At 58.0% G+C, this 138137-nt stretch overlaps 3 protein-coding genes and 3 long non-coding RNA genes across 8 annotated transcripts; 4 read left to right on the forward strand and 2 right to left on the reverse strand.

Annotated features, from left to right (window-relative positions):
- Nucleotides 1–8588: 8588 nt before the first annotated feature.
- LOC144617292 (uncharacterized) lies at nt 8589–9839 on the reverse strand. Its single transcript, XR_013557699.1, has 2 exons — nt 9653–9839; nt 8589–8826 (listed from the first exon to the last, which is right to left on the reverse strand). It is a non-coding gene; the product is annotated as an uncharacterized LOC144617292 (long non-coding RNA).
- Nucleotides 9840–9993: 154 nt separating this feature from the next.
- On the forward strand, nt 9994–60985 carry IFFO2 (intermediate filament family orphan 2). 2 transcript variants are annotated; one of them, XM_060623365.3, is made up of 9 exons: nt 10000–10976; nt 43961–44021; nt 45516–45611; nt 46839–46979; nt 48134–48273; nt 52415–52535; nt 52648–52740; nt 53674–53804; nt 56434–60985. In XM_060623365.3, the coding sequence occupies exons 1-9, from the start codon at nt 10312–10314 to the stop codon at nt 56537–56539; spliced, it is 1554 nt and encodes a 517-aa protein (XP_060479348.1). In that variant the 5' UTR covers nt 10000–10311; the 3' UTR covers nt 56540–60985. The 2 variants fall into 2 exon arrangements, with proteins under 2 accessions (XP_060479349.1, XP_060479348.1); XM_060623366.3 differs by lacking the exon at nt 46839–46979 and having other exon boundaries at nt 9994–10976.
- Nucleotides 58358–61481, reverse strand: LOC132671915 (uncharacterized). 2 transcript variants are annotated; one of them, XR_009607310.3, is made up of 2 exons: nt 61274–61481; nt 58358–58749 (listed from the first exon to the last, which is right to left on the reverse strand). It is a non-coding gene; the product is annotated as an uncharacterized LOC132671915 (long non-coding RNA). The 2 variants fall into 2 exon arrangements; XR_009607309.2 differs by lacking the exon at nt 61274–61481 and adding an exon at nt 61116–61267.
- Nucleotides 61482–62849: 1368 nt separating this feature from the next.
- Nucleotides 62850–90019, forward strand: ALDH4A1 (aldehyde dehydrogenase 4 family member A1). Its single transcript, XM_060623364.3, has 15 exons — nt 62850–62978; nt 71833–71926; nt 72499–72591; nt 77189–77236; nt 78042–78197; nt 79671–79820; nt 79900–79974; nt 81014–81201; nt 83505–83578; nt 84928–85124; nt 85297–85344; nt 86160–86312; nt 86971–87092; nt 87878–87996; nt 88661–90019. The coding sequence occupies exons 1-15, from the start codon at nt 62917–62919 to the stop codon at nt 88771–88773; spliced, it is 1692 nt and encodes a 563-aa protein (XP_060479347.3). The 5' UTR covers nt 62850–62916; the 3' UTR covers nt 88774–90019.
- Nucleotides 90020–92266: 2247 nt separating this feature from the next.
- On the forward strand, nt 92267–108709 carry TAS1R2 (taste 1 receptor member 2). The gene is given in 13 exon segments (XM_081796307.1): nt 92267–92300; nt 92804–92964; nt 94020–94546; nt 95670–95790; nt 98077–98224; nt 98227–98315; nt 104894–104928; nt 104930–105012; nt 106396–106658; nt 106660–107175; nt 107177–107348; nt 107728–107875; nt 108433–108709. Coding segments are annotated over 13 exon segments (2574 nt in total).
- Nucleotides 108710–115591: 6882 nt separating this feature from the next.
- On the forward strand, nt 115592–118466 carry LOC132677601 (uncharacterized). Its single transcript, XR_009609338.2, has 3 exons — nt 115592–115724; nt 116362–116608; nt 116756–118466. It is a non-coding gene; the product is annotated as an uncharacterized LOC132677601 (long non-coding RNA).
- The last annotated feature ends 19671 nt before the right edge of the window (nt 118467–138137 follow it).

Here is a 138137-nt window from a genome sequence, read left to right on the forward strand (position 1 = left end):
CTAGGCACCTCACGTGTTTACCCTTTTGTGACTGGTTTATTTTCTCTTATTTCCCTGGCATGTGTCTTCCAGGTTCATCCACACTGTCGTAGCGTCAGGAGTTCCTTCTTTTTTAAGGTTGACTGACATCCCACTGCAGGTTTATTCCGCATTTCATTTATCCGCTCATCTGTTGTTGGACACTTGGGTCGCTCCGACCTTTTAACGTTTATTTATTTTTGAGAGAGAGACAGAGCATGAGCAGGGGAGGGGCAGAGAGAGAGGGAGACACAGAATCCGAAGCAGGCTGCAGGCTCCGAGCCGTCAGCACAGAGCCCGACGCGGGGCTAGAACCCACAGATCTCAAGATGATGACCTGAGCTGGACACTTAACCCACTGAGCCGCCCAGGTGCCCCCCAAAATGGCATTTTTTAAGAAGAGCCATCTGCTGACCTTCTGGATGTCCTTACAGACTTTTTCTCTATATTTACACATAGGCAGCCCCACGGACAGAAGGTAAACACTTTTAAAATGGGTTTTGGGGTGCCTGGGTGGCTCCGTCGGTTGGGCGTCCGACTTCGGCTCAGGTCATGATCTCACAATCTGTGAGTTCGAGCCCCGCGTCGGGCTCTGTGATGACAGCTCGGAGCCTGGAGCCTGCTGTGGATTCGGCGTCTCCCTCTCTCTCTGCCCCTTCCCTGCTCATGCTCTGTCTCTGTCTCTCTCTCTCAAAGATATATCACATTAAAAAATAATAATAATAAATAAATAAGATGGGTTTTATAGTGTATCGTGTGTCTTTTCACTTCGGTGCAAATGGCGGTCCCCTCCCTGTGCTGAGAAACAGCAGCGTGTAGTTTCCTCTGGATGGTTGGGGTGTTTCTTCTTACGGATGTGCCGTGACTTACTTTAGTCTGTCCCCTGTTGCCCTCCAGTTGGGCTGGAAGGGGCAGGGCAGGTGTAGACCAAGGAGGCCTCCGGCTGGCTGAGGCCCTGCGGTTATGTAACAGCCATCGGGGAAGTCCCCGAGGCTGACACGGCGACTTCTGTGGAGAGTAATTTCACAGTTGCACTAAGGACAATCAGGGCGCCGGGCCCGTCACCGGGGCCTGGGATGAGCTCAGACACATTCCTTGCTTCATGGCTGGAAGGGGCAGGCAGTCCTCCGGGAAGAAGGCCTGTGAGCCACCCCTCTCTTGCAGTCACTTCCCAGGAGGTGTCCCCATTGCAGGGACATCTGTTTCGGCAGAAATAGGGCCACGAGGCTGCAGAGGGCCCGCCCTGCCCGACTGTGAGGACTTTCCCTGACATGGGAGGCAGCCGTTTGCAGACCAGAAATCAGAAGTGAGGTGGGTACGGATTTACCCCGCTTGCCTCCTAATGGGGGCAGAGCAGCAGGCGCGGAACACGGGAGGGGCCCCCCGGGGGTCCTGCCTTGCGGCTTCTGGACCTGCCAGGGCCTCCCTGGCAACCATCTGCTCGTCCTGGACCCCCACGCGGCTGCAGGGCTCCCTGACGTGGGTGTGGGCAATGCGGTGTCCTCGCCGGACCCGACTTAAGGCTTCAGACCTACAATCTCTGGGCCCGGGAAAGGGGGCAAGAATCCAGCGTCTCCTCTCCAAGCCTCAGTTTCCCCATCTGTAAAAGGGGAACGGCGGTCCTTCCCCCGAATCGATGAGGCTAGGGTAGAACGAGACGAAGCATAACAGGCTCGCACGCAGACTGCAGCTGCTGGGGCGGACCCGAGCGGGTAGCAGGACGAATGAGTGAGATGCCCTACGGGGACCAGGGAGAAGGCTCTCGGCACCTGTTAGCCCTCGAGGTCAGGGACCCGCCGCTTTGCGCAGAGAGGGACGCGTCGCCTTATGGACGCGTTGGGTACTTTATGGAGCTTTCCGGTGAGATGAGAAGAGAGGCAGGAGAGGCGTCTCCTCTGCGAGGGCTGCGGGATCTAGAGTGACCTCAGAGAGCCACCCCCTGCCAGGAACCCTTCCCAGGACTCAGTAGATGGCATTTCAACGAGCAGTCCCTCCATGAGATGGGGGTGACGGTTGGAAATGCCACAGAGAAATGAACCCGCCCTGGGGGAGAACAGGAGGCCCCTTCTCTGGTTTGGGGGTGCAGACTCTGGCTTGCCCAGGCGGTGCTACCTTTCACACTCCCAGAAAGTTGAAAATAAAAAGGACCACGGCTCCTGGCTGGCTCAGTCAGTGGAGCTTGGGACTCTTGATCTCAGGTTTGTGAGTTCTCTACAATACACTGAAAAGCCCCAAACGACAAGCCACCCTGATGTCCACCCGCAGTAGAAAGGATACATAGATAGTGACATGTTCGTACCGTTTACTACTATGCAGCAAAGGGAAAGAACAGAAAGCTGCTACACACAGTTTCACGTATGGATCTCCCACAGATAAGACTGAGCAAAACAAGGGACACCCGGGTGGCTCAGGCGGTTAAGCAGCTGACTCTTTTTTTTTTTTTAATTTTGTTTTTAGCGTTTATTTATTTTTCAGAATCAGAGCATGAATGGGGGAGGAACAGAGAGAGAGGGAGACACAGAATCTGAAGCCAGCTGCAGGCTCTGAGCTGTCGGCACAGAGCCCGATGTGGGGCGCAAACCCACAAACCGTGAGCACGTGACCTGAACCGAAGTCGGATGCTTAACCGACTGAGCCACCCAGGATCCCCAAGCAGCTGACTCTTGACTTCAGCTCAGGTCACGATCTCATGGTTGGTGGGACAGAGCCCGGCATCGGGCTCTGCAATGACAGTGCAGAGCCTGTTTGGGATTCTCTCTCAATCTGCCCCTCTCTCTCTCTCTCAATAAGTAAATAAACTTAAAAAAAAAAAAAAGACTGAGCAAAAGAAGCCCAAAACGTCCTGTATGATTCCATCTACACGAGGCTGGAAGGGAATCCATGGTGAGGAAAGTCAGAATCTGATTACCTTCGGGAGCCTTCAGGTGTGTGGGGAATGATCTGGGTGGTGAGTACATTGGCGTGTGCATCTGAGGAAATTCACTGGGCCATACACGTAATATTTGCATACTTTACTGAGCGTAAGGTACACCTCATGCCAAGTCAAAACAAGACAACAGATGAAGAAGGAGAAGGGCTACCAAAGCTGAGATCTGAAGGACAAGTACGAACTGGCCGGTGGGAAAGGGGAACAGTGTTCCCAGAGGGGCAACCAGCATGTGCAAAGGCCCAGTGGCGGGAGTGCATGGGGTTGCTGCTCATCTTGGCTCTGGGCTCCTTGAATGATGCTCCTGCACCTCCATTCTCCATGCCTCCTTCCACTCATTTGAAGGTTTCTGCCGCGGAACAGGTTGGCAGAAACAGCTTCACTCTGCCAGTCTGCATTTGCATGTTCCATCATTGAGTTTTATAGCCAGAGAGGGATGGACAGGACTTGGGGTTCAAAGCTGGGTTCAAAGCGCAACTGGCGGGGGGCACGCCTGCCCGGGTGGCTTAGTCAGTTAGGTGTCTGGCTCTTGATTTCAGCTCACGTCATGATCTCGTGGTCATGGCACTGAGTCCCACGTTGATCTCCCTGCTCGCTGGGTGTGGAGCCTGCTGAAGGATTCTCTCTCTCTCTCCCTCTCTCTCTGCCCCTCCCCAGCTTGCACTTTCTCTCTCAAAAAATAGAAACAAAACAAAACAAGCAAAAAGCCAAAGCGCAACTGTGCCATGAAATGCCTATTCTTGGAAGGGCCCCTTCGCCCCCTCAAGCCTCCGTCTCCCCATCCGTAAGGAGGGTAGAGGGGTCTTTAACGCATGGAGTTTTGGTGAAAAGATTTGATGAAAGCTGTTCAACAGTTGCTGTCATGTGGGAGTCAGTCGATAAAGCCTGGAAGCAAGGGCCGCCCAAAGTCATGGCTCCCCCTGGGTGATCCATCATGGCGCTCATTAGGTCTCTGCAACCCACAGCTTTGATTTCTTGTCACAAGGAGCTCATATCACCAGCTAGAATGGTGCCTGGCAGGGGTTTGAGGAATGTTGGCTCGTGATGGCCAGCGCTCATGCATGCCAGGCACTGTTCTAAGCTCTTCACACATGTGGATGTGTTTAATCCCCATAGTAATCTCAAGGACCACTACCCTCCCATTTCACAGAGTGGGAAATGGAGGCACAGAGCGGTTGACTGCCTTGCCCACAGTCACACGGTTAATTGATGGAAGCTGGCTCTGCATCCCCTGCTCATCACCGCCCTGCCGTACAGCAAGATTATACAGAGCCGCCCGGGCTGGCCTTCATGAGACAGGCCTGCGGGGGCCTGGGGAAGGTGCTGGAAGCACCCCAAAGGCTGCTGGGGCTCCCCCAAGGCTGCTGACCAAGATCAGCGCTGTCTGGGCAGCCAGTGGGACACTTAGGCGCCCGACGGTGGCGAAACCCACGCCCTTTCCGAGGAAGGCAAACTCACCCAGAATAATTGTTGAGACAACGCGCAGCTTAAGCCGCTTCTAAGCCCGGAGGTGCCCAGGAGGGTTGAGGCCTAGCAACGCGCTGCTGCTACGGGCCCAGCCAGAGTCACCCTGCTGCCAAATCTTTTTTTTTTTTTTTTTTGGCTGTCATTGTTGTCATTGTTATTTTCTGGGAAGAGAGACGGGACATCTCAAGACTTTGTGCTGCTCAGAGAATTAATCTTCACCTGCAGCATCATGTGGGGCTTGCAGCCACTCCCTTTCTTCTGTGCCATCGTGTTTTACTGCTGCTCTCTTTCATTTTACCGGGAAGCAACCTCATGGGAATGTTCTAGAAGCTACAGGCTGAGGGTGGGATGGGGAACACGCAGGGGAGAGGGAGCAGCTTATTCCCCCCAGCAGCAGGGCCGGACTGAGACGCCAAACGGGGTCCCTGGGTGTGGGATTGAGGGCGATGCTTTTTCCCCCTTGCCTCTTTATACATTTTTGGGCTTTCTATATTTGCATAAGCAAAAGGATGGGAGAAAATTCACGGTGCTAATAGCTGATATTTATTGAGCAGGTACTACATGCCGATTTTCCACGTATTCAGTCATTTAACCTTGACAACCTCCCTGTGAGGGAGATAGTCTTACTTGGTCCTATTTCCAGATGAGGAACAGAAGTGCAGAACGGTAAGTAAGGTAAAGAAAAATCCCAACTATCAGCATTTAAAAAGAGATTGTCGGGGCATCTGGTTAAGCGACCGACTTCAGCTCAGTCGTGATCTCACAGTTCCTGAGTTTGAGCCCCATGTCGGGCTCTGTGCTGACAGCCGGGATCTTGGAGACTGCTTCGGCTTCTGTGTCTCCTTCTCTCTCTGCCCCTTCCCCCACTCACGCTCCCTCTCTGTTTCTCAAAAATAAACGTTAAAATAAATTAACAAAAATAAAAAGAGATTGTCAATAACAAGGAATGATCCACGAGGGCTATGTATTTTATGTTTCCATTTATATGAAATGACCGGAAAAGGCCAGTCCACAGAGACAGGAGGTAGATCAGCGGTGGCCTCAGCAGGGGGTGGAAACAGGGAATACCAGTAAGAGGGCACCAGGGATCTTACTGGGAGAGATGAAATATTCTAAAACAGATTCATAGTGATGGTCACGCAGCTTGGTAAGGTTAGTAAAATCCATTGAAATGGGCAAATGATATAAGTAAACTATGGCTGGATGGTTGTAAAACCAAGAACTGTAGTTAAAGTGAGAAAAATCTGACATTTATTGAGCGCCTACTCTGCACCTGACGGGAGTTTTCTCTCGTATTAACAGCACATTTGCTTGCCTGAACTCATCTCTGTGAAGCACCTATTATGTGCTGGGCATCATGCCCGGATGTTGGGCTATAGGGAATTTGACTTGTTCCTGGCTCAAGGTTGTTGACCCGGAGGGTGCTGGGAGGACAGAGGTTTTGTGCATGAGGTTGGAATCTGAAGGATGAGGGATAGTTACCAGGTGAAATGCCAAAGGAATGGGGTGGGGAGAATGAAGTTGTTTGTCCATTCATTTATCAGTTCATTCATTCATTCATTCAGCAACTGCTTATTGAGAGCCTGTCAGGTGTCCCCAGCACTTTGACAGGGCAGGCAAGGTGGCTGTGACAAGGAGGCAGAGACTATAAAAAGGGCCCCGTGGGTGAAGTTATGCCCATCCTCACTGAGGAGAAAACCGATCCTAATTCAGAGAGTGGAGGCTGGCATCCCTCTTGGGGATATTCCTTTTGTCTGTCTGAGTGATCCCCCCACCCAGCAAAGAGTCACCTGTGTTCTCTCTGGATGATGGATGGCGAGGTGAGGGTGTCCAGGGTTGAACGGATGGAAGCACTGACCTCACTGACAAGCTTGGGGGAGGGCTGAACATTGGACAGAGGGTAGGACCAGAGTTCTAGGCCAGGTTTTGCCACCAATTTTTTTTTCGGGTGACCTGGGGCTAGTCCCTACCCCTCTTTGGACCTTGATGCTATTGTCTGTAAATTGGGAACACTGGACTGGCTTCTTTTCTTTTTTTTAATTAAAAAGAAATTTTTTTAATGTTCTTATTTGTTTTTGAGACAGAGAGAAACAGAGCATGAGCAGGGGAGGGCAGAGAGAGAGGGAGACACAGAATCTGAAGCAGGCTCCAGGCTCTGAGCTGTCGGCACAGAGCCCGATGCAGGACTCGAACTCACAGACTGTGAGATCATGACCTGAGCCGAAGTCAGATGCTTAACCGACTGAGCCACCCAGGTCCCCTCTTTTTTTTTAATTTTTAAAAAATATTGATTCATTTTTGAGAGAGAGAGAGAGAGACAGAGCATGGGCAGGGGAGGGGCAGAGAGAGAGAGAGGGAGACACAGAATCTGAAGCAGGCTCCAGGCTCTGAGCTGTCATCCCAAACTGTGAGATCTTGACCTGAGTCAACCGACTGAGCCACACAGGCACCCCTAGGCTGGCTTCTTTCTGAGCCCCATCTGGCTGACATTGATGACCAAGACTTCTGGCCTGAGAAGTCGCCAGAGCTATAAGGGCTTGTTTTGGTTTCTCTGAAACGTTCTGGTTTTAGCATTGAAAGTCCTGCATCAAGGGGAACCCTGGGTCCTGGGCAAATGAAGACAGTTGGTCACTCTACTGGAAGGACATCAGGTTAGCCTCCTCTCTCATCTTACCCATAAAAAGCAAGACACACATCTCACTTTGGCTCCTTTATGGCCACAGCACCATTTTCTAGCCATTTTGTTTGTACGTATATTTCTACAGCTGAGTTGGAAATCCCTCTGGGTATGATTTCCTCCATTTCCTTCAGATCTTCTGGTTCTCTACTCAGCCACCTCCTCCAGGCCAAGTGTCCCTTCTCGCACCCCTCCCATGCCTCAGGAGGGTCTTTCTGGTAGCCTTCATTAGCTTTCCCGGCATTCCTTAAACTCTTGCCTTCTGACAAGCAGAGAGCCTGTGCTGACGCAAGGGTTCAGTTAATGATCATAGAATGTCTGAATCTCTCTAGCGCCCAGGACAGGGCTGGGTGCCCCTGATACCCCAACTCCAGGACAATGCTGCTGGTAGGACATATTCTTCCCGGAACAGGCTGCAGGGAGCCACTCCCCAGGTGTGGCTTTTTAACCCTTTCCGCTCCACAGGCCCCTTGAGCATCTGGTAAAGCCTATGGACCTCTTTTCAGAATAATTTTGTTTAATTTTATTTTAGAGAGAGAGACAGAGAGACAGAGAGCAGGAGCAGGGGAGAGGGACAGAGGAAGACAGAGGCAGAATCCCAATCAGGCTCCGTGTGCCTGACACAGGGCTTGATCCCATGACCCTGGGATCATGACCTGAGATCAAGACTCAAAATCAAGAGTTGGATGCTCAAACCAACTGAGCCACCCAGAAGCCCTAAGAATACTTAAAAAAAAAAAAATGGCGTTAGGATAATAAAACAATTTTTACTAAAATACAATCACAAAAAATTTGAACCAGTTTGTGATATAGTGCTTCTTCACTAACACACCAATAAGATTTAGTGGTGGGTCTACTATGATCTTCATTTCAGAGTTGTGGTAGCTTAAATCATATTTTGAAATATGTACAGTAACTATAATATCGATATGAAAAGATCTTTGACTTCCCTTAGTGACAAATCACAGGGACTTCTACCGGTTCCCTGCACTCACGGTCAAAGAAGATGCTAAATACCATTTAGAGATTAATGAAAATAAAGATATAACTTATGCCCATCCCAGTGTCATGAATTCTATCCACAGCCTCCTTGGGGAGGGGGTCTCAAACTCCTGCTTTAAGGCCAAGGGGTCTTGATTCTTTCGATTAGATAAACAAAATCACCAAGAGCTGAGAGAACAGAGCGAAGAAAACTGACCACGCTGGGTTGGGTGAAGCAGAGAGAGGTTTCAAGACAGGTGAGTTTCGGTGCGGAGTGTTGTCAAGGTGAGACCATTTTGGCAGGGAGCAAGGAGCTGCGGTTGAGGGAAGGAAACGTGGGGAGGGTCTTTGCTCTTATGACCAAATCAAAAGCAGCAGATTAACACAACAGCCACAACCTCATCCCGGAACAAGCCCACGCCGCCTTTGTGTCTCTTTTGTCGCTGAGGACACCAAACCATTGTCCCTGTAAGACAGGGTACCTGCCCTCAAGCTTACGCACGAGACAAAACACAAAAGTTAATGAGACAAAATTAAATTGCAATTCAAAAAATGCAGCTGGAAGAATCTGGAACATGCCACATGTCTGGTACACAGTGCAAGCCACAGGCGTTCAAAGGTGTGGGCCACCTCCCCTCTGAGGTTTATGGAGAGGATCAAGTGGGAAAATGCACAGGAGCCCAGCAGGGTAGGATTGCCGGTTACAGCAGGCGCTTTTGGGGATGGCTTGTTGTTCCTCTGGTCTCAGCGATCTTCTCTGTAAAATGGAGATAATAACTAAGTTTGGCACCTGACATATAGGAAGCACTCAATAAGGGGAGCCATTATTAGCATTAAGAAAATGATGACAGATATTTGCAAACTAGTTCAAGAGACAGCAGGAGGCTGGAGAGCTTGTTCTTTAGGGTGGTAGAAAAGACTGAATGAATTGAATTCTCGGGTTGGCTCCGCCCTTCACACTGGTTCCACCCCCTTGCTGCCCCCTAAACAGTTGGATGAAATGCACCCCAGGCGTGGGGCCCCCTGCATCTCTGCGCGCGAGTGTGCAGAGGTGGAAAGGTGGTCTCGTTCAGGGCCGGAAACAGCAGCAGCCCAAGGCTGAGCTTTCGGATGTCATTTTCCGGGAGGGTCTTCGCTCAGTCTCCCCCCCCACCTCCGCCGTCCCCCACTCGGCTGGGCTCCCCAGTGGACCCGGGGACCAGCAGCTCGCCAGTGCCCAGGTCGATCTTCAGACGACGAACTCGCGCCCATAGGCGGGGGCAAGCGGTGCAGAAGCCCGCCCTGGTCCACCGCGTGGGGTACGTGCCAGCGGAAGCGCTGCCTTATCCTGGGAAGGTCGATCTAGGCCGCCCCAAGTTGGAGTGGGGGTGGGGGGCGGATGCACCTTCGTACCCTATGGTTCCCCAGCCCTTCCGGGACACCCCGTGGTTATTTGGGGCCGGGGGAATCCGAGTAGGGAGCCGGAGCGGAGCCTCCTTGTGAGAGGATGTGGGGGCAGGGGCGCTCTAACAGGGAAACGTGCGCTGCGCCGGCTGCCGGCCCCTTTAAGGGGCCGGGCTGGCTCTGCGGCGGTTCCAGCTAACCGCGGGCCTGGTGCAGCTCTGCGGTCCGTGTCCCCAGGCAAAGAATCGGAGCCGGGCCGGGCGGCGGGACTCGGCGCGGGAGAGGGCGTGGTCCAGCCGGGAGCCAGGCGGAGCCAGAGCTGCAGACAGCCGGTCCACCCAGCCCAGAAAGCAGCCTAGAGCGGGGGTGGGCGGAGCCACCGCCTCCTGGGCGGGGCCCGGCGCTGCGGGCCTCGGGGGCGGGGCCTCGGTCTCGGGGAGCGCCGCAGAGGGAGGCGGGGTGGGCGGGGCGAGGGCAGGGGCGGGGCCTATGTCTGCAGTGGGCGGGGCCCGCCGCAGAGGGGCAGTGCCGGCCGAGAGTCCTCTGCGCGCCGCTGCCGCGGAGCCTCCACACCGACTCTGACAGCCGCGGAGCTGGGACCCGCGACCCTCGCCACCTCACGCAGCCTTCGCGGCCTCCACCGCGGCCCCGAGTCCAGTCCCTCGCCTCGGCGCCCACATCCGGGGGGCGGTCCGGCCGCCGTCGCTGCGGAGGCCGCATCTGGCGCGCATCTGGAACCGCCCGGCCGGCCGCGCTGGAGCCCGCGCCCGCCCTGGCCCGGCCGCGCCGGGAGCCCTGCCCGGAGCTGGAGCCGCATCTGGAGCCGCGGGCCCGGGGCCCTGAGCCGCGCAGCCGGCGCATGGTGAACTCGCTGCTGTTCGGGGAGATGGCCTTGGCCTTCGGCTGCCCGCCGGGCGGCGGCGGCGGGAGCTGCCCCGGCGGGGGCGGCGGCGGCGGCGGGGCCGGGCCGGGGCCGTCGCCTGTGACGGCGGCGCTGCGGGACGACTTGGGCTCCAACATCCACCTCCTGAAGGGGCTCAACGTGCGCTTCCGCTGCTTCCTGGCCAAGGTGCACGAGCTGGAGCGGCGCAACCGGCTGCTGGAGAAGCAGCTGGAACAGCAGCAGAGCGAGCGCGAGCGGCGGCTGCGCTACAAGACCTTCTCCCGCGAGCAGGCCGTGCAGACCGGGCCCGAGCTTCTGCGGCCGCCCGCAGCCGGCGCCGGGCTCGGCAGCGGCAGCGGCGCGGCGGCCGGCGCCAACGCCAACGCCGTGGCCCTGGGCGGCCTGCCCCCCGGCGGCGGCTCGCACCCGCAGCACTACGGCCGCCTGCCCGGGACCATCTGGAGCTACACGCAGGTGCGGCGCACGGGCGGCGGCGGCGTGGAGACGGTGCAGGGCCCCGGCGTGTCGTGGGTGCATCCCGACGGCGTGGGCGTGCAGATCGACACCATCACGCCGGAGATACGCGCGCTCTACAACGTGCTGGCCAAGGTGAAGCGCGAGCGCGACGAGTACAAGCGGAGGTGAGTGCAGACTGCCCTTCCCCCGCGCAGCTCCCGGGGAGGGGGCGTCCAGGTCCCGAAGGCCGCGGAATGCGTGCGTTGGGGAGGGGCCGGGGGCGGCCAGCTGGTCCTAGCAGGTGGGCTGGGAGCTGTGTTTGCCTGGCGCCCTACACGCGCTTGGAAAACTCAGTTATCTAGTTCCAAGAATGGGGGCTGGCGCTGACTACCATAGGGGACACCTCGGCGCTGTCATTGGTCGAGGCAGGTTGCTTTCTAGGTGACATAATAACCACTGGTGTTTTAGGTGATCTCATTTAATCCTCACGCCGACGCAGAGTGTAAAGCATTCTTATCCCCGATTTGTAGATGAGGAAACTGAGGCACAGGGATGCAAGTGACTTGCCTAGGGTGACTTGGCTGATAGTGGTGAAACCAGGATTTGAACGACTAGTGAATTGAAAGACTTTTGGCTAGTTTGCTGCTCTAGGTATTTTCCAAGGCTGTAGGGGGTGGGCTCCTCTCCCTCTGCGGGTGAAAAGAAAAAACTCAACCAAACTACTGTTTTGTTCCTTGAATTAAATGAGACCATATGTTTGAAAATGGGTAGGTTTGTCCCTACCCACTAGGGCCGGAGTCTGCCATTTTGCTCTGGCTCTGCAAGGTCCAGGTGGCGGGGCCTACATCAGACTGGCCACCAGCTTTTAAAAATGCCTCTCTTCATCCCTCTTCTCCCCACCCCACTACTGTCCTGGCTTACTGAGCCCCAACAGACTCAGCCCTAAAGGCCCACAGGAGGCGAGGACCTTGGGCTGAAAACTAGACATTGAAGGGACCCAGACCACCATCTCTGGCTAGTGTGGGGGGCACACTGCCTGCAGGACCAGCCTGCACATTCCTGCCCAGTCCCGATTCCCCAGCTGGGACACTGACACTGCTTCCTGCTTGCCTGCAGCCTGGCCTACAGGACTGATGGCTCAGCTTTCCAATAAGAGGAGAGGGGTCTGTCTGTAGCTTCTCAGGCCTGGGTGGGGGCAGGGCCCTCTGCTGTCCCCGGCATGGGCAGCTCTCCACATTGGGAGCCTCTGTTTGGAGCATGTTGCGAGAAGGATCTTTCCTTCTACTCCTTGAGTCCTGGGGCTCGCATAGGTCTGCCCAGGGAGCTAGGTGTGGGTCTCCTTCCTTTTCCTCCACTGGGCTGGATTCAAATGCCGGTTCCATCACCCGCCAGGGAGACTGTTGAACCATTTGGAAGCCTGTTTGCTCATTTAGAGAGACTGGCGTAATACAATCTACCCAGGGTTGCAGAAGGGGAGAAGTAATCCGTTGATGTTGAAGACGAGAGACTGTGTCAGGCCAGCGTGGAGCAGAGGCCCAAGTCTCAGGTCTGTCTCAGGCAGGGCCTGACTCTCAGCGGGGAGGTCTGACACCCCGTTGGGGGAACGAGCTCCTCTCCCGGGCTGGTCTTCTCTTGAGGACTTGAGAATGGCCTGGTGGCCCGCCATGGCCAGGGGAAGGCTACCTCTGCCTCTGTGGGCAGCTTCGCCGGGGTGGGGTAGGGGAACAGGCACTTGCTCTCGATGGTGAAACATGGAGGGCTGGGCCCTTCTGTCTGCCACTGTTGATTGTGTCGTCATGCCCCAGGCTTGTGCCGTGTTTGTTTTATTGTGTGTGCTTTTTTGGACCGGGCGACTAAGGAGATGGAAAAACCGTGTCCAATCTCAAAGGGAGATAGGTTGGCGTTGAGCAATGCTCTGTTCAAGTTGCACCCAGGGCGTGGGGTGTGATGTCAGCCTCTGGCGTTGGCCTGGAATGAGATGGCCACTGCTGAGGCAGGTGGAGTGTGGGTGCCTTCCTCCCACCTTCTGGGCTGCACAAGCACCTTCCCTTCCTCCATTTTTTTTTTGTGAACCGGGGAGGCGCATCTTTTCTGAAGTTGATTCGGGGCTCAAGTTTTTGGATTTTTCCAAAGCAAGTATACTCCCTTCTGTGGGACTCAGCTTCCCTATCTGTAAAGTGAGGGGTGAGTGGGTTAGAACCATGCTCTCTGAAGCCTCATGCTTCCTTAGAGATGCTATTGGGGGGGGGGGGGCGGTCCTTGAATATTACATGAGACTTAATATTTTAAATTATATTAAAATGTTAAATATGGTTCTAAACATGTGCTCACTTGAAAACATTTTTTTTTCACATTTATTTATTTTTGAGCGGGGGGAGGAGGGGCAGAGAGAGAGGAAGACACACAATCCGATGCAGGCTCCGGGTTCCGAGCTGCCAGCCCAGAGCCCAACGCGGGGCCTGAAGTCACGAACAGTGAGATCATGACCTGAGCCGAAGTCGGGTGCTTAACCCACTGAGCCACCCAGGCGCCCCAACATGTGCTCACTTTTTAAGTTCACGTTAACTCCTTGAAGTCCACTGACACACTAAGGTATTAGTAGTTGGCCTCAAGTTAGAGCCACCCTCCTGCCTTCTCTATTTGTCTGAAGAGTACTCTGACATTGCAGAGCAAACCGCTAAAAACCATTCCCATTTGTAGCTACTTATCTGTGTGAGTCAGGATTTTCGTGAAACTCTGCAGCCAAAACTGGAAACAGAATTAAATGGAAAGTGGTGCTGTCATCTGTAGTCCCCGTTCTAAGTGTTAATGAATCAAAATAGCCTCGCCAACTTCACTGATTGAATTCAGAATGGTTATATTTGAAATATCTATATTTGAACTTACAATATAAATGTATACAAGTAGCATTCTGTTTTTACCTGTTTCTGTATTTGGGTTTCTCATAAGAATTTTCTCTTGGGAGGAGGGCAGGCATCTGAACCACTTAAAAAAAAAAGTTAGGGGTGCCTGGGTGGCTCTTAGGCGTCCGACTCTGCATTGGTCATGGTCATGATCTCATGGCTCTTGAGACTGAGCCCCGTCTCAGTTGAGGCTCTGTGCTGCAGAGGCTGCTTGGGATTCTCTCTCTCTCTCTCTCTCTCTCTCTCTCTCTCTGCCCCTACCTCTGCTCTCTCTCTCTCTCTCTCTCTCAAAATAAATAAACTTAAAAAAAAATTACAAAACCACCGGGCTAGATGATCTCAGAAGGTCTTGACAAAATATAATCTTGCATTAGAACTCCCGGCCCACTTCTGGGCCCCTGTCCATGAGAGAAGGCACAGTCTGAGGGATGGGACCACGGGGTTTGCTTGCACTGTTGGCCACTGAAGCCTTTACATCCTTTCGGGATGTCTAGCATGGAGCCCCAAGCCGTGAGCACTGGAAGGCACCTGTGCCAGGAAAGAAAAGGTTCCCGGGTTTCCTCTGGTCCCCCCCAGAGGAATGGCAGTTAATCGCCATTCCCACCCAGCCCAGGCAACACGGATCTGCTTTCTGTTTCTATAGATTTGCCTCTTCTGGACACTTCATAGAAATGGAATCATACCATAGATTGTCTTTTGTGTCTGGCTTCTTTCACTCAGTGTTTTTGAGGTACATCCATGTTGTAGCAAATTCCAAGAGTACCTTCCTTTAGATTGGCGAGTAACGTTCTACCGTACGGACAGACCACATTTTGTTTATTCGCTCACCTCTGTAGTCGGCAGACTTTAAACACAAAGAGTCACTTGTGAACCGCCTCAGATCATCTCATGTGCCATCGGTGGTATAGGAGCCATGCTTTGGAAACGCGCAACCCAAACCACAGCCCCTGGCCTGTTCGCTACGGTTTTTAGTTTCCCTTTGGTCCAACCAGCTCTGAGCTCTTTACCGTGAAATGTGGTTGCCGAAACTGTAACGCCAACAAGGTTGTCAAGCATTGATTTGGAAACCAAAACAAACATCTCTGCCCTGTCACCACCCAGTGCCACCAAAATACCCTGTTCTGAGTTTGCAGGCTGGGGGCTTTTCCCTGGACATTCCTGCTGAATCTATCTGAACTTTAAACACGTGGGGGTTTTTTTGCATCACATCCAGGAGACCCAGACTCCAGGTCTGGCTCCGCTACTAGGCGCTGTGTGACCTTGGGCCAATTGCTGCCCTCTCTGAGCCTTAGGCCCTCCACCTTTACAGGAGGGGGTTTCCCTTCTAATTCACTCTACACTTTGGTCTGTGACTCCAAGGGGTCCGGGTCAGGGCCCTTCCTGCCTCATGGGATGGCAGTCCTGGCGTCCCCCTCTCCTGTCCCAGGCCCAGTGTGGTTTGGAACTGTCTGGTTTCCTTCCCTCCCCGCTGCAGGTCGCTAAGTGTCTGTGCCTCTGACTCAAGTCAGCATGAGGGGCTTGGTTTGTTTTAACCTGGTGTTTGGGTGATCTGAGCTTCCCTTAAGAGTCAGGAAGGGACCACAGTGATCATTGGATCCTGATGGTTCCCACATGGGCCCTCTGGATCCCCGGAGCCTTGGGGCAATTCTGGGGACAGTGAGCGGGGGTGCCGAGCACCTGGGGTTTGGCTTTCATCAACCACAGAAGCTCCATTTCCGTGAGCTGTCATATTGATCTTCTGAGGAGGATTCAATTGGAAAACCGGGCTCTACGGCTTAGAAAAAACAAAAAAGAGAAATTGCTGATTCAGCTGAGTTACTTTCATTTTTGAGGTGGGGAAACTGAGGCCCAGAGGGAGCTGACCCACAAAGCTGAGTTGGGAAGCCTGCTGTCCAAAGCTTTCCCCATCACGCTGAGGTGATGCCCACATCATCTGCCCGGGGCTGGGTGTTGGGAGAGTTCTCTCCACCTTTCTGTGTCTGCCGTTAGGCATTTTTTAAAAAGCTACTTTCAGGGATGGGAGGGACTTTTGTCACAGCTATTTCTGATCATGAGCCGGAAGGGGCTGGGCTGGGGGCCTGAATGAAGGGCTCCAAGAAGGGCTGGTGGGTGAGCCAGCTGGAGTGTCCCCTGCCTTTTCCCATCACGCCCTGGAAGGCCCTTGAGCAGGTGTTTGCTGGCCCTTGAGTGCCCCAAAGCCAGAAGACTGCCCAGAAAGCTGGTTGGAAGGTTTCGTTCCCTGCCACTTCTGTTATTTCTGAAGCTGCCACCGATATGGATTCTTTATTTCTGGTTTTTCCGGGAGGCAGCCTGGGATGGTGGAAAGAAGGTTGAAATCCCAGCTCTGCCACTTTCTGTGTGACTATGGGCAATTGCTTAACCTCTCTGAGCTGCCTGAGCCACCGCTTTCTGTGAAAGAGGGGGAGTAATGTTGCTCCCCTAGGAATCGGGGAGGAATAAATGAGCCCCAGTGACAAAGCACCTGGGGCTCAGTAGGTTCCGGGTTGGTCCCCTCTCTGACCTCCCGCGCAATGTCTGTTCCCTTCATTTCACAGGGCTTTCCCGGCACAATGCTGGACCGCCCAGCACACCCATTTCAGGACGCGTCGCAGCTCTCTGTCCCGTGGAAGGCGCCAGACATGGTGTTGGGGGAGGAGGGAAAAAGGGCTACTTCTTTGTCCAGCATCTAAGGAGGGTGTTCTTCCTACTCTTAGCGGTTGATTTGTGCCTCCGGAAATCTCTGGCCACCCCCCTCCCACCCCCCGCCCTTTCTTCTAACCTTCATTGAAAGAAACACACAAACCCCCTCCATCCAGCTTCTGGGTATCCTAGAGTCTCTTGGCTGTGCCGGCATTCTCTTTGGGAACACAGTTGGGAGGGATTTTCAGAGCCTCAAGCCAGAGGGAGGGGAATGAGGTCCCAGAAAAGAAAGGGAAGCAGGAAGCCTGGAGACAGCTGACGCTGAAGATTCCTTCCCTGAGGAATGTGGGGCGGGGCTTTTGCCTTGGCCACCGGATGCGAGGCCCCTGCCCCCCTCCCCCGCCCCAGTGCACACACGCATACACACACACACACACACACACACACACACACACACACACACGGACTCACACGCTCTCAGTCTCTGTAGGCTCTTGGCCCGCATCCGCACACGTGTCGGCATTTGAAGGACACAGAAGGGTAGACCCAGAATCTGAACGTGCTCTTTGCCGCAAGGAGATGCGTTGACTTCTAGGGGCATCGATTTAAACGGTGCCATGTGTCCACGATACCGGAGGCTGTGGACTTTGCAGTTGGAGTCCTGGCTTTTGATCACATCGGGGAAGCGAAGCCCGGCTGGTGTTCTGCTTGTTTCCCATGTCATGGATGGCTGAAGGCCTGGGACAGGGGAGGAGACGCTGTCGTCTCCTCGGCTCAGGACCGGGATGCATTGGTTTTCCTTGACTTTCTTCTATCAGGCGTTCCTGAGCGCCCACGACCTCTCCCGTCACGGCACACCATACCCTGAATCACAATTGCCTGGGATGTCTGCTCCCCCACAGACTGGAAGCTTGTGGGGGCCGGTTCCAGGTCTGTGTACTGGCCGAGCCCAACCCGGGTCTGGCCAGAGTCCATGCTGAGCAAGCGTTTTGCGGTGAGGGAGGGCCCTGCGCCTGGCCGCTGTGTGGTGATAGGCCCCCGGTGCGGCCAGGGGACACAAGGCCCAGATGACGCTGGTGGCCACCACAGACTATATATCTGGGATCTCGCAGCTCGTGGAGGGAAGGGGCTGGTTTGGAGTCGGGAGACCCGCGCTCCCGGCCCCACGCGTCAGTTGGACCATATTTGAATGGCACCCATCCCCCGGTGCTAGATGCTGGGCTCCTGGCGCAGGGGTTGAAAGCTGAGTGACATCGGCCTAGTCACTTTGCCTCTCTGGGTCTTTCTCCTCATCGCTATGCCGAGGTTGTGGGGCCGGGTGAATGGGCTCACGCAGCTCCAGCCCTGTCTAAATGAAGTTCTGTAAGAGTTCCACGGCAGGATTTCACGGGGCAGAAACGTGGGTGCCCTGAGAAGTGAGTGGTGCCGGCTTTGTGGGCCGAAGTCAAGAGCCAGGCCGGAGGCTGGGGGGAGGGCGGTCAGCGTCCCCGCCAGCGGCCTCTGGGTGTCATGTAACCTATGGGCATTGCGGGTTGCGCGGGCCAGACGGGAGACTGGTGAGGATTGGTGAGGCTGCCGCCTGCCCGCCAGAGCCGTGCCCGCCCACCTTCAGGGGGCACGGGGCATTCGGCTTCCTGGGCAGGATGTGGTTTCTCGCCCTAGTTCCTGATACAAGAGAGGGTAGTTGTCACCCAGCAGTAAACCTGGTGAAGGCCTCTGGTTCCCTCAAGGGGCTGTGGCCTGGCCGAGTCCCCTGGCGGGTGGCAAGGGGGCGGCCAGAGCCCCGTGGAGTCCGGGTCATGGTCCCGGCTTGGCTGTGCTGTGATCCGAGCTTCCGGTTGTCCGCCGGGGAAGGGGGGCGGTGGGAGGATGGGCTGGCCCAGGACACTGCCAATCCTGGTCTCTCTGTAACTTTGTTGGAGTGGTTTCAGATCCGCACACCATTTAATCTTTGGCACCTCAGTTTGTCACTCCATAAAATGGAGTTTTCTCACGAGTCCTGCTTTCCAGGGTTGCTGTAAAAATCAACCCAAATACGGAGTGTAGAACGTTCTGAAAGAGGTTTAAAAAATAAGCCATAATGACTTAATAGCCTCCGCTGATTGAGCAACTATTATGTGCTAGGCTCTGTAATGAGGTCTTTATTTTTTAAAATTCAAACAAAAATTTCATTTTAGAGAAAGAGCGAGTGGGGGAGAGGGACAGAGGGAGAGAGAGAGAATCCTAAGCAGACTCCATGCTTGGCACAGAGCCCCACGCGGGGCTCAATCCCACGACCCCGGGATGGTGACCCGAGCCAAAACCGAGAGTCGGATGCTTAAGCAACAGACCACCCAGGTGCCCCTGTGATGGCTTCTTTAAATAAGTGAGAGTTCGTTACTAGACAACCCCAAGAGCTGAGAATTAATTATGCCCATTTGGCAGGTGAGAGGTTCTGACAGGTGAGGCAGTTGTGGCAAGTCCCGTCTGCATCTCTAGACCCCGAGTTCAGCGTTCTTCCTCGGGGCGGACGGGCTGGCCAGGTTCCTGCCGCCCTGGGGAAGGCTGGTCCGGGGTGAGGAGGCAGGCTGAGGCGTGGGGTCTCCCCAGCGCCTGTCACAATATTGCCACCACGGGTGGCAGAACAGAAGGCGGCTGCTGTGCCGGGAAGTCTTCCCGCTCCCACTTGACGGTAGTTATTTCTCAAGAAGCCAGTGAGTCACCGGCAATGGCAGGCAGATGAGCCTCCCAGGCCACCGTCGAGGGCGGCCTAGCCCCCCTGCTCTTTGGAGGTGATCCTGGTTGGGGACTGGACTCTGGGCAGGGAGCAGTTACTGGTCAGCCACAGAGGCTGGCACAGTGGAGCCGGTGGGCCTGGCAGGGGGAGGAGCGGGGGGGTCAGGGGGCACGTATTATCACCTGTCTGGAACTTTCCCCTGCTCTGATTTAAACCTTGTGCCATCTCTGCAGAGGGAAACCCAGGCTCAGGGCACAAGAGTAACTCACTCTAAACCACACAGCAAAGCCAGGGGCTGGATGTGGGTCTCAGAGAAGAAGTTAACGCTCCTTTGATCGTACCCGGCACCTACACCCTCCCAGGGCAAGGGCCAGGGTTTCTCGTCACTTGGTGACAAGCAGGAGAGAGCAGCCGGCACTCTGGTGACTGCAGGGAAACGGGCCTCCGCCCTGGGCTTGGGTCTCCCTAACTTTTGCTTTCGGTTGGTTCCATAAACTTTGCCTGGGTACAGGGAACTTGTGACAGTCACTCCGTGCCTCGCGTTGGGGAAGATGAGCCCGCTGGGTGTGGGTGTTTGAGAAACTGAGGTTTTGTTCTCCTGACCGTGGCTGGGCACCCACTGTGTGCCAGGCCCCCGTGCTGGGCACTGGGGGGAAGCAGACGTAGCCGGGATCTCAGAGTCTGGGGACACAGGCAAATGTGACGATGCCACCTGACATGCACCCGCTCAGATAGTACCTGTGCATAGTAAGGGCACAATAAATATTAATTCATTAATTAAACAAATATTTATCTACCATTTACTCTTTGTCAAGCTGCATTCAAAGCGGTTTATAAACCTTTGGTTCATGTGCCTCATCCTAACCCGATGCATTAGGTGCTGTCATTAGCCCCGTTTTACAGGATGGAACTGAGCTGCAGAGACGTTGAGGGACCTGAGCCCAGACACAGGTAGCAGGTGGGAAGCCAGGATGTCAACCCAGGAAGTCAGGCTCCAGATTCAACCTTCTATGCTGTCTCCACGAAGGGACATGTGCCCACTGCAAGTAGCTTCCATGCTCTGAGCCTCAGTTGTCACTCCTGTGAAATGGGGACAGTACCTCTGACCTCCCTGGGCTGTTTGGAAGGTTAAATGAAGTGATGTCTGCGGAAACACTTTATAAACTGTCGAGTGTTCGCTCTGGGGGCGTGGGGGGATGATTAGAAGCCTGGGTCCTGCCTACACACTCTGCCCTTTCCTCCCCAGCTTCCCAGGCAGCCTGGGGCTCCTCGAGGCCCCAGGAGATGTCCCATCCTTCCCTTGCCTTTGCATTCACGCCCCCACTGGATCCCCGAGACGGGCCGTGATGTTGATGTTGGACAGAAGCCCGCAAAACGAGATAGCTCGGGGAAGGGCGCTTGTGTGGCACTTGGAAGCTGGGAGGAGAGGAAGTGGGAGAGTTTCTGCTGCACATCAGCCATGTGAACTTGAGAGAGTCCTTTGCTCCTCTGAGAAGTGGGGACAGTCCTGTGCGTGGGTGGCAGGGAAAGCCAGTGGGATGGTGGTGTTCGGATGCTGGCAGCCGCCGTCGTTGTTATTAAATGAGGCTGGGGGTCCTGGGGAAAGGAGCAGGGGCGGGGGTCGGAGGGCAGTTGGACCCCGGCCTGGGCAGGAGCCCCTCCGCTCGGCTGCCCCGGGCGGGGGCTGTCTCGGAGCTCTCTCTGAGATGCCTGCTGAGTGCATTCTGGCCGGCCTGCCTGCGTGCTCCGACTTTGGGATGCGCCCGGTTCACACAGCCCCCCGCTCATCTGCTGCGTGATGGAGAGACGCCCCCGCAGTGGAGACACTGCCTTCTGCCCTCTTAATTGGCCATTTTTATTACTTGGGTTATTTAAGACGGTACTTGGCTGGCTGCCGCCTGTTTGCCGTCTTGGGGGAGGGGAAGACTGCTGGTCTAAGTGGACCTTGTGAAATTCCCCGGCAGACAGGCTCCTCTCAGGGCAGGGTCGGTACATCTTCCCAGGGCCTCTCAGCACCTCCTTTTTGCCCCTGTGGTAATGGGCAGAAGGCCATGTTGGGGCGGTGGGTGGGGAGGCTGACTGCAATAGCTTATTGCAAAGTCAGACCACAGGACCAGAGAGCCTTGGAGCTCTGGGTGGGACCCTGCAGTGCCCGAAACCCAGGGGTTCTGGAAGGCACCCGAGCCAGGTTAGGGCCAGTCAAGGAAGGCTTCCCGGAGGAGATGTTGCCTGAGTTGTGTCTCGGTGGTCCAGTAAGAGTGGAAGAGAAGGGAAGGGTGTTTCAGGTAGAGGGAACAGCTTGGTCAAAGGCCTGGTGGCGAGGTTGCCATGCCAACGTGCGGGCCTGGCCTGCCTGCTCACTCTTCTTCCCCTTCTCACCCTCCCTCCCTCCTCCTGGCCTTCTTGGCTCTCTTTCTTCCATTTTGCTGCCTCTCATCCTCCCTCCTGTCCCGCTTTCCCTCGTTCTTGTTTGGGTCTTTAGTCCTTATGGCTGTTTTTTTTCACCTTCCCATCCCCCCCACATCTGAGGCAGGGCAGGGCTGTGAGGGGGCCTTGTTCCCTGTCCCTCTGCCCACCCAATGCCAGCCCGCTGCGGGGGGCTCTTTGTCTGCTGCCGGGGCTTTGTGAGCCTTTGTGTGTGCACGCGTGTGTCTGGGAGCCTTGGTCTACACCCTGCAGACTGGGAGCCCCCGGGGTCAGGACCCTGCCTTTGGCCACCCCAGTCCCTTTGTACCACCCCTTGTACATCATCGTTGGGGGCAGGGGAGGCTCCCTGGCGAGAGTGATAGCTGTTGGGTCTTGGAGGTCAATGCTGGTCATGGGAGACCTCGGCCCCCAGCCCCCATCAGAGATGAGCCTAGGATTAGACATGGGTAGGGGTGCGGGGGCCGGGAGGCTAGGCTGTTCACCTTACCTCCCCGGCCTGACCACCCTGCCTGCCCCTGCTCCCTCACACCTGTGACTTCATCTTACCCCTGCTGGGCCCAGAGGGCTTGAGGGGCTGTCCGAGCTCAGTCAGTCCATCCGGATCCTGCTTCCGGGCAGCATCATTCCCCTGTCGTTGCGGGTGAGTAGATGTGCTCTGTGTCTTTTGAAAAAAGACCTTCTGAGAGTTCGTCCCTCAGTGATTTATGTTTTCCTCTCCCCCCGCCACTCACATACCCATGACTGTTTCCAGATGAGAAAGCTCAGGCCCAGAGAAGCAGAGCAGCTCCCTTGAGGTCACACAGCAGAGTAGGGTTTCCTTTGAAACCCTGAGCTAAGGGATCCTTCTGGGGTCTGATGGCCATTTAAGGAGGGGTTTTGAAAACTGCCGAGGATGGAGCTCTTAGGGTGAAGAGGCCTCAGAGCCTCAAGTGGAGTCTGCAGAACCCGAACCCCGCCCCCCAGCCAGCATCCAGGTGCCTGTGCCGTGGATGAGCTTCTGCGCCTACAGAAGAGACTCTGAGGTCCTGGTGGGTTTGTCACCTTGTAACAAAAGGCCCTCCCCTGGCCTCAGGCCAGCAGCCTTGGGTTGTTGACCGACTGATTGACCATCCTCGTCTTCCACCGTGTGCTCTGCTGTGTCATTTCTCTGTGCCTCAGTTTCCTCTTGTGTAAATGGGATGATGACACACCCTCCCCCCCCCCCCCCCCGCCCCCGCATTGTTTTCGATAAGCCTTACCCAGTGAGGACCAGTCCCATCCTCTTTCCTCTGAGGTGGGCCCCAGAGTGCGAAGTTCGGAGAACTTTGCCTTGAAGGCTGGAGTTGTGTGAACCTGAAAGGCGGGTCCCCAGCCCCACAGAGATCCCCGGTCTGGGGCTGTGGCTGACAAATCGCACTTTTGGATTTGTACTATTTTTTTTTTAAGTTTATTTATTTATTTTGACAGAAAGAGCACGAGCAGGGTAGGGGCAGAGAGAGGGGGAGAGGGAGAATCCCAAGCAGGCTCTGCACCATCAGCAGAGAGCCTGACACGGGTCTCGAACTCAACAAACCATGAGATCATGACCTGAGCCGAAATCAAGAGTCAGATGCTGAACCGACTGAGCCACCCAAGTGCCCGGGATTTGTGCGTTTTTTTATGGAGAGTCTTCATACTCTGTTGCGATTGGCTTTCCACTTGCCTTCGGAGAAAATACTAACATTTAAAACCCCAGGACTTAGCCCAGCGGAGGTTCTAGCTCAGCAGGCTACTGCCAAGTTCAGGGGACGTCCCCCAACTCATAGGTTGTTCCTCTCCGTGCCCTAAGGCGTAATAAATACACGGGCTTTCACTTAGGTGGGGCTCTGACCCTGAGCAAGGCCACCCGGAGCCTCCACTCTCTCATCTATAAAATGGGGATGCCATCCTGAGCTCAAGGTGTCGTAAGGAGGGTCCGGTGGAGTCGTGCATGCCAGGTGTTCAGCGTGGTGCTGAGCCCTCAGCTGTTACCGCTCTGTCCCATCTGTCCGAGCGTCCCCAGCCCCCAGGCCCCATACAGTAAGAAGTGCCTACTCCCTCCCTCTTCCGGCTACAGGCTGGCCTTTTGTGTTCAGGGCACTTCCTTTCCCCAGCAGAGCCGCCTGCCTGACCAGCAAGGAGGAGGTCACATCCCCAGCAGATTGTCAGCGCAGGGTCAGTGGTAGGGCAAGACCTAGCATTCAAGGCTGTGGCTTCCAGTGGCCTTGCTGCATGGGAGAGTGTGTCCCTGTTCCTGCCGCCTGGGGGGTGGGGCCCTCTAAGTCCCAGACTCCTTGTATGGATGTGGAGGCAGCCTCAGGAGGTCCCATCCCTGGCCTGAGGTCTCACTGCTCAGGAAGCAGGGGCAGAGCTGGGATCTGAACCTGGGTCTGGCGGACCCTCCCGGAGGACTGTTCGCCACACACACAGGGTCCGTGTTCCAGGCTGAGCAGTGGGCCGCGTGTTCCTGGCCCTCACCCTTGGGGGGAGGGGAAGGGGGCAGCTCTTCCTCCTTCTGGGCCTCTCTAACGCCATGGGAGGATGGCTTCTGGGTTCTGGTCCAGCCCCCAGTTTGCCTCTATGAGGCCTTGTGGGTGAAGTGTGCGTTCCCAGACCTTGGGCAGAGAGGTGACGTCGAAGGCCGCGTTCTCATTGTTTTTCCAGGGTTGACGTCAGGGCAACTGGTTTAGAATTTCGTCTCTGGGACAAAGGCTGCTCTGTGCCTTCTGCCTGCTTTAAGCCCAGGCACATCACCCCCCACCCCCCAAGGTGGGAAAGGAGATGGAACGATTTCAGGGCACAGGCAGAGAAGCCCTGGGAGGCTTGGCTTGCCTTCAGCTCCTCCAAGAAGGAAGCCAGGGTCTCATTATCCCATAATACTCAGCTCGCCGTTTCCCAAGAGCCTCTCTCGTACCTGATGCAGTCCTAAACTTCATGGACATGTTCTCTTGAAATCACTGCACTCTTGAAGGGTGGCTGCCGTCATGCCCATTGTACAGATGAGGAAACAGAGTCTTGGCAGGTGAAGTGACCTGCTCCTTGGAATAGCTAGAAAGTGGCAGAGCTGGCGTGTGAACTGGGGTCTCCGCGGCTTAAAAGATCACCCTCCACTGGGTTCCACCGCTGTTGAGTCTCATTTCAAACCCAGCTTCGAGAGCACACTTCCGAAAGCCAAGATACCCGGGGGGAAGGCTGGAACAGATAAATCTCATGGCTTTGGGGATCCAGAGCGTCTGTCCTCAAGATTCAGAGCTGGGCCACCGTGCTGGGAGTGTGTGCTGCATATGTAAGTATGCATGGGTAGGTATGTGCACGCGTACGTATAAGATAGAGAAGACGATTGGGTGCTGGAGGGTCTATAGTTGTGCGAATGTGATTCCAAGGAGGCCTTGTGGGCAAGGGTAAGGAATCATCCCCGCGGACGTCTAGGACCTTCTGTTCCTCTTTTTCAGGAATGATCCCACTTGATCATCCATCCATCCACCCATCTATCCATCTATCCTTCATCCATCCATTCATCCATCCATCCATCCATCCATCCACCCATCCACCCATCTATCCATCTATCCATCCACCCACCATTTCCATCCACCCATCCATCCATCCATCCTTCATCCATTCATCCATCCATCCTTCATCCACCCACCCATCCATCCATCCATCCATCCATACACCCATCTATGCATCCACCCACCATTTCCATCCACCCATCCATCCATCATCCATCCATCCATCCACCCATCCACCCATCTATCCATCCACCCATCTATCCATCCACCCACCATTTCCATCCACCCATCCATCCATCATCCATCCATCCATCCATTCATCCATCCATTCATCCATCCATCCATCCACCCATCTATCCATCCACCCACCATTTCCATCCACCCATCCATCCATCCATCCTTCATCCATTCATCCATCCATCCATCCACCCATCCATCCATCATCCATCCATCCATCCATCCACCCATCCACCCATCTATCCATCCACCCACCATTTCCATCCACCCATCCATCCATCATCCATCCATCCACCCATCTATCCATCCACCCATCTATCCATCCACCCACCATTTCCATCCACCCATCCATCCATCATCCATCCATCCATCCATCCACCCATCCACCCATCTATCCATCCACCCATCTATCCATCCACCCACCATTTCCATCCACCCATCCATCCATCATCCATCCATCCATCCATTCATCCATCCATTCATCCATCCATCCATCCACCCATCTATGCATCCACCCACCATTTCCATCCACCCACCCATCCATCCATCCATCCATCCACCCATCCACCCATCCACCCATCTATCCATCCACCCACCATTTCCATCCACCCATCCATCCATCCATCCACCCATCCACCCATCTGTCCATCCACCCACCATTTCCATCCACCCATCCATCCATCCATCCATCCATCCATCCATCCATCTGTTTTCACGGCCCCTGTACTCAGGCCCTGAGCCTGGGCCCTGGTGATGATGCTGCATGGACCACACGGGCAGACTCTTGTTCCTAGTTGAGCTTGCCAAATGACTCTTAAATCAGAGCTGCAAGAGTCCTGACAGATGTTTAGCTTCTCCCTCAACACACATCAGAGAGGGGCAGTGACTTGCCCCAGGTGGCACAGCAACTCGGTGGCAGAGCTAGGTCTCACAGCCAGGTGTGTGGCCCCCGGCCCCACGTTCTCGCCTCTCGGCCACGCTAAGACTCCACTTCTGGCTGGCAGCCCTCTCACCCAGCCCTTGCCTCTTCGCCTATTTTGATGTGTTCTTGGGCTTTGCTGGAGTCCTCTGCAGCCTCTGTCCTGAGAGACACCCGGAGATGCCTGCTGGACCAGTGTGCAGGTCCTAAGCTGGAGCTGAGCCTGGCCATGCTCGGCCCTGAGATGATGCCCTGTCTGGAACACCAGTTGGCCGGGCACCCGTGTGCAGAGACCCTGAGGCCCTGCTTTACTTCTTGTAGACGCCAGCTTGCTGTCCCCGGGGGTCTCCAGAGGTTATCTGTTCCTCCTTCCACCTTGAGGTTAGGACCTTTGCAAATCCTGCTTAGAGACCTTATTGCCTGGGAAGGTCATTCCAGAGCCTTCCCCTGGAAGTGCTTTCTAGCTCTTTCCATCGGAAAATGCTTCCTGGCCTCTAGCCATAATCCCATAGGCTGCATCATCTTGTGTAGCCTTCCATGGAGTAGGGGAATGGGTGGGCAACCACCGCCTGGGGAAGACGGCTCCACTCCCCTCTGAGCCCCTAAGCTCGCCCTCTTCCCTTCTAAAGTTCCCCTTGACTCCTGCGTGCTTGTTAGGGCATGCTGTTTGTGTGGAAAGGATCTGGCCAGTCCCTTTGGGTCCCCACCAGTTCCTGGGAGGGAGGCACATGCCTTCTTCTGGAGTCATGGAACCCTCTGAGCTGGAAGTAGACTTGGAACCCAGGGTCACCCTGGCCCCATCTTTCCTGATGGGGAAACTGAGGCCCACAGAGGTTGAGCAACATGACTATGGCCATTCAGCCAGCCTGGTGGAGTTGGGTCTCCTTGTTCACAGGGCCGTGCTGATTCTGAGGTTTGGGCCGGGGAGTGGGTTTTCCAGCCCGATAAAGGTAGCTGGTGGCCTTCTAGCCCCACATGGGTGTCCTGGAAGCAAAGCAGCCCGGTCCACGGGGCTCCCCAGCCAGGAATCAGTCCCTCCCCTGCTTGTCCTCTGGGATGGCACATTCCTGGCGATCCAGGCCTGCCCTCAGAGCCCAGCGGCCTCACCTCCCCCCCTCCTACCTGCCCCAAGGCTCCCTCTCACCCTGCTGCCTCCCGGACTCCCTTTTGGCTCTGGGGGAGGCCACTTATCTCCAAGGGCAGGAAGCCTGAATATACAGAAGTTGCCAAGGGGATGCCAACTCCTGTGGCTGGGGCAGGAAGGGGTTAAGCATTTCTGCCTGCTGGGGCTGGACACCCAGCTGGTGTCCTGGCCCCCGAGGCCAACCAGGCCATCTGGCTTGACAGAAGCCACACCACCGTGTTCCATCTGTCCCAAAGCAAAGTCACCAGGAGGAGGCCGCCTGCTGCCTTTGTGGGCTTGCAGGGGTGGGCGTGCACTCGGCTGTCTGTCCCCAGGAAGCCGGGCCTGTTGGGAAAGGGCCTACCACTGGGCAGGCTGCCCTGGGGTTTCCCAGAGGCAAGAGGAGGGAGATCCTGAGCTCCCGGGGGTGGTCAGAGCTTCCTCTTGCAGATGGGTCCAGAGAGGTGCTAGGACAGGCCCAGGGTCATGCAGTGACTCAGTGTAGGCAGCCGGGACTTGTACCCAGGCCTTCTCGCGGCTGTGCCTCAGGGCGGCCGCTCACAAACAGATTTATCCAGTGAATACCAGTTGAGGGCCTACTATGTGCCGGGCACTTGGGAGACTCTGGATACCAGACGGCACCCCCATCCCAGGGTGGGGAAGGGGGAGCCCAGAGGACAACCCCCCTGCAGGGAAGAATGGCATGACTCAGCCAAGCCCAGGACCCTGGACCTGAAGCCACCCCCAGCAACTGGAAGCGGGTCCCCCTCGCTAAGATGACGCTTAGTGTTCCTAATCTTGTACAATCCCCACAACCCAGGAGGTAGGAACTGTTGCTGTCCCATTTCACGGATGAGGAAACTGAGGCTCAGAAAGAGGTGAAGTCACTTTTACTAGGTCACCAGCTTGGGAAGTGGCTGAGTCTGTCTGTCTGATGACAAAGTACTTGAGGTAAGGGACGAGGGAGCTGTGTGAGTGGCCTCATCCCTTCCCCCCGGCTGCTCCTGCTTGTCTGTCTGTCTTGGACCATCTCCTTTTCTGGCTTCTTGCTCAGTCCGGGCTGGGGGTTGTGTGGCGGGGGGGCCACGTCTCAGGGAGAAGAGAGGCCCCAGCGGGGCTTGAGCCTGAGAAGAGACGCCATGCTGGTTCTGTGGCAGGATCCGGGCAGTGCTTGGGGGCCCCCTTGGGACGATCTCTGGGTTTTAAAAGACTCCCTGCCCATTGGAGGGTGCTGGAGGCTGGGCCGGGCCTACAGGAACCTCACTTCAGGGGCCACACAGCCAGGGCCACGCCGGGCTCCGTGTGGCAGGTCAGCGGGGGAGCCTTAGCGCTTTGCTCTTGGGGTTTGGAGGCGTTGCGACTCAGGGTCCGTTCTGAGCCCTGGAGGCTGACGTACACGCTTCCTGACCCCTCTTCCTCCTCTTATGAGGCCAGCTGGCACAGAGAAAGGAGCCAAGGCTTTGGGATGTGAGAGACTGTGTTCCAATCCAGCATCGGTCACACCATCAGGGGAGCAGAGGCAGGTGAGCCGGGTGTCATGAACTTGGGCTCTGAGGCCAGACGGCCTGGATTCAAGTCCCGGCTCTGCCACTTTCGAACTCTGTGACCTTGCGCAAGTTGCCACCCTTCCCTGGGCCTCAGTTTCCTCATCTGTAAGATGGGCGTCATGATGGCATCTACCTCCTAAGCCAGTTGTGAGGACTGAAGGAGTTAACAGTGCTCATCACAGATACCACTTCACGGCGTTGGCTGTTGTGATTATGTGACGCTGGATAAGTCGCCTCCTCTCTGTGAGCCTCAGCTTCCCTGTCAGCAGAATGGGGACGAGGAATCTCGAGGCTCCAGTCAGGTCTCTGCCGGAAGCCTTCCTGTCGCAGCAGGTTCTCTGTCCTCTGAGAGTGGTGCCCCAGCACCAAGGATGGGTGGGTGGGATACTGTGTGTGTGTGTGTGTGTGTGTGTGTGTGTGTGTGTGTGTGTGTGTGTGTTTTGGGTGTCCCGGTGCCTTCCTCACTGGCTGGGCCCGCATGATGGCAGGAGGCTGGTATTAAGCAGTGAGTCTGTCCCCTTGAGCTGTGTTGAGTCACTAATCCCTCTCTTGGCGCAGACAGTCGCCGACTAATCACCTGTCCGGCCATGCTTGGAGCCTTCCCGGCCAGTTGTGGGGATTAGGATGCTGCACACTCGGGCAGTGCCTGCCCCGGCCCATTCTCAGTTACACAAGCCCCGCGTGTAATTAGCTTCCTGGGTCCTTGTCACCCTTCCCTCCTTCCTCCCCGGTGATTTGCTCAGGAATGTCCTCCTCCCCTTACCGTGGTGTGGCGGGAAGCACATGGGCTCTGCGTTCCAGTCCCTGCTCTGCTGCCGCCTGGCTGTGTGACCTTGGGCACGTCACGTCACCTCTCTGAGCTTCAGCCTTCCCACTGACAAACGGCCCGGGCTCCTGCACATCCCCTTCGGACATCCTGGGATCCCGTGTTCTGAGATTTTCTTTTTTCCACACACGGAGCCCGCTGTGTTTGCCTGCCCTCATATAACCCAGGTGGGGGTCATTCGCCCCCATTTCACAGATGAGGAGACCAAGGCCTAGGGAGGGGACTTGCTCAAGGCTGCAGGGCCTTGGTTTAAATCCGGGGTGGGCTGTGTGCCCCCTCCTTCCCGGCGGGCTCCCCTTGGCTTTGATCCCTTATTTGTGCAGGCTGCACATTTGTTAAGGGAAACTTGGAATCCGAGGCAGGGAGCCCACGCCTGCTTGGGTGCATAAGTGCTCCCAGTGAATGATGTGGCTTTGATGGGGAGGTTACACTGAGCTGCGGACCCACAGTGCCTTGCATTTACCTGCCGGGCGGCACAGTCACTTGGAATAAACAACGGGAGACCCAAAGTGCACATTAGGTTTCCAAAATAGCCTTGGGAGTTGCTGTTTTCCCTCAGAGCTGTAAACATATCTCTGGGTGGGGCCTCCCCAGCCTCCTGGGCACAGACCCCACCCCACACCCCCACCCTGCCGGGCCTCCTGCTTTTTGGCCTGGGTGCCCAGAACCCCTGCTGGCTTCTGGAGTTGAGCGACAGCGAGAGCCCCGGGGTCTGAGAGCTGCTAAGAGCGCCTGATGTTGGGGATGGGATGGGGGGAGCGTCTCTGGGGGCTTGGCCAGGCCTGAGCAGAGAGACAAAGCCCTGGGGATAGAGGGCTGTGAACTCACCTTCCCGTCATCAGTCCCATGGGAGGCGGGCCTGGGTGACCAGGTGACAGAAGAGGATGACTGGAGGAGAGTAACAGAGCTGGCAGGGAGTGTGGAGGTTGGGGAAACCGAGGCTGATGGGGAGGGGCAGGCCGGGAGGTCATGCCCAAGGCCGCACAGTGGATCAGGGCTGCACTGACTCTGGCTTGGATGTCCTAGGAAAGGCCCTGAAGGTGACGCTCGAGGCACCTGTTCTCCAGGAAACGTGTATCTGGTGCCTGCTGTGTTCCAGGCTCCGTGCTGGGCTCCGGAGTTGCAGCCGGGAGCCAGGGGTGGTGGGCCTGGCCTTGCAAGAGTTGAGTTCAGTAGGGAGACCGGCCGGGGAACAGATAACCTCAGTAGCAAGTGAGTGAAGCCTTTGGAGTACAGAAGTAGGGTGCTAGACCTTGACAGGGAAGGCTTCCTGGGGGAGGAGGAGGAGGCAGATAAATTAGGTCCTGAAGTTGGTATAAGATGAGGAGGAGAGAGAGGTATGACCCGGGGGGGGGGGGGGGGGGGAAGGGCGTGTAGAACAGAGCCTTCTAGACAGAGTGTGCAGCACACGCATTGGAGGTGTAAGGCAGCTTGGCACACCTGGGGCGGGGGCACCACGGGGGATGCTGTTTTATCTTGCCCCAGGCTAGCACGAGCCACCTGCTCCAGGGTTCATCAACCTCCACGCTTTTGGAAGAGAGGTGTCGGGCCCACTGCTCAGATGAGCCCGATCTCCCAACACTTTGCTCCCTGGGGAGGGCGGGGTGCCACCCCAGTGAGGGTGAGGAAGGGCGGTATTCATGGCGGGGTCCTCTTCCACCAGCCTTTTGATCGGTGGGAAAACGGAGGCACAAAACAGTGTTGCTGCGCGAACTAGGGTGGGGACCCCGGGACCCTGCTCTTCCTGGGCTCCCTGAGCAGCCGTCCAGTCTCCAGCAGCTGCTGAACCCCGCAGGAGTATGCCCTTGTCACACACAGCACTTCAGAGGGGCACTAAAGCCTTTTCTGCACCCTTGACCCAGCCACTCGCTCCGCTGGGACAACTGGACAGATATGCAAATGTGTGTATGTACCAGGATGTTCTTTGCAGTGTTGTTTAGATTGGTAGGACTTGGGAATGACAGTGAGGGACCTGTGAGATCAGCGGTGGCACGGCCACCTGCCATGTGACCTGCCCAGAAGGATGCTTGCCGTACATTAAGCGGAGAAAGCACGCTTGAACGCCGCAGACAGTCTCATCCCATTTTCGCTTTTATTTATTTTTTTATTTTTATTTTTTTAAATTTGTTTAATGTTTTATTTATTTTTGAGACAGAGAGAGACAGAGCGTGAGCAGGGGAGGGTCAGAGAGAGAGGGAGACACAGAATCAGAAGCAGGCTCCAGGCTCTGAGCTGTCAGCACAGAGCCTGACGTGGGGCTTGAACTCACAAACTGCGAGATTATGACCTGAGCTGAAGTCCGACGCTCAACGGACTGAGCCACCCAGGCGCCCCGCCATTTTCGCTTTTAAAAGATACACTCTCATAAGGAAGCACTGAGAAGCGTGAAGGTGATTCTCTTGGAGAGGGGGGATTGGGTGGGGTTTTAATGGTTTTGTTTCACTTGCCTGATTTCTTGTGTAATCCTTGTGAAATACGCATGCAGCGTAAAACAAAGGGAAAGTGAGCAGGTATTTTTGTCTCTTAAAAGTCTGAGTGGTTTTGATTTTTTGGCTAACTGACACATTACATCATTCAAAATTTAAAAAGATGCAAGAGAGGAAACTCTCACACAGGCTGCAACATGGGGGAGCCTCCAGGACATTATGTTTAATAATTAGTGAAATAAGCCAGTCACAAAAGGGTAAATACTGTAGGGTTCCACTTATGTGAGATCCCTAGAATAGTCCATTTCATAGAGACAGAAAGTAGCAAGGTGGGCACCAGGGGCTGGGGGAGGAGGGCATGGGGAGTTAGTATTTGATGGGTGCGGAGTTTCTGCTTTGCATGGTGAAGGGTTCCAGAGATGGACAGTGGTGATGGGTGCACGATGGTGTGAACGTGCTCAATGCCACTGAGAGGTACACTTAAAGATGGTTATGGCGGAAGGGAGCGCCTGGGTGGCTCAGTCAGTTGAGCATCCGAGTCTTGGTTTCGGCTCAGGTCATGATCTCACGGTTCGTGAGTTTAAGCCTTGCATCGGGTTCTGCACTGAAAGCATGGAGCCTGCTTGGGATTCTCTCTCTCTCTCTCTCTCTCTCTCTCTCTCTCTCTCTCTCTCTCTCTCCTCCCCCCCCGCCTCTCTCTCTCGCTCTCTCTCAAAGAATAAGTAAACATTAAAAAAGTTAAAAAATGGTTATGATGGTAAATTTTGTATTTGTATCTTATTATTGACTTAAAAAAAAAAGGAACAGCAGGAAACAGAGTGACAAGCCTCCCTCCCACCCCTGTCCCCCAGCCACGTGGTTCTCTCTCTGGAAGCAACTGCTGTTTTCAGGGTGGTGATGGATTCTCGGTTTCCTCCCCGCTGCCCCTGGGGGTGCAGACGGGCAGGGACAGCTCCCGTCCATTCGTGGACAGAGCAAAGACGCCTCGCGGCCCTGAGAGCCCAGGATCAGCAGCCCCTTCCGTCCCCGCTTCCAGACCTTCCTGCCTTATGGGTTGAGGGACTGAGGACTTGAGGGTCAAGAAGCCAGAGGTGCCGCTTGGAGAGAGCTCCGGGACTGGCCTCCCTCTCTCAATGGGAGGGGGACATTCTTCATCCACTTCTTTGCCACTGCCTGCCACGTGGCTCCCGAGTGCGCACTCGGGAAATGTTTGTTGAAACTGTCGCGGGGGAGAGAAGACGGAATCCAAGCTGACAGCCAGACTGAGCTGGGCTGCAGTGGATGCCGGGAGGCTGCTGAGCTCGGTGACCCAGAGACACTCGACTCTCATTCCCTGGGGCGTCCTCGTGCCCAGTCTTGTGCCGGGTGCTGGGATGTGGTGCTGGATTTTGGACACCAGGGAGATGAGAGGTGCTCCCGTGTCTTTGTTCGATGGCTCCGTGCGTTACCAGGCACGGATAGCAGGGCTTTGGGTTGGCACCCAGGTGCGTCCTGTCTGGTGTGGTGTCCGGGGCCCTGGCCAGTTCACTTAGCGGACTGTCACCCCAAGCTGAGCCACCCGTTCTCCGTGGCGGGGCCGGCTAATCAGAGCTTCCGTCAGCTGAGTGTTTACTAGGCGCTGGGCTGCACGCTAAGTGCTTAACGCACACGGACGCGATACACTTGAGTGTAAGCTAAAGCTTCCATTGGCACCCGCCTTAAAGGTGGGGAAGCTGGGGCGCAGGTTAAGTGCTTTGCCCAGAGGCAAAACCCTGCCCTTCCCAACATCCCGGTCCGGGGAAGGAAGGTGTGAGGCCTCTGCCGTCAGTGCCTGGGGGCCTGATGGCAAACTGCAGCCAGCCTTCTCCCCGTGCTTTCCATAGGGCAGCAGAGCCAGAAGAAGCGGAGACCATTTTACAGATGAAGAAACCGAGGCCCAGAGAGACCTCAGAGCTAGTTAGTGGCAGCAGGACAGGGCAGGGAAGGAGAGCCTCCGTTTGTGCAGAGCCTGCACCTTATCACCTGTTTCACAGACCAGAGCAGCCCCCGAGGAGGGTCCTCTATGATCCCCGTGTCACGATGTCCAAAGAGGGAGGCTCAGGGGCAGGAAATCATTTGCCCGGAAGCACATGGCTGGTCATGTTGGGCTTTGAACCCATTTCGATCTGACTCCAAAGCCAGTGCCTCTTTTGCTGGTCACATGCTGGCCCCAATGGGTTGTCGGGCGGGGGGATGGCGAGGTTGCAGGCAGATGGGTCTTGGCCACTGGAGGTGGAATGCTAATGCCTTTGTCCACCTGAGCTCTGGGGCCTCGGAGGTGAGTAAACAGGCAAAGCAAATACCCTGGCTGAGCAGCTCTCTTCCAAGTCAGTGACTGAGACCCCGCGAACCCACTTCTGTGCACCTGACCCTGGGATGGTAATCTGGGGTGTGCTGGAGGGCGTGGTGGAGAGTGGGGTTCACGGAGCTGGTGGTAAGACACTCTTAGCGCTGAGAAGCTGCTCAGCCTTGGAAATCAGATGGACCAGGCTTTGCACCTGGACCTCTGTTTGCGTGTCGGTGAAGCGGGCATGAGGACCCTAGGTGGGAGGACAGTGACAAGGCCAGCACGTACTAAGCATTTTCAGGGCAATGTAGGTCCTTCCCCTTCTCCTGGGAGAGCGAGTCTGATGAGAGAGGCAGGGGAGTGACAGCTCACGGATGCCATGAAGAGGGCATGTGCCAGGACTGGAAACCTCCAATGGACATAGTGACTCACCCTGGGGAAGTCAGGAAAGGCTCCCTGGAGGAGGTGTTGAAGGTGTAGCAAGCCTCAAAGAGGTTGGAAATGGTGCCCCAGAAACCTCATGGTGGTTTACGATTTGGGGTGCAGATTCCTCCTTGCCATGAGATGCCCTTTGAGACACTTTGCTTCTCAGAAGTGATCTGGTTTGTGAGGGGCAGTGCCCGCTTGGGTGTGGTTTCTGGACAGAGGCACTGGAAGGAGGGTGCTGCCCAGCATACAGCCTCCGGATTACAGGCACCCCCAGAGCGCCCGGGTCCCTATACCTGTTTCGGTACATGGCAGCAGGGTGGAAAGGGCACTGGGGATCTGGGCAGCCAGGGACACTGGCTGACTGAAGCAGATGACTCCCTAGAAGCAGCCCACGCCTCAGACTGGCATTGGGGCAGGTGAACAGGGGCTTCTCTGAGCCCGTGAGGATGCCTCGTGCCTGTCGGGGTTGTGCCGTGAGACCAGCTGGGTTCTGGCTGGAGGGACCTCTCCTGACTTGGTCTCTCTGGCCATCACGGTGGCCCTTGCCAGGACAGACAAAGGGCTGAGCACGTGCCCATTCATTCTTGGGGGATGTCCGGGGGCATGGAGGGCAGAAACAGGACATTGGCTGGGTTTTGTGGTGATTATGGCAGCACAGGGGCTCTGGAGCCAGCCAGTCCTGGGTTCCAGTCTGGCACCTACGCTGTGTGGTCCAGGGCTGCTCTCTCAGTCCCTGGACCTCTCTGACCATCTGTCCTCGGGAAGTCACGTGGGTGAGGAGGATGATGGTGTGCCGGGCGCTGTTCTAGGTGCCTGTCATACGTGAGTCCGCTGAATATTTGCAAAAAACCCTGCGAGGTGGGTGGGCTTACCAAGGCTCAGAGAGGGTGAGTAGCCTGCTCTAGGTCACAGAGCCACAGGACGTATAGCTGGGGTTTGATCCCAGCACCCTCCAGAGCCCCTGCCCTTGTCTTCACTACACACATTGGGTTCGAGGTCCAAGACTGGTGTCTCAGATGTCTTCAGACTTTGAGGCTTATCAGATCGCTTTGTGGTCAGCATGGCGTTTTTGCCTAGGGGCTGTGGAAATCGTTTTCTGGCCTGGCTGGTTGGGCTCTTAGAATTTATCCAGCTGGACACCATTGCGTTAAGAATGGGAAAGTGATGCTTGAGGAGGGAAGGGACTTGCCCGAGGTCACATGGCAAGTTAGGGACCGACGGGCCAGATACAGGGTTTCTTGCATGACCCTGGCTGCTGTGTTACCTAAGGATATGTGGGCCTACGGAGCGGGGTCCAGTCAAGGGCTTGCCAGTCTCCCCCTTCGACCTCTCTCAAGGCCTGGTGGCCCCCACGGAGAGCCCCGGAGGCTTGCCAGCCGCCCTGCAAAGGGTGCTCGTGACCACTGAGAAACAGGGAGGGAGAGTGCGGATGATTCCATGCAGCTCATGGGCAGGGCTGGCTTTTGTTTCACCTCCTCGCTGGGGAAACTCACGGGCAACTGAATTTCAGTGCCACCCCTCTCGGTAGCTTCCAGATCCCCAGAGTCGGAGGATGAAGTGCCCCTGCTTATTAGGTGGTCCTGGGCACACCACCCTGTCTCTCCCTCCCCACCCCCCCAGGTGACACCAGTTGTAAGAATGGCCAGGGGTGCCTGTGGACGCTCACATGAGCTTGTCTAACCTGCCCGTGAACCCTGCAAGGTAGGACAGAGGAGGAAACTGAGGCTCCTGGGTAGTGGTACACAGGCCCCCAGGAATCACAGAGTAGCTGGAGGCTTCCTCCGTTTCCATGCCCTTCTTAGTGGGGTCAGTAGAGACTCCTATCATCTTTGATTCTAGAAGGCCCTGGGCGCCTCATGGCAAAGCCTTGTCGGCTGGGCTCCCCGGACGGGGCTGCATTTCAGGTTGCAAGCAGGCCCGTGCGTGCGCGTGTGATGGCAGCTTGCCAGCTAGGGGTGCACACGAGGCACGGTGGCTGCTCGCCGCGGCCCATCACCAGCTCACAGCCCGTGCTCCGGCCTGCCCGGGCCATTACTGCCCGCCTGTAATGGAATCGGCTGCCCTGGTTAAGTGTACACATTAAATTAATACCTCCTCCGTGGAGACAATCAGTTGGCATTTAATTTGTGTTTCCTTCCGAGCAGCGGAGCACAGCTGGGCAGCTGGGCTGGTTGTGGGCACGTCTGCACGGGGTCCCTTCCCTAGGATCGGGGGCTCAGTGCAGATGGGAGCACCAGAGTCCGCGGGGAGGAGGACGGGGAGCACGAGTGAGGCGGTGCCTGGAGTTACCTGTGACAGCGGGGCTCAGGGGCAGGGGGAGCCCCTCTGCTCGCAGGCTGGGGGACCCAGCCCTCCTTCTGCTGGAGAGCAAAGATACAGTAAAGCACGGGAGAGGTTCGCGTTGTCAGACAAGGGGGTGCTATGGCGTGGGAAGTTCTGGGGGGCTCAGCAGAAGCCAGGAGGGTGAGGGGCTCCGGATCGTCACCTGCAGCTCGGCCTCTGTTGAGGTGCCCACTCTAATCTCCTGCCCGTGGGGTTGGGTGAAACTGCACTTGCAGAAAGGGTCCCCCTGGTCTGCCTGCGGGCCTGCCACCTTGTCCCCCAGCTTGGGTATTGGTCTGGGTCCCAGCTCTGCAGTGAGGCCAGGGGTGTGGGGAGGGGAGCAGCGCCTCTGTGCATCTGTGAGTGGGCTCACCCCCTCCGCCGTCCCGGCGGCCCGCACCCGGCTGTGCTGCCGCGGGGTGGGCTCCCCGGGGTCCGGGTGGAAACCGGTCTCTGCCACCTGCCCTCCGCCAGAGGCCAGGCCCACGCTTGGCTCAGAATGAGCTTTTCCACCGATGGCTCCAGCCTATCCTCACCTGAGCCGGCTTCCCATCACCTGAGTGAGTCAGCCTGGGTGTGCCAGCCGCTTCCCTTCCCTGGAAAGGTGTGGACCATTCCTGTGGCACCCTCCCAGCTCTCTGGGGTCTGGGCGCCGGAGCCACAGCGGTGGCATTTCACCGTTCACGTGGTGCTGCCCCCCATTCATTGTCTGCTCCGTGCGGGGGGCGGGACTGGGTGTTTTCACCCGTTCTGCCCACCGCAGGCGGTCCTCACGACCACCCTCAAGGGGGGTGGAGAGCTTCCCCTCTCGCAGATAAGGAAGCTGAGGCCCAGAGAGGGTGATTGATTTGCCCAGGGCCACACAGCTGGGAAGTGGCCGGGGCAGGATTCAAACCTAGGAGTCTCCAGGACTTTCCCCCCCGGCAGCCCCATGGGCTGTCCCTGAAGCCTTAATTGTTTGGCTGGGGCTGTACCCACTTTCCTCTGGAGCTAGGGCCCCATGGCTTCTTTCTCTGACGGCACAGGAAGTGAAAAATCTGTGAGTCAGTCCCTCTGCCAGTGACTTCAGCTTGGCTTTCCGCCCCCCAGCAGGCCAGGCTTTGTCGGCCCCTTTCCTGAGGCTCTGTGTGTCATCATGAGGGGATGGGGGAGGGGGCGGGCCGGGAAGCGGCCCACCCCCTCCCCCCAGAGGCCCGCCAGGCTTCTCCTCCATCATGTGGTTGCAGTGGTGGCTCCTCCGGAATGCAGGGAGACCACATCAGGCTGGGGTGGGTGCTGCCACCTCCTGTCCCGGCCCCTTGCCTCATGCGTGTTCTTCTGCTAAGGTAGTGGCCGAGGCCCCAGCTGCAGCTTCCTTTGGTGGAGTCATTTCCTCTCCTTGTCCTCTTTGTCCTGACATCCCTGCCTCCCCTCTTCAGCCCCTAGGGCAGTGGGAAGTGGGAGAGGGAAGCTTTCTCCTTCTTCCTGCCCCCTTCCTGCCCTGGCGGTCCCTCCCCCCGGCCTTCCTCTCCCTGGAGTGGACAGAGCTGAGCAGAGGGCACTGCCGGGAACTCTGCTCCTGGGAGCCCCGAGGCTGGGGTGGTGCAAGCTCAGGGTGTTCCGGGCGGAGGGGGTGAGCAGGAGGGCTGAGGAGTGATTGCAGCTTGGATCCATCCATCCATCCATCCATCCATCCATCCATCCAACAGATGCATGCAACTGTTTGGCTCCTGACCAAGTGCGGGTGGGTTTTGCAGTGCTGAGTGCAGACACGGTAATTATAACCAGCTCTCTGTACTGGAGGAAGGGCTGGACCCCCGGCTTTAGACCTGACTCCTCTGCTGACTTGTATGACGGCACCCCTCCTCTGAGCCTCTTTTCCCGCCTTGAACAGGCATATCACTCATGTTTCCTTCGTGCCCCATCAGGCCAGGGCACAGGGTACCTAAGACTTCTGAGATGGGTGCCGGAGGGCTTCTCCATGCTGCCCGCACGCACATCCGGGGTCCTGATTTGTGCACCGCACGGTTCGAGCCCCTGCCCGTCTTTTGCATCGGCACAGAGGCCCTCTGGGACTGCCGCTGCCCTTGTCTGCTACCCTGTACAGCCGCTGTGCTGTGGGTCATGCTGGGCTCCAGGGTCTCCAGGGGCGCCATACATCAGCCCCTTCCTTGCTGGGATCTTGGTTTCTCCGTCAGTTCAAGGCTCCAGGCAGTGGGAGGGTTTGAGCACAGGCCTCTGGAAGGATTGGAATAACTGAGTCGCAGGGGGCAGGAGGCTAGGCGGGTGGCCAGGAGATGCACCCTGAGGTCCAGCCCAGCTGGAGCTGGGGGCTGGTCGCATGACCATTCAGAGAGTGTGGGAACAGAATGGTTCTCTGGTGTGTGTTGGGGCCATGCTCTCATGTGTCGGTGGAGAGACCCAGGCTCTGAGGGATGGAGACGGGTGCTGGGGGAGGCTGAGCCTGAGTTCGGGCTCACATCCCTCTGCCTCCTGATCCTTGTGAGCTGGGGCCTAGGCTAAGAGAGCAGAGGGCACTCTGCCTTCAGCTTCCTGTGTGACCCTGGGCCTCAGTTTCCTTAGCTGTACCCTCAGAGGTTTGGACGAGGTGAACGCTGGTCCCTTTCGGCCTTCGCATTTGGAGGTTCTCTGAGTACAGGTGTGAAATAGAAACGATCCCACTTTGCTAGCTGTGCGATCTTGGGTAATGCTCTTGGACTTGAACTTCTTCATCAGTAACATGGAGATCATAACTGTACCTAGGGGCGCCTGAGTGGCTCGGTCGGTTAGGCGTCCGACTTCGGCTCAGGTCATGATCTCACGGTTCGTGAGTTCGAGCCCCACGTCGGGCTCTGGGCTGACAGCTCGGAGCCTGGAGCCCGCTTCGGATTCTGTGTCTCCCTCTGTGTGCCCCTCCATCGCTTGCCCCCTGTCTCTCGCGTTGTCTCCAAAATAAGTAAACGTTAAAAAAAAACTTAATAACTGTACCTAGAGATTAGTGTGAGGCTTGTTTAAATGAGGTGATGCATGTGAAGCTCCTGAGAAGGGTGCCTGGCCCACCGTGTGCACTCGGTCTGTATTAGCTTCTCTGCTAGTGTTCTTACCCTCTTCCTCCTCCCCCATCGTTGTCTGCCCTGCCTGCCGCAGAGGCTGCCGGGAACATCGGAGCGCTCAGAGGAACCGGCCTCAGAGACTGCTGTCCGAGGGTGTCTGCAGGGTGGAGAGGCGAAAGCAGGTCCCCATGTGTGGTTGGAGCTGGTGCCAGGGCTGGGCCCTGAGCACTTTCTCTGGAGGTCCCCGACATCGTGGCTGGCTCTCTGGGTCAGAGCCAGATGTGATGAGGTCCCACCGACAGTGGCGGGGGAGGCAGGGGTCCTGAGACCCATCCTCATCTGCAGAATGGGGACAATCCTTGGCGGTGGGGGGGGGGGGGGAAGGTTAGGTGGTATTTTGTATTTTACGTGTATATGAATGCCTAACTTGGTGAGCCCCACCCAGACGGTGACCAATAACTGTCCCTCCTCTCCCTTCTCTTACCCCACACTTTAAGAAGGAAAAGCTGGAAGTTTTATGAGCCATTGGGCCAGGGCGGGCAGGGGTGGCTCTAAGTGACGCAGGCCACCTCGGCCCCGGCTGGAGTTATCTCTGTGCTCCGGGCCTTTGTTTTGTCCGCCCGTAAAATGGGGAGAGGTTTCTCTGCAGCTTTATAGTGTACCACGTGAACACCCTTGCTCAGCGGTGGGCCAGGCGTGACAGCCGGGAGGGCGAAGACTTGCTAGTGGACCGGCCCCTGACCCCTAGCAGGTGGGTCCCCTTCCCAGTGGTGGCGGCCACTCCCTGGCCTCCCTGCTGCCCATCTTTGCTGATGCGGGTGCCTCCGCCCGAAACGCCCGTCCTGCTGAAACCTTATTCCCGTGGGCAGATCCAGGTCAGGGGAGGGGACCGTGCCCGGGACAGAGGCGTTGGCATTTCAGAGGCCACAACTTAAAAAAAAAAAAACTTGACCCGCGTTCCGTCAAGCTGCGTGCTCCCTCCTGCGCCGAGCGGCAGAGAACACGGGGCGTCTGGGGCCCCTTAAGAAGCACATCGCCGACGTCCTTCCACCCCCGTCAGCCAGCGCGGCTGAAGGGCAAGGCGCAGAGCCAGGTTTTCCCACTGCGGCTGCAGATCTGGTCTGTCAAGCCAGCTGCTGTTGACGCGCCGGGGTCTGCCCTGGGTCTCCTGGGAGCAGGCCTGCCGGCCGCCCACCCGGCCCGGCTTTGGAAATGAAAAGGCCCGTGAAGTCATCTGTGCGAGGGCATCGATGTCGGATGCAGCTTAGAAACCCCAGCGAGGTGTGGGGCCGCTCCGCGTGCTGTGGCGCAGGGGGAGCCCGTTAGAAATGCCGCGTGTCCGCCCCGCCCCGCCCCACACCTGCCGGGTCCGAACAAGGTCCCCGGGGTGATTCCTGTGCACATCGCAGCGTGGTTCGTGCTGCTCTAGAGCGCGGCCCGGGCTCGAGTCCCATCCCTGCTTACCAGCTGGGTGGCCTCAGACGAGTTCCCTCACCTCTCTGAACGTCAGCTCTTGCATCCACAGGATGGGTGTGGGGAAGATTCTCTACACGAGCAGGTTAATAAAAATTCACACCGAAGCCAGTGTGTATGAGGCACTGAACTCGGTGCGTGGGGCACAGACTGTGCGGGCCCATCAGTGGTTGTCGCTTCGGAGACCTGGCTTGTGTCTTTGCTCTGGGTCGACTGGGGGCAAATCTCTGGGCCTCATTTGCCCTCTCTGTGCGATGGGTCTGTTAACCCCTCTGTCACTTCCCTCATCAAAAGGTTGCTCGAAGGAAAAGTGAGAGGGGCCGGGCCTCATCTCCAGGAGCCCGTCTGAGAAGCGGATGTGTGTGGGCGAGGTGCCCCTGGGTGCCCACCTCTTCACCCCTCGCGGCCCCCTTCTCTGCTACTCCTGCCCTTGCAATAGCGAGGCCGGCTTGCAGAAGGCAGCCTGCGGCCCTTCCCTGCACCTGCTCTGCTCGGCAGCTTGGAATTGAGCCCCCTGCCCCTCTGAGAGCAGCGTGGCCAGGAGAGATGATTCAGCTCAGACCCGTGTTCTGGGCCTTGGCCTCCCTTGAGAGAAGCCCCGGGAGCCCCATGCTGCGTGGAGGGCAGCCTGTGAACTTCTCCCCACCCTGGGTTCCTGTCTCCCACGGTGGGCCCGGGGCGGGACTCCTGGCCTTGCCCCTGACATACCAGCTGACCTTGGACAAATTCCCTATGTGCTGTGGGCCTCGGGTTCCTCATGTGTACAGTGGGGGGGGGGGGGGTTCGGTGAGATGGTCTGGCCTGGGGTCGGTCCTTAGCTTCTCTGCCTGCCTCTCCTTAGCTTTCTCTGTGCCCTTCATCCCTGGCAGGAGCCCCAGCCCCAGTCCCACTGCCCGCCAGGTTCTGGACCCGGCAGAGCTAGGCCTGCCTGCCAACACCAGGGGGGTTGGTAGAGACCAGAGGGAGCGAGGGAGAAGGGGAGCATGTAGGGGAGAGGAGGAATTTTCCTCTGTGTGTGCAAACAGTATCTGTGTTCTCTTGTTTCCAAAAGCCAGTGACGTAACCTACCCTTCATCCATTCTTCCCCTCTGGCCTATTTTTAGCCGGCCCCGACAGCATCCTAAAAGGCTTCCAGACTCGCCTGTTCCGAGGCCATGTAGGGAGGCGGCCATAGGGTGAGGAAAGAGACAAGCACATCGGTGTGTCTCAGGAGGGCGGGCGGGAGGGGACCTCTTCCAGGCTTCCTCTGGGGAGGGAGAGGAGCTGGGTGGGGAGCCCAGTTGCGGCTCCCGTGGGTCCTGGGTCTACAGGGGGCCTGGCAGGGTTACAAGTACTCGGTCTGGAGCCTCCAGCCTGGGTTAGAGTCCTGGCTCCACCTGTCCTCACCCTGACCTTGGGCACCTGACTCTGTGCCTTGCTTTCTCCATCCGTAACATGGGGTGACACTACGGCTGTGCTGGAGGGTTGTTAAGAGGACCGAATTACGTCATATAGAACTGTGCCTGGTACCAAGTAAGCACTCAGGCTGAGCTGGGATCGTTACAGTGATAACTATTAACATCCCATTCTGCCTCCAGTTAATGTTGGGGGGCACACTGGGAGCCCCTGGGTGCCCTCTGTTCTCTCCTGTCCAGCTTTAACTAATGTGTGCCCGAATGAGACAATACACAGAAAGCCCTGGAACAGCGCCTGGCGCATAATAAGCGCTGAATAAGTGAGAGCTATATTTATTGTTTTTGTTTTAATGTAACCAAGCAGACCTGGGTTTGAATTCCAGCCCCACCCGCCAGCTAGCTGAGCATCTCCGGGTAAGACATTTAACCTCTCTGGGCCTCAGTTTCCGTATCTGTGAGCTAGGGATGATCACTGTGTAGGAGACTTCTCTGCTGATGAAGGTCGCTACACGACAAGAACCCAAGATCGCAACGATCAGTACAATAAAAGTTTCTTTCTGACGGGTGCAAAGAGCCCCTATCGGGTGCTGGCTGCAGCCGGGCTCCCGTGCTGTCCCGTGTGAGGCAACCATAGCAGGAACAGTGGCATTTGCACGGCACTTTACAGCGTGTGTGAAATAGAGAGTGTGGTCCCTCCGGCCTTCATCTCCCCGAGGTGCTGGTGCCAGCACGTGGCACATGTCACCACCGTCTGATATGGTTATGGGCCGTCCCCCCACCCCTAGACTGGGAGCTCCTGGAGGGCAGGCCGGGATGGGTTCACTGCTGCCCCTTCCTTGTCTGGCCCGGGGACAGGCCCAGGGTGGGTGCTGGCATTGTGTCTGAGGGCTGGACTGGCACGGGGAGCCCACCCTCTGACCACCTGTCCTTCTCGACTCTTGCAGGTGGGAGGAAGAGCTTGCCAAGCGCATGAACCTCCAGACCATGGTGGACACGCTGCAGGAGGTGAGCGCCCTCGGAGGTCCCGACCGGGAGAGGCTCGCGGGAACCGTGTGGCCAAGGGGCACTGTCGCGGTGGCACAAAGCCCGAGGCCATTCCTGGCTCAGCCCCTGCTCTGTGCTGCTTCCTGTTGCCTCAGTCTCTCCTCAGTGGAGCCACAAGGCCTCTCCTTGTCCCCTGCTTCAGACCTAGGAAGGGACTGGCACAGTGTTGCAGAAAAGCTCCGGGACAGGAGTTGGGAAGCCTGGGTCTAAGTCCCGGCGCTGACCCCTGCTTGCTGGGTGACGTTGGTCCAGTAACTCTTTCCTACCTCCTCCCCACCTGAGCTCAGGATTGGATGGTTTCTCTCTCTCTCTTTTTTTAAATGCTTATTTATTTATTTTGAGGGGGGGGGGAGAGGGAGGGAGCGCACACACACACAAGTGGGGGAGGGGCAGAGAGAGATGGAGAGAGAGAATCCCAAGCAGGCTCCGTGCTGTCAGCGCAGAGCCTGACGCGGGGCTCGATCTCACGAACCGTGAGATCGTGACCTGAGCCGAAATCAGGAGTCGGACGCTTAACCGACTGAGCCATGCAGGCGCCCCAGGACTGGATGGTCTCTTGAACTGCCCAGCCCCCAGCTTAAGGGAACTGACTTGGGGCGGGATGCCTCGGAGAGGGCGGGTGGCCGTGTCACCAGGTGAGAACGTTCCCTTTCAGTTCTGGCTCTGTGTCTGTGGCTCTGCTTCTCACCCACCTGCTGGGTACCCTGGGCAGCAAACTCCACCTTCTTGGCCTTTGAATAGCGACCCCAGGAGAAGGCAAGGAAAAGTTCTTTCCAACATTAAAAAGGAATTGCTTTCTGATATTTAAAGCACTGATCTTATAAGAGATAGAATAAAATAATGTCAATATGTAGAAGGAAAAGGATGAATGGCTGCCCCCTCCCTTTCTTTTATAACAGAAATCTTTTTATTTACAAACGTAACGTGTTCATGGTCACATATTTGGAGAATTCAGAGAAGTACAGGGAGAAAATAAAACCCACCTCCAGTTCTACCCCTGCATAGTTGACAAATTGCCATGTGGCCTTCTGGTCTTTTCTGTGCAAACACAGGGACTCTAGACGTATATGTTTGATTAGGTTAACACACATGAAGTTGCCATTTTTGAGATGGGAGATGGTTAACCATTGGGAATCTCATATGGACCGACCTCATATTTTAACCTATTGGGATCTCTTGTTATATTAACCTGCTCTTCTCTTAATATCTGCCGGGGACTTTTTCCATACGATGACTATTTCTTTGAGAAGTGTTTTAAGCCGAGTGGTGCCCTGAAGTGAACTGGGCTCAGGAAAGGCGGGCTGGGGTGAGGTCGTCGGCACCCTTTTCCTGGCATGCAGGTGCCAGGCCTGGTGGAACGTCAGGCGTCCAGGGCTGTAGACCCAGGTGCCCAGCCCTTCCTAGCCCTCAGGATGCCTGGCCCCCTAAGCCCGTCCCCATCTCTGTCCTCCACAGGCAGCACAGGAGGCTGAAGCCATCCAGGAGGAGATGAACGAGAAAATTGAGCGGCTCAAGGCCGAGCTGGTGGTGTTTAAGGGGCTCATGAGTGACGTAAGTGCCACCGGCCGCCACCCCAGGCGTCATGACAACCCCCCTTCCCCCCCCCCCCCCCCATCATGCAAAATGCTTCATTCACTCCGAGGCTCCAGAGCTCGGCTTCTAGTTAGAGTCCTGGCTGGCTGCGTTTGCCCCGTGAGGATGTCGGATGCATCGGAGACCAGCCCCCACCCCTCACTTCTGCTTCCCTTGGTCTGAGTAGAGATGCATTAATCTGCTGCTTAACCCATCCCGCCCTCCCCTGGGCTCCTCTGATGGTCTGTTTGCGTTTGCTCCGACTCGTCCCAGCTCGCCACGTTGAGGGCAGGTGGTGGCCGTGGGCCTCGCTGTCTGGGCACGGGGAGGGCCCAGTGGCAGGTTGCAGGAGGCCCCGGGTCTGGCCTGTGCCAGCCTGAGAGGCTCCCCAGGCCAGCGGCCTGCAGCAGGGTTGCTTTGTAAAGTTGGGGAAGGCCAGTGTGTGCATCCTTTTGGCGACTGGAACCTTTCTGAGCGACCACGGGTGCAGGGAGCTGTTGGCAACAAAGGCCTCCTTCCTGCTGGGGACCCGGGTTTCCCGCCACCTTCAAGCAGCGGGCCGTACGTAGGGAGGGCCGCCAGAAAGGAGAAGGAGCCCCGATCGCGGGTGACTCAGCCTGGTGTGGCTTCTAGTCCTGAGGGGTGTGGAGCTGGGTGTGGCTGGAAGAAGCCTCTGGGGGCTGCAGGTGAAGGCCACCTGGCTTTCCCTCATTGGGGTCCTGGGGGACCCCCCCCCCCTCGTCTTAGGTGATGCCCCGCTGTCAGCCGTGGGGAGGGGGGTCCTGGGGAGAGAGCGCCACTTGGCAGGACCCTCTGTGGGGGACAGGCGGGGCACGTGGGGTGGGAAAGAAGGGAAGTCTTTCAACAGCGGGGGCTGTCTTTCTTTTTCCTTCGCTCTAACAAATAAACACCGTGTCTCTTGAGGGGATGCCTTCCAGCAGCCCTTAGGGAGGCCGCCAAACAGGGTCTCACATTGTCTACTCAGCGCCAAAGCCTTTAGCTCCTACGACCCCCCCTTCCCCTCCCCTAACCTGAGCAGCGCCGGCCCCACCCCCGACGCCCAGGAGAAGCTCCCCGGCCCCCTCGGACTCTGGACCCCGGGCCTCACGCCCCTCCGCCCCCTCAGGAGCCTGGGAGCGACTCCCCCGCCCCCCTGTGCCTGCTCCAGCCCTCGCTCACGTAACCCCCCTGCTGTCCTCCCTGCAGCCCATGACAGACCTGGACACAAAGATCCAAGAAAAGGCCATGAAGGTGGACATGGACATCTGCCGTCGAATCGATATCACGGCCAAGCTGTGCGATGTCGCACAGCAGCGGAACTCGGAAGACGTGTCCAAGATCTTCCAGGTGAATAGGGCCGCCCTGCTCACCAGCTGCCACTCCCCACTCCCAGAGGGCCTGGCCTCCACCCTGCATGGCCCTATTCCCCCCGAGCCCTGCCCACTCTCCTTCACCCCAGAGGTAGCGTTTACCCACCCCTCTGGCCTCCCCAGGACGAGGTAGAATCAGGCACTTGTAGGCCCCTCAGGCTGTGTCGTCAAGGCGGAGTGCTTCATCCTGCGGCTGAAGAGGCCACTTGGCCCGGAGGGGGGCAGGGTGACGCGACGGGCTCAGGGAGGGAAAGGAAGTGCCGGGACTGGATCTCAGGTCTCCTCACCCCTCAGGGCTCGGCCCATGGGGCGCCATCGCTGAGGTCGAGGGCCCTGGTCAGGCTGTGGGAGCCCTGGCAGTTGAGTCTAAGATTTCCCAAGAGGGGCTTTTGGTCTCTATTTTCCGCTTTCACTGAAGAGCCTCTGTCAGTACCCTGGGGGCTTGTCCAGCTGCCCAGAGGGCACCCGTCATTCTCCAAAGGCTGCTTCTTGAATATTGGGTTGTGGTTTGGCTTTGTGCTTGAGCCCAGGGCAATACGGTGTGTCGTCGCTTTAAGTGCGTGACTTCGGACGTAGCGGGAGAAATCGGGGCTCGTCCACCTCCGCGCCTTCTTGCTGCCGCCTCTGCTGGGGAGCAGGGGTGGCCATTCCAGGCTTTGTTTGGTTTGCTCGTGTCTTGTCTGCTTGGAGTGGAGGAAGCTTGGTGAACCTCGGGCTGCCTGCCCGTTACCTTTGCGTGCGAGCAGGAGGGCTCTGAGCGTGGGGCCTCTGGGCCCCTGTGAGGGGTTTCTCCATCTCTGGCTGGCTCTGACACATCCTGGGTGACTCTGTGCCCCGGGCTGGCCCATCCCTCTCCCCCAGATCGTGGGGCTACTGCTCTGGTGAAGGGCTGAGCCGGGCCGGCCCACCCCCAGGGGAGGGAAGGGTCAGGCCGTCTGTCCTCTGTCCTGCATGTCTCTGCCTCACGCTCCCTGCTAGCTCTGCCTGCTTCTTAGAGGAGTTCAGCTCTGCACCCTTCCTGGCAGTGGCTACCCCAGCCACGCTCCATCCATCCCGTGGGATGCCGGCTCCCTTCCCAGCCCATCCCAGCAGAGCCTCCCACTTACCTCGATCTCTTCCTTTCCGGGTCAGGTGGTCCCCAAAAAGAAAGAGCGTAAGGTGGCCTCTGACGATGACATCTCCGAGCAGGACGGGGAGGTGAACCGGTTCTCAGATGATGAGGTCGGCTCCATGAACATCACGGACGAGATGAAACGCATGTTTAACCAGCTGTGAGTATCTCCACTGCCCCAGCCCTCCCCGGGGTGGGGGTGGGGGGGCTCCTCTCCAGTTTCCCCAGATTGCTGGGACAGGGGTGGCAAACCGGTGACCTGGGCTGAAAGCAGCCTGCAGATGTGTTTTGTGTGGCCGGCACGGTGTTCTGAAAGAATTTAGATTTATTTTCAATCTTTACAGTTTGGGGAGTTTCACATTCTCAGAAGAGGCCAAGTGGTTAGTGGTGGTCCTGTCAGATCAAGCCTTCCGCTCCCACCATTGTCCTTGCAGGGCAGCGGGGGGGAGGGGAGGGTAGCCAAGCCGATCCACACACCAGGGCCCCCCAGGCTGGCTGGGGGGGGGGGCTCCCGACGTCCACTGAGCATCCTGTGTCTGTAAGGTGCTTCCCAAGTGTGACTTCGGGGACTCCAGACAGTCGACCAGGGGGGTTGGATTCCCGGTTCCCCTTTTGTACACGAGGAAACTGACACTCACGGGAGGGAAGCCGCTTGGCCAAGACTACCCCACGGATAACGTGGCGGAGCTGAGATCCAGAGTCAGGCATGTCACCTGTGAGATGCCGCGGGCCAGTGGCAGAGTCCGGGGCTGGCTGTGGTCAGTGGTGGGCTGGAGCCAGCTCGTACCAGCTCATGAAAGCGATCGCACACATGTCTGCCCACTCCATGTTCAGTGACGGCACAGGGAAGTCGCTTCAAATCTGCCCTGGTGGGAAACTGGCGAATACTTTCCATCAGGGCTGCTCTCCCCTCCCCTGTGGAAAGCTGGTTTCCTAGAACCCCACCGGCCGTCTAGGGCAGGGACACACTGTGTATGGCCTTGGCCCGCCCAGTGCCATATTCTTAGTCCAAATCCATCTTTAACTCTGACTCATGTAGTGCCCTAAAGTGGGGAGGGGGAGGGGAGAGGAGGGTGCAGCTGTGGGCATTAGGTGACTCACCTATGGGCCTGGAGTCAAAGGGCTGGGCTGGGACAGGGTCTCTGGGGCCCACGTTTCCTCCTGCCCCACGGGCCTGCTCTTGGCTGCTGTTTCTCTGGAGGCCTTCGCAGTGGGGCACCCGAGCCCTGAGAGCTCTGCTTTTCCCCAGGGCTCTGGGTTTCCAACAGCAGGGCTACGTTTGAGCTCTTGGCTCTCCTGAGCCATCGCAAAAACCGCACAGAACCCTTCCAGAGGGGGCACGTGTCTTTCGAAGTTGCCTGTGACATTGTACTCAGCTCAGAAGCCAGGGCACAGCCATCTCCTGATGGCTTCCTGCAAAGCTCCGGGGCTGGCTTAGCATTACAGAGTCCGAGGGTCTCTCAGCCCAGCCCTTCACGTACAGATGGGGAAACCGAGGATAAGAGAGGGGCCTGCCAGGAGCTGGAACAGAGCGCGGTCCCTGACTCTCGGTCGAGTGCTTTGTCCCCAACTGGCTGTCTTTGTGCTCAGAGAGATGTCTCCCTCTGCCTTCCTTGCAACATCATCCCTGCCCTGGTCCCTTTGTGGCCGAGCCAGGTGACTCTCAGGGAGACGGGAGTCAGAACCGAGCAGGGATGGGTTTGCCTGCCACTTCCTTGTACTTGTCATTCTCTTGACACAGAACTGAGGTGGGCTGTGTTTTGGGGGTTTGCTGTTTGAGGGTGACAGTCTCCTGGACTCTTGATATCATCTTCTGACGTCCCCTCCAAACATCATACTCTCATCTTTTGGTGACAAGAGAGGCTTTGGAAGAGAACTCTTGGTTGGATCCGGTTGTTCTGAATGTTAGGCTGGGCATTGTCCGCCCCCCAGGCCCAGGCTGGGTTCATTCGCATGGATTCAGGGGCTTTGTCCCCGTTTTCAGAAAGTCACCAGGGGATAGTTAGGCCGCCCAGGAATGGGGTGAGCTGAAAGGGACAGTCCCAAGAGCTGGGTCTGGGGGCTCCACCGGAAGCAGTACTGTGTATACAAAGGAGGTTCCAATGCAAAAACGGGTGCCTGGTGTTGACAGGTCTGAACTAGGTTCAGTATCTAATTAGATTTATCAGTTGTACAGTTGCCTAGATTAAAAAAAAAAAAATCCTCTGATCCCTCTCCACCCTTGCAGTCCTGGCCGAGGCCATGCTGACCCCACCCTCGGCAGGGCCCCGGCCCCTCCCACTGACATGTCCATGTCCCCTCGCTATGGACTGGGCAGAGACCCAAGCCAGAGGCTGCCCCCCGGCCGGTTCCACTGATGTCTTTGAATAATGCGCCCGTGTCAGGGCTGTTTTGTTTTGATCAAAATCTGTTACTTGGGCTTCAGACCAAGGAGGAGGGGAGGAATTTGCTACTTTCCCTGCACCGGGGCCAGCTCCTTGGCTCCGCCTTCTCGATCATCTGACCCTCCTCTCTTGCCCATCTTCCCATCCTTTCTGGCTCCCCATTACTCAGCCAGGGTTTCCTTTAGATTCCAGACGCTAGAAAGGAAGTGAAGTCAGCAGTCGAGTATGTGTTGCGGTGCCGGTGGACCCCAGGGGCTCGTTTGGAGCTAGTCCAGGCCAGCACTGCCTTCCGACACAGCCCTGGTCCCGGCTCTGGTCCCTGGTCCCAGGTCCCTGGACCCACGGAGCCACCTACAGGATCCGGCAGGAACTGCATTTTGGTGGGGAACCTGGCTCCAGGGGGGGGGGCTCTAGGTAGTTTTTAACCGGAAGTTCTTCTGGGGCCCAGCCTGGTGGCCCCCAGCCTGATCCTTTGGGAAAATAGGGAGCAGTGTCCCGGAGAATCCAGGGAGGAGTTGAAGGAGAGCCCCGGGACTCACGGTTCTCTTCTGTGGCTGATTCGACGGTTCAAATGATTTAACCCCCACAGACCTCAGCCTTCCCATCTGATTTTTGAGGTCCCCTCCAGCAGGGGGAGCCCGGGCATCTCCAGAAACCCCTCAGTCCCAGGCCAGCCTGTATGGTCTGTTACTACTTCTAGTCCCGGTGCATAGGGAGGCTCTGAAATTACTTGGGCTTTGAATGCAAACCCGATTTCCAGTGTGTGTTGGTCCAGAAGTCTACCTAATCCCTGCAGCCTTCAGTGTCCTCATCTGTAAAATGGGAGTAATAATTATGCTTGCTTCATAGGAACGTCATGAGGATGGAATGAAATGCAGTTTAATAGAGGTGTAGCGGCCCGTTCCGTGCCTGGCACCTATGGGTGCTCGGTGTGTTTTCCTGGGGAGGAAAACGCTGTGGGAAACATCTGGTTTTTAACCCCAGTGTCTGTTACAAGCAAGCAGTGTGACTTTGGACAAGTGTGGTTTTCTTTCTGAGCTGCAGTTTCCTCATCTGTAAATTGGGAACAATAGCAACCTTTTCCTAGTTGTGCAGAAGAGGATATAAATCGCTAGAAAGGAAGTCAAGTCAGCAGTGGAGTATGTGTTGCGATATACTCTTGCAAAGTAGGGTCTCAAGAAATGAGCTGGTACCTGAGTGAAAATAGTCACAAGGGATGCCTGCGTGGCTCAGTCGGTTAAGTGTCTGACTTAGGCTCAGGTCATGATCTCGCTGTTCATGGGTTCGAGCTGTGTGTCAGGCTCTGTGCTGACAGCTCAGAGCCTGGAGCCTGTTTCAGATTCTGTGTCTCCCTCTCTCTCTGCCCTTTGTCCGCTCCCTCTCCCTCTTTCTCTGCCCTTTGCCTGCTCCCTCTCTCTCTCTCTCTCTCTCAAAAATAAAGGGACGCCTGGGTGGCTCACTCAGTTAAGCATCTGACTTTGGCTCAGGTCACGATCTCACGGTTCGTGAGTTCGAGCCCCGCGTCGGGCTCTGTGCTGACGGCTGGGAGCCTGGAGCCTGCTTCGGATTCTGTGTCTCCCTCTCTTTCTGCCCCTTCCCCACTTGTGCTCTGTCTCTCTCTGTCTCTCAAAAATAATAAGTGTAAAAAAATAAAAATAAAAAAATAAACATTAAAATTAAAAAATATATATGTATATACATTTTAAGTCGTGTAAGTAATATGTAAGTACTTTCTGCATTTTAAAAGAGTTGAACCCCCACTGTAAGGTGCGTGTCCCCTTTGGCCAGTGCCCCTCTCTGTTTGGGGGGGGCCACCTTGCAGGAGCATACCCATTGGGGCAGCACCCCTGTCTCTCCCAGACCCCGGCCTCTGGAGCTGGCCTCTGCTCAGCCCTGCCCTCCGGTGTCCTCCTACAGGCGCGAGACCTTTGACTTTGACGACGACTGTGACAGCCTGACGTGGGAAGAGAACGAGGACACGCTGCTGCTCTGGGAGGACTTCACCAACTGCAACCCGACCATCGACCTGCAGGGCGAGGTGAGCCCGGGGCCTGGCCTCGCACAGGCCTCCCAGCTATCCCCTGCCCCTGCTGTGCCCCGGCAGCCCATGCCACCCGTCTCACTTGGCCCCCTTTGCTCTGTGTCCCCAGCAAGAGGAGAATTTGGGCAACTTGATCCATGAGACAGAATCCTTCTTCAAGACAAGAGACAAGGAGTACCAGGAAACGATCGGCCAGATCGAGGTGAGATCTCGGGCTCTGGGACCCCCTAGAGACGCCCCCGTGAAGCGAGGTGTCCGTCACAGTGGAGACCCCGTGACGAGTGTGCCTGTGGACCAGGGGTCGGGAGTTGGAGGCCTGCGGTTTCCTGTCTGCCCCTGGGTGGGTCCTACCCCACCTTAAGGCCTCTGTTTTCCAATGTGTAAAATACATAAAATGGGGGTGGTCATCCCTGCCTGTCCCGGAGAACTTTTTTTCCCCTAAGTTCTTCAACTGAGATCGTGATCCCAAATAAGTAGGGATGACGTCTGAGTGGCATTGAGTGATGCCAGGCACCGAGTAAGCCCTTACGAGGACAACCTCCCTGGTACCCACATACCCTCTCTGTGCCGAGAGGTAGTGAGGTGCCTCCACCCCGCGTAGTGGGTACCGTGCACCCCGTTTTGGGGGGAGGAGATCCTCCCCCCGTGCAGTGCATCCTGTGCACCCCGTTTTACAGAGGAGGAAGTGAGGTGGACAAAAGCCCATGTGGCTTGCCCAGGGCATCCAGCCAAGAAGCAGCCTTCAAGCCTCCTGTCTCCGCTCTAGAGCCTGCACACCTGGCCACGTCTTTCACTGAGGGTGAATGCTGGCGAAAGAGCAGGCCGGCTCCTTCCCTGGGGGATATAGCATTTGGTAGAGGAGAAGGGTCAGAAACGTAACAGGGACCTGAGAACTTTCCTAATCAAGTCCGGGGAGAGGAGCGCAGGGATGCTGGGCTGGGCAGAGTCAGTGGAACCAGGAAGGCTGCCCTCCCCCCCCCCCCCCCCCATGGTTGCTAAGCAACCGTTCCCCTTTCACTGGAAGCCGTTCTGGAGGCCACGGACCACCACACAGAGAATGGAGGGAGGCCCAGAGGGGGTGGGGGCCGGGTGGGTGACTTGGCCTCACCTTTATCCCCGCATCGGGTCCCGGCAGCTGGAGCTGGCCACAGCCAAGAGTGACATGAACCGGCACTTGCACGAGTACATGGAGATGTGCAGCATGAAACGTGGCCTGGACGTGCAGATGGAGACCTGCCGCCGGCTCATCAAAGGCTCCGCTGACAGGTACCCAGCCCGGTCCTCCCTGGGGATTCAGTGACTGCGTCCTTTGGGGGTGTTGGTGAGCATTTGTGGGGCTGCAGTTTACAGCCTGGCCCATTTCGTCTGTTCAGCCCTTCTGTCCATCCTCCTGTCTGTCCTTCCATCCATCCATCCCTCCCTCCATCCGTCCATCCCTCCCTCCATTCATCCCTCCCTCCATCCATCCTTCCATCCGTCCATCTATCCATCTTTCCATCCGTCCATCCCTCCCTCCCTCCCTCCCTCCATCCATCCCTCCATCCATCTCTCCATCCGTCCATCCGTCCATCCCTCCCTCCCTCCATCCATCCATCCATTCATCTGTCCATCCATCCATCTCTCCATCCATCCATCCCTCCATCCATCCATCTATCCATCCATCCATCCATCCCTCCATCCATCCCTCCCTCCCTCCATCCATCCATCCCTCCATCCATCCCTCCCTCCCTCCCCCCATCCATCCATCTCTCCCTCCATCCATCCATCCCTCCATCCCTCCATCCCTCCCTTCCTCCATCCATCCATCCATCCATCCCTCCATCCATCCCTCCCTCCCTCCCGCCATCCATCCATCTCTCCCTCCATCCATCCATCCCTCCATCCCTCCCTCCTTCCCTTCCTCCATCCATCCATCCCTCCATCCATCCCTCCCTCCCTCCCCCCATCCATCCATCTATCCATCCATCCATCCATCCCTCCATCCATCCCTCCCTCCCTCCATCCATCCATCCCTCCATCCATCCCTCCCTCCCTTCCTCCATCCATCCATCCATCCATCCCTCCATCCATCCCTCCCTCCCTCCCGCCATCCATCCATCTCTCCCTCCATCCATCCATCCCTCCATCCATCCCTCCCTCCCTTCCTCCATCCATCCATCCCTCCATCCATCCCTCCCTCCCTTCCTCCATCCATCCATCCCTCCATCCATCCCTCCCTCCCTCCCGCCATCCATCCATCTCTCCCTCCATCCATCCATCCCTCCATCCATCCCTCCCTCCCTCCATCCATCCATCCCTCCATCCATCCCTCCCTCCCTTCCTCCATCCATCCATCCCTCCATCCATCCCTCCCTCCCTCCCGCCATCCATCCATCTCTCCCTCCATCCATCCATCCCTCCATCCCTCCCTCCCTCCCTCCCTCCCGCCATCCATCCATCTCTCCCTCCATCCATCCATCCCTCCATCCATCCCTCCCTCCCTCCCCCCATCCATCCATCTCTCCCTCCATCCATCCATCCCTCCATCCATCCCTCCCTCCCTCCCGCCATCCATCCATCTCTCCCTCCATCCATCCATCCCTCCATCCATCCCTCCCTCCCTTCCTCCATCCATCCATCCCTCCATCCATCCCTCCCTCCCTCCATCCATCCATCCCTCCCTCCATCCCTCCCTCCCTCCCCCCATCCATCCATCTCTCCCTCCATCCATCCATCCCTCCATCCATCCCTCCCTCCCTTCCTCCATCCATCCATCCATCCATCCCTCCATCCATCCATCCATCCATCCAATGAGTATTAGCCGCTTGCTTTGTGCTGGATGACTTATGTAGTCTGATCTCACGTAACTCCCGTGACAGCCCTGTCCCCACTGATTCCACAGCTACTTGTCACGTCAAAGGCCTGCTCTGTGCCAGGCTGCGGAGACAGTGATGAACAGAACAGCCACAGCCCCTGCCTCTAGGGGCTCATGCCCCACTTTCTGCCGAATTGCCAGTGGGTGGAGGAGGTAGGGAGGGCACTCCTCCACCACTGCCGATGGGGCTCATACTTGTCCTTTTCCATCTTCCATCCAAGGGCCACCTGGGTGTGGCCCCAGGAGACCGATGTGCATCAGGCCCCTTGTATCTGCCAGGGAACACCAAAACAAAGAGCCCCTGCCTTCGAGGAACACGCAGCCTTTTGGGGGAGACGTATGCTAATAATAAAATGAGATAATACATGTAAAATGCTTGGCACGAAGCACACATATGTTAATTGTAATTGTTTCTCTTATTATGACTGTATTCCCGCGGGCCATGGTTCAGGCTGCAAGAGGGAGAGACAGATCAGTGGGAAGCTGCGTGGGGGGCCCTGGGCTTAGCATGCCACACCTTTAGCTCACTGTTTCCCCCCCAGAGCCCCCTGTCATTATCTCCGTTGTTCAGATGGAGGAGCGTAGGCTTAGGCTTGTTAAATAGCTTGCCCGAGGCCCCCTGGCTCTTCAGCGATTGGGCCAGAATTCGAACCCAGTACCATTGGCCACTTTCCTGTATGGCCTCCCTCTGAGTTAATTGGGGTTTACTGAGCACCTACCACGTGCCCAGCCCTGCATTAGGTGGTTGGAGAATAGGAACCAAGCTCGACCCATAGTTCCTGCTGCCAGGGAGCTCTCAGCACCCAGCAATTAGAGGCATTGGGGGCGGGGGGTGGTTCCCAAGAGGTCTTGAGGGCCACAGTCAACTCGTGAGCTTAGAAGATTCTAGAGAAAGCAGAGCAAGGCCAGGGGTCTCAGGGCAGGACACCCCTCTGGGGTTAGATTATACACAAGTGCCAGCTCAGTCTTTTCTGCTCGTTGGATCCCTTCAGGGGTCCGCAGATTGCCCTCTGAATGACCCCATTCTCTTGTGCCTTCCAGGAATTCACCGTCCCCCAGCTCCGTGGCCAGCAGCGACTCAGGAAGTACAGACGAGATCCAGGATGAGTTTGAGCGGGAGGCGGATGTGGAGCCCATGGTCAGCTGATGACTGAGGCCCCCCTGTGCCTGGTGGTCTCGGTGACGGGGCCTCTGCCCCCGCTCCCCGTGGGGCCGGGAAGGCTCCTCAGAGCGGGGCTCCAGTCCTCACCACACCGACTCCCTCTGCCCTCCCGTCTCCGGAGGCCCCGAGGGACCGCTGCTTCCTTCCTTCCTTCCAGCCCACCACCAACCAGTGCCCCTTCTCCATCCACCCACCCAAGGAATGGTGCTGTCGATTTCTATTGTTCTCCACATCACAAATGCAGACTTCTGTCCGGACGATGCAGAGTTAACTGTGCCTTTTCCCCTAAGCTGAGCCACTTTGAGCTCCAAAGAATTATTCCTAGCAGGTGTTTTTATACAAAACTCTAAGGTGAGGGCGGGGCCCCTGGCATGGTATAATATGGATTTCTACCCTCCCACCTGCTCCTCTGATTGGCCGTGAGCTATGCCCTTCCCTCCTCTGCCTGGCCAGTGCAGACCTGAGTTGGCCTTGGGGTGGTCCACCTCCTCCCCCCCCTACCCCCCCCAGGAAGGAGCTGTTTGCCTTTGCAACCTTTCTAGGCCTGGGTGGGGGCCTCTCAAGTGCTTTAACTTGAAAAGATGGAAGGAGGGAGGGGAGACAAAATTTTCTTTTTTTTTTTTTTTGGATCGAGTGGCAAAGTGGAGGGACAAGGCACTGTGGGGGGTGGGGGGGAGTGGAGTCTCACTGTGTTTAAACTACTATGCAAAAAACAAACAAACAAACAAAAAAAGCAGCTTGCCTTATATCATTGTGGAAGGTAGGCTCCCGCCCTGACTCCTGGTTTTCCCCCGGAGCTCGGAGGGAGGCTGAAGCTAGGGCGAGCTCTCTCGCAACCTCCTCGGGTGAGCACTGACTTGGGACGGGGGTTCTATCACGGTTGGTAGTGAGGCCTGGGTCCTGCAAGGCCCTTGGCCCACCTGACTGCTTGCTCTCTTGGGACCTCTGTGGGGTGGGAGGGGTCTTCTATTGCCCTGGTCATTGGCAAGTAAACACATTTTGTTTTCTTGATGTTTTTCTCTCCCTTCCCAGCCAATGATAAGGGGCTATAGGTCTGTAATTTCTCTGTGAGAAAGTCTGAAGGGGGCTAGGTCTGGTATCTACCCCCTCCATAGTGGAGCTGGGTTCCTACCTCCTGCCGCCATCTTGGTTCTCCACTGCCCCCAGTTGTCCACTTCTTGGCCACTGGCTGACACTGGAAAGGGAAGGGGAGGGAGGCATCGAGGGCTGCTGGCAGATCAGAGGTGGTGGCAGGAGCGGAGCTCATCTCTGGATGAGAGCCATCCTTGTTCTGCTCATGGACACCCGCAAGCCTATTTCTATTCTTCACTTGATTGACCGACTGGCGGGGAGTTAATCTGAGCCAGTGTCTCCCCAAGACTTGAGTGGGCTGTGTCAAAAGGCACCACGTTGAGGCCACGCTGCCAAATCTCAGCTTGGAACCAGGCGAGCAGGTTTCGCTTTTTAAGAAAAATTTCTTTTTGGACCCACTCCTGTGGGTGGGATCGCCGATTTTTTTTTTTTTTTTTAATTGGCCCAGGAGCTCCCCCTGGAGGTCAAAGAAGCAAAATGTGCCCCAGGACCAGAACTTCTCGCCTACTGCTCCTGTGTGGAGGCAGAGGAGGGGCTCTGGCTTTAAAACGGATTGCAGCCCCCTGTCTTTCTTCCTCAGGGTACCAGCGACCTGTTAGGGCCTTCTCTCTCTTCCGTTTCCCCCACCAGTTTTGCAGTCTTAAAACCATTGTACATAATATTCATATAATATATATATATATATATATATGGAGAGAGAGTGTATGTTAGTGACTGTATGTAATTTTTATTTATCAGAACTTGGTGGCCTTCATCGTGAGTTCTTTCCGTTGTTGTTGTTGTCGCTGAGGGAGGCTGCTAGTGGTCTGGCTGAGAGGCTTCCATCCCCAGCCGAACGGTCCCTGGGTAGGTACGTGGAGGGATTGATGGTTTCAGAGGAGAGACAGCCCCTTTCCCTCCTCCTCACTGACCCTTGTTCTAAAGGTTACAGGGTTCAAACATACCTGATTATTATGGTCCTTAGTGTTATTGTTGTTTTAGTTTCAGTTTCATTTTAACCAAAGGTTATCAGAGCCAGTTGGCCTTGGACCTCAGCTGCTGAAAAGATTTTCCGTTTCCGGGAGGACCCCTCGGGCCTCCTCTGTCCGGGGCTGGGGGGAGGCCTGGAAGGACGTGGTTCGGGAGGCAGAGTGAAAGCCAGCCCCGGGTTGTTCCTCAAGGTGGCGGGAGGGTGACAGACCTAGCTTTAGTGTTAAGACGTAAGGCAACAGTGTAAGCATTTGGGGGTAACTAAGGTGACCGGGGCAATCGGTGTCCGGTGGTGTTATTTATGCTTCCCATTTTGTGTACATAGGACGTTCGTCTCTGGGACTAGCGTGCTCTAAGTTTGTCCAGGGAGTATGGAAATGGCAGGAGCCAGAGATAGATGCTGGCCAGAAAGTTCCTTCTTGCTGATTTTCCATAGCTGCTCTCCTCTGGGGAGCAAGGATTTGGGGCAGGACGATGGGGGTGGGGGACAGCAAGCGGGTGGCCGACCCGCCTCCTTGGCAGGGGGCCTGGGTCTTGGTCTGGCTACCTTTCTCCCCACCAAGTTCTGGGTTTTTTTGTTTTGTTTTTTTGAGTTCGTTGCCAGTGGGCCCTGCTTGTCCCCTCGCCACGAGCCCACAGCTTGCCAAGAAAGACCCCAACGCTCGCTGGGGCAGCACTAGGTCCGGTCGGGACGAACTGGTCCGTCCTTTGTAAAGCTGTAAATAGTCAAATTTCTATTTCTAAGCCCAGTGTCATATTGACATTGGTATTTTAGGGTTGTTCTCAGATGGGTTCTCCTGTGCTGCCCTCTCTCACTCTCCTATTTTTGGGGGTTTTATAAAAAGAGAGGATCGGGGAGGAGCAGGGAGAGTAGCTTTCCTTTGGGCTCCCTGGTTGTGGAATCTACACGCGCGCACGCACTCACGCACGCACACACACACACTCCTCTGAGACTCCAAACAGGGGATAAAAAAAAAAGATCATTGGCAAGTAAACACACTTTGTTTTCTTGTAGCAATATATCTTGAGGTCTCTGAAGGCCCAGTCTGTCACAGACTTGGCTCTGACCTACAGAGAAGCAAACCACTTTGGCTTGGAATGGGGGAGAGGGTGCGGGGTAAGGGGTAATAGAAGGTGTCACTTAAGCTAAATGTAATCTATTTATAAAGCAAGAGATTCTCATCTATTTTTATGAAAGGAAAGGGTTTTTAAATCTTAAAGGGTAGGCAGTTATGGCAGCCCCGTGTTCTTCTGTGAACAAGATGCATGTTGCTGCTGCTGAATATAACCAGTGCCCCTCGCCCCATCTCCCCGGCCTCACCGCCTACTCACCTGCACCCATGAGCGGCTTCAGCAGAGCCTACGTCCCGCTTCACCCCATTTCCCTGTTCCTTAACCCCTCCCCCAGCTCCTAGGTCCTTGGAAGTGTTTGGGGGGGGGGCACTTGTGGGAGTGGGTGGGCAGTGGGGAATTCAGAATTGAGGTGGGTGGGGGGAGGCGGAAGGGGGCACCAGGTAGGGGCCCAGCTCTGCCTCGGAGGGTGGGCTCTGAGTAGTTACACTCCGATCTGCCAAGACCCATTTCCAAGTCAGCTGTGTTTGGGAGAGGCTGAGAACCAGCAGGCTATGGGCAGCCATGGGACTGTTGGTTCAGGGAGCATTCGGCTTCCTTGGGGCCTGGGCCCTACTGGGTCCCAGGTCGTCAGGCAGCTGGAGCAGGGATGGAAATGCCAGGGGATGCCTCCCTCCCAGCCCCAGCTGTGCGGACTCCGGGCCGAGGCCTGGGCTGTGGTCCTTGATGTGCTCCTCCGGGGCCTGGGAGAGGACTAGGGTGCTGCGTGCTGGGTCCTGCTCAGACCTGGGTTCACCACCCGGAGACACCGAGCTCTGGTTCTAGAAGGGCACGCTCCTAGAGTGTGGAGTCTGGGGGCAGCCGGGTGGGTAGGGGGGGAGGGCAAACTCTCTCTGAAAGGCAATTTTCCACGCGTGGAGGATTTCTAGGCTCAAGGTGGGCCGTGTGTTGGTCTTGGGCAAATCCCCCACCGTTCCTGCCGCCAGGCCCTCAAAGAAATGAGGCGAAGGCACCATCCCCACCCCTAGCAAGACCCCTTCGGTGGACATTTTAGCATCTACCTGATTTTTAGCCCCATCCAGGGAGACTTTGTATCCCACAGCCCCATCCCACCCCACTGTTGCTGTCTGTCTGCCAGTTGGGTCTAGTGTCAAGGGGAAGGGGGCGGGGGGAGGTTTATACTCATTGAAAGACTACTGATCCTACCAGAAACCAACCTGTTTACTGTACTGTTGTAAATATCATGCCCTTTATATCCTGTATATTGGCTTCTTTTAAATAAAGTGAAATGTCTTAGAATTGATGGCGTTTTTTTTGGGGGGGGGGGGATAAAGTAGTGATGGGGGAGGGGCAAGAGGACTGAGGGCCACGTAAACACCAAACCAAGTAACTGGCCAATTTGTGACAAAATAGGGAAATTTCACATCACCTGCCATAGCTTCATCTCCCAGTAAAATCTTTGGAAGTCAATAAAGCAGGAAGGGGAAGAGCGAGCCACAGGTATCACAGGCTGAGTAACCGGCATAGACTGCCTTGCAGTTGAGGTCCTTCCTGTTAATCATAAAGCCCGCCGTTTCTTGAACCAACCTTTTACTGAGCCCATGAGAGGCCACCTTCTGGGACTCTGAATTTGACACTGTCCAGTGTTCTAGTGTCTTCTTGTTAATGGCCAAATCTGGGGAGACATTGCCCCCCCCCCCCCCCCCCACACACACACACTAGAGTTTTCTGTATGGATTAAGAGAGACAGGAATGCCTGGGTGGCTCAGTCAGTTAAGCGTCTGACTCGAGCCCTGCTCAGGTCATGACCTTGTGGTTTGTGACTTCAATTCCTGCCTTGAGCTCTGTGCTGACAGTACAGAACCTGCTTAGGATTCTCTCTCTGCCCTCCCCCACTCGTGGTCTTTCTCTCAAAATAAATCAATAAACTTAAAATTTTTTTAATAGAGCCACCAATTCCGATCTATTTCTACCATCTTTAAGACTTGCGCTTAATGTAGCTTCCTTTTCTCGCTTCCTGCTCTTTAAATTCCCCCGAAGTGTCTTAAAGGGTGTGACCTGGAGAAAGAGGAGTAGCATGAAATAATGGGAACATTCTAGGGTGGGTATTATTGCCCCTCTAATATAGACCTGGAAACGGAGACCCAGGGAAGTGATGTATTTTGCTAACGTCCTAAGTTGGAACCACAATCACGCATCGGGACTGACTCCTAAGCAGGTTCTCGGTTCACGCTGGAGGAAATATAAACAGGCAAACTGGAAGAGTGTTTAGGAATAGAACGAATCCCTAGGACCCCGCTATCGGAAAGGTTTCAGAATCCTAATTGTAAATAAAGCGTTCAAGCAAACAACTTCAAGAGGAAACCAAAAGTTTGACTGGGGTGGGGTGAGCTGGCAGGGGTGGAATGGAGGTCAGGGACAACTCGTTCCGAGGTCAGAAGCTTTGAGGGAAAAGCTAAGCATGGACTGGCTGGGTTTTCTCTCTTCTTGATCGTAATCTGCCAGCAAGCAGGCGGATTTATCTCAGCGTCAGGCTCACGCAAGCTTTAGGGCCGGCACGACGCTGGGAGGTGGAGGCGGCTGGGCGCCCAGCAGGAGGAGGCTGGAGGCAGGGTTTGCAGGCTCATCCCAGGGGCTGCAGTCTCCGCGTGGAGGCAAGGGGCTGGCCGCGGTGTGGACCCGCGGGGTCAAAGAACCTGATGCCATCTGACCAAGGGCAGCCCAAGCAGTCAGGCCGGGACGCTCGAGACACCTGACGCACCAAACCGCAGTCCTTCCGCTGCTCCGCGCACGTGTCCTGCTCCGGCTCTCTCATTGGCTCTTCAGCCCCCTGGCCAAGACGGCTGCAACAAGACCTTCCATCGGATTGGCCCATAAGCTTCGATGTGTCATTCTGATTGGCCAATGAGGCTCACGCCCCTTCTCCCTCGGCCCCCTGGAGGGCTGTTGAGTCATACCATAAAAAGGAGGGGAAAACGTGTATATGTCGAGACTTCTTTTTTGGGCTACCTTGTCCTGTGTCGCATACTGGTCCCTACAGTGCCCTCAAAGCAAGAGCTATTGTGTTGACAGAAGTCACACACGGAAACATTTCTGCTGACCTTGACTTCGGAGGACGGTAGCGTGATCAGATCCCCCCGCCTGTCGAGGTGGTGCGCTCCGGGCGGGGCTCCACCTTCTGGCCGCGCCCGGGGCGCGCCGTGAGCGGACAGCCGCGCCGCGCGCTCGAGATGCTGCCGCTGTGCCCCGCGCTCCGCCGCGCCCTGCAGGCCGGCCCCTGGAGGGGGCCCGGGTGAGTGCTCACCTCCCTGCCGGACCCCCGCCACGGCCCCGCGGGTCCCCCGGCTGGGGGTCGCTTCCTCTGGCGCCCCGCCCCCGCACCCAGGCCTTCCTCCCGCTGCGACCCCCACCGTCTCTTGCCTTCCGCGAGGGGGGACTCCCTCCTGGCTCCCACGCTCTGCTCGGAAAGTCGCCTCCTTCGCGCTCGCCTTTCTCCTAATGCTGGACCCACCGCCGAAGTGCGCCTCGATTTTTCGCACAGCGCTTCTCAGCTCCCCACCCTTGGTCTCACATTCAGGATCCACCTCTGGGATTCCCTGAGTCTCCTCTGTCCTTTCCACTGGGACGTCTACTCTCTTTCCCGGCCCTCCCCCTTTTCAAGTTAATTACCGGGAGTGAAAGGGACTCTTCCTTCTGATAGATGGAATAGTAATCCTTACGGAGTTCGTATAATGTATCAGACGCTGACTAAGGAAGACCATACATGCAAAGTGCCCGAACGGTGCCTGGCACTTAGTGCCCAGTTCTTATTAGTCATGATCGTCGTTTATTACTCTCATTTAAAACTGTGCGGTAGATATTCCAGATTACAGGTGAAGAAACCCACGTGTAGTTTCAAGGTGGATCAGCCCTGGAAACTTCCAGGCTGTGGAGTTGGATTCTTGGACCCGTGCCCACTCAACGAATGACAGATGTTCTTAGAGCCCCTTTCTCTTCTGGGCTAGACAGAGTGTGTGTATATTGGGGGTGGAGGGGTGGGGAGGGATAGGTAGGACACAGACCCTGTCCCAGAGGGGCCCAGTCTGATGGACGGGTGTTTCTCCGGGCCTCCCTTTCAGAGCTGGGTAGCCCCCACCCCCAATTTGAGTTTTGTTTGCCTGACCCCTAGGACTGTGACCAGCCATGTCTCCTCTGCTGAGCTATGCCCTTTCTGAGTTAATCAGTGTCCCAAGGGATGGCACGGGGGTGCCCTGGACATGGGCCAGTTTCAACACAGCTGTGTGTCCTTTGTGGGTGGGGGCTCGATAGGTAAGGGCACAGGAAAGGCACATTCCTCTCCCAAGCCAAGATTGGGGGCCGCACTTGTCACACTTGCCCTTTTGTGGGCTTCTCCCTGCGCTCTGACACCCATTCCCCTCCCCGCAGACCTTACACAGAAGCTCCATACGTTCCTGTATTTACCGAGTACCCATCATGTGTGGCTGTTGTGCTAAACACTGGAAGAGAAGGGTACCCCTGAGATTTGCATGTGGACTTTTCAGTTTAACGGCGGGGTTGGGGGGTGGCGGGAGGAGGGCTTAGCCATAAAAAGCTCTAATATCTGGTAGAAAGCAATCTATATTCTTTTTAAAAAGCTTATAATAGCAGTAATATTTCTCAAGCGATTGACTATGGTGATGTCGCTAATAAGCACTGTATTATCCCCGTTTTTATAGAAGAGAAACTTACTTTCCAGTTGAGGCGAATAGAAGACTAAATTTGCAGACTCCAGATTCATGCTCTTAATTACAGAGCTTCCAGAATGGAGGAAAAGCATTTTGCAATCAGATCTGAAGAGTTAGGTTAACCTCTCTCGGTAGAGCAGCTGGCCCGGTGCCCTAGACCCTAGGGTTTCTCAACCTTGGCACCATTCACATTTCGAGCTGGGTAATCCTGGGTTGCGGGGGCTGTGCAGCGTTCCTGGCTTCTACTCACTGGACACCATTAGCACCCCGCGGTTGTGACAGTAGAAACGTGTCAGACATCGCTGATTGTCACCTAGGGCAGAAGTGCACCCAGCGGAGAGCCATTACTTTGGAAAAACAGGTTTGATGTTTGGCCACTTTGTCATTTATTCAGTGACTATTTAGCTAACACGTGTCCGTTGTAAAAAGTGCGGATAAAGCAGAAAAGGGTACACACGTCACTTGGAATGTCACCACACAGAGGTAACCACTGTCTTCATTTTAATACCCTTTAAAAAAATTTTATTTATTTATTTTGAGAGAGAGAACGGGGGAGGGGCAGAGAGAGAGCATCCCAAGCAGGCTCTGCACTGTCTGCACGGAGCCCGATGGCGGGGCTCGAACTCACGAACTGTGAGATCATGACCTGAGCTGAAAGCCAAGAGTCGGACCTCAATGTACTGAGCCACCCAGGCGCCCCTAATATCCTTTGAAGTTTCCGTGAATATATATTTTTTAAAAAAGAAAAAAACCCACAGTATACACGTGGGCTCACCTGCAAATCCATTTTTGTAGTTGACTTTTTTATTTCATGGACTTGTCTACCTTACCGTCCCCAGGGCCTCATAGTGTGTCTGGCACCTGGGAAGCCCCGAGCAAACATTTGGTGAAGAAATGATGTTCACAGCCCTTCTTGCCAGTAGGTACTTACTACAACTGGACTTGAGCCAGGGATGGCCCAGGGATAGCCACTAACGGCAATAGCTGCCGTTGGCCTTCTGTGTGGATTATTTTACTGAGCTCATCGGGAGCCTATGATGTAGGCGTCACTATTCCCATTTCACGGATTAAACAACTGAGGCCCTTGGAAATTAAGGAAAATTTGTCTAAGGCCTTAAGCTAGTACACCAGACCCCCCGGTTGACTGCCTCCTGTCTCCTTTGGCCCTGACCTCCTGCTTTTTTTCTCTACTTCATTGACTCTATGGGGGATGTCTTCGGTGATGTCTTTGCAAATTCTTGTTGGAAAGAGTCAAGATACATATTTATGTTTATATACAAATTTAATAAACAAAAGAACTATCTTGGGCGCATAGCAGGCTTACAACGAATGTTATTTTTGTCCATTACTCTTGTACCAGACCTTGCTGGGTGGGAAGGGTGCAGAGATGACCCCCCTGCTCCCCAGCAGGGATGTGTGGGCTGGAATTGGCCACAGTCCTGTTCCCTGCCGGAGTCCTGGGTCACTTTGGACTCCTCTCAGCCCACCTGCCTGTTTAATTTTCAGAATTTCAAGCCTCCCCAATGTTTGTCCCGCCTGCCTGCCCCCCGGGATGGGCACAGGCCGGCACATCCCACCGTCCCCTGGACGTACTCTGCTCTCTCAGTCCCCTAAGCAGAGGCCAGGCAGCACCTCTTGCCTGGAATGTCCCCCCCCCCCAGCCCCCATGGTGAACCCACACTCACCCAGCACTTCGCGCCCTTGGCAAGGCAGCTCTCCTTTGGCCCCTCAGTGCCCTGTCTGTAAAATGGGGATAATCCTATCAGCCGTGTAGCAGAAGGATTGGACGCGATGTGACAGGTAGATTGCTGGGGTCTGGTACCCCCGACGTAAGTGACTTAGTGCAGGAATAAATAGAGCCTGCAGTGATCCTAATACTTGCTTCAGAGGTTGTTAAAAGTCCCCACCCGGGCTGTCATCACAGGCATACCTTGAGCACTTGCTTCTGGTACCCAGCACCCGGCCTGGCATACGGTCGGTGCGGAGCACTTGCTCTTGGGATGGACCAGAGGATGGCATGGGGCAGATTCTGACTTCACCTCTCAGTAGCTCTGTGGTCCTGGGCGGGTTGTTCAGCCTCTCTGTGCCGCCTCGTGTCCCCAAGTGGTAAATAAAGGTAAATAATAGGAGCCACCTCATAGGATTGCCCTGGAGATGAAATGAATTCATACACGAAAACCACTCTGGAGAGTGTCTGCTCCTAGAGAACATTGCTTTAAGTATTATTTTTGATCGCCTGCCCCACCAGTGGGGTCGTCTGAGTGGTCGTCTTTGATCAGGGACATTCAGACAAGGGGGTCCCAGCACCACGAGGATGGTAGGGGGCGGAGTGAGCCTTCCCTTTATGCTCATTCATTATCCTGAGGCAAAACCCGTTCTGTTGGGACTGACCCTGCTCACCCCAGGGGAAGGGGCAGACACCTGCCCATCTTGGGGGGGTGTCTTACCCCCCCCCCCGACCCTTCCTTTCCTGGTAGACATGTCATGGAGCGGACGGCCCTGGGCTGAGCTGTCCGCGTCCATGGACAGCAAGCCACCGCCTGCCTCTCTCCTCAGGTGGGAAGTGCTGGGCGGGAGGAGGACGCACCTGTCCCCTCGGCCCCACTGCTCAGGGGCCTCTGACAGGCTCAGGGTCAGGGAGTTGTGACCAGAGCCATGCACCGCACAGTAATCTCAGAAGGTCAGTCTGCTCCTCTGTGATGATAGTGATGGGGATGATCATGGTGCCTTCTTCATGCACTCGCAGCTTGGACTGGGGACATCATCACTGAGCATAGTGCCAGGCGAGCTGTAAGTGCTTAATAAATATTCCTTGATGTTCCCGGGCAATAAAGTGGAAACAGCTCAGCCTGGGCCTGATGCCGCTCCCTTCTGGACCTGCCCTGGGGCCCCCGCACTTTCTCTCTGCTTACCTCTCTGCTCCAGGCCCCTCATCTTGGCGATAAGGAGGATTGGCCTTATCAGGTCCCAGATACCAGCCGGGAAAGTCTGGAAGCTGAATGAAGCAACGCTAGTTTCCTTTCTGCTCCTCTCCTGGGCCTTGGTCACCCCTGGCCCTAGTCACTGGGGACCTGCATCCAGCCCCCAGGCGTTAGCAGAAGAGCTAACTGGGATGGGAGTCCTGTCCTGGGGGCCTGGTGTCCTTCTGACAACACCCGGGTGTTCATTGTTGTTGTTTTCCTCCCTCTTTTCTGCTTGATGAGTCTGACAAAAGGTTTACCAGTGTGTCCTTTGCGTCCCAGGCAGTGTGGCCGGTGGTGAGCCGAGTGGGTGCAGGCCGGCCTGGGGGAGCCGACACCGTCAGTGGTGCCCTGGGAAGAGCGTGGGGGCTTTGAGATGGCCCGACAGGGCCCCGTCCAGGCGCTGTGAGGGTAGCCTCCCAAGCAGAGGGGACTCCAGAGAAGACCTGGGTGGCCCACGAAGTGGGCGGGGTGGGGGGGGGCGGGTGGTGATGGGAAGTGAGTCTGGAGGCCTCAGTAAGGATTCTGATTTTTTTGTTGTGGAAGAAACGAGAAGCCATGGAGTGGTTTTGGGCGGAGTGCTTGCTCTCTCTGTGTGTGATCAAGTTTTCATGTTAAAACTAACTCTGGCCTGTGTTGGAGAGTTGCTTGGGGACAGTGGAGCAGCTTGGCCATTGCAGGCATGCAGTCCAGGTCCGAGGGTGCCCTGGGACCAGGGTGGAGGCCGAGGGTGACCTGGGAGCTTGGGCCCTACACTTCTGAACCTCAGTGTTCCCCTCTGTAAAGTTCTGGGGTTGCACTGGCTGGCCCAAAGCTCTGTCCAGTTCTGTTGCAGACCATGTGTTGGTGGTGTGACCTTTTTTTTTTTTTTAATTTTTTAAAAGAGTTTATTTGTTTTGAGAGAGAGAGAGAGTGCGCGCATGAGCAGGGGAGGGGCAGAGAGAGGGAGAGAGAGAGAGAATCCCAAACAGGCTCCGTGCTGTCAGCACGTGGGGCTGGAACCCAGGAATTGTGAGATCGTGACCTGAGCCAAAACCAAGAGTCAAATGCTTAACCGACCAAGCCACCCAGGTGCCCCAGTGTTGTGACCTTTTTAGCTCAGATCCTGGTACTTGCAGAGGGTGGAGAGGGGCAGCTTGAGCTCAGAGGCCCAGGTCATGAGCAGAACGGGCACTCAGGTTGTTAGGGGTCCCTGAGTCAAGTTCAGACTAAGTGGCAGGGCCGAGAGCTGCTCTGACAAAGGCAGGCTGGCTTCACCTTTGCATCCCAGAGCCAGGCACCTGGTAAGTGCTCAGAAAATGCATGATGAGTAAATAGGCAAGTTTTGTTGCCCTTATCTGAGTTGTCTCTTGGCCCTTGCTGTGTAGAATGTGTGCTCGTGACTAAGGAATGCAGTCCTGCCTCCTACGGCCTCGAAGGGCCTCGAAGGGCCTCGAAGATCCTCACCAGAGGCTCCAGGCCCTGTGAGTGATTCTTCTTTGCCTTCCCTGGAGCCCAGGAAGGGTACTCCTGTTCATCCCAACTGGCCCAGGAGCCAAAATCAAAGGGGTGGGGGTGGTTTTGTCAGGTGTCTTTGGGTTATTTCTGGCTCTCGTGGACTCAGGCTGATCTTTCAGTTCTGTTCCCCACATTCGGACTGATGGGCAGCTGGGCCACGGCCTGGAGATTTGCCAGGCATAGAGGAAGCCCTGGAGAAAGTGATCCTGTGGTCACAGTGGGCCTCTGCCCTGGGGAAGGTAGAGAGAGGCCTGGGAGGGAACAGGTGCCAGAGGGCTGGTAGCTACTGCATTCTGCATTTTAAGCTGGATGGAATGTGGTGTTAAATTTATTGCAGCAGTACTTACTGAGAACCCCCAGGGTTAGCCCCTGATTGTGGTGACCTTGGGGGTGTTTGACAACCAATTTGCCTTTGAACACCTGGCCTGGTGCAGTAACATATATAGAATGTGCTACTATATATAACATAGTAAAATAATATATAGAGAGAGTATGTCACTATATATAACATAGTAAAAAAATACATAGAATAAGTTACTATATATAACATAGCAAATAATATACATAGACTATGTTACTATATAAAACATAGTAAAATACATAGATACTTTTTAAACGGAACTTTAATTTATGATCAAGTGTCATGTGCCCTACCGACTGAGCCCGCCAGGCTCTCCTGGTGCAGTAACGTTCTAGAAGACAATTTTCTGGGGCGCCTGGGTGGCTCAGTCAGTTGAGCGTCTGACTTCGGCTCAGGTCATGATCTCCTGGTTCATGGGTTCGCGCCCCGCGTCGGGCTGTGTGCTGACGGCTCGGAGATCGGAGCCTGCTTTGGATTCCGTGTCTCCCTCTCTCCCCGCCCCTCCCCTGCTTGCTCTGTTGCTCTCTCTCAAAAATAGACGTTAAAAACGGTTTTAGAAGGCGGTTTTCTTAGAGCTACAAAGCAGGAGGGTGAGGAGAGGCCAGCACTTTTCAACCTCACGCTGACCCTGCGGGGCACGTGGCCTTGACCCCATTTCTCAGGCAGGGAGTCCAAGGCCTGCCGAGTTTGGAATAACAGGCTGATGTCGCGAAGCGCGTCTGGGTTGCGGTCCCAGATTTGTCTGCTTCCAGAGCTGCGCTTTTTGGCACCCCCCCGGGAGCTGGGGTCCAGGCTGGGGTTGGGGCGCGCACCTCCAGGCCCCCAGCCCACACTCCTCCTGGCGGCACCCTGGCTGCCAGAGGAGGTGGCGGGATCTGATTGGCTGATCGGTGGTGGTGGTTGCTGCTTCCGAGGCCCGGAGAGATGCTGCTGGAACCTTCCAGAGGGCCCCAGACGCACACGCTGCCCTCCGCTTTCCCGACTGGTGTTGAGGCTCGTGGCTGCCGCCATTTTCCAGCCTCTCCGTTCTCCACCCCCCACAGCAGGCGGAGGGGGTCTGTGTGGACTCTGACTTCTCATCCAGCACATCTGTAGTTATTGTGTCCTGAGCTCTCCATCGTAACCCCAGGGGGTGGTGGGAGGTTTCTGCCTCTGGTTAGGGGCGGGGTGGGGCCTGAGGAACGTGACACGCCTCCTTGGGTGTTGGGGGTGCTGCCGGGGCGGGGGGGGGGGGGGGGGGAGGAGGGAGGAGGCCTGAGCTCACTTTGCCGTTAGGCAAAATCTTGGGCAACCGGGCCCTGCCCTCCTTCCTCCCGGACGGCACAGGCCCCTCTCAGCTCTTCCTGTCGTGCTTCCTGCTCCTGGCCTTTGTACTTGCTTTCCCCTGGGCCTGGAATGTTCTTCCCAGCCCTTCTCAGAGCCCAGATGGCCCTCAGAAGGACACCTCCTCGGAGAGGCCCTCCCTGACCACCCTGGCTAGGGCCGCCCTGCCCTTCTCCTTGCTCGTTCTCACATCCCCTCTGTCATCACAGTGTCGCTCGTCCGTGGCCCTCACTGAAGGTCGGCTGCGTGTAGCCCGAGGCCTTGCTGTCTAGGCCACCGCTCTATCTCCAGTGTTTGGAGCAGTGTCAGGGACACAGCAGGTGCCCCGGAACCTTGTGGAGTGAAGGAAGGGCTGGCCCGCGTGGCCCCTGGCTTTGTGTCCTTCCTCTGGGTCTTCCAGACTGGTCCTTGAGCCAGACCCTTCCCAGGGAGAAAGGGTGGATAAAACTGCCCCCAGCACTCACAGGCCGAGGGCCCCTGTGGCCTGGAGGAGTCCTCCAGCTGGTGCTCCAGCTCTGGAATGAATGACCTCAAGTCCTGGCTCTTCCCCATCTGTCCCCCACCCTTCCAGTCCCAGACACGTTAGGGGGGGTCGTCACTAGTGGTCACCAGTCTGTGGGGTCATAGGGTTCAAGGCTCAGTAGGGTCTCCAGGCCAAGGAAGTTTTGAAACTCGGCACCCTGGACTCAGACCCTGAGCCCCCCAACCAGCCCTCCCTGTGGCTGCGAGCTGAGCTCAGGGCGCTCCTCCAAGGGCACGACCCACATCTTGGATGTTCTCGCCCACCCGGAGCTCAGCGCCTCGTGCCAAGAGAATCCCAGCTGGGTCGCATTCTGATGAGACTGCGCTCTGGGCCGGGCTGCCTTCTCGGGCTGGGGAAAGCAGTAACCCGGGGCCGTTTGGGAAAGGGGCTGCATCGTGGGGAAGTCCAGGGAGAGTCAGCCCTCCCCGTGGGTGCAAAACGCTGAGAAGGGGTTTTGCGTCGATTACACCTCAGACAGCCGTGTGAGTTTGTATGGTTGTTCTCAGCGGATGTGGAGACCGGCCCGGAGGAGGCGGGTCACGTGCCCAGGGGCACACACTGGCAGGTCCGGGACTAGAGCTTGGATTTTGGACCCCAGGGCCAGTTCTCCCCCCATCCCCTGGCTCTGTACTTGCTCTGGATTTTGGGATTCTGGGCCAGCCCAGGATGCCCCTCCCCACTGTTGGAGGTCGAGGGGCTGGGTCTGGCAGTGGCCACCACTGACCCGTCTGCCTCTGTCCCCTGCCCTTGCACCCCAGGCTGCGGTGGAGGCACACCCCCTCCCTGACGGTGGCCAATGAACCCGTCCTGGCATTCACGCAGGGCAGCCCTGAGAGAGATGCGCTGGAGAAGGTAAGGGGTGGGTGGGGACACCCAGTGGGGGTAGGGAGGGAGCGGGGACAGCCTTGGGCAGCCCCCCAGGATGCCTTTCTATGCCTCCAGTCGCCACCCCCTTCTGCACCTGCCCCAGCCTGGGAAGGAGACCAGGTCTGGGACAGCCGTGCGACTGGAGGACCGGAGAGGCTGGGAGCAGCAGGGTGTGGCCCGGGGCCACCTGGGGGCTCAGTCCAGGTCGGGGGTTGTAAGCCCACAGGTGTTGTATGCTTAAAGACATTCTCCCACTAATTGCCAGGATTTTAAAAATGGTGAGATTTCCCATACATTTCAGATACGGTTTTCTGATCTTTTTATAACGGGAAGACCGTCAACACTGGCCTCCCCTTCCCTCAGGACAGCAGGGGACAGTGGCCAGGGGCTGAGTCCTGCTGTCCCCCGAGGGGAGCAGACGCTCTCTGCCCTCAAACCCGGGCCCCTTCTCATACCCGTTCCGGCCAGGCAGCTGTGTCTGCAGACTCCGTGCCGGGCTCGTGGGTGGGGCAGGGAGGGGAGGTGGGTGCCCATCCGCTGTGTCGTCCTCTCCCCAGGCCTTGAAGGACCTGAAGGGCCGGACGGAAGCCATCCCGTGTGTGGTGGGGGACGAAGAGGTGTGGACCTCGGACGTACGGTACCAGGTGTCGGTGAGTCTGGCGCGCGGGTGGGGCGTCTCCCCGAGTCTGGGGTCTGGCTCTCAGGCAATACACCAGCTCGACACAGGGTCGCTGCCTGCAAAGGGCTGTCTGGTCCACTCCCAGATTTTGAATTCCGTGCACCGATAGCTAACTGCCCAAAGCCGCCTTGGAAGTATAGTCATAAAAGGTGCCAGCTTCATGCCCGCCGAGATGGAGTGAAACCCGTGACTGCCACCCGCTTCGCCGTCTTCTTTAGAAAAGTCGACCACCTAGAGAGTAGGAAGGAAGGACAGAACGTCAGAACTGAGGTGATCCCTCCAAAGAAGGGACAGTCACCCAGGCCCTGGCCTCTGTTTTGGAACCTGCTGCTCTAGCAGAAGACGAGCTCATCTGAGGTGAGCACCCGGGGCCTGGCCACGTGTCGCCGCCTCCTAGAAGCCCTCCTGCTGGAGCCAGGCTCCTTCTAGAGGCGCATCTGAGAGGCCCTGTCGTGTCTCCACATGATAGATTCATTCACACCCTATTTCTTTCTTTCCTTTTCTGTTTTTTTTTTTTTAATGTCTATTTGTTTTTGAGAGAGAGAGTGCACAAGTGGGGGAGGAGGAGAGATTGAGAGAGAGAGAGAGAGAGAGAGAGGGACAGAGGATCCGAACCGGGCTCTGTGCCAACAGCAGCGAGCCTGATGCGGGGCTTGAACTCACGAGGCTTGAGATCATGACCTGAGCCGAAGTCGGACTCTCAGCCGGCAGCCACCAAGGCACCCTCACACCCTATTTCTAGGGAAGAGTTGGAGGCAGTGTATTGACTCACATACAGTGCGGTAGGATAATCTCACTGTGACCTCCTGGCCGCAAAGTGAGAACCGTGGCGCCCTAGGTGTGGCAGACGGCCCAGGCTTGCCTTGAGGCCTTCCAGTGACCCCAGGAAGAGAACATCACTCACACTAGTCAGGGTGTTCTTGAAATCCACCTGCACGATGGGAGAAGCCATTCCCGATACGGGGCCGGAGAGAATTTCTCCCGAGGGTGGCGGGAGGACATGGTGATGTGAGAAGCAGGGTCCCCACGGGAGTCTCCCATCGCATGCGCGGTGTTTCACGGGGCCGCCGTCTTGCGCCCTGTCCCTTGGTGCCGGCTGAGGACATCCTCACGGCCCAGTGCCTGGGGGTGCCAAGGGGCCGCCCTGCAGGCCCGTGTCTGCTGCTGGGGGAGCTTTTCCATCTGGGGCTCGGTGCAAACTGACACCTGTGGCTTTTTTCCCCATCTCCTCACGATGGGGGGAGATTTTGGGTACAGACTCCCATGTCCGGCTTCTCTGGGGGGTGGGAAGATGTGGCCGCAGAAGGCTGGCATTCCTGCCGGGCACCACAGTGCTAGAATGCGGCAGTGGGCGGCTCTCTGGGGGCCCTGTTCCCCCCCCCCAACCCCCCACCTCCCAGTCTCCACTCCCACGCACGATGCCAGCCCTCTCCACTCACCGCTTTTGTGTCTCTGGCCCCAGCGGGAGGCCGGCCGGCCGGCCTGCTGGTCCCTCAGGCACCTGCCTGAGTGCTTCCCTCAGCGGAGCTTTTGCGAGACGCGGGATAGCCGTAAGGCAGCCTGCTCTTCCTAAGAAGTGCCAGAGGCCTGTGGTCTGTGCTGAGGGCTGAGAAGTGTCCCCTGCGCCTGTGCCCCACCTGTCTGTCGGGCCAAAGGTAGGAGTGACCTGCTTTTGTGACCGTTGGGGGTCTTGGCCAGGATTGGGAGTTTGCAGCACATCCCCATGAGGGAGCCTGAGGGCGAGCCCCTGGCAGAGGACCCGCCCCATCCCTTCTTATGCCTTGTGTGGCCATGACCCTTTGTAGCTCAGAAAGGCTTAAAGCAAATACCCACCTTAGCTATGGAAAAAAAAAAAAAAAAGTGTGTGTGTGCATGTGTGTGTATACACAGATACGTGTTTTGAAACTCTGCGCAAACAGGCATACGTGGGGCTTCTAGCTTCGTGCAGTCCAACCAGTTGCAACATGAGGGCCTTGGAATGCAGACGAGGCGGCTTTCTCTGTGTCCGAATTAGCCAGAAATCTGCCTCAGCCCTTCTTTCTAGCAGAGCACTTGTAAGTCGTGGTAATAAAATCCCGCCAGCCACCCACGCCTCCTCGGGCCCAGGCCCTGGGCAGATGGCTCCGCCCTCTCGGAGCCGCCCTGGGGGACAGCAGGATGGCACACGGGTCAACGAGGAAAGAGACGCGAGTTCCAGTTGGTGAGGGACCGTGGGAGGCACAGGTGCCACGCCGGTGACGCGGGGGCCACGTGGGGCTGGGCGGTCGGAGGCCTCTTTGGACTGGTGGCCGCTGAGTCAAACCCCAAGGATGAGGTTGGGTAGGGGTTCACTGCCGGGCAGAGGGGTCCTCGGGCAGAGTCCCGCAGGTGGGGACAGGCCCAGTGCGCCACAGAGAGGAAGCCAGGGGGGCGGGGGACGCAGGGCCCCACTGAGAGAAGGAGAGGTCGTTGGCAGTGACTTTGAGGTTCTTGTCGGCTGTGGTGAAGGAACCTATTCCGGGAGTGCTGGGGAGTCCCTGGAGGGGGGTTAAGGAGGGCGAGACTTTCCAGAAGAGCCCTGTCGCTTGTCACAAGAGTATGCTTTCTAGTTTCGGGGCAGCAGAGTGAAAAAGCGAGGGCTTGGCAGAAGGTGTGAGGCTGGACGTAGGCCCACGCGTGTCCAGGGCTCATGGGCGGCTGGGGAGTTTGTGGTGGGAAGGCGAGTAGACAGCTGGGGTTGAGCCAGGATGGAGGAAGCTGTCAGAGAGCCGGGAACCAAGCCCCGGGGACGCCAGCCCCAGGCGGACCAGTGTGGTGCCTGCCTCCGCGGAGGGTCTGTGCCCAGACCTGGGAGCTCCTCGCCTGCCCCCACGGTGCTGGCTGGTGGCCACCTTTGAAACCATGTGGCCCCACTCCTTGAGGCTGCTGAAGGGGGCACCTGACCCCAGCTGGGCCAGTCGGGTCTTGACCTCCCCGCGCCTCAGTCTTCTTGTGTGTAAAATGGGGGTTCCATGTAGGGTCATTGTCAAGTGCCCGGCACCCGCGTGCAGGAGGCCACGTCAGCTGTAACGGCGCCTCTCCCTGTCCCTTAAGCGGAACCTGTAGCTAGTTTGTCAAAAAAGAGAGAAAAAAAAAAAGGGCCCCAGGGGCAGGCTTGGGAATCCTTCACCTGATGTGCAGAGGCTTCCCCCTGACCAGCCCTGGTCCTCACGCAGGTGTAGTGTGGGCTTTGTGTCATGTCACATGTGCCCGGACGGCCACGCTGTGCCCAGCCCGCGACTGAGTCCTGGCCACAGGCAAGAAAGATCCCGAGGCGTCCACACAGCATCTTCCGTTATCCCTGGTGGATTTCTCCAGAGCGAGGCTTAGGGGCTAACCGTGGGCTAAGCCCCGTGATGACACCTGCTTGGGGTTTATAGAGCCAGGAACTGGCGTATACTTTGGACGGACCAGGAAACTCCTAGATCTGTAATTTGGGGGAGAGTAAAGGGCTGTACCCTTTCGCAGATGGGGGAGGGAGGCATGTTGTGGCTCTGTCCAGATGGAATCCTGAGCAGGCTGTGCAGGGGTGAGGGTGGAGACCTTAGGCCCCCGCTTTGAGGGTTCCGAGGATGGCTCGGGGCGGGAGTCGCCCACAGGAGGCGTCCGGAGCCCCCACTGCTGGATCAGCGGCCAGAGGGCGTGATACCTGGAGCCCTGGGAGCACAACTTGGGATCGGTCAGTTTGCCCGGCCCCTCAGGGCTGTGCCAGGTGCCAGCCGAGAGTGGCTGAGTTGAAACGTCAGCATGCATATGCGGCTGGTGGCTGCCACATTAGACAGGAAAGCCCCAAAGGGCCCATCGGGCAACGGGTGGGTGGCAGAAGTGTTCATAATTGTGGCGTAAAGAAGTGAAACGTCTCCCTGCTGCATTGCTTACGCTCGCACGCGGCCCTGCCGGGTTCCGTGTGTAAATATTTGTTGAGGGTCTTCCCTTCGAGATGAGTGTCTCTGGGTCCCGTGCAAGGGGCTGGAGAAGCGGTTGCTCTGTCCCCTGGGCACTTGGGGCACAGCAGAAATCCTGAGCGATTCTCAACTCCCGTGTCTCGTTTGGGGGCCTCCCATGGTGGCATCACCCCTTCCTGAGCCGCAGCCGCGTGCCATGCCTGCTCTGGAAGCATTTTCGCCTGTGAGCTCATTTGGCCCCCCCTCCCCATGCCATGAGGCGGGGGGTCCCCCTTTCCCACATGGGGAGACCTGGAAAGGGGGACTCAGCTTACATATGGCCCCCAGCTAGCGGGTGGCAGAGCTGGGATGCGATCCCGTGTCTGTCTGACCACGAAGTCCACGCTTTCCCTGAGGCTGTGCAGTCCCTGCCTTTCTCGGGACCATGAACCTTCTGGAGTGGGAACCATCTCCCTCACCGAACAGCAGGTGCTCCGTAACCCCCAAGTGAGAGAGATCAGTGTGGGGATTGGAGGGGATTGGAGGGGAGAGAGTGAGTGTGCTGACGGCTGTTGCCTAGAAAGCGAGCTCTGAGCCCGGCCAGGTCCCCACCCGTCCTGGCACCTCCCTCCTGGGCAGGGACCTCACTCTTCTCTCATCTTTCAGCCCTTCAACCATGGACACAAGGTGGCCAAGTTCTGCTATGCAGACAAGGTGAGTCTGGGTGGGGGACTGTCCCCGTGTTGCCCTGCTGGCTGCTGACATGCTGTCCGTCGCTGCTTCCCTCTCTGGCCATGGGGGGCGGAGTCTTTCACAAGGCCAGGCCCGCTGTGGTTAACTTGAGCCAGAGGAGAGCTGTGTGGGCCAAGGCTGATGTCCCCTCACATGCCTGTGGCCGTGAGGCAGCCTGGCTTTTGAGGGAGAGTAGAGTCTTCAAGGCTGAGTCAGAGAAATTGGAGACGCCCTGGATGGAAAGCCAGACAGAGGCTCGGCATCATGGAGGGCCGGCGAGAGGGGCTGGGGTGCCCTGTGGCAGGGGGTCTAGGAGCCAGCGTTCAAGCGGCAACGGGGACAATTGCCATCAGGGATGCCGGTAGCAAGTGAATATCTCAGGCTGGGGTTCTGGCCGAGCAAGGGCAAGGCCAGGCACCTGACCTTGAGGGCTGGAGGCTAGCTGGTGGGTTTGGGGGCCCCTGGAATAAGGGGAGGCCCTGATGAGACCACAAGAGAAAGTGGAACAGGTTTGACCATGGAGGGACTTGGTGCTGACCTACCTGGGAGGTCCCTCAGACCTGCAGATGGTGGCAGGACTGGCTCTGAGCCTTGGCTCGGCCAGCAGGTGATGGGACACCACGTCTGGAGCTGTTGGGGGTGGGGGGGAGTTGTGGTGGGCAGCACTGAGGGCCAAGGAAGCCACAGGTCCTTGGAGAATGAATGATCCCCAATCTCCTCTCTCGCCCATTCCCCTGGGGCCCTTCCTGTTCTAGGAGGCAGCTCCCAACCTTTTCCTTTTCGTTAGGCCCTACTCAACAGAGCCATCGAGGCCGCTTTGGCTGCCAGGAAAGAGTGGGACCTGAAGCCTGTTGCAGACCGGGCCCAGATCTTCCTGAAGGCCGCAGATATGCTGAGCGGGCCTCGCAGGGCTGAGGTCCTGGCCAAGACCATGGTGGGACAGGTGAGGTGCCCATGGGCACAGCCGGGGTGGGGTGTGGGAGGCGGTCATACTCCCTCCGATGCAGCACACGTCAGCCAAGCAGCTTCTGGGTACCAGGACGTGCTGTGCCTGCTGGAGCCAGAAGATGTCCTTGAGGTCCCGTCCAGCCCTCCAGCCTCAGTCAGACCTCCGCGGCCCTCGGAGTGGTCTCTGTGACACCTCCAGGCGGTCCCTCCAGCCTTCCACACCACGAGGGTCTCTCCGTCACCAACCGTCACGTCCCAAGTCCTGTGCACGGCACTCAGGGCCCCTTGTTTCCGGCCTCTGTCCAGCTCCCTGGCCACTCTGCCCTTCCCTGCCAGGCCATCCTGCCCAGGAGGCCGCCAGCCTGGACTTAGCGAGATCCCTGGGCCCTGCAGGCATCCCGTCTCCCTGCCTCTGCCCGGTGTCCTGCCTGGAATGCCCACTCTTCTGTGCCCTGTGGACTCTTCCTGTTGAGATCCAGCCCAGAAACCACCTCCTCCGTGGGGCTTCAAGACTCTTCTCTGTCCAGAAAGATGAGCCCCACCTCTGTGGTCCTGTAGCACGCTGTGTGTGCATCAGTACGGCTCAGATCGCACTGGGTGTAATGAGTTCCTGTGTGTTTGTCACCCCTTTACAAGCCTTTTGGAGACAGCAGTCCCGGTTAACTGTTCTCTGTCTTCCTGGGCTACACACAGCATCTCTCTTGAGTCACAGAAGCTCCTGATAGGCTTTTTTCGGTTGAGTGCACGTTGAGCCAGAGTAGCATCAGCAGCTCAAAGTTGGGAAGGGAGCCGAGGGAGAAGGGTTAATGTCACCCTCCCCAGCTGCGAGCCTTAGGCATTTGGGGCGGCCACCCCACTGCCCCCATGCCTGCCCACTGTCCTGTGGCGAGAGCACCCTCTGCTGCACGGAGGTGGTATGACCACTCCTCACCAGCGAAGTGTCTCCGGATTCTCAGCAGCCCCTGGGTGGGGGGTGGCATCGTGGGCTCCCCAGCGTCCCGGATGAGCCACGCTTGGGCAGGGAGAGGCGCACACAGTCTGCCACCAGATGAAGGTGCTTTATTTGACTAACGACTCTGGCGCTTGTAGGAAGCGTGGCCGCCTCGTAGAGCCAGGGCCAGTGCACCGTGGCTTCTGTAGCTCCAGGTCCCAAGCAGGATGACAGCTGCCAGTGACCGTGTGTGCCAAGGAGGGGCTGCCCTGATCCGGAAGAGCCCCATGTTGCAGCCCATGAGGCCCTCCTCCACCCCTGGAACGTTTGCCATCAGGAGGAACGGGCAGCATAAGCAGACGTTTGCCTCCCGCTTCTTGGTCCAGATGCCCCTGACGGGGGCACATCCTCACCCCGGGGGGAAGGAGCCGCCAGCACTGTGGGCATGACGTCACCGTGGGCACACGGTCGGTCTTGGAAAGGGGCCGTCGGGAGGCACGTCTGCGGCTGCTGACCCCCCGGCCGTCCTGCACGCAGGGTAAGACGGTGATTCAGGCGGAGATCGACGCAGCGGCTGAGCTCATCGACTTCTTCCGGTTCAATGCCAAGTTTGCCGTGGAGCTGGAGGGTCAGCAGCCCCTCAGCGTGCCGCCCAGCACCAACAGCGTCGTGTACCGGGGGCTGGAGGTACCCTCGGGTGGCGGGGCGGGCGGGAGCCTGCTGGAAGCCTTGAGCCTGGCCTCACCGCACCCACCCCCCACCCCAGGGCTTCGTGGCGGCCATCTCTCCCTTTAACTTCACGGCGATCGGCGGCAACCTGGCGGGGGCGCCAGCCTTGATGGTGAGTGAGATGTGGGCAGCGGGCGGGCACGGGGCTGCTGGCTCTCCGTCCCATCTCAGCCGACGAAAGGGGCCCAGCCCTGGTCGTGGGAGATGCCCAGAAGGCAGAGGCAGTGTGGGCCTGTGGAAAGACTTTGGGGCCAGAGACTGGTTTGGACCCCAGCTTTGCCCTGCTCCGGGGGACCCCAGGCCAGGCCCCTGAACTTCTCTGAGGCAGTTTCCTCCTCCTCCAAGTGGAGATCTAGGAAAGCCCACGTATAATAGGGTTGTGATGAGCGAGCGAAGCCGCACGTGGGTCACGTCTGGCCTGGTGCGGGCTCCGTATGTGGAGAACGTTGATGGTGAGGACACATCGCTTTTGAGCGCCTGCTGTGTACTCTCTGATTTATCTGTCAGATCTAGGAAACGGTGACGCAGATGAGGATTCAAAGTCCCTGGCTCCCCTGCCCTTGCCAGGGTGGAGGCAGCCGTCACCCTCATGAGCTCCTGCTGAATGGGGCTGATGCCCCCCTGCCTTTGGAGGTGGCTCGAGGGAGGGCTGACACTGGCGGGGCCTGGGCCCCACGTGGGGCGGCTGGCTGATCTTGAGGATGGTCCTGCCCCAGGCTGTCCTTGTGCATCCGCACCCAGACAGACACGCACACGCCCAGGCGCCCACGTGTCTTCGCCCAGGACACGTGTAGAGACTGCCCTGTGAGCGCTTGCCCGGCCACACCCAGTGAGTGCCCAGTGTCATGGAAACACCCAGAACAGACCTGCCTGAGGGGTGCTGGCAGGACCAGTCTGTACAGGCTTCCAGAGGAAGAGTGGCCTTGGCCAGAGTGCGGGGGGCGGGCAGGGCGGGGTGTGGTCTCACTGACTTAGGGCTTTTAGAGCACCGTGTCCGACACCTGGAGGAGGAGTGGGGTCCTGTAGGGGACGTGCTGGCCTGCCCGGGGGCCTGGCGGTTCCAGGTGAGGGATGGCCGTGCTTCGGGATGGGATGGGAGTCGGGGCTGGTGACCCCTGGCCTTGTGACTCGTCACCGTGTCTCCCGGGCAGGGCAACGTGGTCCTGTGGAAGCCCAGTGACACGGCCATGCTGGCCAGCTCTGCTGTCTACCGCATCCTCCGGGAGGCTGGCCTGCCCCCCAATATCATCCAGTTTGTGCCGGCTGACGGGCCCACGTTTGGGGACACTGTCACCAGCTCAGAGCACCTCTGCGGCATCAACTTCACAGGCAGCGTGCCGTAAGTCCCCGGGTCGGGGCGGGCCGGGTGGCGTGGGGACGTTTGCCAAGCGGCCGCCTCACGACCTCAGTGCGGGAGCTGGTGGTCGGGCACTGACCATACCCACTCTTGCTGTGTGGCCACCGGTGGCCCACGTCACCTCTCTGAGCCTCCATTTCTTGACCTGTTCACCAGGAATGATGGTCCCTACCTTGTAGAGTCATCGTGAGGGTCCAGTGAGTTAGCAAAGAGGAAGAGCTTCACAGGCAGGATGCAGCCTACGGATGTTTGGTGACGCTGAGTTTGATGCCACTGCTGTCACTGGGAGGGGCACAGGGAGCTTGGAATGAATCGGAGGAGGAGAGTCAGGAAGGCTTCTCGGAGGAGGTGGCACCTAAGCAGAGGAGACGGCTGAGCAGAGAGCGGGGAGGGAGAGTGTTGTAGGAGAGGGAGCAGCACATGCCGGGCCTCCAGGCCAGAGCCCCTGCGCCTTGGGAGGTGGTGGTTCCCTGTGGCTTGGAGCTTAGAGTTCCGGGGCCGAGGTGAGCGAGTGCAGACAGGAAGTGGTTCGATCGTGACTCCTCACTTACTCACTGGCAGGTGTATGTCCAGCGAACAGGTGGATGGACAAGTCCTGCCTTTCGGGACGTTTAGTCCCGTGACTGTGAGGCCCTGAGAGCCCGCCGGGGTGTCCGCACTTCATCCCGAAGGTGACGGGAGCCACAGGAAGCTTTACACGTGGGGGTGTGCATTAAGCAGCTTGGTTTCGAGCAAAGATTGCAAATGGTAGTTCTCCAGCTGGACGTGGGAAGTGGCTCTGTTCTCTTTGACTCCTTATCAAGATGGATCACCCTGGTACAGTTGGGGCAGTTTCATGCAAAAATCCGGTTGAGATTTCAAGCTTCTTTTGGGAACCTGAGCCCTCTGGGCCTCCGTGTCCCCCGTGGCACCCCCTGGCTGGAGGTGGGGTCCGGGTGCTCTGTGGTCCCTGTCACCCTCACCAGGCCCCGGCTGTCTGCGTACTTGGTCACCCGTTCCCAGCCTGGCCCTGCTGGGCCCCTGCGTTCGCAGCCTCTGTCCTAGATGATCGCTTCGACTGCCCTGTGTGCAAGTCGCTAGCGGCCAGAAGCGGGAGACCAGTGAGGAGGCTGTCCGCGTGTCCGCATCTAGGGAGGGACAGCAGACGCCTGGCCAGAGTAGAGATGGGAGGAATGGATCCCAGAGAGCAAGTGGCAGGGAGATGCGGTCACTTGTCCGAGGACTCGGATCGGTGGAGGAGGGCTGTGTGTGGGAACGTCCGGGCTCTGGCAGAGGGGGCCCAGAGGGCACCGAGGTGGGCGCCTGGAGGGCTTGGGTGAAAGTGACGAATCGCATGCCGGTCGCTTGGAGTTCGAGGTGCCCGAGGGTCATCTGAGTGGAGATGTCGGGGTCGGCACTGGGGTCCTTCCAGGTGTCCCTGGGGACACCTGCAGTGGCTTCCAGTCTCCCTTCCCCGGCCTCAGGCTCCCCTACCCCCCTTCCGGCTAGGGTTTGCCAGGTGTGGTGGCGGCGTGAGAATTGCTGAGGAGGACCGTTTTCCGAAAAGACCCGCTCTGCCAGTGCGGGCCCTACGGGTCCCTGCCTATTAGCGGGCGGAGCGGGCCTGGCCCCCATTTGCCATGCTCTGGCGAGCAGCGGGCTTAAAGGCAGGAAAGTCATAAATTAGTATTAGCTACTGTGTCGCAGGCTCCTTGGTGATTAGCATTTTTATTGTTTTGTGGTGCTGAGGTTGGTCACACTTGGATCTTGGGGAGGAGGTGGGGGCCTGAGCTCTCTCTCCCAGGGCGCTCCTTGGTTTGGCCTCTAGAGCCCCGGGCGCTGGGCTGGGGGCGCCTCTCCCGGACCATGGTGGCGTCTGGCCCCCCACCGGGCACCTGAAGCGCGGCTGCGCTGACCTGAGCGCTTGACCCACATTAGAGCTGCCACGGAACAGCTCTGCCGGGTGGGTCGTTCGCTCCCGTGCCCGGGCGGGGTGCACGGTTTGAGGCTCAGAGAGGTCGAGTGATGAGTGTCAGGTCACGTGGCCATGAGCGTCTGAGGCAGGACCCCCGCGCAACCTTCTCTGCGTCTTCTTGCCGCCAGGCCTGCCGTTGCTGCCTCCCCGTGGGTGTCTCACCTACCCCCGCCTGCTCAGTTCCCTGCCCCCCTCGCTGGGACCCCTGCCCCCACCCGCCGGGCTTTTGGCTCTCTTCCTGTGGTGGTGCCTACTCCCCACCCCCCAAGGCCCTCGCTGTCTCAGTGACCTCAGCTGGCTTCCTCAGCCTTGCGCTCCCCTCTGGTTTCAGCACCTTCAAACACCTGTGGAAGCAGGTGGCCCAGAACCTGGACCGGTTCCGCACCTTCCCACGCCTGGCTGGAGGTAAGGGCCCCTCTCCTGGCACCCTCCCCTGTGGCCCCAGGGACCCTCCCCTGGCCGTCATGAAGGAGGAAGAGGAAGAGGCAGAGATGAGGCCCCCATAGGTGGGGCAGCCCTGTGGAAGCTGAGAAGTGAGGGGCTTAGGGGCGGAGCCTCAGCTGTGCTAGATCCAGGGGGTCGCACCAAGGGCTTTGGCCTCAGAATGAGCATTTTTCCATCCATCCATCCATCCATCCATCCATCCATTCCTTCATTCATTCATTCGTCATTCAGCAGATAAAATGTTTAGCATCTACGTAGGCATTTCTGGAGACCAGGGACGCGTGATGGCAAGAGACACAGACCCAGCCCTCAGGAACTCGTGTTCCGGGAATGGAGGCAGATAGTGGACGCGCAGATGGTGATGCTGGGCTGTGACGAGAGCAGCGCAGAATTCGAGGAGGGAAAGAGGGGGTGTGCGGAGGCCCCAGGGCCGTCCAAGGCAGCGCGGGGGCTGGTGGTTCAGCATTCTTGCTCCTGAGCTGGTCCGAGCTCCGATGGGGGCGGGGGGGGGGGGGGCGGCGGTCAGGGAAGGTGCACCCTCAGCCGGCTGTGGCATCTGCACCCCAGTGCCGCCCTTTATAAGGTGGGGAGCAGGGAGCTGTCCACGGTTTTCTCTTCTCTGCCTCCTTCCCACTGTGCCCTGAGGGAGAGACAGGCTCTGACTGGAGCTCACGACCCAGAGATCAAGAGTCTCAGGTGCTATCCGCCGAGCCAGCCAGACGCGTCTTCAGTTTTCCTGTCTTTAAAATGGGAACGATAACGGTGGGGGGAGGGGGGCTGTTGTGAGGCTTTAGTGAGACAAAGCAGAAAGCGCTTTGATCAGAGCCTGGCGGGTGCTTAGTGCCTTGTGACGGGAGCTGCTGTTAGCTGATGTGGGAGGAAGCCGGGGCCTGGAGGCTGAGGAGCCTGGGGAAGGGTGTCGCCACCGTGGGTAGGGAAGAGGGGCCAGCCCTCGGGGCCGACGTGGAGCGGACCCCTCTCCTCTCGCTGGGCTGGGGGGTAGGCAAGGTGCAAAGCAAGCCGTGCCCACTTCTGGGAGTAGATTGGCTCCTGGGAGCCTGGGATTCTGGTTCTGTTTCTGCCTCGATGGTGGGCGGCACCCCTGCCGCAGCCTCAGTTTCCTCAGCCGCGGAGCGGGACGGGCCTGGCTCGCCGGCTTCCGGGATGATGTCCGGCCGCGGCCCTGCCTTCTCCCGAGCCCGTCCGCTGGGGGTTGGGGCTGGGCGCACCTGCGGACAGGTGCAGGCGCCGCGGCGGGTGCCCTGCTGCCGAGAGGCCTGCGCTCCACCCGCGCCCCCTCCCCCCTGCAGAGTGTGGCGGGAAGAACTTCCACTTCGTGCACCGCTCGGCCGACGTGGACAGCGTGGTGAGCGGGACCCTGCGCTCGGCCTTCGAGTATGGCGGCCAGAAGTGCTCCGCCTGCTCCCGCCTCTACGTGCCTCAGTCGCTGTGGCCGCAGATCAAAGGGCGGCTGCTGGAGGAGCACGGCAGGATCAAAGTGGGCGACGTGAGTGGCGCTTCATCCCCGCCGCGGCCCAGCGGGTGGCTGATGGGATTGGAGGCTCCCGCGCTGTGGCTTTGGCGGTGGCAGGCCTGGGATGCGCGGGGAGGGGGCTCCCTTTGTCTCCGGCCTGCAGTGACTCGGTGACTCTGTCTTCCGGTGCCTCCCTTGCCTCCAGCCAGCAGAGGATTTTGGGACCTTCTTCTCTGCAGTGATCGATGCCAAGGTACGGGCACGGAGCAGGCGTTCCCGGGGGGGCTGAGCCCTGGCCTGGGTGGGAGAGGGAGGAGACGCAGGGCTCTTGACGGGGGGGGGGGGGGGGGGGCGACCCGGCCTCACTGCTCCAGGCAAGGCCCACGGTCCGACAGCCCCACAGACATGCCCGCCCTGAGCTTGAAAAAGGCAGAAATGTCCGCCACCGGAGAACTTGCTTCCCACACACCCCGCAACCAGGCTCGACGAGTCGCCCCCTGGTTCGACTCGTGCATGAGCCCAAACACACGTGCACTCGTACGTGCCTGTCTGCGAGCACGTTCGTGATCTTGGTGTGCAGGCGTGCGTGCAAGTCACCCACATAGACATCCACGTCCACGTGCACGAAGGCGTGCACGTATCTCCAACAGAAACAGATACACCTGTGTGCACGCGTGCGTGTTCGTGCGTGTGTTCACACGTGCGCAGGTGCACGTCAATCCGCATTCGTAAATGTACACGTCACGGGCAGGTGTATTTACGCACATACCTAAACGTGAAGACGCGTGACCTCGCGTAGGTGTGTGTGTATGTTACTGTGCGCGTTGTGTTTCTGTAGGTGTAGTTGTGGCTCTACCACACACACATTCTCACAAACGCTCTCACACGCGTGTGCACGTCTGCCCTTGTCTCTGCCGTGACTCCGCCGGATCCTGGCTTTTGCCTTCTTCCCGTCTCCCCCCGCGGTTTCAGAATTCGGGCCCTTTGGGGTGTGTTGGGGACACTGCTGCTTGTCATCACCTCCGGCCGGTCTGTGACACCCCTCCTCCCCCCCATCCCCAACCCCAGTCCTTCGGCCGCATCAAGAAGTGGCTGGAGCACGCCCGCTCCTCGCCCAGCCTCACCGTCCTGGCCGGGGGCAAGTGCGACGACTCCGTGGGCTACTTCGTGGAACCCTGCATCATTGAGAGCAAGGACCCACGGGAGCCCATCATGAAGGAGGTGACTGGGGCGTAGAGAACAGTCTCCCACCCGAGCACAGCGCACGTGGGGCCCTGGCACGTGGGTTTCTTCTCGCGATATTATCCCATTTCACAGACAGGAATGTGAGGTAGGTCCCGGAAAGGGAGTGTCTCAGTCCCCGGGAGAGCGGGGCCAGGCCCACTGACCCCAGATCCGGTGCTCTGTCCTTGACACCGCTGACCCTGCTGGTGTCATAGCACTTCTGCCGTTCGCGGCCACCGAGCTGCTGTCGTGACCTTAACGGCGAACACTTACAGACTCTTAACTCTGGGCACCTGTCTGAGAGGAGGGGCCGTTCCCATTCCTGTGTTACAGATGACCGACGGAGGCGGAGAAGTCAAGGCACTCGCCCAGGATGGCAGCACAGGGGTGGTGGAGGGGACAGGGGTGGCTGGCCAGGAGGGCCAGCAAGCTCCCTTGGGTCCTTTGCCAGGTCAGGGTGGGGCGGGCAGGGCAGGGCAGAGGGAGCCCAGCGGCAGACGCCTGGCTCTTCGTGCAGGTGCGGAGCTGTGGGCCGAGCCCCGGGGACTGGGGAGAGGCAGAGGCCAGAGCAGGGGGACGGGGAGGCCTTGGGGCTCTGGTCTGGGGCCGGCGGGGGTGGGGGGGTGTCTGACCCCGGGGCTTCCTTCCGTCTCAGGAGATCTTCGGGCCCGTGCTGACCGTGTACGTCTACCCGGACGACAAGTACAAGGAGACGCTGCGGCTGGTCGACAGCACCAGCAGCTATGGCCTCACGGGGGCAGTGTTTGCCCAGGATAAGTGAGTGGCGGCCGCCCTTCTGCTCTTGGCCTGGTGTCCTGCCCCCGCCACCCCACGAGCGCCCTCCTGGACTTGGATCCTTGAAATAACGCCGCCCCTTCCCCTCACCTCAGCCCTGACCGGCAGGCAGGCCTCCCCAGCAGGGGTACAAGACTCTTTTCTGAAATGTAGATTCTGGGGTCCCCTTATTGGGGGCGTGGCCGGGGAATCCGTGCTTTTGACCGGCTCCCCTGGGTCTGATGGGGCCCCACTGAAGGTCCTTGCCTCAGGCTGCAGAGCAGAAGAATTGGGCTCAGGGGCCAGGAGCATACTGCCTTATCTCGCAGAGGCCATGTTTGAGCCCGGGGGTCAAGGCGCCAAGCCTGAGTCTTGGCTTTTCCTTCCTCCGTGGCGCCAGCTGCCGCCCTGCCTGTCTCTAAGAGCGTGGAGTTGGGATTGGAAGCTGGGATCAGGGTGGCGGTCTGGAGGTTCCCCAAGCTCCCGGTGGGGGAGGGGGAGAGGCAGGAAAACTGGACCAGGATGGGCCGCTCACACGCAGCCTGACCTCCTGGTCAGCTCGTGCAGCAGCCCCGTGAGGGAGGCCATGCTAACCACTTTCCAGAAGAGGCTCAGAGGCTCTAAGACGCTGCCTGAGGGCCCTCAGCTACTGGCTGGGCCGTGTCGTGGGCCCGAGCTCGGCCTAGTGCTTCAGCTGGGCAGCCGGTGTGGGCTGGGCTGCATGGTGGAGGACCTGGGGCTGGCGGGAGGGGAGCCGGCTGCCCTTTTATCACTGTCCTGCCTTGTAGGGATGTTGTCCAGGAGGCCACCACGATGCTGAGGAACGCCGCCGGCAACTTCTACATCAACGACAAGTCCACTGGCTCGGTGGTGGGCCAGCAGCCCTTTGGGGGGGCCCGAGCCTCTGGTGAGTGGGTCCCCCTTTCCAGAGGGGAGGCGAGTTCCTGGCAGGAGACCTCGATCGCCTCATCTCAAGGGTGTTCAGAGTAATAGGAAGCATTGCGGGTGAGGCGCTGGGCTGTCTTCTTCCCGTTTTACAGAGGAGTAAACTGAGGCACAGGGTGGGGAAGTGACTTGTTCGAGGGCACATGGCTGGGAGGTGGTGGAGCTGGCATTTTGGTTCCAACACCCACACCTCTCACCACCATGCTCCGGTCACTTCAGCGTCCTCGTGTTGCAGTTGGGGAAACCGAGACTCAGCGTGGGCTGGCACTTGCCCCAGGTCCCAGCCGCCCTGTGGCACAGCCCAGGCCAGGCCCCGGGGCTCCTGGCTCCCAGCGCGGTGCTCTCTCCACAGTGCTCCCAGACACTCCTTGCAGGTGGGGCACACAGACCCGGGGAGCGTGGGCCTCCTGTGCTCACTGGTTCCGGCCTCCCCTGACCTCCGGCTCTGTGTGCTGCACAGATGCGCTCGGGAAACCTTGGCCCTGTGAACACGTTTCGTTTTAGTTCAGCTGCTTGTTGCCTGTGCCGGTGTCCCCGTTGTTCCGTCAACTCTTCCCCGCCCCCTTTCCCTTCCGCCCGGAGCTGCTGTGTCTTTTCAGAGAACAACGGAGCTATCTGTTCCACAGGAACCAATGACAAGCCGGGAGGGCCCCACTACGTCCTGCGGTGGACGTCGCCCCAGGTCATCAAGGAGACCCACGAGCCTCTGGGGGATTGGCGCTACTCATACATGCAGTGAGCCCCGCTTCGCACCTTTGCCGTCCACCTGTCCGTCCAGACGGCTGATCGGTGCACACCGGCCCCACTCCAGCCCCTTCAACTCGCTCCCCGTGGGACGGCCCCCTTCCCAGGGCCAAGGCCTGTCCCCCCCGCCCCGCCCCACACCGGCCCACATCCTGGCCTGTCCCACCCTGCAGGGGCAGCTGCGGGCTCTAGTTTGAGACCATGCTGGGGAGGAACAGGGCCACTCCCCCGTCTCACCGGCTGTGCTAGAACTTCTGTCTGGGAGGTCTGACCTGGTGCCCTGTCAGTTCTTTGCCTCTCTTTTCCAGCCCGCTGGCTCAGGGACCTGGGGAACGGCAGTAACGGAGCTCCCGGGATCCTCTGGGGGAAAAGGAGGCAGCTCTGGGACCCTTGGCAAGCCTCAGCATCCACAGGGACTCCTGGCCTTGGCCTCGGCTCCTCCGGCTCTCCAGGATTCGGTGTGACCCAGGGTGGCCTGCAGGGCACAGAGGACACCAGCTGGCCTTGCCCTCTTGGGTCTGGGCCGCCCACCGTCCTTACTAGATGTCCTAGCCAGCGGGTACTTCTGCCTGACCATATGCCTTAGACACCCGTGTGCCTTTCTCCAGGGTCCCTGTGTTCTTTGGAGGCCATGCGATTCCTGGCAGTCTCTATGTGGTGGGCCTAGGGTTCCCCCTCAGGAGCTCAGTCTCCACTGGCCGAGGTAGAACAGGCCCAGGGAGACTTTGCTGCCACCTTCTTCTGACCCGAGAGCCAGCCTTGAGTTCCCATCCAGCCTGGGCTGGGGATTGCCTGTAGAACCTTCCTTCCTTCGCACAGAAGTGGCTCCATGTGGACTGGGCCCTAGTGGCCCCTTCTTTGATGCAGCCAGTAGGTGGACATTCGCCAAAACCTGCTAGTTGCATTGCAGGTGGCCGGGGATTAGTAAGGGGTGACTTTGGAGGACAGTTCCCAGGGGACCCTAAGAGTGCTGGCCCTCCCTCAAGGACAGCCGGCCTGGAGTCCCCCATGGGGCTGGCCCCAAGCACCATGGTTCTACACTGGCCCACGGTCAGGGTATGATGCTACCCAGGCGTCCTTCCACATTGCTGTTTCCTTCCAAGCTCCACATTGTTCCCTGGAGAGGCCAGGGCAGTCTGCTGGGGACACGTGCTGGAGATGTTCCCGGTTCCACCGATTCTACACTGTGAGGGGGCAATGAGATTCGTTCTGATGCCACCCAATAAATGCTTGTTACTTAAGTTGGTGGTCTCTCTGGCGGGGGCGGGGGGGGACCGGCCAACTTCACCAAAGGCTGATGGTGGTGTTCATACGTCCTTCGGGACAGGCGTGCAGGGCCCTCGTGTGACAAGAGGGCGGGCGGGCACTGATGTCTGGGGCTATGTGCTGGAGGTACGGGCACTCTAGAGTCAGGTGGGTTCAAACCTGGGTTCAAATCCCGGCTCTCGGCCTCCCAGCTGATGATCTTCAAAAAGTTATGCAACCTGGGGATAATAACACCCACACACACACCCACCCCCCCCCCACACACACACAGAATACAATGAGTTATTCCATGTAATTGTTTAGAACGACGCCAGACACAGAATTAATGGTTCAACCACGTTAACCATTTATACGTTCTAACAGCCACTGTTAACTGCTGTGGTGGTTAAGTTTATGCGTCAACTTGACTGGGCCGTGGTATTTAGTTAAACAGTATTCTCGATGTTTCTGTGATTGCGGTTTTCGGGTAAGACTGACATGTAAATCAGTGGCCTCCAGGTAAAGCTGATTGTTCTCCACGATGCGGTGGGCCTCATCCAATCAGTCGAAGCCTTACTAGAACACAGACTGACCTCCCTCGAGCAAGAAAGAATTCCTGCCAGTAGACAGCCCTTGGACTCAGCCGTGACTCTTCCCTGGGTCTTGTACTCTGCAGAGTTTGCGTTTCACCAAGCCAACAGGAATGCGCGAGCAGTGTCCTTACGCTAAGTCTCTCTGTATATGCGGTTGGTTCTGAGCCTCTGGAGGACTTTGTGTCCCAACAGCCTGAAGTACAGGCTCCATGCTCCCATTTTGCAGAGAGGAAACCGGGGAAGGGACGTGGCCATGGGTGCAGCATATCATTGGGATGTAAAGCCAAGTACGTCCGATTCCCAAACCCATTCTCTGTGCTGACTCCCAGATGCCCATACATGGCACTGACGTGCCTTGGAAAGACCTCGACTGGCCACGTGATGTGGAGGAGAGCAACCGTGGCCCAGTTAGCATGAGCCCAGAATCTGTGGGTCTCAGTCCACACGGGCCAGCGGACTTGGGGCAGGGAGAAGCCGTGTGCCTGTCTGTCTCCAAAGGATGTACAAGGAACCCGCTGCTGGCCACGTGACCCCTCCCTGTCCCGGGGCCCGTTGATCGGCGCTCTTGGCGTGCGGGGTATTGGAGCTGCGAGCAGGGGATGGAGACTCCGCCCCTTGGCGGGGCCCCCACCTGGCTCACCCCGGGGGCTTCGCTCAGGGACAGAGCGTGGGCCCCGGAGGCCCAGGCTGGAGCTCCCAGGAGGGCAAGGTGGTGGCTGCTTGTGGGATGCATAGGCCTGTTAATGACCTTGAGCAAATGGAGCGACTTGCTCAAGGTCACACCCTGAGATGGGAGCAGAGTTGGCTTTGTCCCCCTAGTCTCACCCAGCCTGACACTGACCTTACTGGGTCACTGTTCTCTGCCTTCTGTGGAAGGGCTGCTTAGTAGGAGCTCTGGGGTTTGAATGCAGGTGTGGGCCCCCACAGCCCATGCCCCTTGCCACCTGCTCCGTCGGGTCCCCCATTTCCAGCTGGTCCTCTTCCACTGCCCCCCTCCCCCACCTGGTGTCTTCGCCACCATTTTACTAGGGCATTGGCGGGGTCCAAAGCCGCTGCCCTCTCTGTTCTGCTGCTCTCATGCCCCACTGTGGGGCAGGTGGCTCCCGAGGGCCCGGGGCCCACCCTCCGCACGACCGCCACAGCAAGTGCCTGTGTCCCCGGTGGCCCAAGGAGCCTCTTCATTTCCCTGCTGTGGTCGCGGGCCCAGCCACAAGTCCGGGCTCAGAGCGTGAACCATTTGCCCGAGGCCGGATGTCCCCGCCACCACTGTCCCCGCGGGCTGCCAGTCAGGCATGTGCTCTAGGGAAATGAGGGGCCACCTGTGCCGGTTCCTGGCCTCCAGGCTGACCCGGAGCTCCTGGGGAGCTCGAGGAAGAGGCAGGGTGGAGACCCACCCTCTTCACAGAGTTGTGCCTTCATTGTCATTAATTCACCGCCAGGCGCGTCGCCACAGTCCCTCCGCGTTGGTCTGTCGGGGACCAGCGCGGTAATAGAGCAGGAGCCACGTTGCCGGGCTGCAGCCGGTGCGCCAGGCGCCGTGCTGAGTCCTCAGGTCCTCACTGCAACCCCGAAGGCGCTTCTGTTACTCCCGCTTTACAGGTGGGGAGACTGAGGCACGGGTGGGTGCAGTAACTAGTAAACCGGTGGGAGATGGTCCCCGTCCCTGCCTGCCAGGCTTTTGCGCGTGAGCCCCGCTTCAGTGCCCCAAAGAGACACTTTCTTTTGAGAGAGGGAGGGAGAGAGAGCATGAGCAGGGGAGGGGCAGAGAGAGGGGGACAGAGGATCCGAAGCTGCCAGGCTCCGTGCAGAGAGACAGATGCAGGGCTCGAACTCACAAGCCGTGAGTGAGCTCGTGACCTGAGCCAAAGTCGGACGCCCAACCGACTGAGCCCCCCGGGCGCCCCTGAGACCTTCTTATTTTCAACCCCTCCCTCACACCTTCACCCTGGATACCTGTGCCCAGGAAGGAGGAGAAGCCGGGCCTCACTGAGCACCTGTTTCTGGCACAGCTGCTCCCAGTCGTTTTCTTGGATAGGACCGGCCTGTGAGGGAGGCGGGATCATCTCAGCCCCATTTCACAGATGAGGAAGCTGAGGCTTAGGGAAAGAAGGCCCGCTCAGTAAGGGGCAGGGACAGGATTTTTCCTGGTGGCCGTACTAGCACCCCCTCCGCCCTGCTCCCTGGCAGGAACACAGCAGCTTCTGGGCGGGAGCCGCGCCGTGAGCCGGCAGGATGAGGCACGCCTGTCGCTGTGGCTCCAAACACAAGCAGCCAGTCTTGACCCTCTCAGGATGTTGGCAGCCACTCCAATGGTGGAGCAGGTGCCTCACGACCCTCAGGTGCCCGAGGTACATCACAACGCTGCCCCGGGACTCTGCTGTGTCCTCCCTCCAGGCCCCAGGCGCCCAGGCAGTCGCCCTCAGCCCCCGGAGCGTTTGGCGCCCAGGGGCCAGGGCAGATCGAGGCAGCGGATGCTCAGACACCTGCGCCATGACCTGAGTCCAGGCAGGCATCGGGAGCGGAGCGGGGCTCAGGGAGGGACGTGCCTGGGCGAGGTCACGCGGCCAGTAAGCGGCAGAGCCAGGATCGGCACCCAGGTTGGGCAGATCTGAGCCTTAGAAAGAAGAGCCGTAGAGAGTCAGGGACCCCGGCCTTTTATGGGGGTGAAGGTCGAGAGTGCCGTGTCAGGGACAAAGCCACGGACGCTGGAGTGTAGGGTGCATCCCTCCCATTTACTCGCTCCCACTGAGGGTGGTTTGGGCCACTTTACGGGTGAGGAGGAGGCAGAGGGGACTCAGAACCCCTGCCTGGCCCCTGTCCACTGGGCTGAGCCCTTAGGGCCCAGGAACGGGACCACCTCGCCCCCCACCCTAGGCCCCTGCACTCCCGTCGAGAGCTCCCTGAGTCTTCTTCTCCAGGAGCAGCACCCCCTTTCTTCACCTCCCTGTGGGACACGGTTTCTGGTTCTTTATCCACGCCGTGGCCTCCTGCAGGAGGATGTCGGGGCCACCCCGTCCGCTTCACTTCCAGAAGAGGGGGCAGCGAATGCAGAGGCCGACAGGAGCCTGGTGTGTTGGCCGAACCGGTGAGCAGCCCCGGGACCAGGCGGGACAGTAGGAGAAGACGAAGCCAGAGAGGCGAGGGCCGGGGTCAGTGGTGGAGCCCCTTGGGGGCCACGGAAGGACTCTGGCTGTCCTCGAGTGACATTGGGAGCTGTTGGGGAGTTTTGAGCTGAGGAGTAAGGTGACGGACAAGTGGTCGCAGAGGCCACCGGCTGCCACGAACAGCAGCAGAGACAGCCAAGGGGAAGGGTGGGGGGATGCTGTGGTGACCCCGGGGTGGGGGGGTGATGGAGGCCTGGTGAGGCCCTAGCTCACGCTGGCGGCCCTCCGCTCTCGGGCAGATCACCTACAGCGCCATCAGTGACGAGCTACGGGACAAGCAGCGCTTCCCGGCCCTTCTGCGCACAGCGCCGGGCGCCGATCACCAGACCGAGGCCATGGTGCAGCTGATGTTGTACTTCCGCCGGAACTGGATCATCGCGCTGGTGAGCAGCGGCGACTACGGCCGCGACAACAGCCAGCTGCTCAGCGATCGCCCGGCCGGCGGCGACATCTGCATCGCCTTCCGGGTGACGCTGCCCATGCCCCAGCCGAACCAGGCGGTGACGCAGTGGGAGCGCCGGCGCCTGAAGGCCATCGTGGACGAGCAGCGGCAGAGCTCTGCGCGCGTCGTGGTCCTGTTGTCGCCAGAGCTGGTCCTGCACAACTTCTTCCGCGAGGTGCTCCGCCAGAACCTCACGGGCGTCGTGCGGATCGCCTCCGAGTCCTGGGCCATCGACCCGGTCCTGCACGACAGGCCCACGCGCTGCACAGGCTCCTGGGCTGCACCCAGACCAGCCGCTCCTAGCGGGTCGTTTATCCCTGGCAGGTGAGGCCCCGCCCACGGAGAGTCGGGGCCACACAGCGCAGCCGCCACAGCCCTGAGTGGTTGCCACGGAGACCACTGCCCTGCTCTAGCGTCCCCCTCTCTGGCCGGGTCCTGGGCAAACTGGCAGGAGAGGCCAGGGGACGTACCCTGTCCCCAGACACATAAAACCAGAAGTGCTTCATGGTGACAAAACTCCTTTTTTTTACATTAATGTAGTCCTGGCCGTCCAAGATAGCCTGTCCCGGCAGGAGATTTGGGTGAAGTTCCCTGGAAGGAGGCCTGGCAGGCAGTGGGCACCCCGGGCCCCCTGCCGTTTCTCCAGGGTGGTGGCCTTGGGGGAGGACTTCTGTGTTCAGCTCTCTCAGGCTCTGCCTTGGGTTTATGCATCTTCTGTCGTCCCAGGTCTGGACGATTCAGAGGAGTAAGGAGGCAAGGAGTCACCTGGATTCAGACCTGGAATTTAAATCTGTATTTTTCTGATCTGCGTGCGCGCGCACACACACACACACACACACACACACACACACACACCTAACCACGAAGTTTATGTGGGTAGAAGATTTTACTGAGGATCTGGAGGACCAGAGGGGAATTTCATCAGAGACGCACACTGTGCTTGAATGCTTCCTTGTTCATTTGTTTGCTTTAAAGTTTGGGGCTTAGGTACTCCCCTAACGCTGTCTATATTTTGTCTTTATTCTCGCCTTCCTCCCCTCTTCTCGATCCCCCCTCCCCAAATGCTTCTCTGCTTCCTCCACAGAGCCATTGAGTTAGCTCTTTCAAAAACTCCCCCTTTCCCTTAATCTATTTATTTGTAACCTCTCTACCCCATAATCTCAGAGCCTAACCTTGCAACCCTAAGTGCTTATTTTTTTCTAAAACTACAATGATTCTTTAAAGGAATTCTAGCCTCAGCCAGCAGAATATTATATTTTACTGTGTGCCCTGCTACATTAATAATATACATAATTATTATGGGTGCTTTACTGTCTTTTGAGCATCCAGTGGGCCATGAGTGCCTGGAATACATCACCCTAAATCGTGGCCATCCTACGAGGTCGATAATCCACAGATAGGAAGGCTGAGACAGGGAGTCAAAGTGACCTGTCTGTGGTGGTTTTAGTGGTGAGCAGTGGTTCGTGGCTTTGAACCCAGTGGAAATGATGCCCTTTTGTGCAGACGCGTTAGACCACGATGCCCTCTGCCCGGGGGTAGATGCCACCCTACCGCGGGCACACGGCCCGGTGAGGGGACGAGCTGAGCTCCGGCTGTCCCTCTCCGTTACCCCAAAGGCCCCACTTGTGCAGGGCCCCCTCCCCGCAATGCTGGGTCACGCCACGCCAGCCTGTGGATTTTTGTCATAACTCTTACCCTGAAGTGTCTTTGTTGTGTTTATTTACTTGCCTTCTTGTTTATCGGCTCTTCCCCACCACCCTCCTCCTCCCAGACGTAGGCCGGGGAGAGCAGGGACCTTTCAATCCTACCGTCCTGTTCTGTGCTGCTGGAACCGGATCTGGCTCAGAGTTGACTCTCAGTGGATATTTCTTGAATGAATGAATGAATGAATGAGCCCCTACTATGTCCCGGCACTGTGCTAACCCCTCTGTGTGAATTATCATCTATCCCCAGACGCCCTGTGACTAACCACTGTTACTCGATGGTTGCTGCCCATACAGAGGGGAGATGGAGGTTCAGAGGAGTGACGGTCACCCAGCTAGGGAGTGGCCAGGGGGTGGTGATGCTCCAGGACAGGGGCAGTGGGGATGGAGAGGAGGGCGCCCCTTGGGGGCAGGGAGGAGGGGGAGGCCCAGGTGAAGGGGAGACTTGGAGATAGAGGCCAGGAGGACGCTCCGCCCGTGATGATGGGGAGGGGGCGATTAGGGGGAGGCTGGGGAAAATCCAGGCTGGCAAATGAGAGGGGGCTTCGGGAGTCCAAGGGAAGATCTTCAGCAGGTCGTGGAATCATAGAGCGTTGGAGTTGCAAGGTGTTCTCAGAGTCTTGGGGTCCCATCCTTTTACTTAATGGGGTTGGGACTGGGGCCCTTGGGGCTCTAACAGTGACCAGCCGGCCGGGACCACAGGCCACCTGCTCACCACCCTCACTGGCTCTTCACTGCGTCCTTCTCTCCGCCTCTGTCCACCCCAGCGTCTCAGCTGTGGCCCATCTGTCCGTCCGTTGGGAGGCAGAGCTTTGTCCTCAGGCAGACCTGGGTTTGAGTCCAGCTTGGCCCCATTAGCGGTGCAACCTGGGGCAAGTTAATTAATATCTCTGAGCCCCAGGTTCCTCCTGTGCTGGCTGGAAAGGATAATACGCACCCTGCTGAGCTTTTGTGAGGATTAGCAGTGATGTGTGCACATTACCTGCTGCCAAGTAGAAGCCGAATGTCCTTCTCTTTCTCCTCATTCATTTCTGACACCAGTGTCTGGACAATAGTCCAGACCTCCTCCACTCAGGAGGGTTGCAGGGACAATACTTTCTGACCCCCTGCCTTCGAGCCCTGGAATCCGACACCAGGACCTGGTTCCCTGTGGGCCCTTCACGGCATCCGGATCCCCATCCAGAGGCCGCCACCGGGGAGGAGTTTCCTCCTCTCAGCTCCCAAGACCACTGCCCTCGGTCCCAGCAACATGTGCAAATTCCAAAGAGGCTTCTGGAGACCTCACTCCCTGGGCAGAGCAGGAAGAAGGCTAGGGCCCGAAGCACTTGGCTGTCTGTCTGTCGGTCCCCGAGGCGAGGTGAGCTCTGGACCCCCAAGACATAGCCCAATAGACTCTCTCATTTATGGAGGGAAAGCCGAGGAGTCAGATTGATGGGGTATCTAAGTTGGAAGCTCTTTCGAGGGCGGGGGGTGGGGGGGTGGTCTGCCCAGAGAGGTTCAGTGACTTGGCCAAAGTCACACAGCAAATTGAGGAAGGAGCTCAGATTGGGATTCAGGCCAAAGGATGCCCAGTCCAAAGCGTGTTCCAGTTTGTACAGCTTCTGCATTCTCAGAGTGACGGGGGATGGCACGGGGGAGAGACCGGAGGGTCGCCTGCAACTGTGGGGAAGCCGGAAGCACCCAGGGGGCAGGGGTGAGGGCAGCTGACCCTTGCAAGTGAGAGAAGCGGTGGACTCTGGAGCCCAGGTGTTGGGTCCCCGCGGGATGGCCGAGGTGACTTCCGGGGAGCAGGAACAATGTCGACACCTCGGCCGGAAGAGAGCACTTCCTAGTTTGCAGGCCCTGTGCTAAGCTCCCAACATTGGGAAACTCACGTGTTGCTTCAGAGCCCGGGAGACAGGGTTTTTGTTGTCCTACTTTGCAGAAGAGGAGACTGGAGCTCACGGAGGTTGGGCGACAGGCCCAAGGCTCAGAGCAAGTGGCAGAGCTGGTGCCTGAACCCAGGTGTGTCCGACGACAGAGCCGGGGCTCCCAGCCGCTGCCTCCCGGGTGGCCACATCTGCGGTCTCATTGCCCCCTTGTAGGGATGTGGACACCCAGTCTCGTGGGGTAGTCACTCTCCCCCAGATCGGGCCCGACTTCTGACGCCAGCTTCGCTTCCTTTCCCTGTGGCCTCTCCAGCTGCTTCAGGAAATCTGGAAGGTCAACTTCACCCTCCTGGGCCACCGGATCTTTTTTGACCAGCGAGGGGACCTACTCATGCGCCTGGAGATCATCCAGTGGCGGTGGGACCTGAGCCAGAACCTTTCCGGAGCATCGCCTCCTACTGCCCGGTGCTACGACGGCTGAGGGCCATCCGTGACGTCTCCTGGCACACGGCCAGCAACACGGTCAGCTCTCGGAGGGCTGGTGGGGGGCTGGGACCTGGGTCTGGGCACTGGCTCGTGCAGGGGTGGCAAGGGCCCTGTGGACCTGAGATCCATTATTGAGCAATGATGGCGTCCCTATTTGTGGGTGTCCCTCCTCCCATTGACTAAGCACTGTGGAAGTCTAGAGCTTTCTGGATCCTCAGGACCCAGGGGCTCAGGGGGCTGCGCAAAGTGAACGTTAGGGGGACACGTGTGTGCTAAGGACTTCAATTCTCATGTCAACCCTGGGAAATAGAGAGTACTGTTCCTCCTGTCTTTGGGGTTGGAAAACTGGAGGCACAGAGGGGGTCGTGTGACCCATAAAAGGCCACACAGCTTTCGCACGTCTCTATACGCAGCATTCAGTCTACATCCCATCGATTAGTACTCGCGTTTTGGGGACAGTAGCTGTGCCTTCACCTGTGTCTGACGTCTGTCAGTCTGAAAGCTCCTTTGTTTTACCCTCTTAGGTTACAAGCTGTCAGAATGGCCGCGATGTGGGGAAGGGTAGAGACCCAGCCTCGTGGGGAGGGGGGGAGGTGGGGGGATCTAAAAGTTCAGAGCCAGGGCACCTGGGTGGCTCAGTCGGTTAAGCATCCGACTCTGGATCTCAGCGCAGGTCTTGATCTCAGGGTCGTGAGTTTAGACCCCTGTGTTGGGCTCCGTGCTGGGCGCGCAGCCTACTTAAAAATAATAATAATAAAAAAGCTCCGCCTGCCTTCACCAGTCCTCCCGATGGACTGCACACTTTATCCACAGTTTCTGTGGTCCCGGGTGCCTCTAGTTCCTATGCTTCGTGGGGGTTTTTATGGAGTCAGTTGGGTTGGTGTCTTTAATGGTTTGCTAGGGCTGCTGTCACAAAGGGCCACAGTCTGGGGGTTGGAATTCCAACCCAAGCCGTCAGTAGGGTTGGTTCCTTCTGGAACCCTCTCCAGAGGGAGGATGTTCCAGGCCTCTCTCCCAACTTCTGGTGGTTAGCTGGCCATCGCTGGCTTTCCTTGGCTTGGGGTTTTCTCACCCGACCTCTGTGGTCACCTCCACGGGCACTCTCCCTGTGGGGGTGTCTGTCTCCAAATCTCCCCTTTTATAAAGACATGGTTCATATTGGAGTGGGGGCCCGCCCTACTCCAGGATGACTTCGTCTTAACTGATTACCTCTGAAATGATCCTAGTTCCAAATAAGTTCACATTTTTAGGTCCTGGGGTTTCAGACTTCAGTGAACTTCGAGGGGACGCAAGTCAACAAATAACAGTGTCTTTGCCTGGGGTTTTTCCTGGGAAGCAGAGCCTGAGGCAAGGGTTTATGTGCAGTTTATTCCAGGATATGCTCCATGGGAGCAGGAGTGGGTGACGGGGGAGAGTCCATTAGGGATAGAGAGAAAGTCAGTAGCAGGGAATGTTCTTAAGCTGGACACCGACTGTGAGCTCGATCTTACCGGAACCTTCCGAGGGACCACTTTGGAATTGTCCCCAAGGGAAGGAAGTGGATGGAATGGATCCACTGGTCTGTACCACCCCCCTCCCCGCTGTGGCCCAAGGTCGCCGCACGGGGCATTAACTCCCTTGTGCTTCCAGGTCACACATGTGTGGGTGCCCAGCAGCTCCCCACGAGCATCTCACACGACAGCCCCCGGGCAGAGAGCGAAAGAGACCGAGTGCAGCTTAGGGGAGGTGCTGACAGGTAACCCCTGCGTGGATTGGTTGCTATGGCAGGGGCAGGACTAGAAGGTGGGCTGAGAAAACGTGAGAGAAGCCACAGAGATGGATGGCCTCCGGTCGCTGTGCTCACGTCCTCCCCACAGCCTGGTGGGCTGGCATGTTTGGGGCAGCAGCCAGCCCGGCGTCTTCACGGGGACTCGAGTGGACACCATCACAGGCCCTGCAGCTGCAGTGGGGGCCAGGTGGAGCCGCTGTTCCTCATCCCTCCCTTCCGCCATCCATTCCGGAGTCCTTCGCCCTTGGCCACTTGGCTGGTGGGGTGTTCTCGACATTTGTCCCCGGGTGTCTGAGCCCTTAGTCGCCTTGTCCGTGCCGGCCCGTGGTTGTGGCAGGTGCCAGTAATGACCCGGCCACTGCGCTGAATCTTCTGGACTCCTTCCTACCCTCTTGTGTGGTGGGGACCTGGCCCCTCCTGCTAATCCAGGTTAACCACCTCCTCCTTTCTTGGCCTTCTCGTTCCCTGACGTGCGGCCCCTGAAAAGCCAGGAGGTAACCTAGCACCCATTTTGTCTGGGGATATGTAGACATATTCCCTCTTTGGAGGCCAGACCCTGGATTCCAGGAGAGTCCAGCCTGTGGGGACAAGAAACACCGGTTCTACAACGAGCCCTCGAGAACAATGGTGAGCGTGGCCGATCCTTCTTCCGTCCCGTGGTGGCTGGACCCCACGTGGTGGCTGGACCCACGTGTTCTAGCTGTTGGGGCCACAGTGCTACATACCCGCCTTTCATTCAATGCTTATACCTCACCCTGAAGGGCAGTGTCCCTACCCTCAAGGTGTTGTCTGTCCCCCAGCTGGTACCTTACCTGAACGCTTAATACACCATACCATCGTTTTATCAGACGGGATACTTCTCGATGGTGGTGTGGAATGTGTTGGTATCAGTGGATCCTGTGGTCATGTGCCCACATCACACCCCCTTTGCCGCACAATGGGTCTCTTGTCTGGGGTGACTTTGTGGGGGGACCCATGACAGTAACTCGTTCACTCTGTACACCCTGGGATGGGGGTGCTGCGTGGCAGACAGGGAGGCACGTTCTTACACGGATGAGTCAGTGCTCCCTCCAGGGAAGAAGGCACCTGCGGTTGATAGATGGGCCGGCATCCATGTAGAATGGTACCAAATCAAGGGCTCAGTGTGGGTTCCGGGCTGGAAGGTTAGGTGTTCAGCGGTGCCGGCCACGGAGAGGAAGCCCACGCCGCTGAGCTCCCGCCCACAGCCCCCATCCTCGCCACCGCGGGCACTCCGTGCAAGCCCCGGGGCGGCTGACCCGTACTGGAAGCTTCGTCCTGTCCATCTGGTTCTTCATCGCTCCCTGGGTTCTCGACGGGCATGGGCCCGAGACACAAAGATCATCAGGCTTTGCGCTCACTCTCGTACATCCACGCACACACCCTTCCGCCCAGACGATGTCTTCTCCACTCTTCTGGTCTTGTTCTTTCCAGGCCCACCGAGCAGCCGGCCAAGCCATTCGTCGCTGCCCAGCCATCCAGGAATATCCGCTCTCCGGGGCCTTTCTCCGTCCACACCAAGTGAACAAACACGTGCTGTGCTCTCAACTCTACCCCCTGGGGACACGTTCCCTCGTTACCGCCCTTCGGGGGCGTCCCCGAGAGGAGCCTAGTGTGGCAACGGTCCGTTTTGAGCTCACGTTAATATATCAAGCTGGGGATAGATTACCTGTGAATCACTGACCTAAGAAACATACATGTCCGTGCCCCCTCCCCGCCGCCCCCGGGGCCTGCTTTGGCCTGATCCCAAATGTGCCATTTCCGTTGCGTGGACATGTGCCACTCTTCCTGCCTGACCACGCAGCTCCGTGCCTCTGAGAGTCACTTGTCCTGAGGCCAAGTGCTTGTTCTCCACGAAGGCCCGGCAGGACACCAGGAGCTGATTTTCAAATAGAGAGTCGTACTCTGGTGGAAGGTATGTTACAGCTACGTTTTGCAACCTCTCATACTGGGGCTCGACCCTCTTGTCCCCTGCAGATGACGCTGGCATCAGCAAATCTGCTTGGCCACATGGCCCGAGTGGCAAGGACAGCACGTCCTACAGCCAGAGCCTGCTTCAGAGTCCTCCTCCGGGCTTGTCATCGTTTGCCTGGAAACCGGATGTCGTCCGAGCCACCTGATAAATGCGGGTTGCAGCAGTCTTTCCAAGAGCGATTTATGCGGTCGCCCCCGATCTCGAGAGGTTCGCCAAGTGCCATACGTCTCTAACGGCAGAAGGCAGAAGATGTCACAAGTCGCTCTGTCGCGTAGACAGGATGTCCTGGCCTTTCCCAGACCACAGGAGCCCTGAAAGCATCACCAGTGTGGCAGGGCCCTTATCATATACCCTTGTACCTAAGTATTTGTGTCTTGCGTGGGCATGAAGGGTGCTTCCTGCTTCCTACTCACCAGATCCCGTCGGTACGATGCCATGAATAAAGTGGACCCGCATGATGTTCTGCCGAATGTCAGAGCGATCCAGTGCCATGTGGACAGAGAACAGTACAAGAGTAAACTTAACTGCAATAAGACAGCAAATGGTAGTGATTTGAGAGCTTTCTCCTCTTTTAATCAGGCATTTAGAGCTGCACAATCCCCTCTAAGTACTGCGTTCACTGCCTTCTATAAGTTTGGGTATATATTAATGTAAAATAATTTTTTAATGTTTATTTTTGAGAGAGAGAGAGAGAGAGAGAGAGACAGAGGCAGAGCATGAGCCGGGGAGGGGCAGAGAGAGAAGAAGACACAGAATCGGAAGCAGGCTCCAGGCTCCGAGCTGTCAGCACAGAGCCCGATGCGGGGCTCAAACCCACAAGCCGTGAGATCATGACCTTGAGCCGAGGTCGGATGCTTAACAGACTGAGCCACCCAGGCTCCCTGAAACTTTATACTTCTCAAACACTAACTCCCCACTCTCCCCTCCTTCCCGCCCCTGAAGCCACCCTTCTATTTTGTGGTCCTATGAATTGGACTCAGAACCTCATATAAACGGAACCACACAGCATTTGTCTTCCGTGACTGGCTAATTTCACTCAACATCATGTTCTTACGGTTCATCCGTTTTGTGGCGTGTGTCAGAATTTTCTTCCCTCTTTAGACTGAATAATTCATTACAGGTATATATCACATCTCGCTTATCTGTTCATCCATCAATGGACACTTGGGTCGCTTCTTCATTTAAGCTATCGTGAATAACGCTGCATTAAACATGGGTGTACAAATGTGTCTTTGAATCTCTGCTTTCAGTTCTTTTGAGTAGACACCTAGAAGTGGAAGCCGGATTGTGTGTTAATTGTTTTTAATTTTTTGAGGAACTGCCATACCGTTTTCCACCACCGCCATCCCCATCTACACTCCCGGCGGTGAATGAGGAGGTTCCGGTTCCTCTGCATCCTTGCCAGCCCGGGTTATGACCCGTTTTTTTGATAGCAACCATCCCAATGGGCGTAGGCTGGTCTCTCACTGTAGCTTTGATTTGCCTTTCCCTCATGATTACTGATTGAGCAGCTTTTCAAGTACTGATTCGCCATGTGTGTATCTTCTTTGGAGAAATCTCTATTCAGGTCCTTTGTCCATTTCTGAGTTATCATGTTTCAGGAGTTCTTTGTATATGCTGGATATTAATCCCTTGGTAGATGAACAACATGCAGATATTGTCTCCCATTCTGTGGGATGCCTTTTTACGCTCTCCATACATTACTCTCTGTCGTTTGGTGGACAAACGTTTTCCATTTTCACGAAGTCCTATCCAGGAAGGTCATTGCCAGATCCAGTGTCCTGAAACTTGTGCCCGGTGTTTTCTTGTAGCGGTTTTTATGATTTTAGGTCTCCCTGTGAGTCATGGATCCATTTTGAGGTACCCGCACGTGGCATTAGGTCCAACTTTATTCTTTTGTACGTGGATATCCAGCGTTCCCAGCACCATTCATTGGAAAAACGATCTTTCCCCCACTGAATGGTCTTGGAACACCCGTCAAAAATCATTTGACCGTATGTGTGAGGGTTTGTGTCTGGACTCTCTGTTCTATTTTATTGGTCTGTATGTGTGTCTTTAAAAAAAACAAATACAAAACTCTTTTTTTAAATCTTTCTTTATTCTTGAGAGAGAGAGACAGGGTGTGAGCAGGGGAGGGACAGAGAGAGAGGGAGACACAGAATCCGAAACAGGCTCCAGGCTCTGAGCTGTCAGCACCGAGCCCGACGCGGGGCTCGAACCCACAAACAGCGAGATCGTGACCTGAGCCAAAGTCGGACGCTCCACCGACTGAGCCCCCCAGGCGCCCTGTATGTGTGTTTTTATGCCAGCACCACAGCGCTTGGGTTACTGTAGCTTCGCAGTTCAGTGTTGAAGTCAGGAAATGTGCATCCCCAGTTTGTTCTTTTTCAAGACTGCGTTGGGAACTCAGGGTCCCTTGAGATGCCATCTGAATTTTAGGGTGGGTTTTGCCCCACTCTACAAAGTGAAGTTGTTCCCTCCCATCACCGAAAACTCCAGGAGTGGACCTTGAGACTCCAGGCACCGATAGATCCAGGGTCTCATTCCCTCCAGATCTCAGGTCCTTCCTTGGAATGTCCTCCCTCTATGGAGACACGGTGGCTGCTGGCAGCCCCAGAGCCACATCTTATCTGCCCGGCAATCTCAGAAAGTCTCCGTCTCGACAGTCGCGCGCTGTTACCTGAAGAAGGTGGACCAGGTCTCAGGAAGGCCAAACGAGGGGGGGGGGGGTCCCTACAAAGGTCCCGTTCTAGTGGCAATCCCTGCTCCTTCCCCATCCCGGACAGGGGCCAGGCTCCCTTTCCTGAGCATCCTGCTGGTCGGGCTCAGGATCTCTTGCCTTCCTCCCTCCAGATCCCTGTGTCCATGCGTTCCAAGGACGGCCAGCCTGAGGAAGAAGCCTGCCGGTATGCATCCCTGCTGCTTCGAGTGTCTCGACTGCCTTCCAGGCACCTTCCTCAACCAAACTGCATGTGGGACTCGCAGACCCACACCCCTGCCCCGCCCTGGGGCTCTCAGGGCCCTTCATCTTTGGCAGGGTCTCTGGAGTCTCATCCAGGGGACACAGGTGTCCAAAGGCCACGGACCATGTCTGATTCCGCTTGTATCTCCCTAACCGCTGATGTAAGAAAAATCTTCAATGCTGTGAGGGCGTGGGGGTGGGAGAAGGAACAGCCCTCAAGCAGGCGGGGCTGTAACTGATCCCCTCTGCACACACATGTAGCTGAGGGCCCAGGGGGGTCAGGCCAGAGAATGTCCACTGGATGAATGAATGAATGAATGAATGAACGAACAAACAAATGCACAAATGAATGAATGTCTCTGTCCGTAGAAGAAATGTTCCTGGCAGACAGGGCTAGGATCTGATTTCTCTCTGTGGCCTCCCAAGTGCCTCGTGTAGTTCGGAGCATATAATGTTTGCTCGGTGAATGTTTATTGAGTGACATCCTTGATGAGAAGAATTGACATCTCCCCCTATAGATCAGAAACTCCAGGAAGTGGGGGGGACAATGTCATCCCTCCAGTGTTTAGCACAGTTCACCGTTGGGGCCGAATTATTATTATTTTTTTTTTTATTTATTTTTGGGACAGAGAGAGACAGAGCATGAACGGGGGAGGGGCAGAGAGAGAGGGAGACACAGAATCTGAAACAGGCTCCAGGCTCCGAGCCATCAGCCCAGAGCCTGACGCGGGGCTCGAACTCACAGACCGCGAGATCGTGACCTGGCTGAAGTCGGACGCTTAACCGACTGCGCCACCCAGGCGCCCCGGGGCCGAATTATTTTTTTTTCATGACTTCACAGATTAGTAACTAAGCGGTCTGTACATCTACCGATCCGAGTACTTACGACGTGCCCAGCAGAGCCCAGGGCACAGAGTAGGTGCTCAACAAAAGTTTGTTTGCAATTGGTCGGTAGCCGGAAGTCAGGGGGCTCGGTTTTATCCACGTCTGTGCTCTCCCATCTCAGATGCCTATCACGGTGGATGGCGCTCAAAAAGAAACTTGAATGAACAGTCGAATGTCCATCTCACCAGAGGGTACGGTCTTGGAAGGGAGGCATTACGGTCGCCAGGCTCTGAGTCAAGGGGACCTTGGACCACATCCTGCCTCTGTAACTGTCTGGTTTTGTAACTGCCTGGAGGAGCCTCAGATGCCACATCTGTGAAATGGGGTTGCAGTGAGGATCTGATGGGCCGGTGGATACGAGGGACGCAGTGAGAGGTGGCTACGACCGCAGGCATCGCCCTTGGCTCGCCCCCTCCCTGCCCCTACAGCCTGGCCGGGTGCAGGTGCAGAGGATGTGGGTGCTGGGAAGGTGGCTATATCTGACGGGAACTGCTGTGGGCTCTTGCAGACGAGTTTGGCTGCCGGCCCTGCCCGAGTTGCGGGTGGTCCCGGAGGAACGACGCTTCCTGCTTCAAGCGGCGGCTGGCCTCCCTTGAATGGCGCGAGGCACCCGCCGTCGCTGTGGCTGTGCTGTCCATCCTGGGCTCCCTCCGCACCCTGGCCATCTTGGTGATCTTCTGGAGGCACCGCCACGTGCCCATGGTTCGCTCGGCCGGGGGCCCCAGGTGGTTCCCGATGCCGATGCCACTGCCGCTGGCATAGGTGACGGTCCCCCATGTACGTCGGGCAGCCTGCGTTTTTCACGTGCCTCGGCCGCCAGACCCTCTTCGCCCTCTGCTTCACCGTCTGTATCTCCTGTGTCACCGTGCGCTCTTTCCAGATCGTCCGCGTCTTCAAGATGGCCAGGCACCTCCTGCATGCCTACGGCTACTGGGTCCGCTACCACGGGCCCTGTGTCTTCGTGGCGGGCAACGTGCTGGCCACGACCGCCGAGCCCACCGCCCGCCCCGGCCCCGATGACCCCAAGATCGCGGTTCTCGCCTGCAACTACCACAAAGTGCTGCTGTTCAACACCAGCCTGGACCCGCTCCTGTCCGTGGCGCGCTTCAGCTTCGCCTACGTGGGCAAGGAGCTGCCCACCACCCACAACGAGGCCAAGTTCATCACCTTCCGCATGACCTTCTACTTCACCTCTTCCATCTCCCTCCGTACCTTCATGTCTGTCTACGAGGGGGTCCTGGTCACCATCCTGCACCTCGTGGTCGCAGTGCTCAACCTTCTGGGCGCTTTGGCCCCTGGGCTACTTCGGCCCCAAGTGCTGCGTGGTCCTCTTCTAACCGGATCGCAACACGCCCGTCTACTTCAGCAGCATGATTCAGGGCTACAGCACGGGAAGGACTAGCACTGCCCCCTGGCTGCCCAGGGGGCCAGAGGGCTCCGCCCTGGGAGATGGAGACCGGGGTTGGGGCTGGGGGTGGTGGTGACTCGTTCAGCCCCTGCTGGGAGCAGGGACGCCACCCCGCCCTACTCTCTGATTTGGCCTCCCCCTCCAGGTTCTCTGCACCCTGGCCGTTTTTTTTTTTTTTTTTTTTTTTAAATTTTTTTTTTCAAGCACCCTGGCCGTTTTTACCCACCCGCTGGTGGATGCCTAAAAATACGCTTTCCCTGCAACTGTTTGGCTTGCCAGGCACTGCCACCCATTTTAGGAAAAGGATCCGGGGTGACCTCCCTATTGGTCTCCAAGACAGAGATGTCGGAGCAGCCCACAGTCGCCATCTGGTGGTCACAGCGGGTGTCGGCAGGTTCCGGCTCCTTCCCTTCCTCTCTGTTCCCCCTGCAGGGGCAGCCATGCTGGAAGGCTGGGCTGGGGCTGGTGTTGGGGGACATCTGCCCGGCATCATTCACTCCCTGCCCACGTGTCTGCGCCTCACCTCCCAGACTCCCCCGCCCCCTAGCTTGGAACCCAGCTTGGGACCCAGCTTCTCTGAGTCATGGCTGCGCATAGGGGCTGCTTCATAAAATGCTTACGAATAAACCTCCCTTGGGTGAAACAAAGGCGTTTCCTTCTTGTTTCCAGAGGTTCCCCCCTCCCCCCACCCTGCCCCAAGAAAGAAGACTGGGATCGGAGACCTCAGCTTCCATTTCCGCGTTGCCACTTCTGAGCCGTGTACTCTGGGCCAATTCTATTTACTGTTTCGGAGCCTACATGGCCCCTTCTCTAAAACAGGAACAATAAACCAAGGGCACCCTTGACACACTGTGTATTAGCCAAGTTGACGACAAATTATATTTTAAAAGATTAAAAATAAATCAGATAAAATAGAAACAATACCTACTTCGCCGGGACGTCAGAGGATCGGAGAGAATGGGCCTGAAGTGCATACAGTAGGTAGTCAATAAATGCCAACCATTTTGCAAGTTCACATGTTCCCTCCAACCATCAGGCTTCAAAAGGAGGTTGTGTCTCCTTTTTACACCCAAATGTCCGTGGTATATGTTCGAGTCTGTGGTACCAGCCTCTTGTGGCAACTGGCTTTGCCCCCAGCAAATTCTGGGCGTCGTCTTGCGGTGCTTGGGCCCCCCATGTGCTCGGAGCCGCCCCGGCACCGCTGAACCTGGAAGACGCTGCCATGCTGAGTTTAGCTGTGCCCGTGCCCATCACCCTCGATGGCGGGAGGAGCCCTGACTTCGCCGTCCAGGGGTCAGAGCCGGCCTGTCACAGCTCACCAGGGAGCCCCAACTTCCCTGCCGACGCCTCCGAGCTGCAGCGTGGAGAGGCTGAGCGACGGGCTCAGGAATCAGTGACTGGGGTGACCTCGTGACTGTGTCAGGACTCCCCTGGGAGTGATTCCTGGATTGGCCCAACACCGGCCCTGGCAGGAGCAACTTTCCGGAAGCTTCATGTGCGGCACGGAAGGCAGGACTATCTCCCTCTGGTCCTGAGTCTCTGTCCTTCATGCTTCAAGGTGGCGGGTGATGGGATCTCGCTTTGAATCACCTGGAGTTTGGGAAAACAGCCTTCGTATTTTGGGAGCTGCTTCTCCATAACAGCAATGGCAGGGACGGTCCCCGTTTCCCTTTCCTGAGCGTCTTTCCAGAGCCGGCCCACAGCAGGTGCTCCACGAATATCGACCGGACAGCTGAGTCACGGTGCTCGTCTCCCCTTCTCCTCCACTACTGTTCCCTCAGGCCACTGCATCATGAATCCCATTCATGCCCCGTGGCCTTGCGTGCTGGACCCTGAGAGGCATCTAGAAATACAAGACAGGGGTGCCTGGGTGGCTCGTCGGCTGAGAGTCCGACTCTTGATTTCAGCTCGGGTCATGATCCGAGGATCTTGGGTTGGATCCCCGCATTGGGCTGAGCGTGGGGCCTGCTGAAGATTTTCTTTCTCTCGAGGGCGCCCGGGTGGCTCAGTCAGTTGAGCATCCAACTTCAGCTCAGGTCATGATCTCATGGTCTGTGAGTTTGAGCCCCGAGTCGGGCTCTGTGCTGACAGCTCGGAGCCTGGAGCCTGCTGCGGATTCTGTGTCTCCCTCTCTCTCTACCCCTCCCCTGCTTGCACTCTGTCTCTTGAAAATGAATAAACATTAAGGAGATTAAAAAAAACAAAAAAACTTAAAAGATTCTCTTACTCTCTCTCTGCCCCTCCCCCTGCTCTGTCTCTAAAATAAACAAATAAAACAATAAACAAATAAACAAATAAATAAAAGAAATGTAAGACAAACACCTGCGCTCACCATCGATGAGGAGGCAGCTAACACGAATTACCCTCCCCGAAGGCTTTACTGCATTATCCACTATCCCGTCCTTGTCTTACGGGTGGGGGGAGCTTCCCCAGCCCCTCACAGCCGGGCCCCGACGCCTCACCCAGGGAGCTGGTGCGGGCAACCCAGTCATGGAGGGAGGGGCACAGTCTCTCCACTTGGGAAGGACTCTGGGGCGGTGGGCGGGGGGAGGCTGGCGTTTGGAAAGAGCAACCAAGGGCGGAGAAGTGCTTGGGGCGGGGACGGGAAGTCTGAGTGTGAAGACAGAAGGTGGGGGCGGCAGGAGCTAAGGTGGGTGCGAGGAGACCCGGGGGGCGGCCCGAGTGGGGTGGCCGGTGTGAGAAGCGGGCTTGGAAAGAGAGCCGGGGCTAGACGGGGCGGACCCTGACCTTGCCCACCTGGTACCCACTTCAGGCACCCGTGCGCACGCTGCCTCGCTCCCTCCGGGGTCCCCTGAGGGGCTCCTGGCCACCCCTTGCTTCTGGTCCTATTCCTACGGTCCTGAGCGCTGGCCTGGCCCCGACAGCTGGAGACTGCCCGGGAAGCCCCCAGGGGAGAACGATTGCACCCCTTCTCTGTCCCCTGCTCTTGCCTCCCAGGGGAGACCCCGCCCAGTCCCCAGCTTCCAGGGAGCAGCTCTGTGCCCCGTCTGTTCCTTGATGTGCCCATGTCCCATCCCCCTCACCCTCAGGACCAGATTGCCAAGCTCAGGGAGTTTTAAGCGCTTAATTCTCTTTCCTTCCATGCTTCTGACGCCTTGGTTTACAACTTTTTTTTTTTTTTTTAAGAGATAATGACCTCCTTTTCCTGCTTCTGCCTCGTGGACCCCCATTAGAGAGGGAATCCTGGAACCCCACTGCCCTCGGAGGCATCCGCTCCACACCTCCCCCTACAGCTGCCCTGAGCTGAGATGTTGGTCCTCTCTTGTTCCCCTCCAGTGACAGGAGGCCCATGGAAGACAACGCCAGCTGTTAGAAATTTTTCTTAGATTGACTCAAACCCGACCCTTGGGGATTTCCGTTTACGGACATCCGTTTCATCTTTGGGGACGGCACATTAAACCTCATTTTTCTTGCTCACGATGGTCTTTTATACCCAATGACAAAAAGAATAGTGGCCTCTAGGGGCGCCTGAGTGGCTCAGCTGGCTGAGCGTCTGGCTTCAGCTCAGATCATGATCTCGCAGTCCGTGAGTTCGAGCTCCGCGTCGGGCTCTGTGCTGACAGCTCAGAGCCTGGAACCTGCTTTGGATTCTGGGTCTCCCTCTCTTTCTGCCCTTCCCCCACTCATGCCATGTCTCTGTCTCTCAAAAGTAAATAACACTAAAAAATTTTAAAAAAAAAAGGGGGGTGCTCCTGGGTGGCTCAGTCGGTTGAGCGTCTGACTTCAGCTCAGGTCATGATCTCATAGTTTGTGAGTTTGAGCCCCGCGTCAGGCTCTGTGCTGACAGCTCAGAGCCTGGAGCCTGCTTCCGATTCTGTGTCTCCTTCTCTCTCTGCCCCTCCCCTGCTCCTGCTCTATGTCTCAAAAATAAAGATAATCATTAAAAATTTTTTTTTATTAAAAAAAAAAGAATAGTGGCCTCTCGAGGAGGGTGCCACACGTGGGATCTCTAATCCCCACAATGACTGCCCCATGGGTACCAGTGACCCCCCCGGCATCCCTTTCTCTCCCACCCTACCTGGAAGCCCCCATGCTCCTAGGAGAGATCTCTGCTGTTCTAGGGGAGCTGACTCTGTCCTGCCTCCAGGGAATGGAGGCAGGTGACCTTGGCCGAAGGTTGGTCCAGGCAGAGGGACTCCCGGGATTTTTCCTGGGACAAAGGTTCTTCCTGTAGAAACTGGCAAGGCTGAGACACAGCAGCTCGGGGCAACGCTTGTGGGACCGCAGGGCAAGTGAGCCTTAGAGGAAAGCTGGACTTTGCAGAAGGCCAAGTGCAAAGATGGAAAAACTGGGTCCTTGGAGCCGTTTGAGCCCACGGATCTTACTTGGAGGCGGCCCTTCCTCCGAAACCTCCCGCGAGTCCATTAATCGCCTCCGGTAGTTTGAGTTGGGTTTTCTCTCACTTGCAGCCCAACACATCTGTGTCTTACCCAAGAGCAAACCGAAGCTCAGAGAGGCTGATTAACTTGCTCGGGGCCAACCAGCTTACAGGTCGGGGAGCTGGGACTTGGAGAATTGGGGGTGGGGTCCGGCTCTTGCGATCTCAGATCATCCCTTTTTTTGTCTAGAGGTTTGTCCGTTGCTCTGGGGACCGGATTTTGAATGCCACCGTCGTCCTCTCCTTTGGACACACTCTCTCTGACCTCGTAGGGCATCTCTCAAGCTTCCCCTTCTTGGAACCCTGACCCCTTCCCATACCAGTCCAGCTGAGTGACGCCCCCTTGACCCAGTGTCGGTCGCAGGCCTCCGCAGCTCAGACCCCTTCTGTGGCTCCCCAAGGCCTGGCCTCCTTCATGGAAGAGGCAGGTGCTTTGTGCTTCAGAATCTGGCTCCCACTCGCCTCTCCAGCCTCACCCCCCAGCGGCTCCCGTGGGATCCTGGTGATTCCCCAAACAGGCCTGGCTTCGCATCTGTGCTCAAGCTGTCCCTTCTCTCTTATCCCTGCGGGACTTGCATTCATCCCTTGAGGCCCAGTTGAGACACTTCAGTCCCTGGGGAAGGCCTCCCTGCCTTGGGGCAGAGGAGGTCCTTTGCACGTCCAGAGCTGCTTGAGTTTAACCCTCCTTGGTCCCGGCCTGTGACCGGCTGCTGCCCTTTCGGTCTGTGAGCCCTTGAGTCAGAGGCAGGCCAGTCTCTGTGTGGCCTTCCTCTCGCCTGTGGAGTCACCTCCAATGCATTGGCTGCTCGAGGCACTGGGCATTTGTTGCCTGGGCAGTGAAACGCAGGGTGGGGGGCCTTTTGCAGGGGCTGGCCCCCACCTGCTGGGACCTGGTGGGACCTGGGTGTGGTCTGGGGCCCTGGGGCCAGGCCAGGCTGAATGGGCTACCTTCCATGGTGGCTGGGCTGCAGGGGTGTGGAGAGGGTGACAGAGGGAAGGCAGAAAGCTGGACCTTGGCCTCACAGGCAAGGACAGGTTGGCAGTAGAATCAGTGACGACGTCCCCGATCTTGTCACCCCTGACTCCTCTCTCTCACCCTGCATCCGATCTGTCAGCAACACTGAATAGATCCCAAACCTGGGGTGACCCTGGGTTCCAGCGACAGCCTCCCAGGTGCTCTCCCTGCTTCTGCCCTGCCCACTGCAGTAGGTCACTTCCTATCCCTCCTCTTCTCAGTCCTGGGGCTCCCCCTCTCTCTCTGATGAAGAGCCATGGTCCTTATGCCGGCGTGAGACCCCCAGGGCTCCCCACCACCTCTCCTACCTTGCTGTGGACACCCCACCCTCTACGCTCCTTGCAGCCACACTGGGCTTCCTCTCCATCCCCAAACGTGCCACGTGTGTGCCCCAGGGCCTTTGCATTGGCTGTTCCCTCTTCTTGAAATGCTCTTCCTCAGCTTGTCACCCGGGTGGTTCCTTTGTTTCCTCGTTTATTTTTCCTGCCTGCTTAGCTTTTCGCCTTCACACGTACCACTGTCACACCATACATTTTACCTCTTTGGCTTGAGTGTTGTTTTTATCCCACAATAAACCGTCAGCCCTGTGAGGGCAGGGAGCTTTGTCTGCTTTGTTCACTGATGCATCAGCCCAAGCACCTAGAAAAGTGCCTGGCACAGAGCAGGCTCTCAACAAATACCGGCTGAGTGGCTGAGTCATTGGATGAGGCAGGATTATAAACGGATCATGTGGCTAGAAGCCGGGAGAACCAGGCGCAGATCTCTAGGGGTGGAAGGTCACGGTTAGGGTGAGCTGTTCAGGTCCCTGAGCAAGGGAAGGGCGTGGGAAGTTGGCATTCATTCACTAACAATAGTAAGCCCTACGAAGGTCAGGTCCCCACAGCACCGAGGATCGGGGATGGCCCGAGAGGACGGTCCCTGCGTCCAGGCAGCTCATGTTCTGGTGTAGGACTCAGGACCCCCAAAGGGGGAGATGAAGGGAGAGAGAGGGAGGGGGGGAAGGGGGAAGGGGTATAGAGGGAGAGAGAGAAGGAGAGAGGGAGGGAGAAGGAAGGAGGACTTGAAGAGGGGAGAGAGAGGGAGGGGGAGACAAGGACAGAGGAGGGAAGGAGAGGTGTCCCGCTGCTTGATTCTGGGGATGTTCACTTACGCCCCTCCCCGCCCCAGGCTGCAGTTCTGTGTCCTCCATAGAATGGGGCGAAGGTCACAGCGCCCACCCCCCAGGGACGTACGTGTGCCATCCCGCGCGAACACTTACAGGATGCCTAGGACACAGCAACTGCCAAGGCTTAGCCACGATCTTTATCAGGAACTTGACCTTTGTCCTAAGAGAGACGCTCGGAGAGCTTTCGGAAGGGAGACAGGTGCGGGGGTCTGAGGGAGGAGGCGGGAGGCCCTTGGGGTGTCAGCCAGCAGGTGAGTGCGGATGATGTCCCGGACCAGTGGTGCCATGGAGTTGGGGCATCAATGCTCCTTGGGGACAGGCTGGCCCTGGAGTGAGGGGAGGGATCCTGGTTTGGGTGGGACTGGTCGGAGAAGCTGTCTGTGGGTGGGCTTGGGGCCACCTAGGAGTCGGAGGGGACCCCAGAGGGACCGTTTCATTCACAGCACCCCTGCCTCTGTGCAGCCTGGTCCCAGCCCAGTTGCGGGTGTCAAGCTGCTGCATAAAGGGCTCCCGGGGCCGGCCTGGGAGCCCTAGATGGAGGGAACCGGCAGCAGCTTGCAGACGCTCTGGGACTCTGGGGCCACGTGGGTGGGTTCTCACCCCGGCTCACTGCATATCCAGCTTCGGCAGTCTCCTCCAGCTCTCGGGGAAGGGGAGACGAGGCCGACTCCCCCGGGTCAAGCCTCCCATCCGGGATCCCCCGGGGGGAGGCCCTCGGACCCGCTGCCGCCGCAGGGGTGTCCAGGGTGGGCCAGGGGAGACGCGCAGGGCACCGCCTTCCCCTTCTGTCGGGAAGAGGGAAGTGTGCGGTCCCCGTACGATAACGTATCGGCCCATCTGCTTCCAGTTAGCGGCTCTGGGTGAGCCTAATTGGCAGATCAAACCACTCGATGTTCCACGTTAGATAAGTAGTCAGAAGAACCCCAGCGGAGTCTGACACGTTCTGGACGGAGCCCAAGCCCTGCGTCCGACCACCGCGGGGCCTGGGGTGCTAATGCGAACCAGACCCGCTCGCACGGAAGCGGGAAGACATTAACAAGTGTCAAAGAGCTTTGAGGCGCCCGGGCGGATGCGGCTCGGCCTGTGCCCCCTGCACCGAGGAGGGGCCCGGCGCTCCCCACGCGAGCTCGGACGTTGAGGAGGGAGCTCTGTGGCGGGCGGGTGGCTTCCCGACAGTGGCTGGGGCGGGGGCAGCCAGGAGTCACAGGGATGCTCAGAGTGGGAGGGACCTCGGGCTCACCTCCCACGGGACCTGCTGGGAGGGTCACATGGCACAAAGGACTGGGTGCTTGCCATGGGGTGCCGGGTCTCCCACCTCCCCTGGCCCATGGCTTTCTGGTGGATGAAGGTGTTTTGCGAAGGGAAAGGGCGACCGGGACGGTGCCGGTGGGGGCCATTTATGAGTGTTTCCCACGAGCAGGTGCTGCGGTCAGCCTCTCCCACACGTCCTCCCGTCTAATCCCCGCAGCCACCTGCTGGGGGGTTGTTGTTATCCCCACTTGACAGGTGAGACAGCTGAGGCTCAGGGGAGCCCCGGGGCCCCGTTCGGTCATGGATCCAGCTAGGATTGTAAGTGAAAACGGCAGCGACCCTTCCAGTCACTAGGGCGGGGATGCCCATGGAGTAGGCTTCATGGAGATGCTGTGGCAACAGGTGACATAATAAAGTCCCCACAACAACGGTCACCGTCAAGGAGACAGTGGACGACAGGGTGGGGCCGTGTGGAGGTGGGCAAACCTTGTTGCTCCTGTCATACGTACACTGTTTTGTCTCGTCCTGATGGCAACCTTGTAACACGCTGGTCACACTGTGGTCAGGACGGTGACGGAGGTGGTGGCTGCTCAAACAGGGTAAAGGACGGTAGGCTGTAACAAAGGGGCCTCCAAATGCTTAAACACAACAGAACTGAAGTCTCTCACACGTAATAATCTGGAGGGGTGCGGTTGAGAAACGGTGGGCAACTCTGCTACCCTCCGCATGGAGCATCCAACTCTGGACCCAAAGAGGCTGCTCTGGCTCCCATCTTCACAGCTGCATCCCAGCTGGTGGCAGGAGAGTCGGAAGGGCAGGACACCAGGCACAACCCGCAAGTGGCATGCGTAACTTCCTCTCACATGCCATTGGCCAGAATTTAATCCCCCTGCCATGCCTGGCTGCGAGGGAAGGTGGGAACATAGTATGTAGGGGGCATCTGTGGTGGACGTGGTAATGCACCCCCCGGCTCCCCCTTTAGGACTGAAGGACTTCTTTCTGCAGCCGCTGGGAGGGCTGCTGGCTCATTGTTCTCAGACGCTTCCAGAATGGCTTGCCCCCCCGGGATTGGATGCTGCAGGGATACCAAGGAACATCAAGGCCGAGTTTCTCGGGCGCAATGCAGGACAGCTGCGGGGAGGGCCTCGTGGGGTCGGCCGAGACCTTTGTCGTGCCCGCATCGCAGCCCAGCCTCTCCCTGGGCCCACCCCAACTTCTTCCCCTTCTCGTGGACAGGTGTCCCCAGCAAACCTGCCCACTGCTGTGTCCATCTCAGCCTCTGCTCCCTGGGACCCCAACCTTCGTGGGCATCCATCACGTGCACGAGGGAGCGTGCCCTCAAGGGAAGAAGGGAGAAGGGGGTACGGAGGGCCGGCAGCGGCCTGCCCCAGGAGGCCGCCGCCATGGCGGGGTAACCGGGAGGCTGTCACTAGTCGTGGCGAAGCACGGTGGCGAGAAGAGCAGGAGGCCACGGCGGAGCAAGGTGGGTATCCGCTCCCCTGGGGTAGGCTCCCCTACCCGTCGAATCCCAGCCGGGGAGCCGCTCCCCCCGAGCCCTCGCCTCGCGAGCAGGCTCCCGTGGGGCTGCTCCTCTCTCTCCCCACCTAAACCGCCGTCACCTGCTTTCTAGCTGCTCAGACTCCCGGTCCCCCCTCCTCGTGGTCAGCCTGACGCCCGCCCTGGAGGGGCCCCGTCTGCCGCTTCTGCTCGCCGGTTCCAGCCCTAGGCCCCTCCAGTCCTCCCAGACGCGCGTCCCCGCCCGCTAGTCGAGCCGCGTGGCCCTCCCTGGGGGCTGACACCCAGCCCTCTCACTCTCCACAGCTACATGTCTGGGCTCAGCGTCAGCTGCGGGGGGCTCCCCGGTGCAACCCAACCTAGGTCCTCTCGACAGCGATGGTGGAAAGGGCGGCGAAGGGCCTGTTAATGCCAATCCTTTTCTTTCTGGCTGAACGCCTCCACTGAGCCTCCGCTTCGGGGGCCAAGGGCCAAGATCACCTGTTTTGTCTTTTCGTACCCTAGCAGGGTGTAGACTTCACTCTTATGCAGACCTGGGTGGTTAAGAAGCAGACCAAGGATGGAATAGTGTGGTGATGAAGTCTGCTGGACGAAGCTGTGCTCCTTCCCAGCCCCCACCGCGACCCCCTTCTTTGGAAAAGGGTGGGCAGGCCTGACCAAGCCCCTGACCTCTGTCACCACAGTCCTGCGGGGCAGACCTTGGGCTTGCAGCATGAGAGAGAGAGCGAGCGAGCACGGGACACGGAGCCGGGAGACTGTGTCCCGGGAGACTGGTTCCGACTCCCCGAATGGCAAATCCCTTTGCGGTTCCATGCGGCAGTGTCCCCACCTGCATAAGGAGGGGACCGGACAAGAGCTGGGGGTTAAGCTGCTTCTCGCAGGGGCACGAGACTGCCTCTGGGGCAGCAGTGGGGCGGGAAGTCCACACCGCGGTCCCCTGCTGGCCCTGCCTGGGCTCGTCGTCAGCTTGCCCGGCTGGGCGTCTGCCCCGCGTGCGGTTCGACGACCCGAGGACCAGGCGGGAGAAAGTGAGCGGGGTGGTGTGACTGGGCCCCAGACAGCTGAGGGCGGGTTCGCTCATGGCTTCACCTATGATCGCGCATGTGACTACCTTCAGAACAGGTCACAAATGCGACCTCTTCCAGCCCAGCCCCCCCCCCCCTCAGGTCACACCTAGATTTCTGGGCAGCCCCTCACCAGTCTCCCGGCTTCGGACTGTGCCCTCTCTGTAGTCTGTTAACCGCACAATGTCCAAAGTGCCCTTTGAAGCCTCAGTTAGATCTTGTCACTTTCCCTGCTCAAAATGGCTCCCCATCCATCAGAGTGGAAGCCAGAGTCGTGAGAGGGGCCCACAAGACTGCCTGATCCCCCTCTGACCTCCTGTTCTCCCCTCTGCTTTCTCTGCTCCAGCCACACTGGCCCCCTTGTTGTTTCTCGAGCACACTCACCACACGTGCTCCACCCCCCCACCCCCACCTCAGGGCCTTTGCACATGCTATTTCCTCAACCTGCAAGGCTCATCCGGTCCTGGAGGACCTGGCGGGACCTCCTTCAGGTCCCTGCTCAAACATTCCCTCCTCAACTGCACCTTCCTCAGCCTCGTCCTGTTTACGGTCACAACCTGCACCCCTTACACACCCCCTATCCCGCCTCCATGCTCTGCTTTTCTCCACCGCCCCCATCACAACACAGCAGGGCATGTTTTTTGCCCTTTCAGCTTGTCTGTCTGTCTCCCAGTTGAAGGGAGCCTTGTCCGTTTAATTCTCTGCTGTATCCTCCGCACTTAGGACTGTGCTGGGCACACAGCAGGTGCTTAATAAACACTTGCCAATGAACTTCTGTGTTTGTGTACCCCTGTGGCAGTGGGGCACCAACGCTGCTGAATGGATTCAAAGATGCCAACCGTGCCCTGGCCTGTGTCTGGCAGAGGGGGCTGGGGAGAGGGGCTTGGGCTTAGGGCCAGGGTCCCAACGGCGAGTCCTGGTACAGCCACTTGGCTCGCGGTCCTCGTCCGCAAGTGGGATGAGAAGAATCCGCCTGCGGGTAGATGGCCCCACACTCCCTAATAACCAGTAGCTACTGTGATCTGACCACTGCTGTTGGGGATCCCTTAACCCCTAGTAGGTATTTATCCACCGGATACAGGTGTGCTGTTTCGAAGGGACACAGGCACCCCCATGTTTATAGCCGCACTATCGACAATAGCCTAAGTCTCGAAAGAGCCCGAATGTCCATCGATGGATGAATGGATAAAGAAGATGTGGTATATATGTGTGTGTGTGTGTGTATACACACACATACACAATGGAGTATTACTCGGCAATCAAAAAGAATGAAATCTTGCCATTTGCAGCTACGTGGATGGAACTGGAGGGTATTATGCTAAGCGAAATTAGTCAGAGAAACAAAAATCATATGACTTCACTCATATGAGGACTTTAAGAGACAAAACAGATGAACATAAGGGAAGGGAAACAAAAAGAATATACAAACAGGGAGGGGGGACAAAGCATAAGAGACTCATAAATATGCAGAACAAACAGAGAGTTCCTGGAGGGGGTGTGGGAGGGGGGATGGGCTGAATGGGGAAGGGGCACTAAGGAGTCTACTCCCGAAATCATTGCTGCACTATATGCTAACTCATTTCGACGTAAATTTTAAAAAAATAAAATTTAAAAAATCATTAAAAAAAAGAATCCCTTAACCCCTGAGAGTCTATGATATTTTTGACTTCATAGGACGTTGCCAGGGACAGGGATATGGGTTGGCCTGGGGCTGGGCTTGGGAACCTGTTTGAAGCCACCTTGTCCCCGGGTTTCCTGTACCATCAGATTCGTCAGAGCCCTCCGGTCCAGGAGGGAGGCCCGCCAGGATGTGAAAAGAGACCCCCATGCCCCTGGAAAGGGTAATTCTGAACCTGAGGGAAGGAGGGGGCCGGCCATGTGGAAGGCAAGAGCTCGGGGCTGGGAGTCAGAGGACCTGCACCGATTTCTAGCCAGCCATCGGCTTCTGTGACCTCGGGGACCACTCCTCGCCCTGGGTCTCAGGCTCCCCACCTGGAGAAGGGAGGACCATGTTCCCGCCTGCGTTGGGCCGGAGTCCCACGACATGGGACTTTGGCCTGGCCTTCCTCGCATCCCTCGTCCCTTTGCGGTTCCCCGCCTGGGCCCCCCACCTTTCACAGGGTAAGTGCATGTGCACCCGTGTGGGTGAGGCCGCCATGGGCCTCCGTCGCTTCTCACCACCCCCCCCCCCGCCCCCCGCCCGTCAATGCCACCACATGGCTCGCCCAGAGGACTCTTTGGAGCCCAGTCGTCAGATGTGAAACAAAAAGAGAAATTTGAGAAAACACTCCATGTGTGAAATTTCCCCTCTTCCTGGGACAACCAGTCCTCTTGTCACCCCCTGACTTGGGGCCTCAGTTTCCCCATTCGTAAAAGGAGAGTGGGGCCCAACTTGGGTACGAGCCTTCCTGAGAGGTTCCGGTGATGAGCCTTGTTCTAGACCTTGGTGCTGGGGCGCCCCCTCAAACCCAGCTTGTTTTTAGGATCCTGACCCCCCCCCCCCCCCCCACCGCCCCCGGGCCCAGGTCCTCCGGGAGAACCAGTGGAGGGCCAGGCAGAGGCCCTCTGCAGGATAGTTCCAGAAGCCGACAGCAGATGGTGCTGCTGACCCCAGTCCTGGGCAAGGGGTGGGCCCAGAGCCACGGCCGCTGGCCGCTGGTCTCTGGGGCTGCTGGCGGTCTGGTAGTCTGGCTTGGCAGCACCAGGGGTCCCCTGTCTTCAGAGCCACACCTTCTGTGGCCCATCACTCGCCCTGGGGGAAGGCCCTGGGGGGGAGACCCAGCCGAGGGGGGGCGCGTGGCTGTGTAGACACGTGCCCATGGAGACGCACAGAGAACACTCAGGCTGTTCACCCTCATCTGTGAGGTGCAAGGGCCCAACCCGGCTGTGTTCACGGATCACACGTGCGTTACCACGTAACCGACGTGGCACGAGGGTGTGCCAGGCTGGGGGTGGGGGGGCGTGAGGCAGAGAAGGCCTAAACGGAGGGCCGTGGCTGTGGGGTCCTGTGTGTGCATAGATGTTCGCGTCTGGGGTCCGTGTACGTGCATGTGGACACGTGAGAGGGCGTCGTGTGTGTGTGTGTGTGTGTGTGTGTGCGCGCTCCAGCACTGTGTCCCTCTGGGCACAGCTATTCACTGTGTGTACGAGGACGTGTGTGTCCACGGCTGCCCACACACGCATCTGGGCACACGTGTGCTCGTGTGGGCGTCGCGGCCTCCAGGCTGGGCTGACGGGCGGGTGGCAGAAGGAAGGACATGGGGTTTGCGGAACGGAGGGCGTGTGGACAGACAGGCTGGAAGGATCGATCAGCCTCTGTGTTGGGAGAGTGGGGGCGGAGGCGGGCGGACGCGGGGCCCCGAGACGCGGGCCCGGATCCAGGAGGACGAGACGGTTGTGTAGGGCTGGGAACAGGCCCGTGGGGCAGTGGAAAAATCCCAGCTCTGGCAAGACCACCACAGAGCCCCTGCCCTCAGCCGTGGGGCAGCCTCTGGGAGCCTCAGTTGCCCTGTGTGCTGAGAACCCTGACCTTATGCAGGAAACTTGGCTGGGCACTGCCCATCCCCACGTGTCCACAAATGTTTATTGAGCACCTACTATGTGCCGGGCATGGTTCTAGATGCTGGAGGCACAGCAGGCAGCACGAGCTCCCTGCATTGTACACGAGAGGGACACTGAAGAGGACAGAGAAAGCACGAATGAGACCGATCAGACTGGGGTAAAGGCTGGGAGGAATGTGCCAGTGGCTGGGTGGCTGGGTCAGGGAGGGTGTCTCACAGGGCAATGAGCCCCAAGGGAGGAAGGGGAGTGGGGCAGGGGAAGCAGCAGGTGCCTGGAGGGCTGAGGGGTAGGGGTAGCAGTGGACAGGGCAGGGCCTCCCAGGCCACACCAAGCTCTGGGGATTTTATTCCCAAGTCACCGGGGAAGCCACAGGGAGGTCTAAGCAGGCAAAGTTTGGACACCCGGACACAAGAAGAAAATTCCAAAGTCAGGGGCTCTGAGAAAACCCGCCTCTCTTCCTTCCCCTCCGTGCCCTGCGTCCTGGGACTTCCGGCTCTTTCCTGGAGCCAGAAGTTTTCCTACGCCTGGCGTGTTTCCTTGGCCGCTGTGGATCCTGGGGGTGAGGGCTCCTGGTGTAGGCCCTCTATCCCCGCATGGAGTTCAACTCCCAGCTCGTCTCTTATCGGCAGGGTGACTTTGGCCAAGTTACTTCTCTGAGAGCCTCAGTTCCCCTGCCTGTAGAGTGGGGACGGGGGACGCCTCTCAGAGCCCCAGATGGCATGAGCCCGCAGAGGGCTCCCGTGGGTGCCAGGCCCGTGGCCAGGGCCCGTAAGCATTCGTGTTGCTCTGGCGGTGATTTCTCAGTTCGTTACCCGGATGGCCTGTGTGCGACTGCTGTTTCTTCCCCTGCAGGTGACCCCCGCTCGGGGGAGGTGGGGAAGTTCATGGCACAGAGTAGGTGCTCAGAAGGTGTGGTTTTGGGCTGCTGTCTTTGGGAGGCGGGCACCAGGAGAGCTCTGCAGGGAGGTGGCTTTGGTGGAGGCCAGGGGTGTGGCCGGGGTGCTGGGGCGAGGGAGGGGCCCGCAGGCCCCCCTCTGCCTCCCTCGGGCTCTCCCTCCACCTGCCCTCCCCTGCGGCCTCCTTCTCCACCCTCCAGTGCGCCCCAGGGAGTAGGCGGTTGGCAGTTTCTCGAGTCTCTTCCCTTCTCCCGATTTGCATGTTTAAAACGTATCTGCAGGCGCATCTTGCGTCTCTGGCCCGGCCTCCCTCTCTCCCAGCCCGAGTCTCTGGGAGCTGAGCTATCTGCGTGCACAAGAGCCCAGGAAAGCACGTCCGCCCGGCCCTTTCACGCCAGCGCCATCTGGGATGCCCCATTCCTGTTGGGGGGCGCCGGGGTTTCTTTTCATTTCCCCGTCTTTTTCTGCACCCGTGGGGCTGTGCCCTCCCTCGCCGGCTGCTGGGCGATGCTTTGAGATCACAGGCCTGACATTTCGGTGTTTGTGTCTCTGTGCCAGGCAGGCATCAGCCTGAGCAATTGATTCTCCCTGCATAATCGCTAAGCACCATCCATAACGTTTCCTCAGCCCCGTCGGCCCTTCCGGCTGCTTCCTCTGGGCCTCACGCTGGGTTGCCCGGCCCCTCTCTTCTTGGACCGGGCACTCTCTTTCCAAATGTCAGAAAGAAGCACCCCCTGTCCGCACCACCATCCACCCTCCACTCTCCACGAGGTTGGTAGGGCATCCTCAATTTCTGGGCGCTCCCAGCTTGCCCTCCGTCCTCTTGTAGCATGACCTTATGTTCCCTTCAGATCTTCTAAGACCAGGTACCTTTCCCACCTCAGGGCCTTTGCACATCCTGTGTCCGCCACCAAGCACTCCTGCCCGGTAGTCCCAACATACTCTCCTTTTTGCCTAAGCTCACTCGCACTTGACATTCATGTCTCAGCCTAACCGTGACTTCCTCCACGCAGTTCCCTTGGATTTCCCAGACTGAATTAGGTTATTCCATTCCACTGGATTTTACATCCCGCCCCTCTCTTTGGTGCTCTGTCCCTTCCAGAATGATTTACTTGAGGAGGCCCCGTTCCTTTTTTGTTTGCTTCTGCGTCCCTTTGGCTCATACAGTGGCGCTCCATAAATGCCGATTGAATTGCATGAATGCTTACCGAATGCAGTCATTCAGACAAAGGCCCGACCTTTTTGGCCAGGAAAATTTCCTTCCAGGGCACCCTGTGTATAGAGGTGGCTACCCTGGGGCGGGAGGGGTGGCTCCGGTGGCAGGCGCTCCCCCAGGCCAGGGCCCAGGCTTGCTCCTCTGACTTGGGCTGACGTCTCTGAGCAGGCTCTGAAGAATGGTGATGCAGCTGGGGGCGGTGACGGAGGTGACGACCGGGAGGTTAGTGGCCAGAGGGCTCGGCAGGGATGGCTGTGGGGCTGATGATGGCAGCTGCTACCCCTGGAGGTTGGTGGCCTATGTGATGGTGAAAATGACGGCGGTTTTGCTGTGGTTTTGGGTGAGGGAGTAAAGCATTTCAGGAGATGAACGGGAGTCAGACAAGCCCGGGCTCCTCTCCTGTCTCCCTCACTTTAAGGATTCAAGAAACCCTTCAGGGAAGCAACCTCGGTGTCCATCGGCAGACGAGTGGATAAGGACGAGGTGCTGGCTATACATATACACGCACGACGGGGTATGACGTGGCCTTAAAAAAGGATGAGATCGTGCCATTTGTGACGGCACGGACGGTCCTCGCGGGCAGGGTGCTAGGTGAGATCAGTCAGAGAAAGAAAAACACCATACGAGTTCACTCATATGTGAACTCTAGAAAACAAAACAAACGAATCAACAGAAAGCGGGGGGGGAGGGGGGAGAAAGAAACCCTTCGGTGTCTCAGTTTCCTTATCTGTAAAATGGGTACAGCAGGTAAGAGGACTCGCCCCACAGGGGCCGGGGCAGGTCGCGGATTAGGAGCAGGTCAGGGTTATAATTTACTGACGCGAGTCTGTCGGCTAAACAACCAGCACGGCTTTGGGGCCGCACATTTTTGTGCAAAAATAAATATACCTTTCCATCTTTAGGAATCATGGTTAGAATAGCAAGTTCACGCACACGCGCACACACGCGAAGTGGCAGGTGACCGGATGTCGGTAGACGTTCTGCATCAGAGGAGATGCAGGGGCTAGAGGATCAGGGCGGACAGCCCGGCGGAGGTGGCTCCGGGGCTGGACATCCCAGGACAGGCGTGAACACACATACGGCGGGTGCTCGAAGGCCCCGGGGGAGGCAGGGAGGAGGAGCCCTGGAGAGGGAGGAAGACAGACAGGCTCAGAGAGACGAGAGCCGTGGCCAGGTGTGAAGGGTGACGGTCCCTTGTGTCCCCATGAGGCTTCTGGTGCCACATGAGGTACCCCGGTCTCCGATCTGGAGCCCTGGCTCTGGTCCCAGCCCTGCCACGCTGCCCGGCCGTCCGTGTGACCCCAGACGGGTGTTTTCTCTCAAAGTAGGCCCTGGATTCCCCAGGGCTCCTCGTACAGAACTGACTACGAGGGTGGAGAGCAAGTGAGGTCTAGAGAATTAGGGACGAACTGTCCTGCCCATCCTACATACGGACTTGCCTCTCCAATGTCCCCCTGGAGGTAGGGATTGTCCCCATTTTGCAGATGAGGAAGCTGAGGCTCAGAGAAGGCTCGGGAGTCGTGCCAGCCCGGGCCGGCCCCATGCCCACTAAGCTGCCTTGGCAGGGGGACGTGCACGAGGGGACGTGGAGCACTGGTCCAGGTGGGGAGTCTGGGAGGAGAGCGGGAAGCCAGGAGCCTGACACAGGCCCTCAAGAATGCGACCCACTTCCTCCTGGGCCCCCGGGAGCCTGGGAATCCCGGGGCGGGGATGTGGGAGACAGCTGCACAGGGTATGCTGGGGGGCAGGGTGGAAGGAGGTTCCGGGAACCCGGACCCCCCGCCTTCTCTGTTTCTCCCGCAAAGGTGGGGGCCGCTGGCTGATTAACCCTGGCAGGGCCGGAGCCGGGAGGTGGGAGAGGAAGGCTGGGGGTGAGACGGGCCCGTTGGGGGGCCCGCCCCAGGTGCGGCCAGCTGGCCCTCCCAGAGAGACTCGGGAGACTTCACTTCGGAGCCTCTCGAAGGAGGAAGAACAGGCCTTTCATGGGGTCACAGCTGGAAGGCCCACGGCGGTGGGGTCAGCGGGCCCAATCCCCTTGCTTTACAGACGGGGAAACCGAGGCCCGGAGAGGGGGCAGCCGCCAGCTCACGCTCACGCAGGGGTCAGCGACCGAGCTGGGAGCAGACCGCCCGGGCTGCCCCCCGTGCCTCCGTCCCGTGGCTCCCACCGGGCGGCGGGTGCAGAAGCTGGCAGTTCGTCTTGGTGGCACCGAGGCGCCTCCGTCGCCGTGTGCCCGCCCACCACCGGGAGCCTCCACCCGAAACCGCAGTCGTGACGGCGCTGAGGAGACGGTGGAGCTTTCGGCTTTATGGTTTGTGGTGTTTTACGGCTTCCCTGGCTCTCTGTACCCTTCGCCTCGTCTGGTCCTCACCGCACTCTGCGTGAGCCGATGTTCTGGCTCCCATTCCACAGACGTGGACACCGACGCTCAGGGAACTGGAATGACTTAGTCACGCCCAGAGTGGGAACAGCAGGAAGCCTCTACGGGCACATACTGAATATAGGCTCGGGACCGCGAACTCTTCCAGGGACGCAGGGGCCCCTGCCAGCCACGCGGTCTGCCTCCCGGCCTTCCTTCCCGCACCCCACAGCTCACTCGTTCCCCAAACCTTGGCCCCGTCGCCACTGGGGCCGTGCTGGAAGTGACTGCCATGCTCTGGAGGCTGGACGGCCCCCGAAGCCCCCCTCGCTGATCTCTGCCTCTGTTCCTGCCCCCTCGCCCCTGCCCGTTCTCCACAAAGCAGCCAGCAGCTTCCCAAGGTGGGAAGCGCATCACTCGCCCCTTTGCAACCCTTCAGTGGCTCCCACCCTCCTGGAAGAAGCTCCAGGTTTCCCACACAGCCCAAAGGTCCCGCCACGGCCCTGCCCCCCGCTGCCTCGATCTCATGTCCTGTGGATCTCTCCTCCCCGTCATCACTGTCTCGGTGCTTCAGACACGAGGGTCCTCCTCCCTCTTGTTCAAGCCCACTAAGCATGTTTCCACCTCAGGGCCTTTGCACATGATGTCCCTGCTCCTGCCTGGAGTGCTTTGCCCCACGTCGGTGCACAGCTGTCTCCTTGCCAGCTCAGCTGACGTGTGCTCATCGCTCTGGCTAAAGCTGGTCTCTGCTGTTCCGTCACCGGGCTTGACCTTCTTCTCCCTAGCGCTCTCTGGCATGTGACATCGTCTTGCTTCTCTCTTTGGTTTCTGAGTTTGTGATCGGTCTCTCCCCGCTAAGATGCAGACGTTCCGGGTGCAGGGGCTTCATCTGCTCTCTTCCCTGCTGTCACCCCCCTTCTACAACAAACCAGCGCACAGTAGGTGCTCAACATACCAGTGCCAACGGGCGGACTGCACGGCCAAGGTTGTTGCGAGCTCAGATGTAGCGTGTTTCCTCTCTGCCAACCTACCTGCTGTGTGACACTGACCCCCAGACTGCGGCCCCTCTCCCTGTTTCCCTGCTGCTGTCAGAGGGCACAGGACCCTCTGGGCCCAAAGCTTAGTGCACTGGGACCCCAGCTGCTTCATTTGATGTTCGAATCAGGGACCCCTTACTATGTGCTGGGTGACCCTCCAAGCCCAGAAGTAAACAGAGATGAACGAAAGTAAGTTCTTGCCTTCAGGGTGCTAAGATCAGAGAGACAGAGCGTTCTAATACCAGCTCGGAAGCATTGATTGAGCAGATACTATGGGGTGGGTGCTTTGCAAACATTGTTACCTTGACTCCTCACGGACTCCATAGCTGTTTGGTGGAAGACGGGATAAATCCTCACACAGTCCCAGCCCGGTGGGGGACCGTCACCTCCATTCTACAGACGGGGAAGGTGAGGCGCGCAGAGGACAGTGACTTGCCCAAACACGCCCAGTTCGTGAGGGGCGGAGCTGGGTTCAAATCCAGATCTGACTCTGGAATCCATGCGCACGAGACAGCAGGAGGTCGTGTTTGCCCTGTAAGGGGGGGGGGGCGGGGGGGTGGAGGGGCGCAGGACACGACTGAGCTGAGTCTAGAAGTAGGGAAAGGTTTGGGGGGGTGGGGAGAGAGGGGTGGGGGGGTGAATTCCTGGCAGGGGTACGCTGAGCTCAGGCAGCTAGCGAGGCAGGGAGGTAGGGTAGGGAGGCAGGGAAGGGGGGTGGTCACGGGATCAGGAAGTGGCTTGGTTTTCCCTGGGGGACACAGGGCAGCGTGAGGAAGGAGGGAGGGAACCGAGGGAGAAAGGTAGCCTGGGGTTGAGCCAGCCCCTCGTTATTTGTTTTAGCATCATGACGACACTGAGGGGCAACAAAGGGAAATGCGGGGTTGAAGTTGAACCCTGGAAAGTTCCCAGCCCGTAGATCCAGAGGACTAACCACTGGGGCGGGGAGGGAGCCTCTCTGAGGGGTTTTGGGGGGAGCAGGGGAGGAAGGGAGAGCCCAACAAGCAAATGGCGTGAGTTGGAGGGAATTGAATGTTGAGACTTGGGTGCAGGGCCGGGCCCTCTGCTTTGAATGCACAGTGGCAGGAGCTCTGGGTTTGGGGCTTGTCGGACCCGGGTCTGAGCTCCAACGCTGTGTTCTGGGCTGTGAACTTCGTAAGCCACATGTGTCTCTGAGTCTGGATGCTTCATCAGTAGGATAATAGGAATTCCCATCATTTAGAAGACTGAAGTCTTTTTTTTTTTTTTTTAGTTTATATATATTTATTTTTGGGGCGCCTGGGTGGCTCAGTCGGTTAAGCGTCTGACTTCAACTCAGGTCACGATCTCGCGGTCCGTGAGTTCGAGCCCCCTTGGGGCTCTGGGCTGATGGCTCAGAGCCTGGAGCCTGTTTCAGATTCTGTGTCTCCCTCTCTCTGCCCCTCCCCCATTCATGCTCTGTCTCTCTCTGTCTCAAAAATAAATAAACATTAAAATAAAATTTATATATATTTATTTTTGAGAGAGTGAGAGAGAGAGAAGGGAAAGAACAGAGAGAGGGAGAGATAAAATCCCAAGCAGGCTCTGTGCTGTCAGTGCAAAGCCCGACGCGGGGCTCGATCTCACAAATCATGAGATCGTGACCTGAGCCGAAGTCAGCTGCTTAACCGACTGAGCCCCCCAGGCGCCCCAAGAGAACTGAAGTCTTACTGTGTGTTGTGCACCCAGAACAGCGGCCGGCCCAGCATCACCCACTCAGTAAGGATTCGTTTCCATGTTTCTGCGACCCCTTTTGTACCCCAGGGGAAGCCCAGCCTTCAGGGTCCGCAGACTGAATTGCCCAAGGACGCCAGGCTGATCCTGTAAGGGGCTATGGGGAATGACACAGCCTTGCCACTGTTTTCACCAGAGGCTAGAAGTAGGGATTTTAATGTGACATCTTCCCCAGCTGTGGTACGAGAATCCCCCTCCTCTCCAAATAAAATGCCCGTGGGCCCCAAGCCGGCCAGTTTGCAAACCCTCTGCCGAGTGCCTGGCTGAAGAAATTGGGGAGGACCTTCTGAGGTTGGGGTGGGGGGCGTGAGGAGGGGTTTGAGGCAGTGAGTGTGTTAGCTGACAAGTTAATGAGGGAGAAAAGCTTGGCTGACCAGGTCAAGGTCACAGTCAGCACAAGTCACTGGAAGCAGCGAAGCCTGGGAGTGGACAGCTGGGGATCTGGCCTTGGCTCAGGACAAGGCTGCTGTGTGACTCTGGGCAAGCCCCTCGCCCTCTCTGAGCCTCTCCCCCCAGTCCTGGCTTTCCAGGCTTTGGGGGTGGGTGGGGCCCGAGGCTCTGGCCTGGAGCAGAAGCTGGGGGAGAACTCTGGATCCTGGGAACAGCATGAGGTCTAATCTGCTGTTGACATTCCTCTGGGTCTAGGGGCTTAGGTTTCTCTTGGCCTGCGTGATCCCCAGCCCCTCGCGGCAGGCGGGCGCTGGGATGGGGCACTTGCTGCCTGCCGATTGGGGGTGGATTAGGGTCCCCGGGGCCAGGGGATTGGGGGTGCTGAGAGGCGGCGAGGCTGGGGCAGGGCTGAGGGCCAGCTGTCAGCTGGGTGTTCTTCTCCCTTCAGAGCCCATTTGTGAGACCAGACTGGGCCCGTATGCTAACTGAGCACCTTCTATGTGCCAGGGGTAAACAGGAAAGCAACACTCTGCTCTGTCTCACCACTACTATCCCCAGATAACAGAGGGGGAAACTAAGGCCTGGGGAGGGGAGATGACTGGCCCAAGGACACATGGCTGTTAGCCGGTGGTGGGATTTAAATCTGGGTAGCCAGGCGCTCAAACCTGCACTCTTAACTCCTGAGCAGTCAGATGGACCAACACTGGGGGCACAACACGAGAGTGATGGACATCAAAGGGGCGTGGCCCGGGCTCCCGTCAGTGGGGTCTGGAAGGAGCTTCCCGTGAGAGCCTGCGGGCGTCGTGGGCCCTGACGGGTCTTCGGTGGGGTCTGGTTTGTGTCCGAAGGGCTCTCCCCCAGCTCGGTTCCCCGGAGGCTGACCTGACCAGGGATTTCTGAGGAGCTGGGCCAGTTCCCAAGGTGGCACCATGCTGGGTTCTGCGCATCCAGGGCTGACCGGGGACAAGAAGAGGGAGGTACGCACCGGTCTGCCAAGACTTCCTCCTTGAGCTCTGCCTCCAGCAAAGGCCCTCGGGCTGCTGACCCTCGCCGACCCTCTTTATCAGGCTGGGACGTCAGTGGTGCAAGCGGTGATGGAGGCTGGCAGGAGGAAGGGAGGGCTGCTTCCCGAGCCTCAGTTTCCCCATACCACACCATCATGGCGGGAGCCAAATGGCCTATCACAGCAAAAGCACCTAATAAAGCCCTGCATACTGGCTTCATTACTCCTTCCTTCCTTCCTTCCTTCCTTCCTTCCTTCACACACGGGGCCAGGCCATCTTCCAGGATCTGAGTCCTAACGGGCAGCATTAATTACCCAATGCCAGGCCCCGTGTTGAGAGCTCTATATTCGTGACCTCTTTTGCCCCACCCCGGCACGGCGGAGGGTGGGCACTGTTCTCATGCCCACTGCACAGATAAGGTGCGGAGAGGTCAGTCCTAAGGGGCAGGGTGGCAGTCCTAAGTTCGAGCTCAGGCCAGCCTGGAGGCAGAGCGCAAGCCCCAGGCCGTGCTTCACCCTTGACCTCGTCCTCAGTCCTGTACCCCACGGGTGGGAAGGAAATTCTAGACTCGTTCTTTTGGGGGCCTGCTAGATTGAAAACTCCGTGGAACCGGGCACTGTGCCTGGCACCGTTCCTTTCTGCAGCATCTTTACCTGGCACATAGGAGGTGCCCGGGACACGAACGGATGATGAATGAGTGGACAAGCGGCCACCCAGGCCAAGGCTCCCGGGAGTCCCGGAGGGGACGCTGAGGGCCGTTCTCAGGGCAGGTACTGGGCCCGGCAACCAACCCTCTGCTTTGTGGCGATCCCTCTGGCCTCTCCACTACCCAGCCTCCTCCAGGGTCCGTGGAGATGGGCCTGTGGTGGGTTCCAGAAGGCCTCGGATAGAATATCAGTGGCTGAGCCCTTGAAAATCTGATCTCGCCCCAGCCCACCTCCCCAAGGTTCTCCCCGGACCATCAATCAGCGGTGAGACGCGATCGTATTTTATAGCCAGGCCGGGGTGGGGGGTGGCGTGAAACCCAAGCCCCCCATTCTGCCTGGGCTCCTGCCTGCTTAGGAGGATCAAGGCAGACTCGGAAAAGCCTTAACTCTTTGTGACCCTGCTCCTACCAGCTGTGGGCCTGGCTCGTCTGCCCCACAAGCCCTGCCAAACTGAGCCCCTCAGGGGTGATGGAGGGACTCACGGGGAGGAGGGTAGCTGTTCTGATGTCTTGACCAGCTGCCGGGGACCTGCAGGGAGGCCTGTGGATCAGAGCATGGTTCTGGCCCAACACTTGGGAAACCTGGGCTCCGGACTCAAGGTCTACCCACTGTGGCTGCGTGACCTCAGGCAGGTTGCATCCCCTCTCTGGGCTCCTCAGCTCCAACCCTGGAATCCTAACAGCACCCTGCTTATCTTCCTAGGGGTTGTCCTATTACCTTCCACGAGGGCGGAATTTGATTCTTGGCTTTGGGTCCCTCTGGCTCTAGAACTGGCCCTTCCCCACTGGAAACAGTGTATCTATAACCTCTCCTAGGCACTGGGGTTTCCATGTTGCAGACAGGGAAACTAAGGTCCATGACCCCGGGCATCAGAGGGAATCGGGCTGGAGCTCTGGTTTTCTGCTGTCCAGCCCAGGACTAGACCCCTCTTCCCTTCTCCCTTCCTTCTCTCCTTGTAGACGGGCCATCCCGGGGCCTGGATTGCCAAGGAGAAGAGACAGGTGTTCAGTGGGAAGGTGCCCCAAGTCATGAGGCCACCCACGGCTGGGGAGAGAAGCTTTGGTGGGCGAAGGAACTTGTTGGTAGCATGCAGGGGGGCTGGTGCACCAAGACTGATATCCCCGCTTTGGGGTGGGCCGGTCCTCGGGTGGAAACTTGGCCGGGTAGCCTTGGAGAGCTAACCCACTTTTGTCATCTGTTGAACTTGCCTGTCTAGAGGTTTGAGTAAAATAATGACACCCCCCCCCCCAGAGTTATCACCACGGCTGCCCCAGTAAGGGCTGAGCCCCCCGTCTCTGAGGGGCATTCAAGCAGACCAGTGGTTGTGAGGCCAGAGAGGCATCTTGGGGGAGGGGGGGAGGCTAAGCGACCCTGAAGGCCCCTTTCAGGGCTGCTGGGGGTGGGGTGGGCGGAGGGTGGGGAGAGAGGTGCTTTTCTGGTCTCCGGTTACCAGCTTCTGGAATCACAGAGGTCATTCTGCGGAGGGGCGATCTCCAGCGGCAGTTTCCTCAGGTGGATGAGGCTCTGGGGACCCTGTGTCCCACCAGCAGCTGGACGTGCCGGGTTGATGGATGGCTGTTAGAAAATCAATTTTCTGAAGCCCAGTCGGGGGGGTGGGCAGGCAGCCTTGGGGAGCCTCAGGCCAGCATGGGGAGGGGGGTCTGTGCCCAGCAGGTGGAGTGCAGCCCCCCGCCCCCTTACGGTTCCAGAGCCCTGTCACCCCTCCCTGCCTCTTCCCCTGGCTGTGCCTCAGGCTTGGAGACACCTCCCCTGACCCCTTCCTGGGCTCCCGGGGGGAAGATAAGCGCCCAAGCCTTGGGCAGGTGTCGAGACATCTGGTGCCTTATCCCAATTCTAGGACTCAGTTTCCCTCTCTGTAAGTAGGGGAAGTCGGGAAACTACGTTTCTCTCACTGCCCAGGCTCACTCCTCCTAGTGCCTCGGGTCTCCTTTTCAACATTTCAGAGCCGCCTCTCCCCTCCAACCACCCGGTCGCGTGCTGTCCACTGCTTCACTCTGCATAGCCATCTGCTCGCCTTCCTGGCGCTCAGTGCCGTCCCCAGCGACCCCCTCGGTACCCGTCCCTCCCATGAGAAGGGCAGCCCAGGGGGGCAGGGGCTGTGGGCGGGGAGGCCCTGTGGTATCTCCAGGGCCTACACAATGGCTGGCGCATAGTAGGTCTTCAGTAAATGCTTGCTGTGTGCATGAATTGATGGTGGGCCCTCTGCCTGGTAAAGCCATAATGAGCTTCTGTCCCCAAGGAGCTAAAGTCTGATGGGGGTGGGGGAGTGGTCCCAAAGTACTTTAATTCTGAGCAGTGAGCAAAAGTCCGGGAAGGGAGAAGGAGGGAGGTGGCCTGGGGCACAGAGTGGGATCAGGGGCGAGGGGACGAAGGGGGGCGGAGGAGGAGGGCAGGGGCGGATCTCTGCCTCTGGCCCAGGGCTTGGCAGGAGCGAGGAGGGTCTGTTCCAGAAGCAGGACCCAGGTGACTCCCCTCCTGCTGTGCCGGAGGCTCCCGCTTTCATTTAGAGCTTTTAGTATTTGCTTGAGGCCATGGGATGAGGTTCAGGTTCAGATCACTTGCTGGGTGACCCTGGGGCAAGCTCTTAATCCTTTCACGCCCCCTCTGTGACCCTGCGGGGGTGGGGGTGGGGTGCCACAGGTAAACATTTGGCACGTCTTATGTCTGCCTGTACAGAGTCAGCACTCACCTCAGTCCTGTCCTTCTCCACCATCAAAAGAATATTCATACCCATATCTCAGCAGGGAACAGTGAGTCCCAGGGAGAGGCCCTGCATTTATCTCATATTGAACTGGGCGGGGCGCCCGGGTGGCTCAGTCGGTTAAGCGTCGGACTTCTGCGCGGGTCACGATCTGACAGTTTGTGAGTTTGAGCCCCGTGCCCGGCTCTGCTCTGACAGCAAAGAGCCTGCTTGGGAGTCTCTCCCCCTCCCTCTCTCTCTCTCTGCTCCTCCCCCCGTTGCGCTTGCTCACGCTCTCTCAAAATAAATAAAGAAGTAGAAATACAGAGTTGAGTGCCCCACTAAGTTGCACCCGGGGGTGGGGGTGTCAGGGCAGGTGGCCACTGTGCTTCCTTTCTCTGCCTTCGACTAGGCTGTTGACAAACCCACCAGAACCCCGCCCCTGCTTCTGATAAACCCAGGCTGGCAGGAAGCAGAGCTGGACGGGGCCTGTCGTCAAGGTCTGTGGCCCGTCTTGTCCGCCGGGCAGGGCGAGTGAGGCCTGGAGCGCCAGGGCCTGGCCCGCGCTCGCTCCGCTAGACGGGCCGGTGGAGGCAGGGCAGGTCAACGAAACCTGAGCCAGAAGTCACCTCGGGAGCTGGCTGGTGTCTCCTGGGCTGTGCCCACGACAGGCAGCCGGAGTCGGGGACGGTGCGACGGAAGGTCTTTCCTCCTTCTCCCTCTCTTTTTCTTCTTTCCTTTCTAAAAAAACAAAAAACAAAAAAAAAAAAAACCTCCAACAAACAACCAATCTCCCATGACTTGGAAAAATGGCCTGAATCCCGTGTCTGGCTCCAGAACGTTTTATGGCCCTTTCCAGCCGAGGATGTGAAGCCTCCTGTGACATGAGCCCTCTGTTCCGAGGCCCTGGCCGGGGAGGGCCCATCCATCTTTCCCAGCTGGCGGCCGCGTGTGGGAAAGGCCCCGCTGTGGAGGGGGTGGGCGGGGACACCTGTTGCTCTCACTCTTCCTAAGCTGGTTGTTCTAGTCCCTGGTGGAGGCTGTGATGGGGGTGGGGCGGGGGGGAGGCCCTGAGGGGCTGTCTGGGCACCAGTGACATGGCCCGGGGTGGCGAGGCTGTGATGAGTGTGAGGGTCTGTCCAAGGCCTGGGTCTTCTGGCCGCTGTGTTCTTGTGCTTTCTTTCCAGGAGAAGTGGCGGGTCCCCCAGGGTCCCCAGATGGGGACGGAGCCGGCCGGGGCCTGGTAGGGGAGGCCGTCACCATGCGGTGCGGAGCCCCGGCAGGGAGGGGTAGAGCGAGCCGGTCTGAAGGAACAGTGTCCCACGGCACAGTGTGGCTGGACGTGTCTGGGGAACCGTGTGTGGGGCGTGAGGCCGGGGAGGCAGGGCACGGCGACGAGATCACAGACACGGGCCACACACTCGGACTGGTCCTGAAGGCGATGGGAGTCACCTCGGGTCCTGAAGCGGGCCTGCACTCCACAAGGAACCTCTGTGCTGTCGTGGGGGGGGGGGGTGGGGAGGAGGGGTTGAGGCCGGCCCGTGAGGCAGAGCCGGATGCAGTGTGGATGAAGTCAGAAATGCATCCCGACTCGAAGGCGGGGGCTCGGAGCGGACGGAGAGCCGTCTCCAGGGTCAGGCACACCTGGGCTCGTGCCCAGCCCCCATACCCCTGGCAGCCTCCCCTTGGCAAGCCACCTCCGCTCAAGCCTCAGTTTCCCCACCTTTGGAACGAGGGCGTCGGACGGGCAAGGTGTGAGGACCTTAGAGCAGCCCAAGGCACTCCGCAGCTGTGCGCTTTGCCGGCAGTGGGGACGAGCAGCCTACGTCTCTGAGCACGCGGCCCTCTTTGCAGCGTGGGTGTGGGGAGCACGCACTGGCCGTTTGTAAGGTGACCCACATTAGCCGGCATGTGCTAGGTGATCAGCGACTGGAGAGTTCCTCTGCTTAAGCCCCGCCCAGGTTGCAATGACTCTTTTTGTGATTGCTTTCAGGGGGGCCTGCTGGGGAAGCGAGGGGGGCATTGAAGGAAAACGGTGCCGCTGCTGGTGGGAGCCCTGGGTGGGGCGGAGCCAGAAGGCCCGGGGTTCTGCAGGAACCACTCAGGTTTCAGATGACCTGGGACCTGCAGAGCTCCTAGGAATTTTCCCAGGCCGGGGCGGCAGGCAGCTGGAAGCCATCCGTCCCAGGGAAGGAGAGAGGATCAGGGGTCTTGCCAAGGTCTTTTGCTGGGAACGAGAAGTTGGGAGGGGGGCAGGATTCCCCCGTCCAGTCTGGAAAGATGAAACCTTTCTGCCCGGGCAGCTGCACACGAGGATGCCAAGAACCCAAGAGGCCAGGCCCCTGGGGCTCCCCTGGGGCTGTGTCAGGGTTGGGGGGGGGGGCCTCTTGGAGCCCCAACAGCCCCAGAAGCCAGGAGGGCAGGCTTGGAGTTTGTGCCCGAACGGCCCCTGGTGTAGACCCGCCCTTCGTGGCGGACTGAGGGCGTTGCCCCAAGGTGCCGAGGTTTCTCCTGGTTAGCCAGGGTGCCACAGGGAGGCGGAGGGCCCTGAGGCTCCGTGAGAGCCCCACTTTGGAGCCAACCAAAGTGGGGAGCCCAAGTTCAAGTTCATCTCCGGGTCAGTATCATCTGCTTTGCAAGGTCGTGAAGACTGGAGATGCTCTATGGGAAGCACCAGCACGTAGTAGGTGCTCACGGCTGATCACGATGTTCCCGGAGGGGGGATAGGTAGTGACTAGGAACACAGGCCCAGACGAGCTGCCTGGGTTCAAATCCCACCTCTGCCACTTCCTGCGCGTTAATTAACGACCATCCCCGAGCCTCGATTTCCTCACGCGCCACCCTTAAGACACTGCCCGGCGACGCATCGAGTCCTCCGTAAGCCCTAGGGGCCATTATGATGATTGTTGCTACCAACAGCTTGTGCATCCTTTGGGGAATGAGAACATTCTTCTTTTCTTGCCAACTCTAATAACAATGACAGCTGCTACCCACAACGTGCCTTCTGAGTGCCGGGTGCCCTGCCTGGTGACTTACTCTACCTTGGGACTCTGCCCAGCGCTCCGGAATGTAATGGTTTACTGTCCCATTTCGACAGGTGAGGAAGGAGAGACCCTGAGATGCGTAGAGGCTCACCTAAGGCCTCGTAGCCAGTGAGTCCCAGGGAGACGAGATTTCAGGCCCACCTCACAGAGGGCCAGGAACACGCTCAGGGGCCATTTCCGGGTCAAGGAGGTGGGCGAGGGTACGGTGGGAAGAGCACCGGACTGGGAGTCAGGAGCGGGCACTCTTGTTGTAACACGCTCTATCTAACCTCCCTGAGGCCCCGTCTTCTCTTGGGTAAAGCGGAGGTAACTCTCCAGGTGCCGTGTGGAGTCGGGCTGAGCGTTCGTTGCAGTCCTGCGTAGGGTGCAGTGCCACGGTGGTCGTGGCGCGTGGGCAGGGGGTGTGAGCTGTTGACGCTAATGTGCTGTTGGGTTTTCTGTTAGCGTAGAGGCTGGTGGTGGCAGGTTGATGCGGCAGGAGTGGCCGGCTGGCGATGCCAACGTGATGATGTTGGTGTCCACACTGTGGCTGGGGGTGGTGGTTTGGGAGATGCTGCTGCTTTCTGGGCCCAACTGGGCTGAGCCAATGCCCAGTGGCCGACGACTCTTCAGCTACTCCGTCCAGACTTTCCGTGAAGAGGGTGCCCTGCAACCAAGTCTCTGTGCTCCGGCATCTGGCCTTCTTTTCCTTCCCTTGTTTTCCTTTTGAAAAACTCCAGCCCGGGTTGAAAGAGCATTTGCCCACAACTGAGTCGGGTTCTGGAGGGGGCTCCTGGCGCCTGCAAGGTCACAGGGAGAGGGGAAGTCATGTGGCGGGGGCAGGGGCCGGCTACCTTGTTGGTCACCGTATTCCCAGCACCTGTTGAAGAATGAATGAATGAATGAACACACAGACGAAGTCCCTTTTCTCAGGGAGTGCACAGACCGCCAAGATGATTGGGGGGGTGCAGTGGGAGTCTGACTCGGGACTCCGGGAATGTGAGGGAGGGATGGAGCCTCCTAGGGGCTCTGGGGAAACCTCCCTGAGAGGCGGCGGTTGTGCGGGGGGCGGGGTGGGGGGGTCAAGCAAGGACGCGCAAAATGAGAAGCGCCCCTTGGTAAAGGAGCAACCTTCCCCTGGAGCCACCCGCCCTCGCTCCTCCACCTCCCCCTTCCCGAGACTGCGGGTGGAGGTCTTGGGCCGGAGGAGCGGGGAGCTGCCCTCCTGGGAGGTGGGGTGGGGTTGAGGGCTCGGCCAAAGCCTCGTGGGCGTTAGCGTGGGCCACTGTGCCGCTTGGGGATGTCCTAAAACCCTCACAGAGCCTAGGATGTCAGTGCTGGGAGGGCACCGAAGGGGTGGGGTCGGAGGGGGGGCGGGTGTGGTCATCGGCCCAGTGGTTTCCAAACTGGGTTCCTGAGGGCCCCGGGGTTCCCTCCGAGGTATCTCCAGCCTCGGGCACAGCAGCACCTTTGTTGTCTGCTTTATCCGTGTGGCTTCTGGGTGGGAACTTTTCAAGACACAGACCTTATCCTGTCTTTACCGTCAATGGCTGCTGGCTGTTTTAAAGATAGAGATCAAAATCCTCAGGCTGCCTGCAGGGATGTATCAGGCCAGCCTCCCAGGGAGCTTTTGATCCTCACCCCATGCCAGCTGCACCCCCCTGCCCCGGGCTCATGGTGTCCTCTGTGTCCTCAAAGGAGTCATGCCCTGTCCCACCTGCCCTGCTCCCTCCTTTGGGCCCTGCTCGTCTAGGGAAGCCCACCGTGGTTCCCCAGGGAGGCCCTGCCTC

The sequence above is a fragment of the Panthera onca genome, chromosome C1 (assembly GCF_046562875.1).
Source record: "Panthera onca isolate mPanOnc1 chromosome C1, mPanOnc1 haplotype 2, whole genome shotgun sequence".
NCBI classification, from domain to species: Eukaryota; Metazoa; Chordata; class Mammalia; order Carnivora; family Felidae; genus Panthera; species Panthera onca.

Coding starts and splice junctions, on each gene's coding strand:
- IFFO2 (XM_060623365.3), top strand. CDS start 10,312: ATGGTGAACTCGCTGCTGTTCGGGGAGATGGCCTTGGCCTTCGGCTGC. Junction 48,274..52,414: donor AAACGCATGTTTAACCAGCT/GTGAGTATCTCC, acceptor GTCCTCCTACAG/GCGCGAGACCTTTGACTTTG. Junction 53,805..56,433: donor ATCAAAGGCTCCGCTGACAG/GTACCCAGCCCG, acceptor TGTGCCTTCCAG/GAATTCACCGTCCCCCAGCT.
- ALDH4A1 (XM_060623364.3), top strand. CDS start 62,917: ATGCTGCCGCTGTGCCCCGCGCTCCGCCGCGCCCTGCAGGCCGGCCCC. Junction 71,927..72,498: donor AGAGAGATGCGCTGGAGAAG/GTAAGGGGTGGG, acceptor TCCTCTCCCCAG/GCCTTGAAGGACCTGAAGGG. Junction 81,202..83,504: donor AACTTCACAGGCAGCGTGCC/GTAAGTCCCCGG, acceptor CTCTGGTTTCAG/CACCTTCAAACACCTGTGGA.